General features: G+C 59.4%; 1 protein-coding gene across 1 annotated transcript; it reads left to right on the forward strand.

Annotated features, from left to right (window-relative positions):
* The first annotated feature begins 8,765 nt into the window (after window positions 1–8,765).
* On the forward strand, window positions 8,766–100,949 carry LOC102527299 (small ribosomal subunit protein uS3m). Its single transcript, XM_072955536.1, has 5 exons — window positions 8,766–8,802; window positions 9,666–9,726; window positions 10,135–10,342; window positions 98,849–98,960; window positions 100,515–100,949. The coding sequence occupies exons 1-5, from the start codon at window positions 8,766–8,768 to the stop codon at window positions 100,796–100,798; spliced, it is 702 nt and encodes a 233-aa protein (XP_072811637.1). The 3' UTR covers window positions 100,799–100,949.
* Window positions 100,950–136,886: the final 35,937 nt, after the last annotated feature.

Here is a 136,886-nt window from a genome sequence, read left to right on the forward strand (position 1 = left end):
ACCTTAGAAACTGGAAAAGAAAAGAGGTTGGAAAGCTGATGGTGCCTTTGACCCTGGGGAGCCATTAGGCCCCGAGCATATGCGCTCCTGTGGGCCTTCATCAGAGGGCGTGGCTTTCTAGCTCTGTCACTGCAGTTTCTTCCCAGGGGCCGGGTTGTTGACACTTTTGTAATAGACTGAGTGGTGTTTGTTCTGGCTTCTGTCCTTCCGGAAATGAGCGCAGACCTGCGCAGCGCCCCGTTCAGTGTGACACCCTCCTGTGCCAGTGTCGGGGGTCCCGCTGTGCCCATTCACGGGGGAAAGAACTCTGTGCCAGGTGACCTTATTAAGAGACTGGCATCAGTAGCTTTCTGACCCTCTCCTGGAGCCAAAAGCTGGAAAACTTTAAGCAAGGCCACCGTGTGTTTCATAATTATTCTGGCCAATGAACAGCCCTCCTTGGGCTAGAAAGAAAGGAGTGGTCTTGTCTTAGAGAGAGAGGGTCGGGAAGGAAGCATTGTCTTTTGCAACTAGGGAAAAATAAGAGAGTTATTGAGTATTTTTCTCAAGTCCTTTGTATTTTGAGGCCCAGGAGTCTTGAAATGAGACCCAAGTCATGTTTTAAGAGTGTTTCCTGTTGCCACGAATGTGGCAGCCTCTGGGTGCCAATTTTCTGAAATCCATCGTTTCAAGCCTCCCGCTCTTGAAGAGTTTTAGATTTCTGGGCAACATGCAGTTTGAATGAGAAAGGAGCCTGTAGGGAGTCTGTTAGGGCTGGAAGCTCCACGGGAGGCCGGGGGCGCGAGGATGCGAGGTGGCAGTGATCAGCGAACCTGGTGGCACGGACACCACTCCGAAGTGGGGCAAACTGGCTCCCGGTGTGTGAGGAGGTCTCAGAGCTCTGGGCCCAGACCTGGGAGCATCGTGAGCCCTTGCTGTCCTTTGGTTTGTACACAGCTTGGGGGGGAGGTCGGTCAGTGACTCCAGAAGTCCATAGATTAGGCTGGTGGCCACTGGATATCTCACCATGGGGTGGCACGTCATTTTTTTAGAACCCATGTGTGTCCTCTCAATGAGGCCTACCAAGATCTTGCTCTGACCAAGCCCCTCCTTTTTCTGTGTCTATCACCTTCAAAACATGGAATATACTTTCCATAATCTAGTGGTCCATTGTGTTATCTGAAACCGTATCTGGCACAGAGCAGGGACTCAGTGCGTATTTGAGTGAATAAATAGATCAGGGGGTGATGACCATGGAGAACAGTCTGAATAGGTCTCTAGAAAGAGAGGGGAAGGCGATCCATTAGCCGTGGGCTCTGAAGGGGGCCACGTGTGCTTCAACTTGGAGCTGACTTTTATTTGAATATTTCTAGGGCTGGAAACTCACTGTCTCAAAACAAAGCATCAACTCTGCGGCCCATTTCCGCAGTTAAAGTTTTCTGTTCCGTTGAGCGGAAATGTCTGCGCCGTTGCGCCTGGCTCTAGCTCTGTTCCTTGGGCTTTTCCAGAGGAAGTGCCATCACGATGACGGCCCCTTGGTGTCTGAACACAGCTGTGCTTGTCCCCACTGTGTTCTCCTCCAGGCTCCATCTCCATCTGTCGTTTCTCACAAGATGTGGTTTCGAATTTGAAAACCGCCAAGCTGCATGGGCAGCGCTCAGGAAACCATCACTGTCTGAAAAAAGTGGTCCTAGAAAACGGCCCCTCAGAGTGGATCCACTTCAAAAGAGGGATCAAAATTTCATAGCTGATAGTGGGGGGAGAAAGCTTGATGGAGCGTTGTTTTCAGAAAGCAGAGCCCAGATGAGAAAGATGAATTAATTTGTTGTTTGTCTTATCATTTCTCATTTCTTTTCTTTTTTTCCTTTGAGAGGGAATGCAATTTGGTTTCTTCATTTTTCTTTTTTTTTTTTTTCAGTGGCAGTGCTGGGGATGGAACCCAGAACCTCATGCATGCTAAGCACGCTCTCTACCCCTGAGCTGCACCCTCCCCCAAAGATGAATGAATTTTATCCTAAGTACCCATTTTTAGAATTGAGTCAATGTGGGGGCGAGGAAGGGAGATTCACTTTTCTGCTAAAATCCTGTGATGTGTAACAGCACAGTCTTCACTTGACTTTGCAAGTTAAGGGCATGATCATAGTAAGGGTTTTATTTCTTTTTTTTTCCCCCAGAATTATTTAGTCTCTTAATCAAAGCCCACCTTACGTCCACCTCCAGCTTCTCTTGGTCTTTTTAATTCATATCACTTTTCCTTTGGGCATCTGTTGGGTTATTTCTTTTTAATAGGCTTTATTTTTTTAGAGGAGTTTCAGGTTCACAGCAGAATTGAGCAGACCACACAGAGTTCGCACAGAGCCCTCCCCACCCACACATATGTCCTCCCGACCCTCAACATCCCTCGTCAGTGTGGCATCTTTGATGCCATCGATGAACCAACATGGGCACATTATTATCAACCAAAGTCCACAGTTTACATGAGGGCTCGCTTTTGATGTTGTACATTCTGTGGGTTTTGCCAAAATGCATGATGACATGTGGCCACCACTATGGTGTCACACAGAATAAATTCATCGCCTTAAAATTCCCTTGTGCTCCATCTGTTCCTCCCTCCCTCCTTCTCCCCAAACCGCTGGAAACCATGATCTTTTTATTGTCTCTGTAGCTGTGCCTTTTCCAGAATGTCATTTGGTTGGAATCGTACGGTTTGTAGCATTTCCAGACTGGCTTCTTTCATTTACTAATGTAACTTTTAAGTTTCTTCTATGTCTTTCATGGCTTGGTAAGCCTTTTTTTTTAACTGCACATATATTTTTAAATTTTAATTTACATATATGTACTGTTTATTGTTTCTAAGAATGTTCAGAGCTTTAGCTTTTTGAACTTACATAGTTATCAAAGGAATGAAGCCACCTGTTGGCTTGTTACCAACAGGTACCTGCCACATCCGTTTGTCTGTTTCATAGACTTCATGAGCCACTGCGTCTTTGGGAGATCTGCATGGTCACGGTCATGGTCACTGTGTTGGACTGTCCTGGGATCCTGCCCTCTGAGGTTGACCCGGAGCAGCTCGTGCGACGTGGCGCTGTCTGAGAAGGGGTGACTTCGGTGCTGAGTGCATTTTGTCAGCCAGCGTGCCTCCCATCTCTTCCCCGCTGGGCCTTGTCTGAGCGGTAGACACACTCCACCCTGCAGGTGCCGTCTCTCTGGCACTGTCTCCGCCCCCATTTGGACCTTTTCATCCCGAAGAGAAGCCAAGAGTTGCACATTGAGTTTGCAGTTGCAGAGCTGTTTAGCATCATATTTAAAACCCAAACTGAGGACGATATCTTGATTCTAATTATATTTTACATTACTTTTCATCTCAAGTTCTTAAGCCTGTCAACATCTGTCTGAATACTATTTTTTTTAAAAATCCAGTATCCTTTATGGTTTTGCTACATCGAGGGTGAAGTATATGGCTAAGATTTTTGACACCGATATCCTTAATTTTTAAAAGTCAGAATTTAGCTGTAAATATTCACTGTTTTTAAGTGCTTGATCACTTGCTCTTGGTGAAGAAAGACCCAGCAAATGAGGGCCTGGAACTCTGGCAAAGTATCTAAATGTGGGTCTTCTTTGCACTCATGCTGCCGAGCAATCCAGAAGCCTTATGCGACACCGTTGTTTGGTGACCAGGAAACGGTGACCCTTCGCTACTTAAGGAGTCAGGTGGTGGATGAACACAGGGAGGCAGTGAGTATGAATATATACACTTTCAGGAAATGCAGCTGTGGACTTCAGAGCTTTTGACAAGGGCACAGAACTGAGGTAGTATCTTATAAATCAGGTTGGACGTTGATTGATGATTGATTTTGAACTTGAAGCACAGAAGACGCCTGCTGGTGGTGTTTTGTTTAGATGGTGTCAGTCCATCTGAGCCGCCGTAACAAACTTCAGAACACTGGGTGGTTTGCAAAGAGCAGAAGTTCTGGAGGCTGGGAAGACAGCAGCCTGGTCCAGTCCTGGTGAGGGACCTCTTCCTCGTTCATACCTGGTTCGTACCTGGCACCTCCTCACGTGGTGGGAGGGACACACAATCTCAGCGCGGTCTCTTTTATAAAAACATTAATCCCATCAACCCTTGTGATCTAATCACACCCCAAAGCCCCCCACCTCCTAAGTCACCACATCGGCGTTAGGATTTCAACGTGAATTTTGAGAGGGGGGGACATGAACATTCAGGCCAGAGCAGGTGGCGCCATAGCCCCGTGTTGTGGGACCTCGGCGCTTTGTGGATCGGCTGGGAGCCTTTGTAGTAAACTCAGGCTGTCCTTGGCTTAGCTGAGCCCCTTGTAGGAAGAGAAGGCCCTCGTTGTTGAGGGAAGTGGTGGGAAGGGCCACCGGTTGGAGTTTAGCTCCGCACAGGTTGCGCCAACAGATTGCGAACACGGTCAGCTGTTTGTGAGCAAGGTTTTTCGCCCGGGTTTCCTGCCAGAAATGGAGGCTGCACATCTGCAGAGAGGGAGGGCCCCAAATACCTTTTTGTTTAAAAATGATGCTTTTTGGGCCTTTTTAGGGTATATGTGACTAGGCTCGGTCATTAGCGGCCGAAACAAAGGAAGATTGCGATTACTGTCCCCTTTGGCTCGTAATTTTTGCCCTGGGTAAGGTCATCAAAGGGTCCCAGCGGGCATTCTCTCCCCGCGTCTATGCTTTTTTGGGTGGTGGGCTGGAAGGCAGCAGCCACGCAGGTCACATCTTGACTTTTTAACCAAGTGACAATGAGTGACACCCTTGTAGCTCATCTCAGTCTCGTGGCGTTCGGTGATTTGTGACCAGTGTTGTCCCAAGAATCAAACCAACCATGGCTTCGCGGAGGGTGGGGACACATCGCAGACTCTTATGGGGGGTGGGGAGTGTGTTTGTGAAGTGTAGTTGTGGTACCTCGTTTCCTCAGTCAGATGGAAAAGAAGCAGGGCTGGCAGGGTGTGGCGTGTATGAGGCAGGTCCCCCAGCCTCAGGGCACCCCTGTCTTTGATGAAGCCTCTAGAACCTCATTCTGCTGTCTGCTGACCTCAAGATACAGTCCAAGGAGTTCAGCCTTACGCTCTCTTTTCAGGAACCCTGGCTTCTTTTTTCTGTTTGTTTTTTTTTTTCAATTTATTTCATGTCGCTTTCCTCCTGACCACTTTTCTCTAGCTCAGAGATTGTCAAAAATTGGGTTTGTATGCTCTCTGGAGGCATTTTCAAAACCCGTATACCCCTTCGCACATTTTATGGAATCCTTTGCATTACAGATTTTAAATGATCGATAAATTTATTCCAGTGAAATCAATGGGTATTAATCGCTCCGGTATTCTGAAAACTACTTGAAATTAAACTAGAACATCATTCTTTTAATGCATCCAATGGAATCAAAATACCAGCTGCAATTTGATACTGATTCTTGTGGATGGAGAGCGTCGCCTGCCGTATCAGTAGACAAAGGATGCTGCGGCCGGCAAGCCATCAGCCACTGCAGCTGCCATGACTGGGCACCCTGAGGGGATTCAGGATGCAGAAAAACAGCATACTGGCCTTAGTAGCTAAGGTGCACGTCAAAGAAATGATTTCAGAGTCCACACTATTGCATCTTCCCATGGAGAGAAAAGTGCAAGATGTCTGGTTTTCTTTAATTAACAGCAATGTTTTGATGTTCAGACTACCTGGTCTTTGTTGCAGAAACTCCGATATATCCCTTACCTCTTTGGAGCAGTCCCTCCAAGCTATCTGAGAGGCTGTCTCCAGGGCTGAAGTCCTCAGTATGTCCGCCAAATAAAACATAATTCTCAAAAAAAAATTAAAAATTAAAGGAAAAAAGAAATATGAGACCAAACCAAAAATAGAAGGGGAAAAACCCCATAATTCTCAACTTTCAGGTTGTGCATTTTTCTTCAGTTAACATTATCATTCCTTTAAAAATAGACAAACAAGCTCATCTCTAACAGTTGGAAAATTTATGTCATCTCCTTTTCTCTGACCTTCTGCTTCCATTCTTTTTACCCTGCAGAACTTTAATGAAACCCATGCTTAAGTCTGTTTTTTTTAATATCTATCTTTTTTTGTAACAGAAATACATATCTTGAGTTAATTTTAAAAGCATTTCCTCAGATAAGCCATTCAAAGATTAGAAATTGGAACCTGATTATAACTCAATAAAAAAAATTGACTAATGGATTTATCATTACACATTTGACTGAAACAATAACTACATTCCAAGCTGAATAGTCTTCAACAGACAAGTTTACTGGAAGCGAATTTCTGGGTAAGCTGGGTGAGGATTTCTTTTTTCCAATTAGATCATGTATCACTGGTAGAAATGGAAGAAGTTTTGTACTGAACTTCTTTTGACTCATGTGCCCAAACCTCATAGTCAGCTGTGATCAGGTCATTTTTTCACTTTAGCTGGAAGCAAAGAGTTTAAGAGCAGCGGTCAAGTGTGTCCTGACGGAGACCACCTCCTTGACAGACCCTCATTGAGCTTCTTCTGAGGGTCTCTTGACCAGGCCCCTGAGTTGCCCTTCTGGGTCGGTCTGCACAGAGCCAAGTTCAGCAAGAATCTTGCCGAGTAGCCCCCTACCCTTGGTATCCAACTGCTTTGACCTGCCTTCAGCAAGAATTCTGTTCAGTCAGTTTCGCAAAAATGTCCCCGCCCTCAGTGCGTCCTCCCAGTGATTTTTCCACTCCCTGACCCCGTCGCTCTGCTCCGTGGCTGTAAACCCCCGTTTGTCCCCGTTGGGTTTGGAGCTGAGCTCTGTCACCCTCTCTGCAAGTGCAGAGCCGTGAGCGAACCCTTTCCTACCGTCTCAGCAAGCAGCAGAGTCAGTCCCCGCGGTCAGGGTTGGTATCTGATGCCCGGGACAGTTTGCAGTTCGAGGACAGCGCATCCCAGTAAGAGCAGGAGTCGGGGGGGAGGTGTGCCTTGCTTTGTAAAGAGGAGAAGGGTGACCGGGAAAGGGGGACCACCTTGGTCACTTGACCAGCATCTTCACCAGAACCTGAGTTCCCTGGCAGGTCAGTTTTAGGAAAAGAGGGCCTATGGGAGTTACGGTCTAGAAATCGGGTTTTTAACAGCACGAAGGAGTGTCCGTTAGTTAAGTCTCTGATCCTCCGAGGACCTCCCTGCCCGTCTGATCCTGGGGAGCTTTGAGCCATTACCTGCGCCTTGGGCTGCAGCGCAGAGCGACGGCGTGTGTCCCCGGGTGTCGGCCCCAGGCAGCTCTGCTTTCTGAGAGGCGCTTCTGATGAGATGGTGAGATGGGAGCCTTCGGTCCTTCCAGCCAGGGTCCCTGAAGGCACCACACTTCCTCTGCGCGTTTCCCCTTCCCCCTGACTTTGGCATTTCAGCTCCCACTGTGGTTAAAGACCCTCAGATGATGTCTGGGAAGACAGTGCTGATGGTCCCCGCAGGTAAGAGTAGCAGGACCTGGCCAGTCTCCTCCCAGAAGCTCCTAGCTCAGGGGTCTTCCTCGCCTGCCTGTTAGGTCTTCTCGAGCAGAGACGGGGGGAGAGCAGAGCTTGGATATAGAGGTTAGCGCCAGGAAAGAGAGTGGGGGTCTGAGGAGGCAGATGAGCTGGAGGGAAGTTGCACGTATATTTGAGGTTTAGTGGAAAGAGGTTGAGGCAACACTGGTGGGATGTCCTGAACTTTTTGTTAACCATGAAGATGAGTGAGAAGGGTCTTACTTCAAGTAGTGGGGAAGGTCCAAGAGAGCAGCTGGGGGACCGGTCCCCAGGGAGCTGCATCCTAGCATCTCAGAGCATCCATGGTGGAGGTGAAGGTGAGCCTTTCTTTTTCTTTTTCTTTTTTTTTTTAATTGAGTTATAGTCAGTTTACAACGTTCTGTCCATTTGTGGTGCACAACACAATGCTTCAGTCATACGGGAACATACATATATTCATTTTCATATTCTTTTTTTACCGTGAGCTACTACAAGATATTGAATATATTTCCCTGTGCTCTACAGTATAATCTTGTTTATCTGTTTTATATTTACTAGTCAGTATCTGCAAATCTCAAGCTCCCAGTTTATACCTTCTCACCCCGCCCCCCCACCGGCAACCGCAAGTCTGTATTCTATGTCTGTGAGTCCGTTTCTGTTTTATATATAAGTTCATGTGTCTTTTTTTTTAAGAGTCCACATATGAGTCATCTCATATAGTATTTTTTGTTCTGTTTCTGGCTTACTTCACTTAGAATGACAGTCTCCAGGGCCATTCATGTTGCTGCAAATGGCATTAGTTTATCCTTTTTCATGGCTGAGTAGTATTCCGTTGTATAAATATACCACAGCTTCTTTATCCAGTCATCTGTCGATGGACATTTAGGCTGTTTCCATGTCTTGGCTGTTGTAAATAATGCTGCTGTGAACATTGGGGTGCAGGTGTCTTTTAGAATTAGAGTTCCTTCTGGATATAAGCCCAGGAGTGGGATTCCTGGGTCATACAGTAAGTCTATTCCTAGTCTTTTGAGGAATCTGCACCCTGTTTTCCACACTGGCTGCCCCGGGGTTGAGCGTTTCTGATAGTCCTGTGGATACAGCCGGGAGTCCTTGGCTTGCCCCCCAGTGGCATGGGGACAGATGAATGGGAAGGTGGCACCAGAGCTGGGTTTAGTGCTGTGGGCCTGGCGGCGTGCCTGGAGTAGGAGTTCTAAGGGGTTAGTGTTCAGGTGGCTGACAACTACCTGAGGGTCACTGAGGGTCATTGCTGGAGTATGTGAGGCTAGAAGGGGGTTGATGGCTTGGGAAATGAGGACTGCATGATGGCAAAGAAAAAAGTGGAGGTCCCTTGGGAGCCAGGTGAGTCTGTGTGGCAGATCCACCAGACGGGAGCCTTCGGGAGAGGGTGAGGGTGGAGATGCTGTGCTGTGAGCTCTGTGTTAGTTTCCCATGGCTGCCGTGACAAATTACCGTACACCGATGGCCTGAAACAACGCAGGTTTTTGTCTTACAGTTCTGCAGGTCAGAAGTCTTACAAGAGTCTTGCTAAAACCAGGGTGTCAGCAGGGCTGCACGGCTGCACTCTTTCTAGTGGAGAATCTGTTTCCTCATCTTTCAAAGCTTCTAGAGACTTGTCCCCAGTCCTTGGCTGGTGCCCCCTTCTTCCATCTTCAAAGCCGGCAGCGTGGTGTCTTCCAGTCTCCCTCACCCTTGTGCCTCCTTCTGTCAAGTACAACGGTTGTCGGGGTGACACTGGGCCCACCTGTATTAGCTGGGGCATCTTCCCAGCTCAGGATCCTTGGCTGATCCCACCTGCAAAGCCCTTCTGCCGGGGAAGCTTCCGAGGGTGGACCGGGGACATCTCTGAGGGGCAGAAGAGAATTCTGCTCACCACAGGGTTGAAAAAAAAATTATTTCTTAAAATATGTACTGCACCTGAGCCACTGTTAGTAGCATATTTCTGCAGTTCATTGGCAAATAATGAGGCAGCTCTTTGGTCACTGACCTGAGCAGTTCAAAGCCTCATTGAGGATTTGCTGAGTTAAGTTTCGGTCTGTCTCGTGCTCTGGGTTCTTGGCGGCAGTCACGTCAGTGGAAGGTGAGGGTTTCCTTCTAACTTTTCTAAGTTCCTTCAGTATTGTGGACAAGGAAGAGGTTTCTGGCACGACGGAGCTGGCTCCGGGTTATTTGGTGCCATTGGTGTTTCGACCACTTCCTCGCAGGCAAGGAGCTACTGTTTGAGCTCATGACCCCCGGGCTTCGGTCAGCTGAGCCGGGCGTGAGGTGTGGTCCCCGGGACAGCTGGCCAGGGGCTGTTCCTGGAGGCTTCCTCCTGGATGAAGAACCGCCTTGACTGTCCACCTTACACCTAATGTCCTCCTGACCTAAGGTGTCTGTGTACTTGGAGCACAAACATCAGTAATGCAGTTAAGCCTTCGGAAGGAAACCTGAAGTACTAGAAGGCTTTCCAGTGAAGCTACTCCTCGCTGACCTTGAACCCCGACCTCCCCTTGGCGTTCTCTTGTTTTTCAGCAAGTCCACATTATTGCGGAAAAGGTCTCAGGGCACTAACATGGCTCGCTCTTTGACACCCAGCGCCATCAGTGATGCGGGGTCTGGTGGCAGCCCTTGAGCATCCCATGTTTCAGGCCGCAGTCTGAAGTCCTTACCCCGTGGGGTCTGTGTCCACAGGGAGGCTGGGGGGAGCGCGCGGGGGGATAGGTGGGTGAGCGTGGGCGGTGGGGGTGGCACAGCCCACGGCGCGGTCTCGCTGCCCGTGTCCCAGGCTCTGATCGTGGCTCTTGGGAGCCCGAGCACAGATGGCTGGAGTTGGCGTCACAGCATCCAGGGGGGCAGGGTCCACCCGCTGTTGAACCCAGTGTCGATCTTCCGTGCGATTGTGAGCATGTACACAAGTCAGTGGGTGTGAAACATTCACGTCATTTGTGTGAGTGTACGTTTTTTTTTTGTTTGTTTTGTTTTTTTTAACATTTTTTATTGATTTATAATCATTTTACAGTGTTGTGTCAAATTCCAGTCTTCAGCACAATGTTTCAGTCATTCATGGACATATACACTCATTGTCACATTTTTTTCTCTGTGATTTATCATATCATTTTGTGTATATTTCCCTGTGCTATACAGTGTAATCCTGTTTATCTATTCCACAATTTTGAAATCCCAGTCTATCCCTTCCCACCCTCTACCCCCCTGGTAACCACAAGTCTGTATTCTCTGTCCATGAGTCTATTTCTGTCCTGTATTTGTGCTTTGTTTTTGTTTGTTTGTTTTTGTTTTTTAGATTCCACATATGAGCGATCTCATATGGTATTTTTCTTTTACTTTTTGGCTTACTTCACTTAGAATGATGTTCTCCAGGAGCATCCATGTTGCTGCAAATGGCATTATGTTGTCGGTTTTTATGGCTGAGTAGTATTCCATTGTATAAATACACCACATCTTCTTTATCCAGTCACCTGTTGATGGACATTTAGGTTGTTTCCATGTTTTGGCTATTGTAAATAGTGCTGCTATGAACATTGGAGTGCAGGTGTCATCCTGAAGTAGATTTCCTTCTGGGTACAAGCCCAGGAGTGGGATTCCTGGGTCATACGGTAAGTCTATTCCTAGTCTTTTGAGGAATCTCCATACTGTTTTCCATAGTGGCTGCTGTGTGAGTTTACATTTATTTCTCGTGTGTTAGACTGTGTTACCGGTTGGGTTACCAGGAGGAAACCCATTCAACTGATGTAAACTTTGAGGACGTGTATTCCTTCCTCTGGTAAGAAGTCCCGCGTGGTTGGGGCCCCCTCAGGGTCAGTTCACGCGGCGGCTCTGTGCTGTCCTCGGGGCCTTTCTGCTTTGTCATTCGGCCGCGACTTGGGGCTGCTTCTGTCCTTGTGGTCGCGTCGTGGGTGGGGGTAGTTGGTTCTGTGCGAGATGCAGATAAGCCAGCTTCCCACGCGTCTGTTAAGACATCGATGTGTTTGTTCTGTTCCGGCCGAGCGGTGCTGCTTGGCTCCCCCAGCCCCAGGTTTCACCGGTGAGAAACACATTTTGGACGAGGATGGTGTTAGATGGGTCCTTAGGGATCAGCATTGTGGAATCAAAAATCAGCCCAGTGATTCAGGTGTAAACACACACAGAGACCTTCTTGCTGAGATGTGGGGTTTTGTAACTGTTTTTTTTGAAACATCTTACACTGGAGTATTTTTCAGACTCTCCAACATTCTTTACTTTTTCTGACTTAAAAGATGATGGGGGTGATGCGGTAGCTGGCACTTCCTGCGTGTTTATTCTGTGCCAAACACTATCCAAATAAAAAAATTTGGGTCTTTCGAATTTTCTTTTCTTTTTTCCGAGTTTACTGAGATCTAGTGGACAAGTTAAAATTTTACGTACATTTAAGGTGTATAATGTGATGGTCTGATATATATGTACATTGTGAAGTGATTGACACAGCCAAGCTAATTAACATCCCCGCATACAGTTACCTTTTGTACGTGTGTACTGAGAACAAGTGTCTTGGCAAATTAATGGTTTTATTAATTGCAGTCACCATGCTGTGCTTTAGATCTCCAGAACTTACTCCTCCTACATAACTGAACTCTTTTTTTTTTACCATTTTTTATTGATTTATATAACTGAACTCTTGCACCCTTTAACCAACACCTCCCCATTTCCCCATCCACTCAGCTCTTTGGCAGACATCATTCTACCCTCTTTACGAGTTTGACTTTTTTAGATTCCATGTATACGTAAGATTGTGTAGTTTTTGTCTTTGTGAATCTGCCCTATTTCATTGAACGTAATGTCCTCCAGGGTCATCTGTGTTGTCCAGTGGCAGAATATGCTTTTTTATGGCTGAGTAATATTCCACTATAAATATAATATTATATATTTTAAATAAATATATTTATGTTTATATATAAATAATGACTTGTATTTAAACACATGTTTATTTATGTAACTTTTATTTAAATAAGTAAATATAGTGTGTGTGTATATATATATATATGTATATACATCACATTTTCTTTTTTTTTATAATTTTTTTTTTGCGTTGGGGGGAGGTAATTAGGTTTATTTATTTATTTTCAGAGGAGGTACCGGGGATTGAACCCAGGACCTCACGCCTGCTAGGCAGGTGCTCTCCCACTTGAGCTGTACCCGCCCCCACTACATCACGTTTTCTTTATCCATTCATCCACTGACAGACACTTACATTGTTTTGTGATCTTAGCTATTATGGAAAATGCTACAGTGAACATGAGGCTTCAGATATCTCTTCAAGATAGTGATTTTATTTCCTCTGGATTTGTACCCCGAAATGGGACCGTTGGACCTTGTGTTTGCTCTGTTCTTCATTTGTTGAGGAATCTCCACACTGTTTTCCATAGCGGCTGCACCAATTTACATTTCCCACTGATGGTTCCCTTTGCTCCACGTCCTTGCCGACCCTTGTTCTCTTGTGTTTCTGGTGATGCCCATTCTGACAGGTATGAGGTGATAACCTCATCGTGGTTTCAATTTACATTTCCCTGATAATTCGTGATGCTGGGTACCTTTCCCTGTGCCTGTTGGCCATTGTATGCCTTCTTCGGGAAAATGTGTATTCAGGTACTTTGCCAAATTTTTATTGTTGTTTTTGTTGTTGAATGGTTTAAGTTCCTTGTCTATTTTACATGTGAACCCCTTGCCAGATGTACGGTTTACAAATATGTCCTACCACTTTGTAGGCTGCCTTTTCCCCTTGTTGACTGTTCCCTTTGCTGTGCAGACGTCATTTAGTTAGATGTGGTCACACCTGTTAATTTGTGCTTTTGTTGCCTGTGTGTTTGGTGTCATATTAAAAAAATAATAATATGGGTAAGACCTATGTTAAGGAGCTTTCCCCCTATGTTTTCTTTGGGAGTTTTATAGTTTTAGCTCTTAAAATTTAAGGCTTTAAACTTGGAATGCTTTGATCTGTTTGGAATTTTTTTTGTGAACTAACACGTGATCTATGTTGCAGGATGTTCTGTATGCACTTGAGAAGTATGTATGTTCTTCTACTGTTGGTGGAAAGTTCTGGATATGTCCTTTAGGTCCATTTGCTGTGCAGTGTACTTTGGCTGCTTCCTTCCTGACATTCTCCCTGGGTGATTGATCCATTTGAAAGTGGGATCTTGAACTCTCCTAGTATTACTGTACTGCTGTCTATAATTCCTTTCAGACCTGTCAATATTTACTTTATATATTTAGATACTTTGATGTTGGGTGAATATTTATAACTGTCATAGCTTCCTGTTGAATTGACCTTTTATCATTATATAATGACCTTTTTGGTCTCTTTTGACAGTTTTGACTTAAGGTCAATTTTGTCTGATATAAGAACAATGGAGCCTTGAACATTTTGGTGGATAGGGTGCCAACTGCCCACGCAGTTAAAAATCCACATGTAACTTTACAGTGAGCTCTCTGTATTCGCGATTCCACATCCATGAATTCAGCCGTGGCTCATGTAGTCCTTATTTAGTATGTATGTATTGAAAACAATACCAGTTAAAAAAAAGGGAGAAAGAAAAAAGAAAAAGACAAATGAACATAAATACAAAACTGAAACAGACTCATAGACATAGAACACCAACTTGTGGTTGCCAGGGGGGAAGGGGTGGGAAGGGACAGACTGGGAGTTCAAAATTTGTAGATACTGACAGGCATATGCAGAATAGATGAACAAGATTATCCTGTAGAGCACAGGGAAATATATACAAGATCTTGTGTTAGCTCACAGCAAAAAAGAATGTGACAATGAATATATGTATGTTCACGTATAACTGAAAACTTGTGCTCTACACTGGGATTTGACACAACATTGTAAACTGACTAGAACTCAATAAAAAAAATTTTTCAAAAAGAAAGAAATGAAAGCAACACCAGTGTAGTATGTAAGTGGACTCGTGAAGTTCAAGCCTGTGTTGTTAAGCTTATAGACACCACATTCTCTTTTGGTTGCTGTTTGCATGGAATATCTTTTTCCATCTCTTTGAGCCTCTGTGTGCTTTTGAAGCTCGAGTCTCTCATGTGCAGCATACAGCTGGATCTTCTTTTTCCATTCATTCAGCCACTCTTTTTTTTTGATTGAAGAATTTAATCTAAATTTAAATTATTAATTATTAACAGGTAAGAACTTGCTCTTGCAATTTTGTTTATTATTTTCTGACTTTTTTTTTTTATAGTTTCTTTGCTCCTTTCCTGCCTGCTTGCTTTCTTGCTTTGGGATTCGATCATTTTTTGCAGTATTTCCTTTGAGTCAGTTCTCTTAAGCTTTCGTTCCTATGCTGTAGGCCTTAGCTTGGTGATTACCATGAGGTTTATATAAAACAGCTTACAGTTCTAACAGTCTAATTTAAGCCAGTCGCTTACCGTCAGCCGCACACAAGAAGTCCCCACAGCACATTGTATGCTATGGATGTCAAACTTCTTTTTGTATTTGTCTGTCCACTAACAAATCATCGCGGCCATAGCTGTTTGTAATATTTTGTGTCTAACTCGCATACTCGAGTTGAAAGTAATTTTCCCATCAGCCCTGCTGTATTAGAGTATTTTGAATTTGATTATGTGTCTACTGGTGAGTTTGATGCTTCCATCATGTCTTCGTGTTCCTCAATCAATAGCCTCCTTTCATTTCAACTGGAAGAATTCCCTTTCGCATGTCTCGGAAGACAGGTCTAGTGGTGATGAGTCAGTCCCTCAGGTTTTGTTTATCTGAGAAAGTCTTTATCTCGTCATCATTTCGGCAAGAGCAGCTTTGCTGCGTGTAGAATTCTTCATTGGTCATCTTTTTCTCTCATCACTTTGAATATATCTTTGAATTATCCCAGTATCTCCTGGCTTGTAAGTTTTATACACTCATAGAAATCCACTTACAGCCTTATAGGGGTTCCTCTAACTATAAATCTTTTTTCTCTCGCTGCTTTTAAAACTTCCGCCTTGCATTTGACTGTGGATAATTTAATTAACGAACTCCCTGCCCTTTTCTCTCTTCCCTCCTTCTCAGAGTCCCGTGGTACATCTTTTGGTTTGCTTGATGGTGTCTCATACGTCCCATAGGCTTTTTTTCACTCTTCCTCATTTTTGCCTTTTCACTCTCCCTGGATAATTTCAGATGACCCGTCTTTGAGTTCATAGATTCTTCCTTCTGCTTGATCGCAGAGCGTTGAATGAATCTACTGGATTTTTCATTTTGTTCATTGTGTTCCTCAGCTCCAGCGTTTCTGTTTGCATCTTGTGTGTGTGTGTGTGTGTGTGTGTGATTTCTTTTGGTTGGAATTCTCATCTCATTCACGTAGCATTATCCTGATTTTGTTGGATTACGTGTCTGTGTTCTCTTGCAGTTTGCAGAGCTCCCTTAAGACAATTATTTTGAGTTCGTCGTAGGGCGGAGTCATTGATTTCCAGTTCTTTGTGGTTGGTTTCTGTGGTGGCTCATGGTTGCCTGACTCATTGTGGTCCACGAAGCCTGGCATTGCTGTCTGTGCATTTGAAGGGGCAAACCCCTCCTCCTGTCTTAACAGGCTGATTTTAGGGGGAACCAAGACTGGTGGCGTTGCCTTTGCACCTGAATTTGAGCGGGCTGGAGCCTGGTCACACGGCTGCTGTCAGATCTACAGTTGTGTCCACCGTGGGCAGGCCCATTACTGTCTGTCCCCTGGGTGACGGGGCTGCCTCCAAGCCTGTGGTTGGGCAGGGCTGCAGCCTGGTCACAGTGCCACTTCAGGGTCTGTGTTGGAGGTCCCGTTACCAGGGACGTGGGCACGTGGGGCCCCCCTGGCCCCTTGGCAGCTTGGCTCTGTGCAGGACCATGGCCAGGCTGGGCCAGAGCCAAGTCCACGGGGGACAGAGCTGCGTTGGGCCTGTAGCCAGGGCTGCCGTCAGCCAGCCTGCCTTCTCCAGGTCTTGATCTCGGGCTTCACTAGGGTTTTGCAGCTTCCTGCCTGAATCGAAAAGCTCCCACGAAGATACTGTTGCCTGTGGATGGATGCCAGTTTGTTCTTGGGGTGGGGGGCATGAGCTGGGGACCTCTTACTCTACATCACGCGGATATCCTGCCAAACACTGCTTTAGACACGTGGCGTTTCATCTCTAGCGCCCTTCTCTGAGCGTAGTGCTGTGTTGTGTCCATTTTGCAGATGAACCAACTGAGGCACAGGAGATGGAGAAGCTTGCCCCAGACTTTCCAGCTAGAGTCAGGATGCTAACCTCATCAGACTGATTTCAGAGTCTGTGTCCTTAAATACTGTGGTCCCCCTGCCCCAAATGTATATATTTATATAATAATAATAATAATATTTTCTTCTCTGGGGGTCTTGCCTGGCCTGGCCTGGAAGGAGGTCCTGCTGGATGGTTCACATTTAGGGCTTTCTGGTTCTTAAGAGTCTGAGAAACTCAGCCGTGTTACCCTAAGTGGTGCGACTTTATTGTAAATAGGATGTGGAAATGAGGAAGATGGGGAGTCCGGCTCATGGAATCCAGAAACGGATAAACCAGCTTAAGTTCAGGAAGGCAGCTCAGGAACTAGTGTGCCCCACTGGGTTGTCTCTGTGGCCTCTGTGTCACATCTTCTGCGGGGCAGCCCTGCCAGCGCCCCCCTCCCCCAGACCCCCACGTCACCAGCTCGGCTGCGCAGGTGGCAGGCAAGGCGGTGGCCTTCTGCCTCGTAACTGTGAGCGCATGGTGCCTGCACAGGCGGGGTGGGAGGCCCTGGGCAGACGTCCCCACTGGGCCATCGCCAAGCACGAGCTATTAGGAGAATCTGTTGGCAAACATCTTATAATACGTGTAAAAGAAAACAAGTGGGTGTTGGTTCGTAGACAGTTTGGCCTTATTTGTTAATTTATATTTGTGGACTCTGTTTTACTTGCACTCACTGAAGGAATTCTAGTGCAAGCCGTCTTTAAATCAGTAGGATTATAGTCCTTGAAAGGCCTCTCTAAGTAGAAATTATGTGAGTGAAATTTGGTCTCTTTTTAAAATTCATCATAAAGCATCATGCTCGCAGCCAAAGGCATACAGCTCCTGTGAAAGAAACTGGCCGCCGCTGTGCTTAATAAGGGGGCCTGGGGCCGGGGAGTAGGAGGGGAGCCCGGGGCTAAAGAGCTTTTGACAGGGGGACACTTAGGGACAAGGCCACCCAGGACAACGCGCCAAACCACAATGTGCTGCGTGCCTTACCTGTGTCCCCACGGTAACCCTGTCACACGGTCACTCCGCTGCGGCTGAGAAGTTAGGTGATTTGTTACAGGTCACACGTGCAGTAAAAGGAGATGGGGGTTTTCTGTTTAGTTTTGACATGTGCGGAAACTGAGGCACTGAAGCTTGAAGACTGTTGCAAGTCGGCATCCGTGAAGCCCCGTTATGCTTCGTGGGCTGGTGTCTGATGGGGGAGGGGGAGGGAGCAGCCGTGTGCCTGGTGGGGTGTGTGCCGACACGGGTCCCCGCCTTCCGTTCTGGCCCATGGTTTGCCGCTTTCTTTCAACTACTTCTCTGAAGTCTGCAGGCAGGCTGATAATTGAAAAAAAAATTTTTTTAAAGACCTTTAAAAAGTGTATTTCTCCAATAGCCAAGATTTGGAAGCAACCTAAGTGTCCATCAACAGAGGACTGGATAAAGAAGCTGTGGTGTATTTATACAATGGAATATTATTCAGCCATAAAAAAGAATACAATCACAACATTTGCAGCAACATGGATGGACCTGGAGAATGTCACTCTAAGTGAAGTAAGCCAGAAAGAGAAAGAAAAATACCATATGAGATCACGTATATATGGAATCTAAAGAAAGAAAAAAAGAAGACACTAAGGAACTCATCTACGAAACAGAAACAGACTTGCAGACATAGTAAACAATCTTATGGTTACCCCAGGGGAAAAGGGGGTGGGAAGGGATAAATTGGGAGTTCAAGATTTGCAAATATTAACTGTTATACATAAAAATAGGTAAACAACAAGTTTCTTCAGCACGGGAAACTATATTCAATATCTTGTAACCTTTAGCGAAAAAGAATATAAAAACAAATATACGTATGTATGTGTATGACTGAAACGTGAAAGTTGACACATTGTAACTGACTATACTTCAGCTTAAAATACATGTATATATATTTCTCTGTGAAACTTGTTCCCGATGGGTTTGTCTTTGGCTTCCAAGCATGTTTTACTGTAGTGGTTTAGCGTGGAAACAGCACGTGTTGGTGAAGGTGACATCGCCTGCTCCTTCCCGCCTGCTCCTTCCCTTCCCGGCGCACGGCAGAGTTTCCCGGCCCCGTGGTTCTTCCTCCTGCGCCCCCTTCCCGCACCTCTCACGTGCACCTTGGCTGCTGACGTCCTCCAGGCTTGGTTGAGGACCTCTTCCTCTTCTGATTCTCTGAACGATCCTGAAGGATCTCAGCCTCCTCTAAATCTTCCATCACGGTACTTATGCTGTCTCCCAAATCTATGCTTCTAGCCTGAGTTCCCTGCTGAGTGCCGGCCCCTGGGGATCCAGTGATGTAATAGGAATCTCTCAGGTCCTGTATCCGAAAGAGAGCCCATCCGTGGATTTTTATCTCAGTCGGCGGGCCCTGCCACGCACCCGGCACGCTGCCCCGGAGACCTGGACCATTCCAGCCCCACCCTCCGTGCGGTCTCTGCCGTCCCCAGTCCTGCGACTCGCCCTCCTCCCAGGTCCCAGAACTCACCTCTCTCAGGCCTCCATCTGGCTTGCCTGCCACAGTCCAGGCCCTTCTCCCTGTGGAGGACCCTCCTCCTTCTGCCTGTATGATCGTTTGAAACCCTAATCCAGCCTGTCACTTCCTTACTGGCAATCCACAAGTGGCCCTGAGATTCCGCCCCACCTTAGCTTAGTTGATGGCTCCCGTTGGCACCTGTCCATTCCTTAGGGAGTGCGTGGTGGTGTGGCCGTGCTGCCCCTTGGCTGTCTGGCTCCACGCCCTTGCCCGAACCAGCTGCTCTGTCCAGGAGTGAGGGAGCAGACATCACACATTTTTAAGTGTGTTTTATCGTAGGAGAATTAACTGATCATTGTACAAGTTTCAGAGCCTGTCTCGTCAGCAGTAAGCAGGTGAGGAAGGGAGGGCCTGTGAGTGGCAAGTTCTCTCTGCCTCTCCTCTTTGTCGGGGATCACAGCCCCAGATAAGCTTTCACAATTTGGAAATCACAAAGGGTGGGAGGGAAAGAGATCCAAGATTGCAAATTTGGAACAGGGTACATTGCTAAGCTGCAACCAGGACGTGCAGTCTTTCTCAGTGGCACCCACTGATTTGTGCAGTGCGCCACCCGTGAGACTGAACAGGGCAGACCTGGGAGCCGTCCTGTTGTGAGGACGGAAATGATGGCTGACTGTGATGCCACAGGAGGAGAGTGAGTGAACGTGTGTGTGCACGCGTACATGTGTATACGGGGTGTGTGTTGAGGATGGAGGAGAGGGAACACAGTGGAATCAAAAGTAGGGGGGCCTTCTTACATGGTGATGCGTGACAAGTAGGCATGGTGTGTGGGGGGTGGGGCTGGGGTTGAAGACACGGAATGGGGGCACCCGGCAGGCTTGAGGGCCATATTTACTTCTGACCCCCAGTTTGTCTTATTGGTTTGGTAAAGGAAATATTTAAAGAAAAACCAAAATATTTTGGCCTAGGTTTATAATCAAAATTTTATTCGTCTTGCAGCAAATGAATTGGCACATGCAGCCAAACCTAGTAACTTTGTCTCAGGGTCTGTGTTGTAGGTAAACAGCCCATTTCCCCAGGCTCATCTTTCCCTCCCTTTGAAAGCGGGCCTCTTAACAAAGATTGTTCACTGATGCGGATTCCATCAGCCTGCCCTGACTCCTCGTCATACGCGGTGCAGGAGGAGAAATAACAGGATAACTTGGGAATCTGAGATTTGCAGATACTAACTACTACATATAAAATAGATCAACAAGTTTCTACTGTACAGCACGGGGAACTATATTCAATGAAAAAAGTATGAAAAGAATTATATGTATGTTCATGTATGACTGAAGCCCTGTGCTGTGCACCAGAAATTGACACAGCATTGTAAACTGACTGTACTTCAGTAAAAAAATAAAGTATGTGTTTTACACACACACACACACACACACAGAATATAGCCCCGTTAAATTCTGTGAGGGGGTGGAACTAAGTAGGGGCATTAAAAACTTCCCCCCCAAAAAAAGTAAAATGAAAAAGAAACTTTCCCCCAAACCTCTCCTTTTTGCAAAAAAAAAATTCTTTTTAACATTTTTATTATTGAGTTATAGTTATTTTTCAATGTTGTGTCAAATTCCAGTGTAGAGCACAATTTTTCAGTCATACATGAACATGCATATATTCATTGTCACATTTTTTCTCTGTGAGCTACCACAAGATCTTGTATATATTTTCCTGTGCTATGCAGTATAATCTTGTTTATCTAGTCTACATTTTGAAATCCCAGTCTGTCCCTTCCCACCCCTGACCCCCATGGCAACCACAAGTTTGTCTTCTATGTCTATGAGTCTGTTTCTGTCCTATATTTATTTTTTGGGGTTTTTTTTTTAGATTCCACGTATGAGCGACCGCATATGGTATTTTTCTTTCTCTTTCTGGCTGACTTCACTTAGAAGACATTCACCAGGGACATCTGTGTTGCTGCAAATGGCGTTATGTTGTCATTTTTAGTGGCTGAGTAGTATTCCATTGTATAAATATACTGCATCTTCTTTATCCAGTCATCTGTGGATGGACATTTAGGCTGTCTCCATGTCTTGGCTGTTGTAAATAGGGCTGCTATGAACATTGGGGTTCAGGTGTCATCCTGAAGTAGGGTTCCTTCTAGATATATGCCCAGGAGTCGGATTCCTGGGTCATATGGTAAGTCTATTCCTAGTCAAAAAAAAAAAATTCTTGAATCCAAAATTTAAAAATAGCCGACACAATAGATGAATTATGGTTCCTTTCTAGCAATGCTTCCTGGCAGTGTTAACATGCACTGGCAAGGAGGTTATGAGATGTAATTAACTCCTGGGCCTACACAGTCACTCCCTGAATGTTTCCAAGCTTAATACATTTTAGAAAGAGTGACAGTTGTAATTATGTTGTCAAGCATTTGTCGTTTTCTGCTGTAGCAACACCGCTGAAACCCAGACAGAGAGCTCCACCCGGACTTTGAAGGGTGCAAGGCATGGGTGTTGGTTGCACGTCTTTCCCAAAGTGTGTAAATGTTTATCAGCAGTGTGTAGACAGCCCCGCGTAGACTTTTTCCTTTGGGTTCAAGGGTCCAGTCTGGGCGATCCTGTGTCTTGTCCCCCCAGTGTACTGTCACCTTTCTGACTTCAGCACAGGTGGCTCTTGGAGAGGTCCCCTGCTCCCCCGGCCGCCTTGTCACTTTCTTCCATGAGTGAGTTCCCCGTCAGCGACCTGGGAGATCAGACTCCTGCCTTAGGAGCGAGGTCGGGCTGCACGACCTGAGGTCTAACCCCCAGTTTTTGGAGGTGACGTAAATGGGGTAGGAAAAAGGGCAGCTTTGGAGCCAGGCAGACCTGAGTTTTAAGCCGGTTCCAGCCTTTCATTTTGGGGGTCATGTCACTTAGCTTTCCTGGACTTTATTTGTGACACCAGGGTCCCCAACCTGGCTCCCAGCGCTGGGCCTCCACCTCTCCATCCTTTGTTACCTGTTTAATGGGGAGGGTACAGCTCAGTGACAGAGTGCATGCATGAGGTCCTGGGTTCAATCCCCAGTACTGCTGTTAAAAATAAATAAATATACCTCATTTTTTTAGAAAGCAAACACCCACTTTTGCCTTGTCTTCCTGCTTCAGCTTCCAGTCCCCCCCAGCCCCAATTCGGTGCGTTTCTGTTTGCCCCCCTGCTGTACCAGAGAGGGAACTTGCCCCCTCCCCACTCAGGGTTGCTCGTAGGAAGAAGGAAAAAGATGTACCTTCTGTGATTTTCTGCACTTAGACTTCTCCTTGGATGGGAAGATTGACCTTTGAGATACGCTTCCGGAAGTTCTCAGAATCCGATTTGGCACTGAGCGCGCTGTGTGCTGTTTCAGCCCAGGAGGAAATCTGTGGGGAATTTGCCGACCAAGCAGGAATGTTCTGTGTTTTCACGGAAGAACCCAACCCCATTGCTTCTGCTGGGGCTGCTGCCTCCTCTGGGAACGCCCTCTCTCCCTGGCTTTCTGTTCTCATTTCAAACACGGCCCCCTCCAGGAAGCCTGCCCTGATCTCTCAAGCCAAAAGGAATCTCCGACTTCCAAACTTCATAGTTAAACCATTGCGATATTTATTACGAAAATAAAACGAATGCATTCTAATCATGGAGTAATTTTAAAGCAGAGAAATATGCAGAGGAACAAAACCATGCCCCTCCTAATTCACCAAGACAGGAGCCATTAACCTCGAATGACGTCTCCTTGCAGCTTTTGTTTTCTGCATTATTCATACAGTGGTCACAGCATGCGTAAATTTTCGCATTCTTCTGTCATGAGCACTTGCATTCCATTAAAAATGAGCCCATAAACATGGCAGTGGCTCTGTAATATTTCGAGGTGGTTTTTGATGGAGTGAGTCATCCATTCTCCAGATGCTGGACATTCAGCTTGTTCCCCATTTTCCTAGGTTTTAAGGATCCTAAGATCAGCCTCTTTGTGCATTTGGGATTTTTATTTTATTGCATTTTACTTGTTTTGGATTTTTTTTAAGGTAGATTTCTAAAAATGGAATAACCAGACAGACCAGAGCTGATTGACGGATTTAAGGGCATCTGCTATGTCTTACCAGCTTGACTTTCAGAAAGTTAATTTTTTTTTAAATCAAGTTTATTCTCCCTCCGGCGGCATGTATGATTTCTGGGTCAAACGCTATGTTTGCTCATTTGGACAGAAGTAAGTTTTCCCCCCGTTACGAGACACAGAGGTTTAAAACACCAGCGCGTGCGTGCGGACACTGCAGGTGTCTTTCAGAGGTGGGCTGACCGTCCGCCCTGCGCCCAGGCTCTCGTGGCAGGTAGACTGGCCTGTTGGCTGATGTTGTTACCCCTTTGGTTCTGATGGCCGTGTTATGCAAGGTGAGGAATCTGGATTCCGCCTGGAGTCCTTGGACCAATGCTGTGCCCTCTCCCCAGCACGGGTGTTGTCTGGCGGCCCCCCTCGTTGTGCCCGACTGTTCTGGCCCCGGACCCCCGGCACCTGGGCTCCGGGGGGCACCCTGGGGAGCGGCCCGGTCTTGATGTGGGCGACCCAGGGGCTGCTCTCCTGGACAAGGCTCTCAGTCCCTGCAGTCACCCTGGTGGGAGTGGGTGGAAATGAGCCTTTCCTGATTTGGGAGTCCCATTTTTTTTCTTTAGAAAGGATGAGAGTGCAGGCTTTTAAATACACAGATTTTTTTTATATATATATATATATAAAGTGGATTTATTTTAGAATATTTCCACGCTCTCTTGTCTGGGAAGAGGGCAAAGTATTCTCCGTAGAGTTGGGTGTCTGTTCAGAATGTAGTTTTGGGGGCAAGGAAGTACCTCCTTTTGTTCGGTGCTCAGGGTAAGTGTCCAGTGCTCGGAGTGTCAGCCAGGGTAGCCCTGCCCCTCCGGGTCACCCTGGGGAAGGCGGTGGAGATGGGCAGGCTGTTTCCAAGGGTGGGAAAGAGGGGGAGAGCTCTGAGAACCCAGAGCCTGGTTCGGCCCCAGTTGCAAAAATGGTACCTGAGGGTCCCTTCCTTCCTCAGCCTTTGTCCAGACAAGTCACAGACTTGGGTCTTTGGGCCGAAACCGAGCCATGAGCCGCGTGCATCCATCACCAAGTCTCCTGTCCCACGGGGTGTGCATGTCTGACCTGGGGTCACTTGTCCTAAGGGTTGGGCGAATGGTGAAGGGCCCGGGGCCCTCCTGCCCCGTGACTGTCTATCTGAGTGGGCCTTTGCTCTAAGAGCCGGAGTGTGTTCAGTGCTTGGTAATGGTTTGTGATGAACTCGTCCTGGGTCCCTCATGAAACCTTTAGGTAATCTGGGGTCCATTTGGAGCACCAGGTCCCCAGCTGCCTGGACTGTCCATTATCCGCTAGCAAACCTCTCAGAATTGTGTTCTCTTTGCTAGGCCGGACCCCCACGTGATCCTCGTCCAGTGCCTACGCCCCCCAACTTCCCTGTCTCCAGGTGGCCGGTCCCCCCCGGGTCCTATGTCTCCAGGTGGCCGGCCCCCCTGGGCCCTGCATCTCCAGGTGGCTGCCCTCCTGGGCCCTGCGTCTCCAGGTGGCTGGTCCCCCCAGGCCCTGTGTCTCCAGGTGCCCCTCCCCCGGCCCTGCGTCTCCAGGTGGCTGGTCCCCCCCGTGTCCTATGTCTCCAGGTGGCTGGTCCCCCCCCAGGCCCTGTGTCTCCAGGTGGCTGGTCCCCCCCGGGTCTTATGTCTTCAGGTGGCTGGTCCCCCCCAGGCCCTGTGTCTCTAGGTGGCTGGTCCCCCCCGGGTCCTATGTCTCCAGGTGGCTGGTCCCCCCCCAGGCCCTGTGTCTCCAGGTGGCTGGTCCCCCCCGGGTCCTATGTCTCCAGGTGGCTGGTCCCCCCCCAGGCCCTGTGTCTCCAGGTGGCTGGTCCCCCCCGGGCCCTGCGTCTCCAGGTCACCAGCCCCCACTGTGGTTGCGCTAGGCTGGTCGTAGACGTGAATGGTGACGAAATAAGATCTCCTGCTCCCCCCTTAGGAGTGTGGATTTTGCTGGTCATTGGGAGATGCTGGTTTTTCATTATCCTGAAGTGCCTGTTGCAGGTCCCATGATATTTGCCTCATGTCTCATGGACCCCCAGCTTTGTCGCATCCTGAGTGATGGGAAAGAAGTGGTGTGACCTTGCCTCATCGTGTGAAGGGCGTGTTGGGACCGGGGTGGGAGGGACAGGGTAGGTACCACTCGTGGTCTAGGCGATCGTGGACAGGCCTTTGGGCTCTTCAGAAAAGTTGGAAATCTAGGTTTCTCTGGAGAGTTTCCTTATCTTAACAGTGCTGTGGGCCAAGCAGAATAAACATGTCCACTGGTGGCCTTTGAAGCTGACCCTTCTCAAGTCACCTGCCAGCAAGGGTTGAGTGATTGCTACACATAGGTCTGTGTGTTCAGAGGCGTCTGTCAAAGGTGTTTTCTTGCTTTTATTTATTTACTTTTTTTCGAGTTTACATGATTCTGTAACTCCCAAGGAGCCGGCTATCATGTACAGAGACTTCAGTTTAAATTATTGACCCCTATACTTACATGTTGAAGAGCAGGACTTCACTGTAAAATTAGCCAAAATGTCCTGCCACCGTCTTCCAAGTGGCAGCACAGAAAGAGCGTCCGAGGGCACCTGGCTGCCCCTCCTCCTCTTCCCGCCTCGTGGGGGTGGGGGTGTCCTGCTGGGGGGGTTCTGTCTGAAAAACCTGGAGTCTTTTTTGACTTTCTCCCCAGCCCCAGAGTTGGGACAGGGTGTGACCTGGGTGTCATGATACCCGACCCACCACTGCTGCCTGGAGCTGTCCGGGGGCTGCTCAGATCCAGGGCGGAGGGGTGACGAATGGCCTCAGCTCCTGCCACGCTGGGCTCCCGGCGCACAGCGTGGGCCGGGAGGGCTGACTGTCCCCTCTCTTCTGGGCTCCGGGGCTGCTGGCTCAGTCATGTGCAGACCGAGGCTTCCCCTCACCCTCCAGGTGCAGGCTGTGGGCCTCACAGCCAGGCTCTGAGGGGCATGCACACCGGGGCCACCGTCCACACCCCGCACCCCCGCCTCTGCTCAGGGTGTTTCACCGCCGGGAGCCTTCATTCAGGTGTTACTCTTGTTCCTTTGTTTTGGACTGCGAGATCCTGGCTTCGGGCGTGGTTTGGGCCAGCGGTCGCGGGGGCATGGCCTGGGGAGCGGATTGGGTCAGTGGTCGCGGGGGCCTGGTTTGGGCCAGTGGTCGCGGGGGCCTGGTCTGGGGAGCGGTTTGGGCCAGCGGTCGCGGGGGCCTAGCATGGGGCGCGGTTTGGGCCAGTGGTCGAGGGGGGCCTGGCCTGGAGCGCCGTTTGGGTCAGTGACTACGGGATCCTGGATTTGGGCGCGGTTTGGCCAGTGGTCGCCGGGGCCTGGCCTGGGGTGCGGTTTGGGCTAGTGGTCGCGGAGGCCTGGTTTGTGGAGCGGTTTGGGTCAGTGGTCACGGGGGCCTGGTCTGGGGAGTGGTTTGGGCCAGTGGTCGCGGTGGCCTGGTTTGGGGAGCGGATTGGGCCAGTGGTCGCGGGGGCCTGGTTTGGGGAGCGGATTGGGCCAGTGGTCGCGGGGGCCTGGCCTGGGGAGCGGTTTGGGCCAGTGGTCGCGGGGGCCTGGCCTGGGGCGCCGTTTGGGTCAGTGGCTGCGGGATCCTGCCATGGGGCGCGGTTTGGGCCAGTGGTCGTGGGGGTCTGGCCTGGGGCGCGGTTTGGGACAGTGGTCGCGGGGGCCTGGCCTGGGGAGCGGTTTGGGCCAGTGGTCCCGGGGGCCTGGTCTGGGGAGCGGTTTGGGCCAGTGGTTGCGGGGGCCTGGTTTGGGGAGCGGTTTGGGCCAGTGGTCGCGGTGGCCAGGCCTGGAGCGCGATTTGGGCCAGTGGTCGCAGGGGCCTATCCTGGGGACCGTTTTGAGTCAGTGGTCGCGGGGGCCTGGTCTGGGGAGCGGTTTGGGCCAGTGGTCGCGGGGGCCGAGCCTGGGACGCGGTTTGGGTCAGAGGTCGTGGGAGCCAGGTCTGGGGAGCGGTTTGGGCCAGTGATCGCGGGGGCCAGGTCTGGGGAGCGGTTTGGGCCAGTGGTCGCGGGGGCCTGGTCTGGGGCGCGTTTTGGGCCAGTGGTCGCTGGGGCCTGGCCTGGGGTGCGGTTTGGACCAGTGGTCTCGGGGGTCTGGCCTGGGGCACGATTTGGGCCAGTGGTCACGGGGGCCTGTCCTGGGGAGCGGTTAGGACAAGTGGTCGCGGGGGCCTGGCCTGGGGCGCTGTTTGGGCCAGTGGTCGCGGGGGCCTGGCCTGGAGCGCACTTTGGGCCAGTGGTCACAGGGGCCTTGTTTGTGGAGCGGTTTGGGCCATTGGTCGCGGGGCTGGCCTGGGGAGCGGTTTGGGCCATTGGTTGCGGGGGCCTGGTTTGGGCCAGTGGTCACGGGGGCCTATCTTTGGGCGCCGTTTGGGTCAGTGACTACGGGATCCTGGCTTCGGGCGTGGTTTGGGCCAGTGGTAGCGGGGGCCTGGCCTGGGGAGCGGTTTGGGCCAGTGGTCGCGGGGGCCTGGCCTGGGAAGCGGTTTGGGCCAGTGGTCGCGGGGGCCTGGCCTGGGGCGCGGTTGGGCCTGTGGTCGCGGGGGCCTGTACTGGGGCGCAGTTTGGGTCAGTGACTACGGGATAATGGCTTCGGGCGCGGTTTGGGCCAGTGGTCGCGTGGGCCTGGCCTGGGGAGCGGTTTGGGTCAGTGGTCGTGTGGCCTAGTCTGGGGAGGGGTTTGTGCCAGTGGTCGCGGTGGCCTGGTCTGGGGAGGGGTTTGGGCCAGTGGTCACGGGGGCCTGGTTTGGAACAGTGGTCACAGGGGCCTGGTCTGTGGAGCGGATTGGGCCAGTGGTCGCGGGGGCCTGGCCTGGGAAGCAGTTTGGGCCAGTGGTCACGGGGGCCTGGCCTGGGGAGCGGTTTGGGCCCGTGGTCCCGGGGGCCTGGTCTGGGGAGCGGTTTGAGCCAGTGGTCGCGGTGGCCTGGTCTGGGGAGCGGTTTTGGCCAGTGGTCGCGGTGGCCTGTCCTGGGGCGCGGTTTGGGCCAGTGGTCGCGGGGGCCTGGCCTGGGGAGCGGTTTGGGCCAGTGGTCGCGGGGGCCTCGCCTGGGGAGCGGTTTGGGCCAGTGGTCGCGGTGGCCTGGCCTGGACCGTGATTTGGGCCAGTGGTCGCGGGGGCCTGGTCTGGGGAGCGGTTTGGGCCAGTGGTCGTGGGGGCCAGGTCTAAGTAGCGGTTCGGGCCAGTGGTCGCGGTGGCCTGGCCTGGACCGCGATTTGGGCCAGTGTTCGTGGGGGCCTGGCCTGGGGCGCGGTTTGGGCTAGTGGTCGCAGGGGCCTTGTTTGTGGAGCGGTTTGGGCCAGTGGTCGAGGGGGCCTGGCCTGGGGAGCGGTTTGGGCCAGTGGGCGTGGGGGCCTGGTCTTGGGAGCGGTTTGGGCCAGTGGTCGCGGGGGCCATGCCTGGGGACCGGTTTGGGCCAGTGGTCACAGGGGCCTGGCCTGGGGCGCCGTTTGGGCCAGTGGTCACGGGGGCCTGGCCTGGGGCGCCGTTTGGGTCCGTGGCTACGGGATCCTGGCTTCGGGCGCGGTTTGGGCCAGTGATCGTGGGGGCCTGGTTTGGGCCAGGGGTCACAGGGACCTGGTGTGGGGAGCGGTTTGGGCCAGTGGTCGTGTGGGCCTGGTTTGGGCTAGTGGTCGCATTGGCCTGGTCTGGGGAGCGGTTTGGGCCAGTGGTCGCGGGGGCCTGGTTTGGGCCAGTGGTCACGTGGGCCTGGTCTGGGGAGCAGTTTGGGCTAGTGGTCGAAGGGGCCGGGTTTTTGGAGCGGTTTGGGCCAGTGGTCGCAGGGGCCTGTCCTGGGGCGCGGTTTGGGCCAGGGATCGCGGGGGCCTGGCCTGGGGTGCGGTTTGGGCCAGTGGTCGCGGGGGCCTGGCCTGGGGAGCGGTTTGGGCCAGTGGTCGCGGTGGCCTGGCCTGGGGAGCTTTTTGGGCCAGTGGTCGCGGGGGACTGGTCTGGGGAGCGGTTTCGGCCAGTGGTCGCAGGGGCCTGGCCTGGGGCGCGGTTTGGGCCAGTGGTCCCGGGGGCCTGGCCTGGGGAGCGGTTTTGGCCAGTGGTCGCGGTGGCCTGGTCTGGGGAGCGGTTTGGGCCAGTGGTCGCGGGGGCCTGGTCTGGGGAGCGGTTTCGGCTAGTGGTCGCAGGGGCCTGGCCTGGGGCACGGTTTGGGCCAGTGGTCACGGGGGACTGGTATGGGGAGCGGTTTGGACCAGTGGTCGCCGGGGCCTGGTCTGGGGAGCGGTGGGCCAGTGGTCGTTGGGGCCTGGTTTGGGCCAGTGGTCACAGGGACCTGGTCTGGGAAGCAGTTTGGGCTTGGTCGCAGGGGCCCGGTTTGTGGAGTGGTTTGTGCCAGTGGTCGCGGGGGCATGGCCTGGGGAGCGGTTTGGGCCTATGGTCGCGGGGAACTGGCCTGGGGCATGGTTTGGGCCAGTGGTCATGGGGGCCTGGCCTGTGGCCCCGTTTCGGTCTGTGGCTACGAGATCCTGGCTTCGTGCGCGGTTTGGGCCAGTGGTCGCAGGGACCTGGTTTGGGCCAGTGGTCACGGGGGCCAGGTCTGGGGAGCGATCTGGGCTTGTGGTCGCGGGGGCTTGGTGTGGGGGGAAAGGTTTGGGCCAGTGGTCGCGGGGGCTTGGTCTGCGGAGCGGTTTGGGCCAGTGGTCGCGGGGGCCTGGTCTGGGGAGCGGTTTGGGCCAGTGGTCGCGGGGGCCTGGTTTGGGCCAGTGGTCGCGGGGGCCTGGTCAGGGGAGCGGTTTTGGTCAGTGTTCGCGGGGGCCTGGTCTGGGGTGCGGTTTGGGCCAGTGGTTGCGTGGGCCTGGTCTGGGGATCTGTTTGGGCCAGTGGTCGCGGGGGCCTGGTTTGGGCTAGTGGTCACGGGGGCCTGGCCTTGGGAGCGGTTTGGGTCACTGGTCGTGGGGCCTAGTCTGGGGAGCGGTTTGGGCCAGTGGTCGCGGGGGCCTGGTCTGGGGAGCGGTTTGGGCCAGTGGTCGCGGGGGCCTGGTTTGGGCCAGTGGTCGCGGGGGCCTGGTCAGGGGAGCGGTTTTGGTCAGTGTTCGCGGGGGCCTGGTCTGGGGTGCGGTTTGGGCCAGTGGTTGCGTGGGCCTGGTCTGGGGATCTGTTTGGGCCAGTGGTCGCGGGGGCCTGGTTTGGGCTAGTGGTCACGGGGGCCTGGTCTGCGGAGCGGTTTGGGTCCGTGGCTACGGGATCCTGGCTTCGGGCGCAGTTTGGGCCAGTGGTCGCGGGGGCCTGGCCTGGGGCCCCGTTTGGGTCAGTGGCTGCGGGATCCTGGATTAGGGCGCATTTTGGGCCAGTGGTTGCGGGGGCCTAGCCTGGGTCGCGGTTTGGGCCAGTGGTCTCGCGGGCCTGGCCTTGGGAGCGGTTTGGGCCAGTGGTCCCGGGGGCCTGGTCTGGGGAGCGGTTTGGGCCAGTGGTCGCGGGGGCCTGGCCGGGGGCTCGGTTTGGGCCAGTGGTCGCGGGGGCCTGGCCTGGGGCGCGGTTTGGGACAGTGGTCGCGGGGGCCTGTACTGGGGCGTCGTTTGGGTCAGTGACTACGGGATCCTGGCTTCGGGCGCGGTTTGGGCCAGTGGTCGCGGGGGCCTGGCCTGGGGAGCGGTTTGGGTCAGTGGTCGCATGCCCTAGTCTGGGGAGGATTTTGTGCCAGTGATCGCGGTGGCCTGGTCTGGGGAGCGGTTTGGGCCAGTGGTCACGGGGGCCTGGTTTGGGCCAGTGGTCACGGGGGCCTCGTCTGGGGAGCGGTTTGGGCCAGTGGTCGCGTGGGCCTGGCCTGGGAAGCGGTTTGGGCCAGTGGTCGCGGGGGCCTGCCCTGGGGAGCGGTTTGGGCCATTGGTCCCGGGAGCCTGGTCTGGGGAGCGGTTTGAGCCAGTGGTCGCGGGGGCCTGGTCTGGGGAGCGGTTTGGGCCAGTGTTCGCGGTGGCCTGTCCTGGGGCACGGTTTGGGCCAGTGGTCGCGGGGGCCTGGCCTGGGGAGCGGTTTGGGCCAGTGGTCGCAGGGCCCTCGCCTGGGGAGCGGTTTGGGCCAGTGGTCGCGTGGGCATGGTCTGGGGAGCGATTTGGGTCCGTAGTCGCTGGGGCCTGGTCTGGGAAGCGATTTGGGCCGGTGGTCGCGGGGGCCTGGTATGGGTAGCGGTTTGGGCCAGTGGTCGTGGGGGCCTGGTCTGGGTAGCGGTTTGGGCCATTGGTCGCGGTGGCTTGGTTTGGTGCGCGGTTTGGGCCAGTAGTCCCTGGGGACTGGCCTTGGGCGCGGTTTGGGCCAGTGGTCGCGGGGGCCTGGCCTGGGGCGCCGTTTTGGTCAGTGGCTCCGGGATCCTGGCTTCGGGAGCGGTTTGGGCCTGTGGTCGTGGGGGCCTGGCCTGGGGCGCGGTCTGGGCCAGTGGTCGCGGGGGCCATGCCTGGGGATCTGTTTGGGCCAGTGGTCGCGGGGGCCTGGTTTGGGCTAGTGGTCACGGGGGCCTGGTCTGGGGAGCGGATTGGGTCCGTGGCTACGGGATCCTGGCTTCGGGCGCGGTTTGGGCCAGTGGTCGCGGGGGCCTGGCCTGGGGCCCCGTTTGGGTCAGTGGCTGCGGGATCCTGGATTAGGGCGCATTTTGGGCCAGTGGTTGCGGGGGCCTAGCCTGGGTCGCGGTTTGGGCCAGTGGTCTCGCGGGCCTGGCCTTGGGAGCGGTTTGGGCCAGTGGTCCCGGGGGCCTGGTCTGGGGAGCGGTTTGGGCCAGTGGTCGCGGGGGCCTGGCCGGGGGCTCGGTTTGGGCCAGTGGTCGCGGGGGCCTGGCCTGGGGCGCGGTTTGGGACAGTGGTCGCGTGGGCCTGTACTGGGGCGTCGTTTGGGTCAGTGACTACGGGATCCTGGCTTCGGGCGCGGTTTGGGCCAGTGGTCGCGGGGGCCTGGCCTGGGGAGCGGTTTGGGTCAGTGGTCGCATGCCCTAGTCTGGGGAGGGTTTTGTGCCAGTGGTCGCGGTGGCCTGGTCTGGGGAGCGGTTTGGGCCAGTGGTCACGGGGGCCTGGTTTGGGCCAGTGGTCACGGGGGCCTGGTCTGGGGAGCGGTTTGGGCCAGTGGTCGCGTGGGCCTGGCCTGGGAAGCGGTTTGTGCCAGTGGTCGCGGGGGCCTGCCCTGGGGAGCGGTTTGGGCCAGTGGTCCCGGGAGCCTGGTCTGGGGAGCGGTTTGAGCCAGTGGTCGCGGGGGCCTGGTCTGGGGAGCGGTTTGGGCCAGTGTTCGCGGTGGCCTGTCCTGGGGCACGGTTTGGGCCAGTGGTCGCGGGGGCCTGGCCTGGGGAGCGGTTTGGGCCAGTGGTCGCGGGGCCCTCGCCTGGGGAGCGGTTTGGGCCAGTGGTCGCGTGGGCATGGTCTGGGGAGCGATTTGGGTCCGTAGTCGCTGGGGCCTGGTCTGGGAAGCGATTTGGGCCGGTGGTCGCGGGGGCCTGGTATGGGTAGCGGTTTGGGCCAGTGGTCGTGGGGGCCTGGTCTGGGTAGCGGTTTGGGCCATTGGTCGCGGTGGCTTGGTTTGGTGCGCGGTTTGGGCCAGTGGTTCCCGGGGACTGGCCTTGGGCGCGGTTTGGGCCAGTGGTCGCGGGGGCCTGGCCTGGGGCGCCGTTTTGGTCAGTGGCTCCGGGATCCTGGCTTCGGGAGCGGTTTGGGCCTGTGGTCGTGGGGGCCTGGCCTGGGGAGCGGTCTGGGCCAGTGGTCGCGGGGGCCTGGCCTGGGGCGCGGTTTGGACCAGTGGTCACAGGGGCCTGGCCTCGGGAGCGGTTTGGGTCACTGGTCGCGGGGGCCTGGTCTGGGGAGCGGTTTGGGTCAGTGGTCGCGGGGTCCTGGTCTGTGGAGCGGTTTGGGCCAGTGGTTGTGGGGGCCTGGCCTGGGGAGCGGTGTGGGCCAGTGGTCGCGGGGGCCTGGTCTGGGTAGCGGTTTGGGCCAGTGGTCGCGGTGGCCTGGTCTGGGGAGCGGTTTGGGCCATTGGTTTGGGGGCCTGGTTTGGGCCAGTGGTCGCGGGGGCCTGTCCTGGGGAGCGGTTTGGGCAGTGGTCGCGGGGGCCTGGCCTGGGGCGCAGTTTTGGTCAGTGGCTCCGGGATCCTGGCTTCGGGCGCGGTTTGGGCCAGTGGTCACGGGGGCCTGGCCTGGGGCGCGGTTTGGGCCAGTGGTCACAGGGGCCTGGCCTCGGGAGCGGTTTGGGTCACTGGTCGCGGGGTCCTGGTCTGGGGAGCGGTTTCTGTCAGTGGTCGCGGGGGCCTGGTGTGGGAAGCGGTTTGGGCCAGTGGTAGCGGGGGCCTAGCATGGGGCACGGTTTGGGCCAGTGGTCGCGGGGGCCTGGTCTGGGGAGTGGTTTGGGCCAGTGGTCGCGGGGGCCTGGTTTGGGCCAGTGGTCACGGGGGCCTATCTTTGGGCGCCGTTTGGGTCAGTGACTACGGGATCCTGGCTTCGGGCGTGGTTTGGGCCAGTGGTAGCGGGGGCCTGGCCTGGGGAGCGGTTTGGGCCAGTGGTCGCGGGGGCCTGGCCTGGGAAGCGGTTTGAGCCAGTGGTCGCGGGGGCCTGGCCTGGGGCGCGGTTGGGCCTGTGGTCGCGGGGGCCTGTTCTGGGGCGCAGTTTGGGTCAGTGACTACGGGATAATGGCTTCGGGCGCGGTTTGGGCCAGTGGTCGCGTGGGCCTGGCCTGGGGAGCGGTTTGGGTCAGTGGTCGTGTGGCCTAGTCTGGGGAGGGGTTTGTGCCAGTGGTCGCGGTGGCCTGGTCTGGGGAGGGGTTTGGGCCAGTGGTCACGGGGGCCTGGTTTGGAACAGTGGTCACGGGGGCCTGGTTTGGAACAGTGGTCACAGGGGCCTGGTCTGTGGAGCAGATTGGGCCAGTGGTCGCGGGGGCCTGGCCTGGGAAGCGGTTTGGGCCAGTGGTCATGGGGGCCTGGCCTGGGGAGCGGTTTGGGCCCGTGGTCCCGGGGGCCTGGTCTGGGGAGCGGTTTGAGCCAGTGGTCGCGGTGGCCTGGTCTGGAGAGCGGTTTTGGCCAGTGGTCGCGGTGGCCTGTCCTGGGGCGCGGTTTGGGCCAGTGGTCGCGGGGGCCTGGCCTGGGGAGCGGTTTGGGCCAGTGGTCGCGGGGGCCTCGCCTGGGGAGCGGTTTGGGCCAGTGGTCGCGGTGGCCTGGCCTGGACCGTGATTTGGGCCAGTGGTCGCGGGGGCCTGGTCTGGGGAGCGGTTTGGGCCAGTGGTCGTGGGGGCCAGGTCTAAGTAGCGGTTCGGGCCAGTGGTCGCGGTGGCCTGGCCTGGACCGCGATTTGGGCCAGTGTTCGTGGGGGCCTGGCCTGGGGCGCGGTTTGGGCTAGTGGTCGCAGGGGCCTTGTTTGTGGAGCGGTTTGGGCCAGTGGTCGAGGGGGCTGGCCTGGGGAGCGGTTTGGGCCAGTGGGCGTGGGGGCCTGGTCTTGGGAGCGGTTTGGGCCAGTGGTCGCGGGGGCCATGCCTGGGGACCGGTTTGGGCCAGTGGTCACAGGGGCCTGGCCTGGGGCGCCGTTTGGGCCAGTGGTCACGGGGGCCTGGCCTGGGGCGCCGTTTGGGTCCGTGGCTACGGGATCCTGGCTTCGGGCGCGGTTTGGGCCAGTGATCGTGGGGGCCTGGTTTGGGCCAGGGGTCACAGGGACCTGGTGTGGGGAGCGGTTTGGGCCAGTGGTCGTGTGGGCCTGGTTTGGGCTAGTGGTCGCATTGGCCTGGTCTGGGGAGCGGTTTGGGCCAGTGGTCGCGGGGGCCTGGTTTGGGCCAGTGGTCACGTGGGCCTGGTCTGGGGAGCAGTTTGGGCTAGTGGTCGAAGGGGCCGGGTTTTTGGAGCGGTTTGGGCCAGTGGTCGCAGGGGCCTGTCCTGGGGCGCGGTTTGGGCCAGGGATCGAGGGGGCCTGGCCTGGGGTGCGGTTTGGGCCAGTGGTCGCGGGGGCCTGGCCTGGGGAGCGGTTTGGGCCAGTGGTCGCGGTGGCCTGGCCTGGGGAGCTTTTTGGGCCAGTGGTCGCGGGGGACTGGTCTGGGGAGCGGTTTCGGCCAGTGGTCGCAGGGGCCTGGCCTGGGGCGCGGTTTGGGCCAGTGGTCCCGGGGGCCTGGCCTGGGGAGCGGTTTTGGCCAGTGGTCGCGGTGGCCTGGTCTGGGGAGCGGTTTGGGCCAGTGGTCGCGGGGGCCTGGTCTGGGGAGCGGTTTCGGCTAGTGGTCGCAGGGGCCTGGCCTGGGGCACGGTTTGGGCCAGTGGTCACGGGGGACTGGTATGGGGAGCGGTTTGGACCAGTGGTCGCCGGGGCCTGGTCTGGGGAGCGGTGGGCCAGTGGTCGTTGGGGCCTGGTTTGGGCCAGTGGTCACAGGGACCTGGTCTGGGAAGCAGTTTGGGCTTGGTCGCAGGGGCCCGGTTTGTGGAGTGGTTTGTGCCAGTGGTCGCGGGGGCATGGCCTGGGGAGCGGTTTGGGCCTATGGTCGCGGGGAACTGGCCTGGGGCATGGTTTGGGCCAGTGGTCATGGGGGCCTGGCCTGTGGCCCCGTTTCGGTCTGTGGCTACGAGATCCTGGCTTCGTGCGCGGTTTGGGCCAGTGGTCGCAGGGACCTGGTTTGGGCCAGTGGTCACGGGGGCCTGGTCTGGGGAGCGATCTGGGCTTGTGGTCGCGGGGGCTTGGTGTGGGGGGAAAGGTTTGGGCCAGTGGTCGCGGGGGCTTGGTCTGCGGAGCGGTTTGGGCCAGTGGTCGCGGGGGCCTGGTCTGGGGAGCGGTTTGGGCCAGTGGTCGCGGGGGCCTGGTTTGGGCCAGTGGTCGCGGGGGCCTGGTCAGGGGAGCGGTTTTGGTCAGTGTTCGCGGGGGCCTGGTCTGGGGTGCGGTTTGGGCCAGTGGTTGCGTGGGCCTGGTCTGGGGATCTGTTTGGGCCAGTGGTCGCGGGGGCCTGGTTTGGGCTAGTGGTCACGGGGGCCTGGTCTGGGGAGCGGTTTGGGTCCGTGGCTACGGGATCCTGGCTTCGGGCGCGGTTTGGGCCAGTGGTCGCGGGGGCCTGGCCTGGGGCCCCGTTTGGGTCAGTGGCTGCGGGATCCTGGATTAGGGCGCATTTTGGGCCAGTGGTTGCGGGGGCCTAGCCTGGGTCGCGGTTTGGGCCAGTGGTCTCGCGGGCCTGGCCTTGGGAGCGGTTTGGGCCAGTGGTCCCGGGGGCCTGGTCTGGGGAGCGGTTTGGGCCAGTGGTCGCGGGGGCCTGGCCGGGGGCTCGGTTTGGGCCAGTGGTCGCGGGGGTCTGGCCTGGGGCGCGGTTTGGGACAATGGTCGCGGGGGCCTGTACTGGGGCGTCGTTTGGGTCAGTGACTACGGGATCCTGGCTTCGGGCGCGGTTTGGGCCAGTGGTCGCGGGGGCCTGGCCTGGGGAGCGGTTTGGGTCAGTGGTCGCATGCCCTAGTCTGGGGAGGGTTTTGTGCCAGTGATCGCGGTGGCCTGGTCTGGGGAGCGGTTTGGGCCAGTGGTCACGGGGGCCTGGTTTGGGCCAGTGGTCACGGGGGCCTGGTCTGGGGAGCGGTTTGGGCCAGTGGTCGCGTGGGCCTGGCCTGGGAAGCGGTTTGGGCCAGTGGTCGCGGGGGCCTGCCCTGGGGAGCGGTTTGGGCCAGTGGTCCCGGGAGCCTGGTCTGGGGAGCGGTTTGAGCCAGTGGTCGCGGGGGCCTGGTCTGGGGAGCGGTTTGGGCCAGTGTTCGCGGTGGCCTGTCCTGGGGCACGGTTTGGGCCAGTGGTCGCGGGGGCCTGGCCTGGGGAGCGGTTTGGGCCAGTGGTCGCGGGGCCCTCGCCTGGGGAGCGGTTTGGGCCAGTGGTCGCGTGGGCATGGTCTGGGGAGCGATTTGGGTCCGTAGTCGCTGGGGCCTGGTCTGGGAAGCGATTTGGGCCGGTGGTCGCGGGGGCCTGGTATGGGTAGCGGTTTGGGCCAGTGGTCGTGGGGGCCTGGTCTGGGTAGCGGTTTGGGCCATTGGTCGCGGTGGCTTGGTTTGGTGCGCGGTTTGGGCCAGTGGTCCCTGGGGACTGGCCTTGGGCGCGGTTTGGGCCAGTGGTCGCGGGGGCCTGGCCTGGGGCGCCGTTTTGGTCAGTGGCTCCGGGATCCTGGCTTCGGGAGCGGTTTGGGCCTGTGGTCGTGGGGGCCTGGCCTGGGGAGCGGTCTGGGCCAGTGGTCGCGGGGGCCTGGCCTGGGGCGCGGTTTGGACCAGTGGTCACAGGGGCCTGGCCTCGGGAGCGGTTTGGGTCACTGGTCGCGGGGGCCTGGTCTGGGGAGCGGTTTGGGTCAGTGGTCGCGGGGTCCTGGTCTGTGGAGCGGTTTGGGCCAGTGGTTGTGGGGGCCTGGATTGGGGAGCGGTTTGGGCCAGTGGTCGCGGGGGCCTGGTCTGGGTAGCGGTTTGGGCAAGTGGTCGCGGTGGCCTGGTCTGGGGAGCGGTTTGGGCCATTGGTTTGGGGGCCTGGTTTGGGCCAGTGGTCGCGGGGGCCTGTCCTGGGGAGCGGTTTGGGCAGTGGTCGCGGGGGCCTGGCCTGGGGCGCAGTTTTGGTCATTGGCTCCAGGATCCTGGCTTCGGGCGCGGTTTGGGCCAGTGGTCACGGGGGCCTGGCCTGGGGCGCGGTTTGGGCCAGTGGTCACAGGGGCCTGGCCTCGGGAGCGGTTCGGGTCACTGGTCGCGGGGTCCTGGTCTGGGGAGCGGTTTCTGTCAGTGGTCGCGGGGGCCTGGTGTGGGAAGCGGTTTGGGCCAGTGGTAGCGGGGGCCTAGCATGGGGCACGGTTTGGGCCAGTGGTCGCGGGGGCCTGGTCTGGGGAGTGGTTTGGGCCAGTGGTCGCGGGGGCCTGGTTTGGGCCAGTGGTCACGGGGGCCTATCTTTGGGCGCCGTTTGGGTCAGTGACTACGGGATCCTGGCTTCGGGCGTGGTTTGGGCCAGTGGTAGCGGGGGCCTGGCCTGGGGAGCGGTTTGGGCCAGTGGTCGCGGGGGCCTGGCCTGGGAAGCGGTTTGGGCCAGTGGTCGCGGGGGCCTGGCCTGGGGCGCGGTTGGGCCTGTGGTCGCGGGGGCCTGTACTGGGGCGCAGTTTGGGTCAGTGACTACGGGATAATGGCTTCGGGCGCGGTTTGGGCCAGTGGTCGCGTGGGCCTGGCCTGGGGAGCGGTTTGGGTCAGTGGTCGTGTGGCCTAGTCTGGGGAGGGGTTTGTGCCAGTGGTCGCGGTGGCCTGGTCTGGGGAGGGGTTTGGGCCAGTGGTCACGGGGGCCTGGTTTGGAACAGTGGTCACAGGGGCCTGGTTTGTGGAGCGGATTGGGCCAGTGGTCGCGGGGGCCTGGCCTGGGTAGCGGTTTGGGCCAGTGGTCACGGGGGCCTGGCCTGGGGAGCGGTTTGGGCCCGTGGTCCCGGGGGCCTGGTCTGGGGAGCGGTTTGAGCCAGTGGTCGCGGTGGCCTGGTCTGGGGAGCGGTTTTGGCCAGTGGTCGCGGTGGCCTGTCCTGGGGCGCGGTTTGGGCCAGTGGTCGCGGGGGCCTGGCCTGGGGAGCGGTTTGGGCCAGTGGTCGCGGGGGCCTCGCCTGGGGAGCGGTTTGGGCCAGTGGTCGCGGTGGCCTGGCCTGGACCGTGATTTGGGCCAGTGGTCGCGGGGGCCTGGTCTGGGGAGCGGTTTGGGCCAGTGGTCGTGGGGGCCAGGTCTAAGTAGCGGTTCGGGCCAGTGGTCGCGGTGGCCTGGCCTGGACCGCGATTTGGGCCAGTGTTCGTGGGGGCCTGGCCTGGGGCGCGGTTTGGGCTAGTGGTCGCAGGGGCCTTGTTTGTGGAGCGGTTTGGGCCAGTGGTCGAGGGGGCCTGGCCTGGGGAGCGGTTTGGGCCAGTGGGCGTGGGGGCCTGGTCTTGGGAGCGGTTTGGGCCAGTGGTCGCGGGGGCCTGGCCTGGGGAGCGGTTTGGGCCAGTGGTCGCGGGGCCCTCGCCTGGGGAGCGGTTTGGGCCAGTGGTCGCGTGGGCATGGTCTGGGGAGCGATTTGGGTCCGTAGTCGCTGGGGCCTGGTCTGGGAAGCGATTTGGGCCGGTGGTCGCGGGGGCCTGGTATGGGTAGCGGTTTGGGCCAGTGGTCGTGGGGGCCTGATCTGGGTAGCGGTTTGGGCCATTGGTCGCGGTGGCTTGGTTTGGTGCGCGGTTTGGGCCAGTGGTCCCTGGGGACTGGCCTTGGGCGCGGTTTGGGCCAGTGGTCGCGGGGGCCTGGCCTGGGGCGCCGTTTTGGTCAGTGGCTCCGGGATCCTGGCTTCGGGAGCGGTTTGGGCCTGTGGTCGTGGGGGCCTGGCCTGGGGAGCGGTCTGGGCCAGTGGTCGCGGGGGCCTGGCCTGGGGCGCGGTTTGGACCAGTGGTCACAGGGGCCTGGCCTCGGGAGCGGTTTGGGTCACTGGTCGCGGGGGCCTGGTCTGGGGAGCGGTTTGGGTCAGTGGTCGCGGGGTCCTGGTCTGTGGAGCGGTTTGGGCCAGTGGTTGTGGGGGCCTGGCCTGGGGAGCGGTTTGGGCCAGTGGTCGCGGGGGCCTGGTCTGGGTAGCGGTTTGGGCCAGTGGTCGCGGTGGCCTGGTCTGGGGAGCGGTTTGGGCCATTGGTTTGGGGGCCTGGTTTGGGTCAGTGGTCGCGGGGGCCTGTCCTGGGGAGCGGTTTGGGCAGTGGTCGCGGGGGCCTGGCCTGGGGCGCAGTTTTGGTCAGTGGCTCCGGGATCCTGGCTTCGGGCGCGGTTTGGGCCAGTGGTCACGGGGGCCTGGCCTGGGGCGCGGTTTGGGCCAGTGGTCACAGGGGCCTGGCCTCGGGAGCGGTTTGGGTCACTGGTCGCGGGGTCCTGGTCTGGGGAGCGGTTTCTGTCAGTGGTCGCGGGGGCCTGGTGTGGGAAGCGGTTTGGGCCAGTGGTAGCGGGGGCCTAGCATGGGGCACGGTTTGGGCCAGTGGTCGCGGGGGCCTGGTCTGGGGAGTGGTTTGGGCCAGTGGTCGCGGGGGCCTGGTTTGGGCCAGTGGTCACGGGGGCCTATCTTTGGGCGCCGTTTGGGTCAGTGACTACGGGATCCTGGCTTCGGGCGTGGTTTGGGCCAGTGGTAGCGGGGGCCTGGCCTGGGGAGCGGTTTGGGCCAGTGGTCGCGGGGGCCTGGCCTGGGAAGCGGTTTGAGCCAGTGGTCGCGGGGGCCTGGCCTGGGGCGCGGTTGGGCCTGTGGTCGCGGGGGCCTGTTCTGGGGCGCAGTTTGGGTCAGTGACTACGGGATAATGGCTTCGGGCGCGGTTTGGGCCAGTGGTCGCGTGGGCCTGGCCTGGGGAGCGGTTTGGGTCAGTGGTCGTGTGGCCTAGTCTGGGGAGGGGTTTGTGCCAGTGGTCGCGGTGGCCTGGTCTGGGGAGGGGTTTGGGCCAGTGGTCACGGGGGCCTGGTTTGGAACAGTGGTCACAGGGGCCTGGTCTGTGGAGCAGATTGGGCCAGTGGTCGCGGGGGCCTGGCCTGGGAAGCGGTTTGGGCCAGTGGTCATGGGGGCCTGGCCTGGGGAGCGGTTTGGGCCCGTGGTCCCGGGGGCCTGGTCTGGGGAGCGGTTTGAGCCAGTGGTCGCGGTGGCCTGGTCTGGAGAGCGGTTTTGGCCAGTGGTCGCGGTGGCCTGTCCTGGGGCGCGGTTTGGGCCAGTGGTCGCGGGGGCCTGGCCTGGGGAGCGGTTTGGGCCAGTGGTCGCGGGGGCCTCGCCTGGGGAGCGGTTTGGGCCAGTGGTCGCGGTGGCCTGGCCTGGACCGTGATTTGGGCCAGTGGTCGCGGGGGCCTGGTCTGGGGAGCGGTTTGGGCCAGTGGTCGTGGGGGCCAGGTCTAAGTAGCGGTTCGGGCCAGTGGTCGCGGTGGCCTGGCCTGGACCGCGATTTGGGCCAGTGTTCGTGGGGGCCTGGCCTGGGGCGCGGTTTGGGCTAGTGGTCGCAGGGGCCTTGTTTGTGGAGCGGTTTGGGCCAGTGGTCGAGGGGGCCTGGCCTGGGGAGCGGTTTGGGCCAGTGGGCGTGGGGGCCTGGTCTTGGGAGCGGTTTGGGCCAGTGGTCGCGGGGGCCATGCCTGGGGACCGGTTTGGGCCAGTGGTCACAGGGGCCTGGCCTGGGGCGCCGTTTGGGCCAGTGGTCACGGGGGCCTGGCCTGGGGCGCCGTTTGGGTCCGTGGCTACGGGATCCTGGCTTCGGGCGCGGTTTGGGCCAGTGATCGTGGGGGCCTGGTTTGGGCCAGGGGTCACAGGGACCTGGTGTGGGGAGCGGTTTGGGCCAGTGGTCGTGTGGGCCTGGTTTGGGCTAGTGGTCGCATTGGCCTGGTCTGGGGAGCGGTTTGGGCCAGTGGTCGCGGGGGCCTGGTTTGGGCCAGTGGTCACGTGGGCCTGGTCTGGGGAGCAGTTTGGGCTAGTGGTCGAAGGGGCCGGGTTTTTGGAGCGGTTTGGGCCAGTGGTCGCAGGGGCCTGTCCTGGGGCGCGGTTTGGGCCAGGGATCGAGGGGGCCTGGCCTGGGGTGCGGTTTGGGCCAGTGGTCGCGGGGGCCTGGCCTGGGGAGCGGTTTGGGCCAGTGGTCGCGGTGGCCTGGCCTGGGGAGCTTTTTGGGCCAGTGGTCGCGGGGGACTGGTCTGGGGAGCGGTTTCGGCCAGTGGTCGCAGGGGCCTGGCCTGGGGCGCGGTTTGGGCCAGTGGTCCCGGGGGCCTGGCCTGGGGAGCGGTTTTGGCCAGTGGTCGCGGTGGCCTGGTCTGGGGAGCGGTTTGGGCCAGTGGTCGCGGGGGCCTGGTCTGGGGAGCGGTTTCGGCTAGTGGTCGCAGGGGCCTGGCCTGGGGCACGGTTTGGGCCAGTGGTCACGGGGGACTGGTATGGGGAGCGGTTTGGACCAGTGGTCGCCGGGGCCTGGTCTGGGGAGCGGTGGGCCAGTGGTCGTTGGGGCCTGGTTTGGGCCAGTGGTCACAGGGACCTGGTCTGGGAAGCAGTTTGGGCTTGGTCGCAGGGGCCCGGTTTGTGGAGTGGTTTGTGCCAGTGGTCGCGGGGGCATGGCCTGGGGAGCGGTTTGGGCCTATGGTCGCGGGGAACTGGCCTGGGGCATGGTTTGGGCCAGTGGTCATGGGGGCCTGGCCTGTGGCCCCGTTTCGGTCTGTGGCTACGAGATCCTGGCTTCGTGCGCGGTTTGGGCCAGTGGTCGCAGGGACCTGGTTTGGGCCAGTGGTCACGGGGGCCTGGTCTGGGGAGCGATCTGGGCTTGTGGTCGCGGGGGCTTGGTGTGGGGGGAAAGGTTTGGGCCAGTGGTCGCGGGGGCTTGGTCTGCGGAGCGGTTTGGGCCAGTGGTCGCGGGGGCCTGGTCTGGGGAGCGGTTTGGGCCAGTGGTCGCGGGGGCCTGGTTTGGGCCAGTGGTCGCGGGGGCCTGGTCAGGGGAGCGGTTTTGGTCAGTGTTCGCGGGGGCCTGGTCTGGGGTGCGGTTTGGGCCAGTGGTTGCGTGGGCCTGGTCTGGGGATCTGTTTGGGCCAGTGGTCGCGGGGGCCTGGTTTGGGCTAGTGGTCACGGGGGCCTGGTCTGGGGAGCGGTTTGGGTCCGTGGCTACGGGATCCTGGCTTCGGGCGCGGTTTGGGCCAGTGGTCGCGGGGGCCTGGCCTGGGGCCCCGTTTGGGTCAGTGGCTGCGGGATCCTGGATTAGGGCGCATTTTGGGCCAGTGGTTGCGGGGGCCTAGCCTGGGTCGCGGTTTGGGCCAGTGGTCTCGCGGGCCTGGCCTTGGGAGCGGTTTGGGCCAGTGGTCCCGGGGGCCTGGTCTGGGGAGCGGTTTGGGCCAGTGGTCGCGGGGGCCTGGCCGGGGGCTCGGTTTGGGCCAGTGGTCGCGGGGGTCTGGCCTGGGGCGCGGTTTGGGACAATGGTCGCGGGGGCCTGTACTGGGGCGTCGTTTGGGTCAGTGACTACGGGATCCTGGCTTCGGGCGCGGTTTGGGCCAGTGGTCGCGGGGGCCTGGCCTGGGGAGCGGTTTGGGTCAGTGGTCGCATGCCCTAGTCTGGGGAGGGTTTTGTGCCAGTGATCGCGGTGGCCTGGTCTGGGGAGCGGTTTGGGCCAGTGGTCACGGGGGCCTGGTTTGGGCCAGTGGTCACGGGGGCCTGGTCTGGGGAGCGGTTTGGGCCAGTGGTCGCGTGGGCCTGGCCTGGGAAGCGGTTTGGGCCAGTGGTCGCGGGGGCCTGCCCTGGGGAGCGGTTTGGGCCAGTGGTCCCGGGAGCCTGGTCTGGGGAGCGGTTTGAGCCAGTGGTCGCGGGGGCCTGGTCTGGGGAGCGGTTTGGGCCAGTGTTCGCGGTGGCCTGTCCTGGGGCACGGTTTGGGCCAGTGGTCGCGGGGGCCTGGCCTGGGGAGCGGTTTGGGCCAGTGGTCGCAGGGCCCTCGCCTGGGGAGCGGTTTGGGCCAGTGGTCGCGTGGGCATGGTCTGGGGAGCGATTTGGGTCCGTAGTCGCTGGGGCCTGGTCTGGGAAGCGATTTGGGCCGGTGGTCGCGGGGGCCTGGTATGGGTAGCGGTTTGGGCCAGTGGTCGTGGGGGCCTGGTCTGGGTAGCGGTTTGGGCCATTGGTCGCGGTGGCTTGGTTTGGTGCGCGGTTTGGGCCAGTGGTCCCTGGGGACTGGCCTTGGGCGCGGTTTGGGCCAGTGGTCGCGGGGGCCTGGCCTGGGGCGCCGTTTTGGTCAGTGGCTCCGGGATCCTGGCTTCGGGAGCGGTTTGGGCCTGTGGTCGTGGGGGCCTGGCCTGGGGAGTGGTCTGGGCCAGTGGTCGCGGGGGCCTGGCCTGGGGCGCGGTTTGGACCAGTGGTCACAGGGGCCTGGCCTCGGGAGCGGTTTGGGTCACTGGTCGCGGGGGCCTGGTCTGGGGAGCGGTTTGGGTCAGTGGTCGCGGGGTCCTGGTCTGTGGAGCGGTTTGGGCCAGTGGTTGTGGGGGCCTGGATTGGGGAGCGGTTTGGGCCAGTGGTCGCGGGGGCCTGGTCTGGGTAGCGGTTTGGGCAAGTGGTCGCGGTGGCCTGGTCTGGGGAGCGGTTTGGGCCATTGGTTTGGGGGCCTGGTTTGGGCCAGTGGTCGCGGGGGCCTGTCCTGGGGAGCGGTTTGGGCAGTGGTCGCGGGGGCCTGGCCTGGGGCGCAGTTTTGGTCATTGGCTCCAGGATCCTGGCTTCGGGCGCGGTTTGGGCCAGTGGTCACGGGGGCCTGGCCTGGGGCGCGGTTTGGGCCAGTGGTCACAGGGGCCTGGCCTCGGGAGCGGTTCGGGTCACTGGTCGCGGGGTCCTGGTCTGGGGAGCGGTTTCTGTCAGTGGTCGCGGGGGCCTGGTGTGGGAAGCGGTTTGGGCCAGTGGTAGCGGGGGCCTAGCATGGGGCACGGTTTGGGCCAGTGGTCGCGGGGGCCTGGTCTGGGGAGTGGTTTGGGCCAGTGGTCGCGGGGGCCTGGTTTGGGCCAGTGGTCACGGGGGCCTATCTTTGGGCGCCGTTTGGGTCAGTGACTACGGGATCCTGGCTTCGGGCGTGGTTTGGGCCAGTGGTAGCGGGGGCCTGGCCTGGGGAGCGGTTTGGGCCAGTGGTCGCGGGGGCCTGGCCTGGGAAGCGGTTTGGGCCAGTGGTCGCGGGGGCCTGGCCTGGGGCGCGGTTGGGCCTGTGGTCGCGGGGGCCTGTACTGGGGCGCAGTTTGGGTCAGTGACTACGGGATAATGGCTTCGGGCGCGGTTTGGGCCAGTGGTCGCGTGGGCCTGGCCTGGGGAGCGGTTTGGGTCAGTGGTCGTGTGGCCTAGTCTGGGGAGGGGTTTGTGCCAGTGGTCGCGGTGGCCTGGTCTGGGGAGGGGTTTGGGCCAGTGGTCACGGGGGCCTGGTTTGGAACAGTGGTCACAGGGGCCTGGTTTGTGGAGCGGATTGGGCCAGTGGTCGCGGGGGCCTGGCCTGGGTAGCGGTTTGGGCCAGTGGTCACGGGGGCCTGGCCTGGGGAGCGGTTTGGGCCCGTGGTCCCGGGGGCCTGGTCTGGGGAGCGGTTTGAGCCAGTGGTCGCGGTGGCCTGGTCTGGGGAGCGGTTTTGGCCAGTGGTCGCGGTGGCCTGTCCTGGGGCGCGGTTTGGGCCAGTGGTCGCGGGGGCCTGGCCTGGGGAGCGGTTTGGGCCAGTGGTCGCGGGGGCCTCGCCTGGGGAGCGGTTTGGGCCAGTGGTCGCGGTGGCCTGGCCTGGACCGTGATTTGGGCCAGTGGTCGCGGGGGCCTGGTCTGGGGAGCGGTTTGGGCCAGTGGTCGTGGGGGCCAGGTCTAAGTAGCGGTTCGGGCCAGTGGTCGCGGTGGCCTGGCCTGGACCGCGATTTGGGCCAGTGTTCGTGGGGGCCTGGCCTGGGGCGCGGTTTGGGCTAGTGGTCGCAGGGGCCTTGTTTGTGGAGCGGTTTGGGCCAGTGGTCGAGGGGGCCTGGCCTGGGGAGCGGTTTGGGCCAGTGGGCGTGGGGGCCTGGTCTTGGGAGCGGTTTGGGCCAGTGGTCGCGGGGGCCTGGCCTGGGGAGCGGTTTGGGCCAGTGGTCGCGGGGCCCTCGCCTGGGGAGCGGTTTGGGCCAGTGGTCGCGTGGGCATGGTCTGGGGAGCGATTTGGGTCCGTAGTCGCTGGGGCCTGGTCTGGGAAGCGATTTGGGCCGGTGGTCGCGGAGGCCTGGTATGGGTAGCGGTTTGGGCCAGTGGTCGTGGGGGCCTGATCTGGGTAGCGGTTTGGGCCATTGGTCGCGGTGGCTTGGTTTGGTGCGCGGTTTGGGCCAGTGGTCCCTGGGGACTGGCCTTGGGCGCGGTTTGGGCCAGTGGTCGCGGGGGCCTGGCCTGGGGCGCCGTTTTGGTCAGTGGCTCCGGGATCCTGGCTTCGGGAGCGGTTTGGGCCTGTGGTCGTGGGGGCCTGGCCTGGGGAGCGGTCTGGGCCAGTGGTCGCGGGGGCCTGGCCTGGGGCGCGGTTTGGACCAGTGGTCACAGGGGCCTGGCCTCGGGAGCGGTTTGGGTCACTGGTCGCGGGGGCCTGGTCTGGGGAGCGGTTTGGGTCAGTGGTCGCGGGGTCCTGGTCTGTGGAGCGGTTTGGGCCAGTGGTTGTGGGGGCCTGGCCTGGGGAGCGGTTTGGGCCAGTGGTCGCGGGGGCCTGGTCTGGGTAGCGGTTTGGGCCAGTGGTCGCGGTGGCCTGGTCTGGGGAGCGGTTTGGGCCATTGGTTTGGGGGCCTGGTTTGGGCCAGTGGTCGCGGGGGCCTGTCCTGGGGAGCGGTTTGGGCAGTGGTCGCGGGGGCCTGGCCTGGGGCGCAGTTTTGGTCAGTGGCTCCGGGATCCTGGCTTCGGGCGCGGTTTGGGCCAGTGGTCACGGGGGCCTGGCCTGGGGCGCGGTTTGGGCCAGTGGTCACAGGGGCCTGGCCTCGGGAGCGGTTTGGGTCACTGGTCGCGGGGTCCTGGTCTGGGGAGCGGTTTCTGTCAGTGGTCGCGGGGGCCTGGTGTGGGAAGCGGTTTGGGCCAGTGGTAGCGGGGGCCTAGCATGGGGCACGGTTTGGGCCAGTGGTCGCGGGGGCCTGGTCTGGGGAGTGGTTTGGGCCAGTGGTCGCGGGGGCCTGGTTTGGGCCAGTGGTCACGGGGGCCTATCTTTGGGCGCCGTTTGGGTCAGTGACTACGGGATCCTGGCTTCGGGCGTGGTTTGGGCCAGTGGTAGCGGGGGCCTGGCCTGGGGAGCGGTTTGGGCCAGTGGTCGCGGGGGCCTGGCCTGGGAAGCGGTTTGAGCCAGTGGTCGCGGGGGCCTGGCCTGGGGCGCGGTTGGGCCTGTGGTCGCGGGGGCCTGTTCTGGGGCGCAGTTTGGGTCAGTGACTACGGGATAATGGCTTCGGGCGCGGTTTGGGCCAGTGGTCGCGTGGGCCTGGCCTGGGGAGCGGTTTGGGTCAGTGGTCGTGTGGCCTAGTCTGGGGAGGGGTTTGTGCCAGTGGTCGCGGTGGCCTGGTCTGGGGAGGGGTTTGGGCCAGTGGTCACGGGGGCCTGGTTTGGAACAGTGGTCACAGGGGCCTGGTCTGTGGAGCAGATTGGGCCAGTGGTCGCGGGGGCCTGGCCTGGGAAGCGGTTTGGGCCAGTGGTCACGGGGGCCTGGCCTGGGGAGCGGTTTGGGCCCGTGGTCCCGGGGGCCTGGTCTGGGGAGCGGTTTGAGCCAGTGGTCGCGGTGGCCTGGTCTGGGGAGCGGTTTTGGCCAGTGGTCGCGGTGGCCTGTCCTGGGGCGCGGTTTGGGCCAGTGGTCGCGGGGGCCTGGCCTGGGGAGCGGTTTGGGCCAGTGGTCGCGGGGGCCTCGCCTGGGGAGCGGTTTGGGCCAGTGGTCGCGGTGGCCTGGCCTGGACCGTGATTTGGGCCAGTGGTCGCGGGGGCCTGGTCTGGGGAGCGGTTTGGGCCAGTGGTCGTGGGGGCCAGGTCTAAGTAGCGGTTCGGGCCAGTGGTCGCGGTGGCCTGGCCTGGACCGCGATTTGGGCCAGTGTTCGTGGGGGCCTGGCCTGGGGCGCGGTTTGGGCTAGTGGTCGCAGGGGCCTTGTTTGTGGAGCGGTTTGGGCCAGTGGTCGAGGGGGCCTGGCCTGGGGAGCGGTTTGGGCCAGTGGGCGTGGGGGCCTGGTCTTGGGAGCGGTTTGGGCCAGTGGTCGCGGGGGCCATGCCTGGGGACCGGTTTGGGCCAGTGGTCACAGGGGCCTGGCCTGGGGCGCCGTTTGGGCCAGTGGTCACGGGGGCCTGGCCTGGGGCGCCGTTTGGGTCCGTGGCTACGGGATCCTGGCTTCGGGCGCGGTTTGGGCCAGTGATCGTGGGGGCCTGGTTTGGGCCAGGGGTCACAGGGACCTGGTGTGGGGAGCGGTTTGGGCCAGTGGTCGTGTGGGCCTGGTTTGGGCTAGTGGTCGCATTGGCCTGGTCTGGGGAGCGGTTTGGGCCAGTGGTCGCGGGGGCCTGGTTTGGGCCAGTGGTCACGTGGGCCTGGTCTGGGGAGCAGTTTGGGCTAGTGGTCGAAGGGGCCGGGTTTTTGGAGCGGTTTGGGCCAGTGGTCGCAGGGGCCTGTCCTGGGGCGCGGTTTGGGCCAGGGATCGCGGGGGCCTGGCCTGGGGTGCGGTTTGGGCCAGTGGTCGCGGGGGCCTGGCCTGGGGAGCGGTTTGGGCCAGTGGTCGCGGTGGCCTGGCCTGGGGAGCTTTTTGGGCCAGTGGTCGCGGGGGCCTGGCCTGGGGCGCGGTTTGGGCCAGTGGTCCCGGGGGCCTGGCCTGGGGAGCGGTTTTGGCCAGTGGTCGCGGTGGCCTGGTCTGGGGAGCGGTTTGGGCCAGTGGTCGCGGGGGCCTGGTCTGGGGAGCGGTTTCGGCTAGTGGTCGCAGGGGCCTGGCCTGGGGCACGGTTTGGGCCAGTGGTCACGGGGGACTGGTATGGGGAGCGGTTTGGACCAGTGGTCGCCGGGGCCTGGTCTGGGGAGCGGTGGGCCAGTGGTCGTTGGGGCCTGGTTTGGGCCAGTGGTCACAGGGACCTGGTCTGGGAAGCAGTTTGGGCTTGGTCGCAGGGGCCCGGTTTGTGGAGTGGTTTGTGCCAGTGGTCGCGGGGGCATGGCCTGGGGAGCGGTTTGGGCCTATGGTCGCGGGGAACTGGCCTGGGGCATGGTTTGGGCCAGTGGTCATGGGGGCCTGGCCTGTGGCCCCGTTTCGGTCTGTGGCTACGAGATCCTGGCTTCGTGCGCGGTTTGGGCCAGTGGTCGCAGGGACCTGGTTTGGGCCAGTGGTCACGGGGGCCTGGTCTGGGGAGCGATCTGGGCTTGTGGTCGCGGGGGCTTGGTGTGGGGGGAAAGGTTTGGGCCAGTGGTCGCGGGGGCTTGGTCTGCGGAGCGGTTTGGGCCAGTGGTCGCGGGGGCCTGGTCTGGGGAGCGGTTTGGGCCAGTGGTCGCGGGGGCCTGGTTTGGGCCAGTGGTCGCGGGGGCCTGGTCAGGGGAGCGGTTTTGGTCAGTGTTCGCGGGGGCCTGGTCTGGGCCAGTGGTTGCGTGGGCCTGGTCTGGGGATCTGTTTGGGCCAGTGGTCGCGGGGGCCTGGTTTGGGCTAGTGGTCACGGGGGCCTGGTCTGGGGAGCGGTTTGGGTCCGTGGCTACGGGATCCTGGCTTCGGGCGCGGTTTGGGCCAGTGGTCGCGGGGGCCTGGCCTGGGGCCCCGTTTGGGTCAGTGGCTGCGGGATCCTGGATTAGGGCGCATTTTGGGCCAGTGGTTGCGGGGGCCTAGCCTGGGTCGCGGTTTGGGCCAGTGGTCTCGCGGGCCTGGCCTTGGGAGCGGTTTGGGCCAGTGGTCCCGGGGGCCTGGTCTGGGGAGCGGTTTGGGCCAGTGGTCGCGGGGGCCTGGCCGGGGGCTCGGTTTGGGCCAGTGGTCGCGGGGGCCTGGCCTGGGGCGCGGTTTGGGACAGTGGTCGCGGGGGCCTGTACTGGGGCGTCGTTTGGGTCAGTGACTACGGGATCCTGGCTTCGGGCGCGGTTTGGGCCAGTGGTCGCGGGGGCCTGGCCTGGGGAGCGGTTTGGGTCAGTGGTCGCATGCCCTAGTCTGGGGAGGGTTTTGTGCCAGTGATCGCGGTGGCCTGGTCTGGGGAGCGGTTTGGGCCAGTGGTCACGGGGGCCTGGTTTGGGCCAGTGGTCACGGGGGCCTGGTCTGGGGAGCGGTTTGGGCCAGTGGTCGCGTGGGCCTGGCCTGGGAAGCGGTTTGGGCCAGTGGTCGCGGGGTCCTGCCCTGGGGAGCGGTTTGGGCCAGTGGTCCCGGGAGCCTGGTCTGGGGAGCGGTTTGAGCCAGTGGTCGCGGGGGCCTGGTCTGGGGAGCGGTTTGGGCCAGTGTTCGCGGTGGCATGTCCTGGGGCACGGTTTGGGCCAGTGGTCACGGGGGCCTGGCCTGGGGAGCGGTTTGGGCCAGTGGTCGCGGGGCCCTCGCCTGGGGAGCGGTTTGGGCCAGTGGTCGCGTGGGCATGGTCTGGGGAGCGATTTGGGTCCGTAGTCGCTGGGGCCTGGTCTGGGAAGCGATTTGGGCCGGTGGTCGCGGGGGCCTGGTATGGGTAGCGGTTTGGGCCAGTGGTCGTGGGGGCCTGGTCTGGGTAGCGGTTTGGGCCATTGGTCGCGGTGGCTTGGTTTGGTGCGCGGTTTGGGCCAGTGGTCCCTGGGGACTGGCCTTGGGCGCGGTTTGGGCCAGTGGTCGCGGGGGCCTGGCCTGGGGCGCCGTTTTGGTCAGTGGCTCCGGGATCCTGGCTTCGGGAGCGGTTTTGGCCTGTGGTCGTGGGGGCCTGGCCTGGGGAGCGGTCTGGGCCAGTGGTCGCGGGGGCCTGGCCTGGGGCGCGGTTTGGACCAGTGGTCACAGGGGCCTGGCCTCGGGAGCGGTTTGGGTCACTGGTCGCGGGGGCCTGGTCTGGGGAGCGGTTTGGGTCAGTGGTCGCGGGGTCCTGGTCTGTGGAGCGGTTTGGGCCAGTGGTTGTGGGGGCCTGGATTGGGGAGCGGTTTGGGCCAGTGGTCGCGGGGGCCTGGTCTGGGTAGCGGTTTGGGCCAGTGGTCGCGGTGGCCTGGTCTGGGGAGCGGTTTGGGCCATTGGTTTGGGGGCCTGGTTTGGGCCAGTGGTCGCGGGGGCCTGTCCTGGGGAGCGGTTTGGGCAGTGGTCGCGGGGGCCTGGCCTGGGGCGCAGTTTTGGTCAGTGGCTCCGGGATCCTGGCTTCGGGCGCGGTTTGGGCCAGTGGTCACGGGGGCCTGGCCTGGGGCGCGGTTTGGGCCAGTGGTCACAGGGGCCTGGCCTCGGGAGCGGTTTGGGTCACTGGTCGCGGGGTCCTGGTCTGGGGAGCGGTTTCTGTCAGTGGTCGCGGGGGCCTGGTGTGGGAAGCGGTTTGGGCCAGTGGTAGCGGGGGCCTAGCATGGGGCACGGTTTGGGCCAGTGGTCGCGGGGGCCTGGTCTGGGGAGTGGTTTGGGCCAGTGGTCGCGGGGGCCTGGTTTGGGCCAGTGGTCACGGGGGCCTATCTTTGGGCGCCGTTTGGGTCAGTGACTACGGGATCCTGGCTTCGGGCGTGGTTTGGGCCAGTGGTAGCGGGGGCCTGGCCTGGGGAGCGGTTTGGGCCAGTGGTCGCGGGGGCCTGGCCTGGGAAGCGGTTTGGGCCAGTGGTCGCGGGGGCCTGGCCTGGGGCGCGGTTGGGCCTGTGGTCGCGGGGGCCTGTACTGGGGCGCAGTTTGGGTCAGTGACTACGGGATAATGGCTTCGGGCGCGGTTTGGGCCAGTGGTCGCGTGGGCCTGGCCTGGGGAGCGGTTTGGGTCAGTGGTCGTGTGGCCTAGTCTGGGGAGGGGTTTGTGCCAGTGGTCGCGGTGGCCTGGTCTGGGGAGGGGTTTGGGCCAGTGGTCACGGGGGCCTGGTTTGGAACAGTGGTCACAGGGGCCTGGTCTGTGGAGCGGATTGGGCCAGTGGTCGCGGGGGCCTGGCCTGGGAAGCGGTTTGGGCCAGTGGTCACGGGGGCCTGGCCTGGGGAGCGGTTTGGGCCCGTGGTCCCGGGGGCCTGGTCTGGGGAGCGGTTTGAGCCAGTGGTCGCGGTGGCCTGGTCTGGGGAGCGGTTTTGGCCAGTGGTCGCGGTGGCCTGTCCTGGGGCGCGGTTTGGGCCAGTGGTCGCGGGGGCCTGGCCTGGGGAGCGGTTTGGGCCAGTGGTCGCGGGGGCCTCGCCTGGGGAGCGGTTTGGGCCAGTGGTCGCGGTGGCCTGGCCTGGACAGTGATTTGGGCCAGTGGTCGCGGGGGCCTGGTCTGGGGAGCGGTTTGGGTCAGTGGTCTTGGGGGCCAGGTCTAAGTAGCGGTTCGGGCCAGTCTTCGCGGTGGCCTGGCCTGGACCGCGATTTGGGCCAGTGTTCGTGGGGGCCTGGCCTGGGGCGCGGTTTGGGCTAGTGGTCGCAGGGGCCTTGTTTGTGGAGCGGTTTGGGCCAGTGGTCGAGGGGGCCTGGCCTGGGGAGCGGTTTGGGCCAGTGGGCGTGGGGGCCTGGTCTTGGGAGCGGTTTGGGCCAGTGGTCGCGGGGGCCATGCCTGGGGACCGGTTTGGGCCAGTGGTCACAGGGGCCTGGCCTGGGGCGCCGTTTGGGCCAGTGGTCACGGGGGCCTGGCCTGGGGCGCCGTTTGGGTCCGTGGCTACGGGATCCTGGCTTCGGGCGCGGTTTGGGCCAGTGATCGTGGGGGCCTGGTTTGGGCCAGGGGTCACAGGGACCTGGTGTGGGGAGCGGTTTGGGCCAGTGGTCGTGTGGGCCTGGTTTGGGCTAGTGGTCGCATTGGCCTGGTCTGGGGAGCGGTTTGGGCCAGTGGTCGCGGGGGCCTGGTTTGGGCCAGTGGTCACGTGGGCCTGGTCTGGGGAGCAGTTTGGGCTAGTGGTCGAAGGGGCCGGGTTTTTGGAGCGGTTTGGGCCAGTGGTCGCAGGGGCCTGTCCTGGGGCGCGGTTTGGGCCAGGGATCGCGGGGGCCTGGCCTGGGGTGCGGTTTGGGCCAGTGGTCGCGGGGGCCTGGCCTGGGGAGCGGTTTGGGCCAGTGGTCGCGGTGGCCTGGCCTGGGGAGCTTTTTGGGCCAGTGGTCGCGGGGGCCTGGCCTGGGGAGCGGTTTGGGCCTATGGTCGCGGGGAACTGGCCTGGGGCATGGTTTGGGCCAGTGGTCATGGGGGCCTGGCCTGTGGCCCCGTTTCGGTCTGTGGCTACGAGATCCTGGCTTCGTGCGCGGTTTGGGCCAGTGGTCGCAGGGACCTGGTTTGGGCCAGTGGTCACGGGGGCCTGGTCTGGGGAGCGATCTGGGCTTGTGGTCGCGGGGGCTTGGTGTGGGGGGAAAGGTTTGGGCCAGTGGTCGCGGGGGCTTGGTCTGCGGAGCGGTTTGGGCCAGTGGTCGCGTGGGCCTGGCCTGGGAAGCGGTTTGGGCCAGTGGTCGCGGGGGCCTGCCCTGGGGAGCGGTTTGGGCCAGTGGTCCCGGGAGCCTGGTCTGGGGAGCGGTTTGAGCCAGTGGTCGCGGGGGCCTGGTCTGGGGAGCGGTTTGGGCCAGTGTTCGCGTTGGCCTGTCCTGGGGCACGGTTTGGGCCAGTGGTCGCGGGGGCCTGGCCTGGGGAGCGGTTTGGGCCAGTGGTCGCGGGGCCCTCGCCTGGGGAGCGGTTTGGGCCAGTGGTCGCGTGGGCATGGTCTGGGGAGCGATTTGGGTCCGTAGTCGCTGGGGCCTGGTCTGGGAAGCGATTTGGGCCGGTGGTCGCGGGGGCCTGGTATGGGTAGCGGTTTGGGCCAGTGGTCGTGGGGGCCTGGTCTGGGTAGCGGTTTGGGCCATTGGTCGCGGTGGCTTGGTTTGGTGCGCGGTTTGGGCCAGTGGTCCCTGGGGACTGGCCTTGGGCGCGGTTTGGGCCAGTGGTCGCGGGGGCCTGGCCTGGGGCGCCGTTTTGGTCAGTGGCTCCGGGATCCTGGCTTCGGGAGCGGTTTGGGCCTGTGGTCGTGGGGGCCTGGCCTGGGGAGCGGTCTGGGCCAGTGGTCGCGGGGGCCATGCCTGGGGATCTGTTTGGGCCAGTGGTCGCGGGGGCCTGGTTTGGGCTAGTGGTCACGGGGGCCTGGTCTGGGGAGCGGTTTGGGTCCGTGGCTACGGGATCCTGGCTTCGGGCGCGGTTTGGGCCAGTGGTCGCGGGGGCCTGGCCTGGGGCCCCGTTTGGGTCAGTGGCTGCGGGATCCTGGATTAGGGCGCATTTTGGGCCAGTGGTTGCGGGGGCCTAGCCTGGGTCGCGGTTTGGGCCAGTGGTCTCGCGGGCCTGGCCTTGGGAGCGGTTTGGGCCAGTGGTCCCGGGGGCCTGGTCTGGGGAGCGGTTTGGGCCAGTGGTCGCGGGGGCCTGGCCGGGGGCTAGGTTTGGGCCAGTGGTCGCGGGGGCCTGGCCTGGGGCGCGGTTTGGGACAGTGGTCGCGGGGGCCTGTACTGGGGCGTCGTTTGGGTCAGTGACTACGGGATCCTGGCTTCGTGCGCGGTTTGGGCCAGTGGTCGCGGGGGCCTGGCCTGGGGAGCGGTTTGGGTCAGTGGTCGCATGCCCTAGTCTGGGGAGGGTTTTGTGCCAGTGATCGCGGTGGCCTGGTCTGGGGAGCGGTTTGGGCCAGTGGTCACGGGGGCCTGGTTTGGGCCAGTGGTCACGGGGGCCTGGTCTGGGGAGCGGTTTGGGCCAGTGGTCGCGTGGGCCTGGCCTGGGAAGCGGTTTGTGCCAGTGGTCGCGGGGGCCTGCCCTGGGGAGCGGTTTGGGCCAGTGGTCCCCGGAGCCTGGTCTGGGGAGCGGTTTGAGCCAGTGGTCGCGGGGGCCTGGTCTGGGGAGCGGTTTGGGCCGGTGTTCGCAGTGGCCTGTCCTGGGGCACGGTTTGGGCCAGTGGTCGCGGGGGCCTGGCCTGGGGAGCGGTTTGGGCCAGTGGTTGCGGGGCCCTCACCTGGGGAGCGGTTTGGGCCAGTGGTCGCGTGGGCATGGTCTGGGGAGCGATTTGGGTCCGTAGTCGCTGGGGCCTGGTCTGGGAAGCGATTTGGGCCGGTGGTCGCGGGGGCCTGGTATGGGTAGCGGTTTGGGCCAGTGGTCGCGGTGGCCTGGTCTGGGGAGCGGTTTGGGCCATTGGTTTGGGGGCCTGGTTTGGGCCAGTGGTCGCGGGGGCCTGTCCTGGGGAGCGGTTTGGGCAGTGGTCGCGGGGGCCTGGCCTGGGGCGCAGTTTTGGTCAGTGGCTCCGGGATCCTGGCTTCGGGCGCGGTTTGGGCCAGTGGTCACGGGGGCCTGGCCTGGGGCGCGGTTTGGGCCAGTGGTCACAGGGGCCTGGCCTCGGGAGCGGTTTGGGTCACTGGTCGCGGGGTCCTGGTCTGGGGAGCGGTTTCTGTCAGTGGTCGCGGGGGCCTGGTGTGGGAAGCGGTTTGGGCCAGTGGTAGCGGGGGCCTAGCATGGGGCACGGTTTGGGCCAGTGGTCGCGGGGGCCTGGTCTGGGGAGTGGTTTGGGCCAGTGGTCGCGGGGGCCTGGTTTGGGCCAGTGGTCACGGGGGCCTATCTTTGGGCGCCGTTTGGGTCAGTGACTACGGGATCCTGGCTTCGGGCGTGGTTTGGGCCAGTGGTAGCGGGGGCCTGGCCTGGGGAGCGGTTTGGGCCAGTGGTCGCGGGGGCCTGGCCTGGGAAGCGGTTTGGGCCAGTGGTCGCGGGGGCCTGGCCTGGGGCGCGGTTGGGCCTGTGGTCGCGGGGGCCTGTACTGGGGCGCAGTTTGGGTCAGTGACTACGGGATAATGGCTTCGGGCGCGGTTTGGGCCAGTGGTCGCGTGGGCCTGGCCTGGGGAGCGGTTTGGGTCAGTGGTCGTGTGGCCTAGTCTGGGGAGGGGTTTGTGCCAGTGGTCGCGGTGGCCTGGTCTGGGGAGGGGTTTGGGCCAGTGGTCACGGGGGCCTGGTTTGGAACAGTGGTCACAGGGGCCTGGTCTGTGGAGCGGATTGGGCCAGTGGTCGCGGGGGCCTGGCCTGGGAAGCGGTTTGGGCCAGTGGTCACGGGGGCCTGGCCTGGGGAGCGGTTTGGGCCCGTGGTCCCGGGGGCCTGGTCTGGGGAGCGGTTTGAGCCAGTGGTCGCGGTGGCCTGGTCTGGGGAGCGGTTTTGGCCAGTGGTCGCGGTGGCCTGTCCTGGGGCGCGGTTTGGGCCAGTGGTCGCGGGGGCCTGGCCTGGGGAGCGGTTTGGGCCAGTGGTCGCGGGGGCCTCGCCTGGGGAGCGGTTTGGGCCAGTGGTCGCGGTGGCCTGGCCTGGACAGTGATTTGGGCCAGTGGTCGCGGGGGCCTGGTCTGGGGAGCGGTTTGGGCCAGTGGTCGTGGGGGCCAGGTCTAAGTAGCGGTTCGGGCCAGTCTTCGCGGTGGCCTGGCCTGGACCGCGATTTGGGCCAGTGTTCGTGGGGGCCTGGCCTGGGGCGCGGTTTGGGCTAGTGGTCGCAGGGGCCTTGTTTGTGGAGCGGTTTGGGCCAGTGGTCGAGGGGGCCTGGCCTGGGGAGCGGTTTGGGCCAGTGGGCGTGGGGGCCTGGTCTTGGGAGCGGTTTGGGCCAGTGGTCGCGGGGGCCATGCCTGGGGACCGGTTTGGGCCAGTGGTCACAGGGGCCTGGCCTGGGGCGCCGTTTGGGCCAGTGGTCACGGGGGCCTGGCCTGGGGCGCCGTTTGGGTCCGTGGCTACGGGATCCTGGCTTCGGGCGCGGTTTGGGCCAGTGATCGTGGGGGCCTGGTTTGGGCCAGGGGTCACAGGGACCTGGTGTGGGGAGCGGTTTGGGCCAGTGGTCGTGTGGGCCTGGTTTGGGCTAGTGGTCGCATTGGCCTGGTCTGGGGAGCGGTTTGGGCCAGTGGTCGCGGGGGCCTGGTTTGGGCCAGTGGTCACGTGGGCCTGGTCTGGGGAGCAGTTTGGGCTAGTGGTCGAAGGGGCCGGGTTTTTGGAGCGGTTTGGGCCAGTGGTCGCAGGGGCCTGTCCTGGGGCGCGGTTTGGGCCAGGGATCGCGGGGGCCTGGCCTGGGGTGCGGTTTGGGCCAGTGGTCGCGGGGGCCTGGCCTGGGGAGCGGTTTGGGCCAGTGGTCGCGGTGGCCTGGCCTGGGGAGCTTTTTGGGCCAGTGGTCGCGGGGGCCTGGCCTGGGGAGCGGTTTGGGCCTATGGTCGCGGGGAACTGGCCTGGGGCATGGTTTGGGCCAGTGGTCATGGGGGCCTGGCCTGTGGCCCCGTTTCGGTCTGTGGCTACGAGATCCTGGCTTCGTGCGCGGTTTGGGCCAGTGGTCGCAGGGACCTGGTTTGGGCCAGTGGTCACGGGGGCCTGGTCTGGGGAGCGATCTGGGCTTGTGGTCGCGGGGGCTTGGTGTGGGGGGAAAGGTTTGGGCCAGTGGTCGCGGGGGCTTGGTCTGCGGAGCGGTTTGGGCCAGTGGTCGCGTGGGCCTGGCCTGGGAAGCGGTTTGGGCCAGTGGTCGCGGGGGCCTGCCCTGGGGAGCGGTTTGGGCCAGTGGTCCCGGGAGCCTGGTCTGGGGAGCGGTTTGAGCCAGTGGTCGCGGGGGCCTGGTCTGGGGAGCGGTTTGGGCCAGTGTTCGCGTTGGCCTGTCCTGGGGCACGGTTTGGGCCAGTGGTCGCGGGGGCCTGGCCTGGGGAGCGGTTTGGGCCAGTGGTCGCGGGGCCCTCGCCTGGGGAGCGGTTTGGGCCAGTGGTCGCGTGGGCATGGTCTGGGGAGCGATTTGGGTCCGTAGTCGCTGGGGCCTGGTCTGGGAAGCGATTTGGGCCGGTGGTCGCGGGGGCCTGGTATGGGTAGCGGTTTGGGCCAGTGGTCGTGGGGGCCTGGTCTGGGTAGCGGTTTGGGCCATTGGTCGCGGTGGCTTGGTTTGGTGCGCGGTTTGGGCCAGTGGTCCCTGGGGACTGGCCTTGGGCGCGGTTTGGGCCAGTGGTCGCGGGGGCCTGGCCTGGGGCGCCGTTTTGGTCAGTGGCTCCGGGATCCTGGCTTCGGGAGCGGTTTGGGCCTGTGGTCGTGGGGGCCTGGCCTGGGGAGCGGTCTGGGCCAGTGGTCGCGGGGGCCATGCCTGGGGATCTGTTTGGGCCAGTGGTCGCGGGGGCCTGGTTTGGGCTAGTGGTCACGGGGGCCTGGTCTGGGGAGCGGTTTGGGTCCGTGGCTACGGGATCCTGGCTTCGGGCGCGGTTTGGGCCAGTGGTCGCGGGGGCCTGGCCTGGGGCCCCGTTTGGGTCAGTGGCTGCGGGATCCTGGATTAGGGCGCATTTTGGGCCAGTGGTTGCGGGGGCCTAGCCTGGGTCGCGGTTTGGGCCAGTGGTCTCGCGGGCCTGGCCTTGGGAGCGGTTTGGGCCAGTGGTCCCGGGGGCCTGGTCTGGGGAGCGGTTTGGGCCAGTGGTCGCGGGGGCCTGGCCGGGGGCTAGGTTTGGGCCAGTGGTCGCGGGGGCCTGGCCTGGGGCGCGGTTTGGGACAGTGGTCGCGGGGGCCTGTACTGGGGCGTCGTTTGGGTCAGTGACTACGGGATCCTGGCTTCGTGCGCGGTTTGGGCCAGTGGTCGCGGGGGCCTGGCCTGGGGAGCGGTTTGGGTCAGTGGTCGCATGCCCTAGTCTGGGGAGGGTTTTGTGCCAGTGATCGCGGTGGCCTGGTCTGGGGAGCGGTTTGGGCCAGTGGTCACGGGGGCCTGGTTTGGGCCAGTGGTCACGGGGGCCTGGTCTGGGGAGCGGTTTGGGCCAGTGGTCGCGTGGGCCTGGCCTGGGAAGCGGTTTGTGCCAGTGGTCGCGGGGGCCTGCCCTGGGGAGCGGTTTGGGCCAGTGGTCCCCGGAGCCTGGTCTGGGGAGCGGTTTGAGCCAGTGGTCGCGGGGGCCTGGTCTGGGGAGCGGTTTGGGCCGGTGTTCGCGGTGGCCTGTCCTGGGGCACGGTTTGGGCCAGTGGTCGCGGGGGCCTGGCCTGGGGAGCGGTTTGGGCCAGTGGTTGCGGGGCCCTCACCTGGGGAGCGGTTTGGGCCAGTGGTCGCGTGGGCATGGTCTGGGGAGCGATTTGGGTCCGTAGTCGCTGGGGCCTGGTCTGGGAAGCGATTTGGGCCGGTGGTCGCGGGGGCCTGGTATGGGTAGCGGTTTGGGCCAGTGGTCGTGGGGGCCTGGTCTGGGTAGCGGTTTGGGCCATTGGTCGCGGTGGCTTGGTTTGGTGCGCGGTTTGGGCCAGTGGTCCCTGGGGACTGGCCTTGGGCGCGGTTTGGGCCAGTGGTCGCGGGGGCCTGGCCTGGGGAGCGGTCTGGGCCAGTGGTCGCGGGGGCCTGGCCTGGGGCGCGGTTTGGACCAGTGGTCACAGGGGCCTGGCCTCGGGAGCGGTTTGGGTCACTGGTCGCGGGGGCCTGGTCTGGGGAGCGGTTTGGGTCAGTGGTCGCGGGGTCCTGGTCTGTGGAGCGGTTTGGGCCAGTGGTTGTGGGGGCCGGGCCTGGGGAGCGGTGTGGGCCAGTGGTCGCGGGGGCCTGGTCTGGGTAGCGGTTTGGGCCAGTGGTCGCGGTGGCCTGGTCTGGGGAGCGGTTTGGGCCATTGGTTTGGGGGCCTGGTTTGGGCCAGTGGTCGCGGGGGCCTGTCCTGGGGAGCGGTTTGGGCAGTGGTCGCGGGGGCCTGGCCTGGGGCGCAGTTTTGGTCAGTGGCTCCGGGATCCTGGCTTCGGGCGCGGTTTGGGCCAGTGGTCACGGGGGCCTGGCCTGGGGCGCGGTTTGGGCCAGTGGTCACAGGGGCCTGGCCTCGGGAGCGGTTTGGGTCACTGGTCGCGGGGTCCTGGTCTGGGGAGCGGTTTCTGTCAGTGGTCGCGGGGGCCTGGTGTGGGAAGCGGTTTGGGCCAGTGGTAGCGGGGGCCTAGCATGGGGCACGGTTTGGGCCAGTGGTTGCGGGGGCCTGGTCTGGGGAGTGGTTTGGGCCAGTGGTCGCGGGGGCCTGGTCTGGGGAGTGGTTTGGGCCAGTGGTCGCGGGGGCCTGGTTTGGGCCAGTGGTCACGGGGGCCTATCTTTGGGCGCCGTTTGGGTCAGTGACTACGGGATCCTGGCTTCGGGCGTGGTTTGGGCCAGTGGTAGCGGGGGCCTGGCCTGGGGAGCGGTTTGGGCCAGTGGTCGCGGGGGCCTGGCCTGGGAAGCGGTTTGAGCCAGTGGTCGCGGGGGCCTGGCCTGGGGCGCGGTTGGGCCTGTGGTCGCGGGGGCCTGTTCTGGGGCGCAGTTTGGGTCAGTGACTACGGGATAATGGCTTCGGGCGCGGTTTGGGCCAGTGGTCGCGTGGGCCTGGCCTGGGGAGCGGTTTGGGTCAGTGGTCGTGTGGCCTAGTCTGGGGAGGGGTTTGTGCCAGTGGTCGCGGTGGCCTGGTCTGGGGAGGGGTTTGGGCCAGTGGTCACGGGGGCCTGGTTTGGAACAGTGGTCACAGGGGCCTGGTCTGTGGAGCAGATTGGGCCAGTGGTCGCGGGGGCCTGGCCTGGGAAGCGGTTTGGGCCAGTGGTCACGGGGGCCTGTCCTGGGGCGCGGTTTGGGCCAGTGGTCGCGGGGGCCTGGCCTGGGGAGCGGTTTGGGCCAGTGGTCGCGGGGGCCTCGCCTGGGGAGCGGTTTGGGCCAGTGGTCGCGGTGGCCTGGCCTGGACCGTGATTTGGGCCAGTGGTCGCGGGGGCCTGGTCTGGGGAGCGGTTTGGGCCAGTGGTCGTGGGGGCCAGGTCTAAGTAGCGGTTCGGGCCAGTGGTCGCGGTGGCCTGGCCTGGACCGCGATTTAGGCCAGTGTTCGTGGGGGCCTGGCCTGGGGCGCGGTTTGGGCTAGTGGTCGCAGGGGCCTTGTTTGTGGAGCGGTTTGGGCCAGTGGTCGAGGGGGCCTGGCCTGGGGAGCGGTTTGGGCCAGTGGGCGTGGGGGCCTGGTCTTGGGAGCGGTTTGGGCCAGTGGTCGCGGGGGCCATGCCTGGGGACCGGTTTGGGCCAGTGGTCACAGGGGCCTGGCCTGGGGCGCCGTTTGGGCCAGTGGTCACGGGGGCCTGGCCTGGGGCGCCGTTTGGGTCCGTGGCTACGGGATCCTGGCTTCGGGCGCGGTTTGGGCCAGTGATCGTGGGGGCCTGGTTTGGGCCAGGGGTCACAGGGACCTGGTGTGGGGAGCGGTTTGGGCCAGTGGTCGTGTGGGCCTGGTTTGGGCTAGTGGTCGCATTGGCCTGGTCTGGGGAGCGGTTTGGGCCAGTGGTCGCGGGGGCCTGGTTTGGGCCAGTGGTCACGTGGGCCTGGTCTGGGGAGCAGTTTGGGCTAGTGGTCGAAGGGGCCGGGTTTTTGGAGCGGTTTGGGCCAGTGGTCGCAGGGGCCTGTCCTGGGGCGTGGTTTGGGCCAGGGATCGAGGGGGCCTGGCCTGGGGTGCGGTTTGGGCCAGTGGTCGCGGGGGCCTGGCCTGGGGAGCGGTTTGGGCCAGTGGTCGCGGTGGCCTGGCCTGGGGAGCTTTTTGGGCCAGTGGTCGCGGGGGACTGGTCTGGGGAGCGGTTTCGGCCAGTGGTCGCAGGGGCCTGGCCTGGGGCGCGGTTTGGGCCAGTGGTCCCGGGGGCCTGGCCTGGGGAGCGGTTTTGGCCAGTGGTCGCGGTGGCCTGGTCTGGGGAGCGGTTTAGGCCAGTGGTCGCGGGGGCCTGGTCTGGGGAGCGGTTTCGGCTAGTGGTCGCAGGGGCCTGGCCTGGGGCACGGTTTGGGCCAGTGGTCACGGGGGACTGGTATGGGGAGCGGTTTGGACCAGTGGTCGCCGGGGCCTGGTCTGGGGAGCGGTGGGCCAGTGGTCGTTGGGGCCTGGTTTGGGCCAGTGGTCACAGGGACCTGGTCTGGGAAGCAGTTTGGGCTTGGTCGCAGGGGCCCGGTTTGTGGAGTGGTTTGTGCCAGTGGTCGCGGGGGCATGGCCTGGGGAGCGGTTTGGGCCTATGGTCGCGGGGAACTGGCCTGGGGCATGGTTTGGGCCAGTGGTCATGGGGGCCTGGCCTGTGGCCCCGTTTCGGTCTGTGGCTACGAGATCCTGGCTTCGTGCGCGGTTTGGGCCAGTGGTCGCAGGGACCTGGTTTGGGCCAGTGGTCACGGGGGCCTGGTCTGGGGAGCGATCTGGGCTTGTGGTCGCGGGGGCTTGGTGTGGGGGGAAAGGTTTGGGCCAGTGGTCGCGGGGGCTTGGTCTGTGGAGCGGTTTGGGCCAGTGGTCGCGGGGGCCTGGTCTGGGGAGCGGTTTGGGCCACTGGTCGCGGGGGCCTGGTTTGGGCCAGTGGTCGCGGGGGCCTGGTCAGGGGAGCGGTTTTGGTCAGTGTTCGCGGGGGCCTGGTCTGGGGTGCGGTTTGGGCCAGTGGTTGCGTGGGCCTGGTCTGGGGATCTGTTTGGGCCAGTGGTCGCGGGGGCCTGGTTTGGGCTAGTGGTCACGGGGGCCTGGTCTGGGGAGCGGTTTGGGTCCGTGGCTACGGGATCCTGGCTTCGGGCGCGGTTTGGGCCAGTGGTCGCGGGGGCCTGGCCTGGGGCCCCGTTTGGGTCAGTGGCTGCGGGATCCTGGATTAGGGCGCATTTTGGGCCAGTGGTTGCGGGGGCCTAGCCTGGGTCGCGGTTTGGGCCAGTGGTCTCGCGGGCCTGGCCTTGGGAGCGGTTTGGGCCAGTGGTCCCGGGGGCCTGGTCTGGGGAGCGGTTTGGGCCAGTGGTCGCGGGGGCCTGGCCGGGGGCGTCGTTTGGGTCAGTGACTACGGGATCCTGGCTTCGGGCGCGGTTTGGGCCAGTGGTCGCGGGGGCCTGGCCTGGGGAGCGGTTTGGGTCAGTGGTCGCATGCCCTAGTCTGGGGAGGGTTTTGTGCCAGTGATCGCGGTGGCCTGGTCTGGGGAGCGGTTTGGGCCAGTGGTCGCGGTGGCCTGGTCTGGGGAGCGGTTTGGGCCATTGGTTTGGGGGCCTGGTTTGGGCCAGTGGTCGCGGGGGCCTGTCCTGGGGAGCGGTTTGGGCAGTGGTCGCGGGGGCCTGGCCTGGGGCGCAGTTTTGGTCAGTGGCTCCGGGATCCTGGCTTCGGGCGCGGTTTGGGCCAGTGGTCACGGGGGCCTGGCCTGGGGCGCAGTTTGGGCCAGTGGTCACAGGGGCCTGGCCTCGGGAGCGGTTTGGGTCACTGGTCGCGGGGTCCTGGTCTGGGGAGCGGTTTCTGTCAGTGGTCGCGGGGGCCTGGTGTGGGAAGCGGTTTGGGCCAGTGGTAGCGGGGGCCTAGCATGGGGCACGGTTTGGGCCAGTGGTCGCGGGGGCCTGGTCTGGGGAGTGGTTTGGGCCAGTGGTCGCGGGGGCCTGGTTTGGGCCAGTGGTCACGGGGGCCTATCTTTGGGCGCCGTTTGGGTCAGTGACTACGGGATCCTGGCTTCGGGCGTGGTTTGGGCCAGTGGTAGCGGGGGCCTGGCCTGGGGAGCGGTTTGGGCCAGTGGTCGCGGGGGCCTGGCCTGGGAAGCGGTTTGAGCCAGTGGTCGCGGGGGCCTGGCCTGGGGCGCGGTTGGGCCTGTGGTCGCGGGGGCCTGTTCTGGGGCGCAGTTTGGGTCAGTGACTACGGGATAATGGCTTCGGGCGCGGTTTGGGCCAGTGGTCGCGGGGGCCTGGCCTGGGAAGCGGTTTGGGCCAGTGGTCACGGGGGCCTGGCCTGGGGAGCGGTTTGGGCCCGTGGTCCCGGGGGCCTGGTCTGGGGAGCGGTTTGAGCCAGTGGTCGCGGTGGCCTGGTCTGGGGAGCGGTTTTGGCCAGTGGTCGCGGTGGCCTGTCCTGGGGCGCGGTTTGGACCAGTGGTCACGGGGGCCTGGCCTGGGGAGCGGTCTGGGCCAGTGGTCGCGGGGGCCTGGCCTGGGGCGCGGTTTGGACCAGTGGTCACAGGGGCCTGGCCTCGGGAGCGGTTTGGGTCACTGGTCGCGGGGGCCTGGTCTGGGGAGCGGTTTGGGTCAGTGGTCGCGGGGTCCTGGTCTGTGGAGCGGTTTGGGCCAGTGGTTGTGGGGGCCTGGATTGGGGAGCGGTTTGGGCCAGTGGTCGCGGGGGCCTGGTCTGGGTAGCGGTTTGGGCCAGTGGTCGCGGTGGCCTGGTCTGGGGAGCGGTTTGGGCCATTGGTTTGGGGGCCTGGTTTGGGCCAGTGGTCGCGGGGGCCTGTCCTGGGGAGCGGTTTGGGCAGTGGTCGCGGGGGCCTGGCCTGGGGCGCAGTTTTGGTCAGTGGCTCCGGGATCCTGGCTTCGGGCGCGGTTTGGGCCAGTGGTCACGGGGGCCTGGCCTGGGGCGCAGTTTGGGCCAGTGGTCACAGGGGCCTGGCCTCGGGAGCGGTTTGGGTCACTGGTCGCGGGGTCCTGGTCTGGGGAGCGGTTTCTGTCAGTGGTCGCGGGGGCCTGGTGTGGGAAGCGGTTTGGGCCAGTGGTAGCGGGGGCCTAGCATGGGGCACGGTTTGGGCCAGTGGTCGCGGGGGCCTGGTCTGGGGAGTGGTTTGGGCCAGTGGTCGCGGGGGCCTGGTTTGGGCCAGTGGTCACGGGGGCCTATCTTTGGGCGCCGTTTGGGTCAGTGACTACGGGATCCTGGCTTCGGGCGTGGTTTGGGCCAGTGGTAGCGGGGGCCTGGCCTGGGGAGCGGTTTGGGCCAGTGGTCGCGGGGGCCTGGCCTGGGAAGCGGTTTGAGCCAGTGGTCGCGGGGGCCTGGCCTGGGGCGCGGTTGGGCCTGTGGTCGCGGGGGCCTGTTCTGGGGCGCAGTTTGGGTCAGTGACTACGGGATAATGGCTTCGGGCGCGGTTTGGGCCAGTGGTCGCGGGGGCCTGGCCTGGGAAGCGGTTTGGGCCAGTGGTCACGGGGGCCTGGCCTGGGGAGCGGTTTGGGCCCGTGGTCCCGGGGGCCTGGTCTGGGGAGCGGTTTGAGCCAGTGGTCGCGGTGGCCTGGTCTGGGGAGCGGTTTTGGCCAGTGGTCGCGGTGGCCTGTCCTGGGGCGCGGTTTGGGCCAGTGGTCGCGGGGGCCTGGCCTGGGGAGCGGTTTGGGCCAGTGGTCGCGGGGGCCTCGCCTGGGGAGCGGTTTGGGCCAGTGGTCGCGGTGGCCTGGCCTGGACCGTGATTTGGGCCAGTGGTCGCGGGGGCCTGGTCTGGGGAGCGGTTTGGGCCAGTGGTCGTGGGGGCCTGGTCTAAGTAGCGGTTCGGGCCAGTGGTGGCGGTGGCCTGGCCTGGACCGCGATTTGGGCCAGTGTTCGTGGGGGCCTGGCCTGGGGCGCGGTTTGGGCTAGTGGTCGCAGGGGCCTTGTTTGTGGAGCGGTTTGGGCCAGTGGTCGAGGGGGCCTGGCCTGGGGAGCGGTTTGGGCCAGTGGGCGTGGGGGCCTGGTCTTGGGAGCGGTTTGGGCCAGTGGTCGCGGGGGCCATGCCTGGGGACCGGTTTGGGTCCGTGGCTACGGGATCCTGGCTTCGGGCGCGGTTTGGGCCAGTGATCGTGGGGGCCTGGTTTGGGCCAGGGGTCACAGGGACCTGGTGTGGGGAGCGGTTTGGGCCAGTGGTCGTGTGGGCCTGGTTTGGGCTAGTGGTCGCATTGGCCTGGTCTGGGGAGCGGTTTGGGCCAGTGGTCGCGGGGGCCTGGTTTGGGCCAGTGGTCACGTGGGCCTGGTCTGGGGAGCAGTTTGGGCTAGTGGTCGAAGGGGCCGGGTTTTTGGAGCGGTTTGGGCCAGTGGTCGCAGGGGCCTGTCCTGGGGCGCGGTTTGGGCCAGGGATCGCGGGGGCCTGGCCTGGGGTGCGGTTTGGGTCAGTGGTCGCGGGGGCCTGGCCTGGGGCGCGGTTTGGGCCAGTGGTCCCGGGGGCCTGGCCTGGGGAGCGGTTTTGGCCAGTGGTCGCGGTGGCCTGGTCTGGGGAGCGGTTTGGGCCAGTGGTCGCGGGGGCCTGGTCTGGGGAGCGGTTTCGGCTAGTGGTCGCAGGGGCCTGGCCTGGGGCACGGTTTGGGCCAGTGGTCACGGGGGACTGGTATGGGGAGCGGTTTGGACCAGTGGTCGCCGGGGCCTGGTCTGGGGTGCGGTGGGCCAGTGGTCGTTTAGGCCTGGTTTGGGCCAGTGGTCACAGGACCTGGTCTGGGAAGCAGTTTGGGCTTGGTCGCAGGGGCCCGGTTTGTGGAGTGGTTTGTGCCAGTGGTCGCGGGGGCATGGCCTGGGGAGCGGTTTGGGCCTATGGTCGCGGGGAACTGGCCTGGGGCATGGTTTGGGCCAGTGGTCATGGGGGCCTGGCCTGTGGCCCCGTTTCGGTCTGTGGCTACGAGATCCTGGCTTCGTGTGCGGTTTGGGCCAGTGGTCGCAGGGACCTGGTTTGGGCCAGTGGTCACGGGGGCCTGGTCTGGGGAGCGATCTGGGCTTGTGGTCGCGGGGGCTTGGTGTGGGGGGAAAGGTTTGGGCCAGTGGTCGCGGGGGCTTGGTATGCGGAGCGGTTTGGGCCAGTGGTCGTGGGGGCCTGGCCTTGGGAGCGGTTTGGGTCACTGGTCGTGGGGCCTAGTCTGGGGAGCGGTTTGGGCCAGTGGTCGCGGGGGCCTGGTCTGGGGAGCGGTTTGGGCCAGTGGTCGCGGGGGCCTGGTTTGGGCCAGTGGTCGCGGGGGCCTGGTCAGGGGAGCGGTTTTGGTCAGTGTTCGCGGGGGCCTGGTCTGGGGTGCGGTTTGGGCCAGTGGTTGCGTGGGCCTGGTCTGGGGATCTGTTTGGGCCAGTGGTCGCGGGGGCCTGGTTTGGGCTAGTGGTCACGGGGGCCTGGTCTGGGGAGCGGTTTGGGTCCTTGGCTACGGGAACCTGGCTTCGGGCGCGGTTTGGGCCAGTGGTCGCGGGGGCCTGGCCTGGGGCCCCGTTTGGGTCAGTGGCTGCGGGATCCTGGATTAGGGCGCATTTTGGGCCAGTGGTTGCGGGGGCCTAGCCTGGGTCGCGGTTTGGGCTAGTAGTCTCGGGGGCCTGGCCTTGGGAGCGGTTTGGGCCAGTGGTCCCGGGGGCCTGGTCTGGGGAGCGGTTTGGGCCAGTGGTCGCGTGGGCATGGTCTGGGGAGCGATTTGGGTCCGTAGTCGCTGGGGCCTGGTCTGGGAAGCAATTTGGGCCGGTGGTCGCGGGGGCCTGGTATGGGTAGCGGTTTGGGCCAGTGGTCGTGGGGGCCTGGTCTGGGTAGCGGTTTGGGCCATTGATCGCGGTGGCTTGGTTTGGTGCGCGGTTTGGGCCAGTGGTCCCTGGGGACTGGCCTTGGGCGCGGTTTGGGCCAGTGGTCGCGGGGGCCTGGCCTGGGGCGCCGTTTTGGTCAGTGGCTCCGGGATCCTGGCTTCGGGAGCGGTTTGGGCCTGTGGTCGTGGGGGCCTGGCCTGGGGAGCGGTCTGGGCCAGTGGTCGCGGGGGCCTGGCCTGGGGCGCGGTTTGGACCAGTGGTCACAGGGGCCTGGCCTCGGGAGCGGTTTGGGTCACTGGTCGCGGGGGCCTGGTCTGGGGAGCGGTTTGGGTCAGTGGTCGCGGGGTCCTGGTCTGTGGAGCGGTTTGGGCCAGTGGTTGTGGGGGCCTGGCCTGGGGAGCGGTTTGGGCCAGTGGTCGCGGGGGCCTGGTCTGGGTAGCGGTTTGGGCCAGTGGTCGCGGTGGCCTGGTCTGGGGAGCGGTTTGGGCCATTGGTTTGGGGGCCTGGTTTGGGCCAGTGGTCGCGGGGGCCTGTCCTGGGGAGCGGTTTGGGCAGTGGTCGCGGGGGCCTGGCCTGGGGCGCAGTTTTGGTCAGTGGCTCCGGGATCCTGGCTTCGGGCGCGGTTTGGGCCAGTGGTCACGGGGGCCTGGCCTGGGGCGCGGTTTGGGCCAGTGGTCACAGGGGCCTGGCCTCGGGAGCGGTTTGGGTCACTGGTCGCGGGGTCCTGGTCTGGGGAGCGGTTTCTGTCAGTGGTCGCGGGGGCCTGGTGTGGGAAGCGGTTTGGGCCAGTGGTAGCGGGGGCCTAGCATGGGGCACGGTTTGGGCCAGTGGTCGCGGGGGCCTGGTCTGGGGAGTGGTTTGGGCCAGTGGTCGCGGGGGCCTGGTTTGGGCCAGTGGTCACGGGGGCCTATCTTTGGGCGCCGTTTGGGTCAGTGACTACGGGATCCTGGCTTCGGGCGTGGTTTGGGCCAGTGGTAGCGGGGGCCTGGCCTGGGGAGAGGTTTGGGCCAGTGGTCGCGGGGGCCTGGCCTGGGAAGCGGTTTGAGCCAGTGGTCGCGGGGGCCTGGCCTGGGGCGCGGTTGGGCCTGTGGTCGCGGGGGCCTGTTCTGGGGCGCAGTTTGGGTCAGTGACTACGGGATAATGGCTTCGGGCGCGGTTTGGGCCAGTGGTCGCGGGGGCCTGGCCTGGGAAGCGGTTTGGGCCAGTGGTCACGGGGGCCTGGCCTGGGGAGCGGTTTGGGCCCGTGGTCCCGGGGGCCTGGTCTGGGGAGCGGTTTGAGCCAGTGGTCGCGGTGGCCTGGTCTGGGGAGCGGTTTTGGCCAGTGGTCGCGGTGGCCTGTCCTGGGGCGCGGTTTGGGCCAGTGGTCGCGGGGGCCTGGCCTGGGGAGCGGTTTGGGCCAGTGGTCGCGGGGGCCTCGCCTGGGGAGCGGTTTGGGCCAGTGGTCGCGGTGGCCTGGCCTGGACCGTGATTTGGGCCAGTGGTCGCGGGGGCCTGGTCTGGGGAGCGGTTTGGGCCAGTGGTCGTGGGGGCCTGGTCTAAGTAGCGGTTCGGGCCAGTGGTGGCGGTGGCCTGGCCTGGACCGCGATTTGGGCCAGTGTTCGTGGGGGCCTGGCCTGGGGCGCGGTTTGGGCTAGTGGTCGCAGGGGCCTTGTTTGTGGAGCGGTTTGGGCCAGTGGTCGAGGGGGCCTGGCCTGGGGAGCGGTTTGGGCCAGTGGGCGTGGGGGCCTGGTCTTGGGAGCGGTTTGGGCCAGTGGTCGCGGGGGCCATGCCTGGGGACCGGTTTGGGCCAGTGGTAACAGGGGCCTGGCCTGGGGCGCCGTTTGGGCCAGTGGTCACGGGGGCCTGGCCTGGGGCGCCGTTTGGGTCCGTGGCTACGGGATCCTGGCTTCGGGCGCGGTTTGGGCCAGTGATCGTGGGGGCCTGGTTTGGGCCAGGGGTCACAGGGACCTGGTGTGGGGAGCGGTTTGGGCCAGTGGTCGTGTGGGCCTGGTTTGGGCTAGTGGTCGCATTGGCCTGGTCTGGGGAGCGGTTTGGGCCAGTGGTCGCGGGGGCCTGGTTTGGGCCAGTGGTCACGTGGGCCTGGTCTGGGGAGCAGTTTGGGCTAGTGGTCGAAGGGGCCGGGTTTTTGGAGCGGTTTGGGCCAGTGGTCGCAGGGGCCTGTCCTGGGGCGCGGTTTGGGCCAGGGATCGCGGGGGCCTGGCCTGGGGTGCGGTTTGGGTCAGTGGTCGCGGGGGCCTGGCCTGGGGCGCGGTTTGGGCCAGTGGTCCCGGGGGCCTGGCCTGGGGAGCGGTTTTGGCCAGTGGTCGCGGTGGCCTGGTCTGGGGAGCGGTTTGGGCCAGTGGTCGCGGGGGCCTGGTCTGGGGAGCGGTTTCGGCTAGTGGTCTCAGGGGCCTGGCCTGGGGCACGGTTTGGGCCAGTGGTCACGGGGGACTGGTATGGGGAGCGGTTTGGACCAGTGGTCGCCGGGGCCTGGTCTGGGGTGCGGTGGGCCAGTGGTCGTTTAGGCCTGGTTTGGGCCAGTGGTCACAGGACCTGGTCTGGGAAGCAGTTTGGGCTTGGTCGCAGGGGCCCGGTTTGTGGAGTGGTTTGTGCCAGTGGTCGCGGGGGCATGGCCTGGGGAGCGGTTTGGGCCTATGGTCGCGGGGAACTGGCCTGGGGCATGGTTTGGGCCAGTGGTCATGGGGGCCTGGCCTGTGGCCCCGTTTCGGTCTGTGGCTACGAGATCCTGGCTTCGTGTGCGGTTTGGGCCAGTGGTCGCAGGGACCTGGTTTGGGCCAGTGGTCACGGGGGCCTGGTCTGGGGAGCGATCTGGGCTTGTGGTCGCGGGGGCTTGGTGTGGGGGGAAAGGTTTGGGCCAGTGGTCGCGGGGGCTTGGTCTGCGGAGCGGTTTGGGCCAGTGGTCGTGGGGGCCTGGCCTTGGGAGCGGTTTGGGTCACTGGTCGTGGGGCCTAGTCTGGGGAGCGGTTTGGGCCAGTGGGCGCGGGGGCCTGGTCTGGGGAGCGGTTTGGGCCAGTGGTCGCGGGGGCCTGGTTTGGGCCAGTGGTCGCGGGGGCCTGGTCAGGGGAGCGGTTTTGGTCAGTGTTCGCGGGGGCCTGGTCTGGGGTGCGGTTTGGGCCAGTGGTTGCGTGGGCCTGGTCTGGGGATCTGTTTGGGCCAGTGGTCGCGGGGGCCTGGTTTGGGCTAGTGGTCACGGGGGCCTGGTCTGGGGAGCGGTTTGGGTCCTTGGCTACGGGAACCTGGCTTCGGGCGCGGTTTGGGCCAGTGGTCGCGGGGGCCTGGCCTGGGGCCCCGTTTGGGTCAGTGGCTGCGGGATCCTGGATTAGGGCGCATTTTGGGCCAGTGGTTGCGGGGGCCTAGCCTGGGTCGCGGTTTGGGCTAGTAGTCTCGGGGGCCTGGCCTTGGGAGCGGTTTGGGCCAGTGGTCCCGGGGGCCTGGTCTGGGGAGCGGTTTGGGCCAGTGGTCGCGTGGGCATGGTCTGGGGAGCGATTTGGGTCCGTAGTCGCTGGGGCCTGGTCTGGGAAGCGATTTGGGCCGGTGGTCGCGGGGGCCTGGTATGGGTAGCGGTTTGGGCCAGTGGTCGTGGGGGCCTGGTCTGGGTAGCGGTTTGGGCCATTGGTCGCGGTGGCTTGGTTTGGTGCGCGGTTTGGGCCAGTGGTCCCTGGGGACTGGCCTTGGGCGCGGTTTGGGCCAGTGGTCGCGGGGGCCTGGCCTGGGGCGCCGTTTTGGTCAGTGGCTCCGGGATCCTGGCTTCGGGAGCGGTTTGGGCCTGTGGTCGTGGGGGCCTGGCCTGGGGAGCGGTCTGGGCCAGTGGTCGCGGGGGCCTGGCCTGGGGCGCGGTTTGGACCAGTGGTCACAGGGGCCTGGCCTCGGGAGCGGTTTGGGTCACTGGTCGCGGGGGCCTGGTCTGGGGAGCGGTTTGGGTCAGTGGTCGCGGGGTCCTGGTCTGTGGAGCGGTTTGGGCCAGTGGTTGTGGGGGCCTGGCCTGGGGAGCGGTTTGGGCCAGTGGTCGCGGGGGCCTGGTCTGGGTAGCGGTTTGGGCCAGTGGTCGCGGTGGCCTGGTCTGGGGAGCGGTTTGGGCCATTGGTTTTGGGGCCTGGTTTGGGCCAGTGGTCGCGGGGGCCTGTCCTGGGGAGCGGTTTGGGCAGTGGTTGCGGGGGCCTGGCCTGGGGCGCAGTTTTGGTCAGTGGCTCCGGGATCCTGGCTTCGGGCGCGGTTTGGGCCTGAGGTCGCGGGGGCCTGGCCTGGGGCGCGGTTTGGGCCAGTGGTCACAGGGGCCTGGCCTCGGGAGCGGTTTGGGTCACTGGTCGCGGGGTCCTGGTCTGGGGAGCGGTTTCTGTCAGTGGTCGCGGTGGCCTGGTTTGGGGAGCGGATTGGGCCAGTGGTTGCGGGGGCCTGGTTTGTGGAGCGGTTTGGGCCAGTGGTAGCGGGGGCCTGGCCTGGGGCGCGGTTTGGGCCAGTGGTTGCGGGGGCATGTCCTGGGGAGCGGTTCGGGCCAGTGGTCGCTGGGGCCTGGCCTGGGGCCCCGTTTGGGTCAGTGACTGCGGGATCCTGGATTGGGGCGCATTTTGGGCCAGTGGTCGCGTGGGCGTGGTCTGGGGAGCTATTTGGATCCGTGGTCGCTGGGGCCTGCTCTGGGAAGCGATTTGGGCCAGTGGTCGCGGGGGCCTGGTATGAGGAGCGGTTTGGGCCAGTGGTCGTGGGGGCCTGGTGTGGGTAGCGGTTTGGGCCAGTGGTCGCGGTGGCTTGGTGTGGTGCGCGGTTTGGGCCAGTGGTCACGGGGGACTGGCCTTGGGTGCGGTTTGGGCCAGTGGTCGCGGGGACCTGGCGTGGGGCGCCGTTTTGGTCAGTGGCTCCGGGATCCTGGCTTCGGGAGCGGTTTGGGCCTGTGGTCGTGGGGGCCTGGCGTGGGGAGCGGTTTGGGCCAGTGGTCGCGGGGGCCTGGCCTTGGGAGCTGTTTGGACCAGTGGTCACGGGGGCCTGGCCTCGGGAGCGGTTTGGGCCAGTGGTCGCGGGGACCTGGTCTGGGTTGCGGTTTGGGTCAGTGGTCGCGGGGGCCTGGCCTGGGGAGCCGTTTGGGTCAGTGACTACGGGATCCTGGCTCGGACGCGGTTTGGGTCAGTGGTCGCGGGGGTCTTGCCTGGGTCGCGCTTTGGGCCAGTGGTCACAGGGGCCTTGTTTGTGGAACGGTTTGGGCCAGTGGTCGTGGGGGCCTGGGTGGGGAGCGGTTTGGGCCAGTGGTTGCGGGGACCTGGTCTGGGGAGCGGTTTGGGCCAGTGGTCGTGGGGTCCTAGTCTGGGGAGCGGATTGGGCCAGTGGTCGCGGGGGCTTGGCCTGGGGCGCGGTTTGGGCGAGTGGTCACGGGGGCCTGGCCTGGGGAGCCGTTTGGGCCATTGGTTGCGGGGGCCTGGTTTGGGACAGTGGTCGCGGGGGCCTGTCCTGGGGAGCGGTTTGGGGCAGTGGTCGCGGGGGTTTGGCCTGGGGCGCGTTTTGGGCCAGTGGTCGCTGGGGCCTGGCCTGGGGAGCGGTTTGGACCAGTGGTCTCGGGGGTCTGGCCTGGGGCACGATTTGGGCGAGTGGTCACGGGGGCCTGTCCTGGGGAGCGGTTTGGACCAGTGGTCGCGGGGGCCTGGCCTGGGGCACTGTTTGGGCCAGTGGTCGCGGGGGCCTGTCCTGGAGCGCGCTTTGGGCCAGTGGTCACAGGGGCCTTGTTTGTGGAGCGGTTTGGGCCATTGGTCGCGGGGGCTGGCCTGGGGAGCGGTTTGGGCCAGTGGTCACGGGGTCCTAGTTTGGGCCAGTGGACACGGGGGCCTGGTCTGCGGAGAGGTTTGGGCCAGTAGTCGCGATGGCCTGGCCTGGGGAGCGGTTTGGACCAGTGGTTGCGGCGACCTGGCCTGGGGCGCGGTTTGGGCCAGTGGTCGCGTGGGCCTGGCCTGGGCGCCGTTTGGGTCAGTGACTACGGGATCCTGGCTCGGGCGCGGTTTGGGCCAGTGGTCGCGGGGGCGTGTTCTGGGGAGCGGTTTGGGTCATTGTTCGCGGGGGCCTGGTCTGTGGAGCGGTTTGGGCCAGTGGTCACGGGGGCTTGGTTTGGGACAGTGGTCACGGGGGCCTGGTCTGGGGAGAGATTTGGGCCAGTGGTCGCGGGGGCCTGGCCTGGGGAGCGGTTTGGACCAGTGGTTGCGGCGACCTGGCCAGGGGCGCGGTTAGGGCCAGTGGTCGCGGGGGCCTGGCCTGGGGCGCCGTTTGGTTCAGTGACTACGGGATCCTGGCTCGGGCGCGGTTTGGGCCAGTGGTCGCGGGGGTCTGGCCTGGGTTGCGCTTTGGGCCAGTGGTCACAGGGGCCTTGTTTGTGGAACGGTTTGGGCCAGAGGTCGTGGGGGCCTGGTTTGGGGAGCGGTTTGGGCCAGTGGTCGCGGTGGCCTGGCCTGGAGCGCGATTTGGGCCAGTGGTCGCGGGGGCATGTCCTGGGGATCGTTTTGAGTCAGTGTTCGCGGGGGCCTGGTCTGCGGAGCGGTTTGGGCCAGTGGTCGTGGGGTCCTGGTCTGGGGAGCGGTTTGGGCCAGTGGTCATGGTGGCCTGGTTTGGGTCAGTGGTCACGGGGGCCTGGTCTGGGGAGCAGTTTGGGCCAGTGGTCGCGCGGGCCTGGCCTGGGAAGCGGTTTGGGCCAGTGGATGCGGGGGCCTGGCCTGGGGCGCGGTTTGGGCCAGTGGTCGCGGGGGCTATACTGGGGCGCCGTTTGGGTCAGTGACTACGGGATTCTGGCTTCGGGCACGGTTTGGGCCAGTGGTCACAGGGGTCTTGTTTGTGGAGCGGTTTGGGCCAGTTGTCGTGGGGGCCTGGTTTGGGGAGCGGTTTGGGCCAGTGGTCGCGGTGGCCTGGTCTGTGGAGCGGTTTGGGCCAGTGGTTGCGGGGGCCTGGTCTGGGGAGCGGTTTGGGTCATTGGTCGCGGTGGCCTGGTCTGTGGAGCGATTTTGGCCAGTGGTCGTGGGGGCCTAGTCTGGGGAGCGGATTGGGCCAGTGGTCGCGGGGGCTTGGCCTGGGGCGCGGTTTGGGCGAGTGGTCACGGGGGCCTGGCCTGGGGAGCCGTTTGGGCCATTGGTTTGGGGGCCTGGTTTGGGCCAGTGGTCGCGGGGGCCTGTCCTGGGGAGCGGTTTGGGTCACTGGTCGCGGGGTCCTGGTCTGGGGTGCGGTTTCTGTCAGTGGTCGCGGGGGCCTGGTCTGGGAAGCGGTTTGGGCCAGTGGTAGCGGGGGCCTAGCATGGGGCGCGGGTTGGGCCAGTGGTCGCGGGGGCCTGGTCTGGGGAGTGGTTTGGGCCAGTGGTCGCGGTGGACTGGTTTGGGAAGCGGATTGGGCCAGTGGTTGCGGGGGCCTGGTTTGTGGAGCGGTTTGGGCCAGTGGTAGCGGGGTCTGGCCTGGGGCGCGGTTTGGGCCAGTGGTTGCGGGGGCATGTCCTGGGGAGCGGTTCGGGCCAGTGGTCGCGGCGGCCTGGCCTCGGGGCCCGTTTGGGTCAGTGACTGCGGGATCCTGGATTGGGGCGCATTTTGGGCCAGTGGTCCCGGGGGCCTGGTCTGGAGAGCGGTTTGGGCCAGTGGTCGCGGGGGCGTGGCCTGGGGCGCGGTTTGGGCCAGTGGTCACGGGGGCCTGGCCTGGGGCGCGGTTTGGGACAGTGGTCGCGGGGGCCTGTACTGGGGCGTCGTTTGGGTCAGTGACTACGGGATCCTGGCTTCGGGCGCGGTTTGGGCCAGTGGTTGCAGGGGCCTGGCCTGGGAAGCGGTTTGGGTCAGTGGTCGCGTGGCCTAGTCTGGGGAGGGTTTTTTGCCAGTGGTCGCGGTGGCCTTGTCTTGGGAGCGGTTTGGGCCAGTGGTCACGGGGGCCTGGTTTGGGCCAGTGGTCGCGGGGGCCTGGCCTGGGGCGCCGTTTTGGTCAGTGGCTCCGGGATCCTGGCTTCGGGAGCGGTTTGGGCCTGTGGTCGTGGGGGCCTGGCCTGGGGACCGGTTTGGGCCAGTGGTCGCGGGGGCCTGGCCTCGGGATCGGTTTGGGCCAGTGGTCGCGGGGACCTGGTCTGGGTTGCGGTTTGGGTCAGTGGTCGCGGGGGCCTGGCCTGGGGAGCCGTTTGGGTCAGTGGCTACGGGATCCTGGCTCGGGCGTGGTTTGGGCCAGTGGTCGTGGGGGTCTTGCCTGGGTCGCACATCGGGCCAGTGGTTACAGGGGCCTTGTTTGTGGAACGGTTTGGGCCAGTGGTCGTGGGGGCCTGGTTTGGGGAGCGGTTTGGGCCAGTGGTTGCGGGGACCTGGTCTGGGGAGCGGTTTGGGCCAGTGGTCGTGGGGGCCTAGTCTGGGGAGCGGATTGGGCCAGTGGTCGCGGGGGCTTGGCCTGGGGCGCAGTTTGGGCGAGTGGTCACGGGGGCCTGTCCGGGGGAGCCGTTTGGGCCATTGGTTGCGGGGGCCTGGTTTGGGACAGTGGTCGCGGGGGCCTGTCCTGGGGAGCGGTTTGGGCCAGTGGTCGCGGGGGTTTGGCCTGGGGCGCGGTTTGGGCCAGTGGTCGCAGGGGCCTGGCCTGGGGCGCGGTTTGGGCCAGTGATCGCGGGGGTCTGGCCTGGGGCGCGTTTTGGGCCAGTGGTCGCTGGGGCCTGGCCTGGGGAGCGGTTTGGACCAGTGGTCTCGGGGGTCTAGCCTGGGGCACGATTTGGGCCAGTGGTCACAGGGGCCTTGTTTGTGGAGCGGTTTGGACCAGTGGTCGCGGGGGCCTGGTCTGGGGAGCGGTTTGGGTCAGTGGTCGCGGGGGCCTGGTCTGGGAAGCGGTTTGGGCCAGTGGTAGCGGGGGCCTAGCATGGGGCGCAGTTTGGGCCAGTGGTCGCGGGGGCCTGGTGTGGGGAATGGTTTGGGCCAGTGGTCGCGGTGGCCTGGTTTGGGGAGCGGATTGGGCCAGTGGTTGCGGGGGCCTGGTTTGTCTAGCGGTTTGGGCCAGTGGTAGCGGGGGCCTGGCCTGGGACGCGCTTTGGGCCAGTGGTTGCGGGGGCATGTCCTGGGAAGCGGTTCGGGCCAGTGGTCGCGGGGGCCTGGCCTGGGGCCCCGTTTGAGTCAATGGCTGCGGGATCCTGGATTGGGGCGCATTTTGGGCCAGTGTTTGGGGGTGGCCTAGCCTGGGTCGCGGATTGGGCCAGTGGTCGCGGGGGCCTGGCCTTGGGAGCGGTTTGATCCAGTGGTCCCGGGGGCCTGGTCTGGGGAGCGGTTTGGGCCAGTGGTCGCGGGGGCCTGGCCTGGGGCGCGGTTTGGGCCAGTGGTCGCGGGGGCCTGGCCTGGGGCGCGGTTTGGGACAGTGGTCGCGGTGGCCTGTACTGTGGCGTCGTTTGTGTCAGTGACTACGGGATCCTGGCTTCGGGCGCGGTTTGGGCCAGTGGTCGCGGGGGACTGGCCTGGGAGCCGTTTGGGTCAGTGACTACGGGATCCTGGCTCGGGCGCGGTTTGCGCCAGTGGTCCCGGGGGCCTGGTCTGGGGAGCGGTTTGGGTCATTGTTCGCGGGGGCCTGGTCTGTGGAGCGGTTTGGTCCAGTGGTCTCCGGGCCTGGTCTGGGGGGCGGTTTGGGCCAATGTCATGGTGGCCTGGTTTGGGCCAGTGGTCGTGGGGGCCTGGTCTGGGTAGCGGTTTGGGCCAGTGGTCGCGGGGGCTTGGATTGGTGCGCGGTTTGGGCCAGTGGTCAAGGGGGCCTGGCCTGGGGCGTGGTTTGTGCTAGTGGTCGCAGGGGCCTTGTTTGTGGAGCGGTTTGGGCCAGTGGCCGCGGGGGCCTGGCCTGGGGAGCGGTTTGGGCCAGTGGTCTTGGGGTCCTGGTCTTGGGAGAGGTTTGGGCCAGTTGTCGCGGGTGCCTGGCCTTGGGAGCGGTTTGGGCCAGTGGTCAAGGGGTCCTGGCCTGGGGCGTGTTCGGGCAAGTGGTCACGGAAGCCTGGCCAGGGGCGCCGTTTGGGTCCGTGGCTACGGGATCCTGGCTTCGGGTGTGGTTTGGGCCAGTGATCGTGGGGGCCTGGTTTGGGCCAGTGGTCACGGGGGCCTGGTGTGGGGAGTGGTTTGGGCCAGGGGTCGTGGGGGCCTGGTCTGGGCTAGTGGTCGCGGGGGCCTGGTCTGGGGAGCGGTTTGGAGCAGTGGTTGCGGCGGCCTGGTCTGGGGCGCGGTTTGGGCCAGTGGTCGCGGGGGCCTGGCCTGGGCGCCGTTTGGGTCAGTGACTACGGGATCATGGCTCGGGCGCGGTTTGGGCCAGTGGTCGCGGGGGCCTGGTCTGGGGAGCGGTTTGGGTCATTGCTCGCGGGGGCCTGGTCTGTGGAGCGGTTTGGTCCAGTGGTCGCGGCTGCCTGGCCTTGGGAGCGGTTTGGGCCAGTGGTCAAGGGGGCCTGGCCTGGGGCGCGTTCGGGCAAGTGGTCACGGAAGCCTGGCCTGGGGCGCCGTTTGGGTCCGTGGCTACGGGATCCTGGCTTCGGGTGTGGTTTGGGCCAGTGATCGTGGGGGCCTGGTTTGGGCCAGTGGTCACGGGGGCCTCGTGTGGAGAGCGGTTTGGGCCAGTGGTCGTGGGGGCCTGGTCTGGGCTAGTGGTCGCGGGGGTCTGGTCTGGGGAGCGGTTTGGGCCAGTGTTCGCGGGTGCCTGCTTTGGGCCAGTGGTCACGGGGGCCTGGCCTGGGGAGTAGTTTGGGCTAGTGGTCGAAGGGGCCGGGTTTGTGGAGCGGTTTGGGCCAGTGGTCGCGGGGGCCTGGCCTGGGGAGCGGTTTGGGCCAGTGGTCGCGGGGGCCTGGCCTGGGGAGCGGTTTGGTCCAGTGGTCATGGGGGCTTGGCCTGGGGCGCGGTTTGGGCCAGTGGTCGCGGCGGCCTGGCCTGGGGCGCGGTTTGGGCTAGTGGTCGCATGGGCCTTGTTTGTGGAGCTGTTTGGGCCAGTGGTCGCGGGGGCCTGGTCTGGGTAACAGTGTGGGCCAGTATTGGCGGTGAGCTGGTTTGGAGAGCGGTTTGGGCCATTGTTTTCGGGGACCTGGTCTGGGGAGCGGTTTGGGCCAGTGGTCGCGGGGGCATGGTCTGGGGCACGGTTTGGGCCAGTGGTCGCGGGGGCCTGGCCTGGGGAGCGGTTTGGGCCAGTGGTCCCGGGGGCCTGGTCTGGGGAGCGGTTTGGGCCAGTGGTCGCGGGTGCCTGGTTTGGGCCAGTGTTCACGGGGGCCTGGCCTGGGGAGCGGTTTGGGCCAGTGGTCCCGGGGGCCTGGTCTGGGGAGCGGTTTGGGCCAGTGGTCGCGGGTGCCTGGTTTGGGCCAGTGGTCGCGGGGGCCTGGCCTGGGGAGCGGTTTGGGTCAGTGGTCGCGGGGGCCTGGTCTGGGTAGCGGTTTGGACAATTGTTCGCGGTGGCCTGTTCTGGGGAGCGGTTTGGGCCAGTGGTCACGGGGTCCTGGTTTGGGCCAGTGGTCATGGGGGCCTAGTCTGGGGAGAGGTTTGGGCCAGTGGTCGCGGGGGCTTGGCCTGGGGAGCGGTTTGGAGCAGTGGTTGCGGCGGCCTGGCCAGGGGCGCGGTTTGGGCCAGTGGTCGCGGGGGCCTGGCCTGGGCGCCGTTTGGGTCAGTGACTACGGGATCCTGGCTTGGGCGCGGTTTGGGCCAGTGGTCGCGGGGGCCTGGTCTGGGGAGCGGTTTGGGTCATTGGTCGCGGGGACCTGGTCTGTGGAGCGGTTTGGTCCAGTGGTCATTGGGGCCTGGTCTGGGGGGCGGTTTGGGTCAGGGTCATGGTGGCCTGGTTTGGGCCAGTGGTCACGGGTACCTGGTCTGGGGAGAGGTTTGGGCCAGTGGTCGCAGGGGCCTTGTTTGTGGAGCGGTTTGGGCCAGTGGCCGCGGGGGCCTGGCCTGGGGAGCGGTTTGGGCCAATGGTCGCGGTGAGCTGGTTTGGAGAGCGGTTTGGGCCAGTGGTCGCGGGGGCCTGGTCTTGGGAGCGGTTTGGGCCAGTGGTCGCAGGGGCCTTGTTTGTGGAGCGGTTTGGGCCAGTGGCCGCGGGGGCCTGGCCTGGGGAGCGGTTTGGGCCAGTGGTCGTGGGGGCCTGGTCTTGGGAGCGGTTTGGGCCAGTGGTCGCAGGGGCCTTGTTTGTGGAGCGGTTTGGGCCAGTGGCCGCGGGGGCCTGGCCTGGGGAGCGGTTTGGGCCAATGGTCGCGGTGAGCTGGTTTGGAGAGCGGTTTGGGCCAGTGGTCGCGGGGGCCTGTACTGGGGCGCCGTTTGGGTCAGTGACTACAGGATCCTGGCTTCGGGCGGGGTTTGGGCCAGTGGTCGTGTGGCCTAGTCTGGGGAGCGATTTGGGTCAGTGGTCGCTGGGGCCTGGTCTGGGGAGCGATTTGGGCCAGTGGTCGCGGGGGCCAGTTCTGGGGAGCGGTTTGTGCCAGTGGTCGTGGGGACCTGGTCTGGGTAGCGGTTTGGGCCAGTGGTCGCAGGGGCTTGGTCTGGTGCACGGTTTGGGCCAGTGGTCAAGGCGGCCTGGCCTGGGTTGCGGTTTGGGCTAGTGGTCCCGGGGGCCTGGTCTGGGGAGCGGTTTGGGTCATTGTTCGCGGGGGCCTGGTCTGTGGAGCGGTTTGGTCCAGTGGTCTCAGGGCCTGGTCTGGGGGGCGGTTTGGGCCAATGTCATGGTGGCCTGGTTTGGGCCAGTGGTCGTGGGGGCCTGGTCTGGGTAGCGGTTTGGGCCAGTGGTCGCGGGGGCTTGGATTGGTGCGCGGTTTGGGCCAGTGGTCAAGGGGGCCTGGCCTGGGGCGTGGTTTGGGCTAGTGGTCGCAGGGGCCTTGTTTGTGGAGCGGTTTGGGCCAGTGGCCGCGGGGGCCTGGCCTGGGGAGCGGTTTGGGCCAGTGGTCTTGGGGTCCTGGTCTTGGGAGAGGTTTGGGCCAGTTGTCGCGGGTGCCTGGCCTTGGGAGCGGTTTGGGCCAGTGGTCAAGGGGGCCTGGCCTGGGGCGCGTTCGGGCAAGTGGTCACGGAAGCCTGGCCAGGGGCGCCGTTTGGGTCCGTGGCTACGGGATCCTGGCTTTGGGTGTGGTTTGGGCCAGTGATCGTGGGGGCCTGGTTTGGGCCAGTGGTCACGGGGGCCTGGTGTGGGGAGCGGTTTGGGCCAGGGGTCGTGGGGGCCTGGTCTGGGCTAGTGGTCGCGGGGGCCTGGTCTGGGGAGCGGTTTGGAGCAGTGGTTGCGGCGGCCTGGTCTGGGGCGCGGTTTGGGCCAGTGGTCGCGGGGGCCTGGCCTGGGCGCCGTTTGGGTCAGTGACTACGGGATCATGGCTCGGGCGCGGTTTGGGCCAGTGGTCGCGGGGGCCTGGTCTGGGGAGCGGTTTGGGTCATTGCTCGCGGGGGCCTGGTCTGTGGAGCGGTTTGGTCCAGTGGTCGCGGCTGCCTGGCCTTGGGAGCGGTTTGGGCCAGTGGTCAAGGGGGACTGGCCTGGGGCGCGTTCGGGCAAGTGGTCACGGAAGCCTGGCCTGGGGCGCCGTTTGGGTCCGTGGCTACGGGATCCTGGCTTCGGGTGTGGTTTGGGCCAGTGATCGTGGGGGCCTGGTTTGGGCCAGTGGTCACGGGGGCCTCGTGTGGAGAGCGGTTTGGGCCAGTGGTCGTGGGGGACTGGTCTGGGCTAGAGGTCGCGGGGGTCTGGTCTGGGGAGCGGTTTGGGCCATTGTTCGCGGGTGCCTGCTTTGGGCCAGTGGTCACGGGGGCCTGGCCTGGGGAGCAGTTTGGGCTAGTGGTCGAAGGGGCCGGGTTTGTGGAGCGGTTTGGGCCAGTGGTCGCGGGGGCCTGGCCTGGGGAGCGGTTTGGGCCAGTGGTCGCGGGGGCCTGGCCTGGGGAGCGGTTTGGTCCAGTGGTCATGGGGGCTTGGCCTGGGGCGCGGTTTGGGCCAGTGGTCGCGGCGGCCTGGCCTGGGGCGCGGTTTGGGCTAGTGGTCGCATGGGCCTTGTTTGTGGAGCTGTTTGGGCCAGTGGTCGCGGGGGCCTGGTCTGGGTAACAGTGTGGGCCAGTATTGGCGGTGAGCTGGTTTGGAGAGCGGTTTGGGCCAGTGTTTTCGGGGACCTGGTCTGGGGAGCGGTTTGGGCCAGTGGTCGCGGGGGCATGGTCTGGGGCACGGTTTGGGCCAGTGGTCGCGGGGGCCTGGCCTGGGGAGCGGTTTGGGCCAGTGGTCCCGGGGGCCTGGTCTGGGGAGCGGTTTGGGCCAGTGGTCGCGGGTGCCTGGTTTGGGCCAGTGTTCACGGGGGCCTGGCCTGGGGAGCGGTTTGGGCCAGTGGTCCCGGGGGCCTGGTCTGGGGAGCGGTTTGGGCCAGTGGTCGTGGGTGCCTGGTTTGGGCCAGTGGTCGCGGGGGCCTGGCCTGGGGAGCGGTTTGGGTCAGTGGTCGCGGGGGCCTGGTCTGGGTAGCGGTTTGGACAATTGTTCGCGGTGGCCTGTTCTGGGGAGCGGTTTGGGCCAGTGGTCACGGGGTCCTGGTTTGGGCCAGTGGTCATGGGGGCCTAGTCTGGGGAGAGGTTTGGGCCAGTGGTCGCGGGGGCTTGGCCTGGCGCCGTTTGGATCAGTGACTACGGGATCCTGGCTCGGGCGCGGTTTGGGCCAGTGGTCGCGGGGGCCTGGTCTGGGAAGCAGTTTGGGCTAGTGGTCGTGGGGGCCTGGTCTGGGGAGCGGTTCGGGCCAGTGGTCGCGGAGGCCTGGCCTGGGGCGCGGTTTGGGGCAGTGGTCGCGAGGGCCTGGACTGGGGAGCGGTTTGGAGCAGTGGTTGCTGCGGCCTGGCCTGGGGCGCGGTTTGGGCCAGTGGTCACGGGGGCCTGGCCTGGCGCCGTTTGGATCAGTGACTACGGGATCCTGGCTCGGGCGCGGTTTGGGCCAGTGGTCGCGGGGGCCTGGTCTGGGGAGCAGTTTGGGTCATTGGTCGCGGGGGCCTGGTCTGTGGAGCGGTTTGGTCCAGTGGTCATTGGGGCCTGGTCTGGGGGGCGGTTTGGGCCAGGGTCATGGTGGCCTGGTTTGGGCCAGTGGTCACGGGGACCTGGTCTGGGGAGCGGTTTGGGCCAGTGGTCGCGGGGGCCTGGCCTGGGGCGCCGTTTGGGTCAGTGACTACAGGATCATGGCTTCGGGCGGGGTTTGGGCCAGTGGTCGTGTGGCCTAGTCTGGGGAGGGGTTTGGGCCAGTGGTTGCGGCGGCCTGGCCTGGGGCGCGGTTTGGGCCAGTGGTCGCGGGGGCCTGGCCTGGGCGCCGTTTGGGTCAGTGACTACGGGATCCTTGCTCGGACGCGGTTTGGGCCAGTGGTCACGGGGGCCTGGTCTGGGGAGCGGTTTGGGTCATTGGTTGCGGGGGCGTGGTCTGTGGAACGGTTTGGTCCAGTGGTCTTGGGGGCCTGGTCTGGGGAGCGGTTTGGGCCAGTGGTCGCGGGGGCCTGGTGTGGGGAGCGGTTTGGGCCAGTGGACACGGGGTCCTGGTTTGGGTCAGTGGTCACGGGGGCCTGGCCTCGGGAGCGGTTTAGACCAGTTGTCGCGGGGGCCTGGCCTGCGGCGCGGTTTGGGCCAGTGGTCGCGGGGGCCTGGCCTGGGGAGCGGTTTGGGCCAGTGGTCACCGGGTCCTGGTTTGGGCCAATGGTCACGAGGGCCTGGTCTGGGGAGAGGTTTGGTCCAGTGGTCTCGGGGGCCTGGCCTGGGGAGCGATTTGGACCAGTGGTTGCGGCGGCCTGGCCTGGGGCGCGGTTTGGGCCAGTGGTCGCGGGGGCCTGGTCTGGGGAGCGGTTTGGGTCATTGTTCGCGGGGGCCTGGTCTGTGGAGCGGTTTGGTCCAGTGGTCTTGGGGGCCTGGTCTGGGGAGCGGTTTGGTCCAGTGGTCGTGGGTGCCTGGTTTGGGCCAGTGGTCGCGGGGGCCTGGCCTGGGGAGCGGTTTGGGTCAGTGGTCGCGGGGGCCTGGTCTGGGTAGCGGTTTGGACAATTGTTCGCGGTGGCCTGTTCTGGGGAGCGGTTTGGGCCAGTGGTCACGGGGTCCTGGTTTGGGCCAGTGGTCATGGGGGCCTAGTCTGGGGAGAGGTTTGGGCCAGTGGTCGCGGGGGCTTGGCCTGGCGCCGTTTGGATCAGTGACTACGGGATCCTGGCTCGGGCGCGGTTTGGGCCAGTGGTCGCGGGGGCCTGGTCTGGGAAGCAGTTTGGGCTAGTGGTCGTGGGGGCCTGGTCTGGGGAGCGGTTCGGGCCAGTGGTCGCGGAGGCCTGGCCTGGGGCGCGGTTTGGGGCAGTGGTCGCGAGGGCCTGGACTGGGGAGCGGTTTGGAGCAGTGGTTGCTGCGGCCTGGCCTGGGGCGCGGTTTGGGCCAGTGGTCACGGGGGCCTGGCCTGGCGCCGTTTGGATCAGTGACTACGGGATCCTGGCTCGGGCGCGGTTTGGGCCAGTGGTCGCGGGGGCCTGGTCTGGGGAGCAGTTTGGGTCATTGGTCGCGGGGGCCTGGTCTGTGGAGCGGTTTGGTCCAGTGGTCATTGGGGCCTGGTCTGGGGGGCGGTTTGGGCCAGGGTCATGGTGGCCTGGTTTGGGCCAGTGGTCACGGGGACCTGGTCTGGGGAGCGGTTTGGGCCAGTGGTCGCGGGGGCCTGGCCTGGGGCGCCGTTTGGGTCAGTGACTACAGGATCATGGCTTCGGGCGGGGTTTGGGCCAGTGGTCGTGTGGCCTAGTCTGGGGAGGGGTTTGGGCCAGTGGTTGCGGCGGCCTGGCCTGGGGCGCGGTTTGGGCCAGTGGTCGCGGGGGCCTGGCCTGGGCGCCGTTTGGGTCAGTGACTACGGGATCCTTGCTCGGACGCGGTTTGGGCCAGTGGTCACGGGGGCCTGGTCTGGGGAGCGGTTTGGGTCATTGGTTGCGGGGGCGTGGTCTGTGGAACGGTTTGGTCCAGTGGTCTTGGGGGCCTGGTCTGGGGAGCGGTTTGGGCCAGTGGTCGCGGGGGCCTGGTGTGGGGAGCGGTTTGGGCCAGTGGACACGGGGTCCTGGTTTGGGTCAGTGGTCACGGGGGCCTGGCCTCGGGAGCGGTTTAGACCAGTTGTCGCGGGGGCCTGGCCTGCGGCGCGGTTTGGGCCAGTGGTCGCGGGGGCCTGGCCTGGGGAGCGGTTTGGGCCAGTGGTCACCGGGTCCTGGTTTGGGCCAATGGTCACGAGGGCCTGGTCTGGGGAGAGGTTTGGTCCAGTGGTCTCGGGGGCCTGGCCTGGGGAGCGATTTGGACCAGTGGTTGCGGCGGCCTGGCCTGGGGCGCGGTTTGGGCCAGTGGTCGCGGGGGCCTGGTCTGGGGAGCGGTTTGGGTCATTGTTCGCGGGGGCCTGGTCTGTGGAGCGGTTTGGTCCAGTGGTCTTGGGGGCCTGGTCTGGGGGGCGGTTTGGGCCAGGGTCATGGTGGCCTGGTTTGGGCCAGTGGTCGCGGGGGCCAGGTCTGGGGAGAGGTTTGGGCCAGTGGTCGCGGTGGCCTGGTCTGGGGAGCGGTTTGGGCCAGTGGTCGCGGGGGCCAGGTCTGGGGAGCGGTTTGGACCAGTGGTCGCGGGGGCTTGGCCTGGGGCGCGGTTTGGGCCAGTGGTCCCGGGGGCCTGGCCTGGAGCGCTCTTTGGGCCAGTGGTCACAGGGGCCTTGTTTGTGGAGCGGTTTGGGCCATTGGTCGCGGGGGCCTGGCCTGGGGAGCGGTTTGGGCCAGTGGTCACGGGGTCCTGGTTTGGGCCAGTGGTCACGAGGGCCTGGTCTGGGGAGAGTTTTGGGCCAGTGGTCGCGGGGGCCTGGCCTGGGCGCAGTTTGGGTCAGTGACTACGGGATCCTGGCTCGGGCACGGTTTGGGCCAGTGGTCGCGGGGGCCTGGTCTGTGGAGCGGTTTGGTCCAGTGGTCATTGGGGCCTGGTCTGGGGGGCGGTTTGGGCCAGGGTCATGGTGGCCTGGTTTGGGCCAGTGGTCACGGGGACCTGGTCTGGGGAGCGGTTTGGGCCAGTGGTCGCGGGGGCCTGGCCTGGGAAGCGGTTTGGGCCAGTGGTTGCGGGGGCCTGGCCTGGGGCGCGGTTTGGGCCAGTGGTCGCGGGGGCCTGTACTGGGGCGCCGTTTGGGTCAGTGACTACAGGATCATGGCTTCGGGCGGGGTTTGGGCCAGTGGTCGTGTGGCCTAGTCTGGGGAGGGGTTTGGGCCAGTGGTTGCGGCGGCCTGGCCTGGGGCGCGGTTTGGGCCAGTGGTCGCGGGGGCCTGGCCTGGGCGCCGTTTGGGTTAGTGTCTACGGGATCCTTGCTCGGACGCGGTTTGGGCCAGTGGTCACGGGGGCCTGGTCTGGGGAGCGGTTTGGGTCATTGGTTGCGGGGGCGTGGTCTGTGGAACGGTTTGGTCCAGTGGTCTTGGGGGCCTGGTCTGGGGAGCGGTTTGGGCCAGTGGTCGCGGGGGCCTGGTGTGGGGAGCGGTTTGGGCCAGTGGACACGGGGTCCTGGTTTGGGCCAGTGGTCACGGGGGCCTGGCCTGGGGAGCGGTTTGGGCCAGTGGTCACGGGGTCCTGGTTTGGGCCAGTGGTCACGGGGGCCTGGTCTGAGGAGAGATTTGGGCCAGTGGTCACGGGGGCCTGGCCTGGGGAGCGGTTTGGACCAGTGGTTGCGGCGGCCTGGCCTGGGGCGCGGTTTGGGCCAGTGGTCGCGGGGGCCTGGCCTTGGCGCCGTTTGGGTCAGTGACTACGGGATCCTGGCTCGGACTCGGTTTAGGCCAGTGGTCGCGGGGGCCTGATCTGGGGAGCGGTTTGGGTCATTGGTTGCGGGGGCGTGGTCTGTGGAGCTGTTTGGTTCAGTGGTCTTGGGGGCCTGGTCTGGGGAGCGGTTTGGGACAGTGGTCGCGGGGGCCTGGTCTGGGGAGCGGTTTGGGCCAGTGGTCGCGGGGGCCTGGTCTGGGGAGCAGTTTGGGCCAGGGGTCGTGGGGGCCTGGTCTGGGGAGCAGTTCGGGCTAGTGGTCGCGGGGGCCTGGTCTGGGGAGTGGTTTGGACCAGTGGTCTCGGGGGTCTGGACTGGGGCGCGGTTTGGGTCAGTGGTCACGGGGGCCTGGCCTCGGGAGCGGTTTAGACCAGTTGTCGCGGGGGCCTGGCCTGCGGCGCGGTTTGGGCCAGTGGTCGCGGGGGCCTGGCCTGGGGAGCGGTTTGGGCCAGTGGTCACCGGGTCCTGGTTTGGGCCAATGGTCACGAGGGCCTGGTCTGGGGAGAGGTTTGGGCCAGTGGTCTCGGGGGCCTGGCCTGGGGAGCGATTTGGACCAGTGGTTGCGGCGGCCTGGCCTGGGGCGCGGTTTGGGACAGTGGTCGCGGGGGCCTGGCCTGGGTGCCCTTTGGGTCAGTGACTACGGGATCCTGGCTCGGGCGTGGTTTGGGCCAGTGGTCGCGGGGGCCTGGTCTGGGGAGCGGTTTGGGTCATTGTTCGCGGGGGCCTGGTCTGTGGAGCGGTTTGGTCCAGTGGTCTTGGGGGCCTGGTCTGGGGGGCGGTTTGGGCCAGGGTCATGGTGGCCTGGTTTGGGCCAGTGGTCGCGGGGGCCAGGTCTGGGGAGAGGTTTGGGCCAGTGGTCGCGGTGGCCTGGTCTGGGGCGCGGTTTGGGCCAGTGGTCGCGGGGGCCAGGTCTGGGGAGCGGTTTGGACCAGTGGTCGCGGGGGCTTGGCCTGGGGCGCGGTTTGGGCCAGTGGTCCCGGGGGCCTGGCCTGGAGCGCTCTTTGGGCCAGTGGTCACAGGGGCCTTGTTTGTGGAGCGGTTTGGGCCATTGGTCGCGGGGGCCTGGCCTGGGGAGCGGTTTGGGCCAGTGGTCACGGGGTCCTGGTTTGGGCCAGTGGTCACGAGGGCCTGGTCTGGGGAGAGTTTTGGGCCAGTGGTCGCGGGGGCCTGGCCTGGGCGCAGTTTGGGTCAGTGACTACGGGATCCTGGCTCGGGCATGGTTTGGGCCAGTGGTCACGGGGGCCTGGTCTGTGGAGCGGTTTGGTCCAGTGGTCTTGGGGACCTGGTCTGGGGGGCGGTTTGGGCCAATGTCATGGTGGCCTAGTTTGGGTCAGTGGTCACGGGGTCCTGGTTTGGGGAGCAGTTTGGGCCAGTGGACGCGGGGGCCTGGCCTAGGAAGCGGTTTGCGCCAGTGGATGCGGGGGCCTGGCCTGGGGCGCGGTTTGGGCCAGTGGTCGCGGGGGCCTATACTGGGGCACCGTTTGGGTCAGTGACTACGGGATTCTGGCTTCGGGCGCGGTTTTTGCCAGTGGTCACAGGGGCCTTGTTTGTGGAGCGGTTTGGGCCAGTGGTCGCGGGGGCCTCGTCTGGGGAGCGGTTTGGGCCAGTGGTCGTGGTGACCTGGTCTGTGGATTGGTTTGGGCCAGTGGTTGCGGGGGCCTGGTCTGGGGAGTGGTTTGGGTCATTGGTCGCGGTGGCCTGGTCTGTGGAGGGGTTTTGGCCAGTGGTTGCGGGGACCTGGTCTGGGGAGCGGTTTGGGCCAGTGTTCGTGGGGGCCTAGTCTGGGGAGCGGATTGGGCCAGTGGTTGCGGGGGCCTGGCCTGGAGCGCGCTTTGGGCCATTGGTTACAGGGGCCTTGTTTGTGGAGCGGTTTGGGCCATTGGTCGCGGGGGCCTGGCCTGGGGAGCGGTTTGGGCCAGTGGTCACGAGGGCCTGGCCTGGGCGCCGTTTGGGTCAGTGACTACGGGATCCTGGCTCGGGCGCGGTTTGGGCTAGTGGTCGCGGGGGCCTGGTCTGGGGAGCGGTTTGTGTCAGTGGTTGCGGGGGCCTGGTCTGTGGAGCGGTTTGGTCCAGTGGTCTTGTGGGCCTGGTCTGGGGAGCGGTTTGGGCCAGTGGTCGCGGGGGCCTGGTCTGGGGCGCGGTTTGGGCTAGTGGTCGCATGGGCCTTGTTTGTGGAGCTGTTTGGGCCAGTGGTCGCGGGGGCCTAGTCAGGGGAGCAGTTTGGGCCAGTGGCCACGGGTGCCTGGTGTGGGGATTGGTTTGGGCCAGTGGTCGTGGGGGCCTTGTCTGGGGAGCGGTTTTGGCCAGTGGTCACGGGGGCCTGGCCTGGGGTGCGGTTTGGGCTAGTGGTCGCATGGGCCTTGTTTGTGGAGCTGTTTGGGCCAGTGGTCGCGGGGGCCTGGTCTGGGGAGCAGTTTGGGCCAGTATTCGCTGTGAGCAGGTTTGGAGAGCGGTTTGGGCCAGTGGTTGCGGGGATCTGGTCTGGGGAGCAGTTTCGGCCAGTGGTCGCAGGGGCCAGGCCTGGGACGCGGTTTGGGCCAGTGAACGCGGGGGCCTGTCCTGGGGAGCGGTTTTGGCCAGTGGTCGCGGTGGCCTGGTCTGGGGAGCGGTTTGGGCCAGTGGTCGCGGGGGCCAGGTCTGGGGAGCGGTTTCGGCCAGTGGTCGCAGTGGCCTGGCCTGGGGCGCGGTTTGGGCCAGTGGTCGCGGGGGCCTGGCCTGGGGAGCGGTTTGGGCCAGTAGTCGCGGGGGCATGGTCTGTGGCGTAGTTTGGGCCAGTGTTCGCGGGGGCCTGGCCTGGGGAGCGGTTTGGGCCAGTGGTCGCAGGGTCCTGTCTTGGAGACCGTTTTGAGTCAGTGGTCGCGGGGGCCTGTCTGGGGAGCGGTTTGGGCCAGTGGTCACGGGGGCCTGGTTTGGGCCAGAGGTCACGGGGGCCTGGTCTGGGGAGAGGTTTGGGCCAGTGGTCGCGGGGGCCTGGCATGGAGCGCCGTTTGGGTCAGTGACTACGGGATCCTGGCTAGGGCACGGTTTGGGCCAGTGGTCACAGGGGCCTTGTTTGTGGAGCAGTTTAGGCCAGTGGTCGTGGGGGCCTGGTTTGGGGAACGGTTTGGGTCAGTGGTCGCGGTGGCCTGGCCTGGGGACCGTTTTGAGTTAGTGGTAGCGGGGGCCTGGTCTGGGGAGCAGTTTGGGCCAGTGGTCGTGGGGGCCTGGTCTGGGGAGCGGTTTGGGCCAGAGGTCATGGTGGCCTGGTTTGGGTCAGTGGTCACGGGGGCCTGGTTTGGGATGCGATTTGTGCCAGTGTTCACGGGGGCCAGGTCTGGGGAGCGGTTTGGGCTAGTGGTCGCTGGGGCCTTGTTGGTGGAGCGGTTTGGGCCAGTGGCCGCGGGGGCCTGGCCTGGGGAGCGGTTTGGGCCAGTGGTCGTGGGGGCCTGGTCTTGAGAGCGGTTTGGGCCAGTGGTCGCGGGGGCCTGGCCTGGGGAGCGGTTTGGGCTAGTGGTCGCTGGGGCCTTGTTGGTGGAGCGGTTTGGGCCAGTGGCCGCGGGGGCCTGGCCTGGGGAGCGGTTTGGGCCAGTGGTCGTGGGGGCCTGGTCTTGAGAGCGGTTTTGGCCAGTTGTCGCGGGGGCCTGGCCTGGGGAGCGGGTTGGGCTAGTGGTCGCTGGTGCCTTGTTGGTGGAGCGGTTTGGGCCAGTGGCCGCGGGGGCCTGGCCTGGGGAGCGGTTTGGGCCAGTGGTCGTGGGGGCCTGGTCTTGAGAGCGGTTTGGGCCAGTTGTCGCAGGGGCCTGGCCTGGGGAGCGGTTTGGGCTAGTGGTCACGGGGGCCTGGCATGGGGCGCCGTTCGGGCAAGTGGTCACGGAGGCCTGGCCTGGGGCGCCGTTTGGGTCCGTGGCTACGGGATCCTGGCTTCGGGTGCGGATTGGGCCAGTGATCGTGGGGGCCTATTTTGGGCCAGTGGTCACGGGGGCCTGGTGTGGTGAGCGGTTTGAGCCAGTGGTCGTGGGGGCCTGGTCTGGGCTAGTGGTCGCAGGGGCCTGGTCTGGGGAGCGGTTTGGGCCAGTGGTCGCGGGTGCCTGGTTTAGGCCAGTGGTCACGGGGGCCTGGCCTGGGGAGCAGTTTGGGCTAGTGGTCGCAGGGGCCTGGTCTGGGGAGCGGTTTGGGCCAGTGGTCGCGGGTGCCTGGTCTGGGCCAGTGGTCGCGGGGGCCTGGCCTGGGGCGTGGTTTGGGCCAGTGGTCGCGGGGGCCTGGCCTGGGGAGCGGTTTGGGCCAGTGGTCACGGTGGCCTGGTCTGGGGAGCGGATTGGGCTAGTGGTCGCGGGGGCCAGGTCTGGGGAGCGGTTTCGGCCAGTGGTCGCAGGGGCCTGGCCTGGGGCACGGTTTGGGCCAGTCGTCGCGGGGGACTGGCCTGGGTAGCGGTTTGGGCCAGTGTTCGCGGGGGCCTGGTCTGGGGAGCGGTTTGGGCAAGTGGTCGCGGGGGCAAGGTCTGGGGCGCGGTTTGGGCAAGTGGTCGCGCTGGCATGGCCTGGAGCGCGATTTGGGCCAGTGGTCGCAGGGGCCTGTCCTGGGGACCGTTTTGAGTCAGTGGTCGCGGGGGCCTGGTCTGGGGAGAAGTTTGGGCCAGTGGTCGTGGGGTCCTGGCCTGGGGAGCGGTTTGGGCCAGTGGTCGCGGGGGTCTGGCCTGGGGCGCGGTTTGGGCCAGTGGTCGCAGGGGCCTGGCCTGGGGAGAGGTTTGGGCCAAGGGTCGCGGGGGTCTGGCCTGGGGCGCGGTTTGGGCCAGTGGTCGCAGCGGCCTGGCCTGGGGAGCGGTTTGGACCAGTGGTCGCGGGGGTCTGGCCTGGGGTGCGGTTTGGGCCAGTGGTTGCAGGGGCCTGGCCTGGGGAGCGGTTTGGACCAGTGGTCGCGGGGACCTGGCCTGGGGCGCGGTTTGGGCCAGTGGTCGTGGGGGCCTGGACTGGGGCGCGGTGTGGGCCAGTGGACACAGGGGCCTTGTTTGTCGAGTTGTTTGAGCCAGTGGTCGCGGGGGCCTGGCCTGGGAAGCGGTTTGGGCCAGGGGTCGCGGGGGCCTGGCCTGGGTAGCGGATTGGGCCAATGGTCCCGGGGGCCTGGTCTGGGGAGCGGTTTGAGCCAGTGGTCACGGGGGCCTGGTATGGGGAGCGGTTTGGGCCAGTGGTCGCGGTGGCCTGTCCTGGGGCACGGTTTAGGCCAGTGTTCGCGGGGGCCTGGCCTGGGGAGCGGTTTGGGCCAGTGGTCTGGGGAGCGATTTTGGTCAGTGGTCGCTGGGGCCTGGTCTGGGGAGCGATTTGGGACAGTGTTCGCGGGGGCCAGGTCTGGGGAGCGGTTTGGGCCAGTGGTCAAGGGGGCCTGGCCTGGGGCGCTGTTTGGGCTAGTGGTCGCTGGGGCCTTGTTGGTGGAGCGGTTTGGGCCAGTGGCCGCGGGGGCCTGGCCTGGGGAGCGGTTTGGGCCAGTGGTCGTGGGGGCCTGGTCTTGAGAGCGGTTTGGGCCAGTTGTCGCGGGGGCCTGGCCTGGGGAGCGGTTTGGGCTAGTGGTCACGGGGGCCTGACCTGGGGCGCCGTTCGGGCAAGTGGTCACGGAGGCCTGGCCTGGGGCGCCGTTTGGGTCCGTGGCTACGGGATCCTGGCTTCGGGTGCGGTTTGGGCCAGTGATCGTGGGGGCCTGTTTTGGGCCAGTGGTCACGGGGGCCTGGTGTGAGGAGCGGTTTGAGCCAGTGGTCGTGGGGGCCTGGTCTGGGCTAGTGGTCGCAGGGGCCTGGTCTGGGGAGCGGTTTGGGCCAGTGGTCGCGGGTGCCTGGTTTGGGCCAGTGGTCACGGGGGCCTGGCCTGGGGAGCAGTTTGGGCTAGTGTTCGAAGGGGCCAGGTTTGTGGAGCGGTTTAGGCCAGTGGTCGCAGGGGCCTGGCCTGGGGCGCGGTTTAGGCCAGTGGTCACGGGGGCCTGGCCTGGGGAGCGGTTTGGGCCAATGGTCACGGGGGCCTGGCCTGAGGCGCCGTTCGGGCAAGTGGTCACGGAGGCCTGGTCTGGGGCGCCGTTTGGGTCCGTGGCTACGGGATCCTGGCTTCGGGTGCGGTTTGGGCCAGTGATCGTGGGGACCTGGTTTGGGTCAGTGGTCACGGGGGCCTGGTGTGGGGAGCGGTTTGGGCCAGTGGTCGTGGGGGCCTGGTCTGGGGTGCGGTTTGTGCTAGTGGTCGCATGGGCCTTGTTTGTGGAGCTTTTTGGGCCAGTGGTCGCGGGGGCCTGGTCTGGGGAGCAGTTTGGGCCAGTATTCTCGGTGAGCTGGTTTGGAGAGCGGTTTGGGTCAGTGGTTGCGGGGATCTGGTCTGGGGAGCAGTTTCGGCCAGTGGTCGCAGGGGCCAGGCCTGGGACGCGGTTTGGGCCAGTGGTCGCGGGGGCCTGGCCTGGGGAGCGATTTTGGCAAGTGGTCGCGGGGGCCTGGCCTGGGGAGCGGTTTGAGCCAGTGGTCACGGTGGCCTGGTCTGGGTAGCGGTTTGAGCCAGTGGTCGCGGGGGCCAGGTCTGGGGAGCGGTTTCGACCAGTGGTCGCAGGGGCCTGGCCTGGGGCGCGGTTTGGGCCAGTGGTCGCGGGGGCATGGTCTGTGGCGCGGTTTGGGCCAGTGGTTGCGGGGGCCTGGCCTGGGGAGCGGTTTGGGCTAGTGGTCCCGGGGGCCTGGTCTGGGGAGCGGTTTGGGCCAGTGGTCGCAGGGGCCTGGTTTGGGGAGCGGTTTGGGCAAGTGGTCACGCTGGCCTGGCCTGGAGCGCGATTTGGGCCAGTGGTCGCAGGGGCCTGTCTTGGAGACCGTTTTGAGTCAGTGGTCGCGGGGGCTTGTCTGGGGAGCGGTTTGGGCCAGTGGTCATGGTGGCCTGGTTTGGGTCAGTGGTCACGGGGGCCTGGTGTGGGGAGCGGTTTGGGCCAGTGTTCGCGGGGGCCAGGTCTGGGGAGCGGTTTGGGCCAGTGGTCGTGGGGTCCTGGTCTGGGTAGCGGTTTGGGCCAGTGGTCTTGGGGGCTTGGTCTGGTGCGCGGTTTGGTTCAGTGGTCACGGGGGCCTGGCCTGGGGCGCCGTTCGGGCAAGTGGTCACGGAGGCCTGGCCTGGGGCGCCGTTTAGGTCCGTGGCTACGGGATCCTGGCTTCGGGTGCGGTTTGGGCCAGTGATCGTGGGGGCCTATTTTGGGCCAGTGGTCACGGGGGCCTGGTGTGGTGAGCGGTTTGAGCCAGTGGTCGTGGGGGCCTGGTCTGGGCTAGTGGTCGCAGGGGCCTGGTCTGGGGAGCGGTTTGGGCCAGTGGTCGCGGGTGCCTGATTTGGGCCAGTGGTCACGGGGGCCTGGCCTGGGGAGCAGTTTGGGCTAGTGGTCGCAGGGGCCTGGTCTGGGGAGCGGTTTGGGCCAGTGGTCGCGGGTGACTGGTCTGGGCCAGTGGTCGCGGGGGCCTGGCCTGGGGCACGGTTTGGGCCAGTGGTCGCGGGGGCCTGGCCTGGGGAGCGGTTTGGGCCAGTGGTCACGGTGGCCTGGTCTGGGGAGCGGTTTGGGCTAGTGGTCACGGGGGCCAGGTCTGGGGAGAGGTTTCGGCCAGTGGTCGCAGGGGCCTGGCCTGGGGCACGGTTTGGGCCAGTCGTCGCGGGGGACTGGCCTGGGGAGCGGTTTGGGCCAGTGTTCGCGGGGGCCTGGTCTGGGGAGCGGTTTGGGCAAGTGGTCGCGGGGGCAAGGTCTGGGGCGCGGTTTGGGCAAGTGGTCGCGCTGGCATGGCCTGGAGCGCGATTTGGGCCAGTGGTCGCAGGGGCCTGTCCTGGGGACCGTTTTGAGTCATTGGTCGCGGGGGCCTGGTCTGGGGAGAAGTTTGGGCCAGTGGTCGTGGGGGCCTGGTCTGGGGAGCGGTTTGGGCCAGAGGTCATGGTGGCCTGGTTTGGGCCAGTGGTCACGGGGTCCTGGCCTGGGGAGCGATTTGTGCCAGTGTTCGCGGGGGCCAGGTCTGGGGAGCGGTTTGGGCTAGTGGTCGCTGGGGCCTTTTTGGTGGAGCGGTTTGGGCCAGTGGCCGCTGGGGCCTGGCCTGGGGAGCGGTTTGGGCTAGTGGTCGCGGGGGCCTGGTCTGGGGAACGGTTTGGGCCAGTGGTCGCGGGTGCCTGGTTTGGGCCAGTGGTCACGGGGGCCTGTCCTGGGGAGCATTTTGGGCTAGTGGTCGAAGGGGCCGGGTTTGTGGAGCGGTTTGGGCCAGTGGTTGCGGGGGCCAGGTCTGGGGAGCGGTTTGGGCCAGTGGTCGCCGGGGCCTGGCCTGGGTAGCGGTTTGGGCCAGTGGTCGCGGGGGCTTGGCCTGGGGCGTGGTTTGGGCCAGTGGTCGCGAGGTCCTGGCCTGGGGCGCGGTTTGGGCTAGTGGTCGCATGGGCCTTGTTTGTTGAGCTGTTTGGGCCTGTGGTCGTGGGGGCCTGGTCTGGGGAGCAGTTTGGACCAGTATTCGCGGTGAGCTGGTTTGGAGAGCGGTTTGGGCCAGTGGTCCCGGGGGCCTGGTTTGGGGAGCGGTTTGGGCCAGTGGTCGCGGGGGCCTGGTTTGCGGAGCGGTTTGGGCAAGTGGTCGCGCTGGCCTGGCCTGGAGCGCGATTTGGGCCAGTAGTCGCAGGGGCCTGTCCTGGGGACCGTTTTGAGTCAGTGGTCGCGGGGGCCTGTACTGGGGCGCGGTTTGGGCCAGTGGTTGCGGGGGCCTGGCCTGGGGCGCGGTTTGGGCCAGTGGTCGCGGGGGCCTTTACTGGGGTGCCATTTGGGTCAGTGACTACAAGATCCTGGCTTCGGGCGCGGTTTGGGCCAGTGGTCGTGTGGCCTAGTCTGGGGAGGGGTTTGGGCAAGTGGTCGCGCTGGCCTGGCCTGGAGCGCGATTTGGGCCAGTGGTCGCAGGGGCCTGTCCTGGGGACCGTTTTGAGTCAGTGGTCGCGGGGGCCTGGTCTGGGGAGCGGTTTGGGCTAGTGGTCGCGGGGGCCTGTCTGGGGAGTGGTTTGGGCCAGTGGTCACGGGGGCCTGGTTTGGGCCAGTGGTCACGGGGGCCTGACCTGGGGAGCAGTTTGGAACAGTGGTTGCGGCGGCCTGGCCTGGGGCGCGGTTTGGGCCAGTGGTCGCGGGGGCTTGGCATGGAGCGCCGTTTGGGTCAGTGACTACGGGATCCTGGCTAGGGCGCGGTTTGGGCCAGTGGTCGCGGGGCCCTGGCCTGGGTCTCGCATTGGGCCAGTGGTCAAAGGGGCCTTGTTTGTGGAGCGGTTTGGGCCAGTGGTCGTGGGGGCCTGGTTTGGGGAGCGGTTTGGGCCAGTGTTCACGGTGGCTTGGCCTGGAGCGCGATTTGGGCCAGTGGTCGCGGGGGCCTGTCCTGGGGAACGTTTTGAGTCAGTGGTAGTGGGGGCCTTGTCTGGGGAGCGGTTTGGGCCAGTGGTCGTGGGGGCCTTGTCTGGGGAGCGGTTTGGTCCAGTGGACGTTGGGGCCTGGTCTGGGGGGCGGTTTGGGCCAATGTCATGGTGGCCTGGTTTGGGCCAGTGGTCACGGGGATCTGGTCTGGGGAGCGGTTTGGGCCAGTGGTCGCGGGGGCCTGGCCTGGGAAGCGGTTTGGGCCAGTGGTCGCGGGGGCCTGTACTGGGGCACCGTTTGGGTCAGTGACTACAAGATCCTGGTTCAGGCGCGGTTTGGGCCAGTGGTCGCAGGAGCCTTGTTGGTGGAGCGGTTTGGGCCAGTGGCCGCGGGGGCCTGGCTTGGGGAGCGGTTTGTGCCAGTGGTCGTGGGGGCTGGTCTTGGGAGCGGTTTGGGCCAGTTGTCGCGGGGGCCTGGCCTGGGGAGCGGTTTGGGCCAGTGGTCACGGGGGCCTGGCCTGGGGCGCCGTTCGGGCAAGTGGTCACGGAGGCCTGGCCTGGGGTGCCGTTTGGGTCCTTGGCTACGGGATCCTGGTTTCGGGTGCGGTTTGGGCCAGTGATCGTGGGGGCCTGGTTTGGGCCAGTGGTCACGGGGGCCTGGTGTGGGGAGCTGTTTGGGCCAGTGGTCGCGGGGGCCTGGGCTGGGGAGCAGTTTGGGCCAGTATTCTCGGTGAGCTGGTTTGGAGAGCGGTTTGGGCCAGTGGTTGTGGGGATCTGGTCTGGGGAGCAGTTTCGGCCAGTGGTCGCAGGGGCCAGGCCTGGGACGCGGTTTGGGCCAGTGGTCGCGGGGGCCTGGCCTGGGGAGCGATTTGTGCCAGTGGTCGCGGGGGCCAGGCCTGGGACGCGGTTTGGGCCAGTGGTCGCGGGGGCCTGGCCTGGGGAGCGATTTGTGCCAGTGTTCGCGGGGGCCAGGTCTGGGGAGCGGTTTGGGCTAGTGGTCGTGGGGGCCTGGTCTGGGTAGCGGTTTGGGCCAGTGGTCGCGGGGGCTTGGTCTGGTGCGCGGTTTGGGCCAGTGGTCAAGGGGGCCTGGCCTGGGGCGCGGTTTGGGCTAGTGGTCGCCGGGGCCTTGTTGGTGGAGCGGTTTGGGCCAGTGCCGCTGGGGCCTGGCCTGGGGAGCGGTTTGGGCTAGTGGTCGCGGGGGCCTGGTCTGGGGAGCGGTTTGGGCCAGTGGTCGCGGGTGCCTGGTTTGGGCCAGTGGTCACGGGGGGCCTGGCCTGGGGAGCAGTTTGGGCTAGTGGTCGAAGGGGCCGGGTTTGTGGAGCGGTTTGGGCCAGTGGTCGCGGGGGCCTGGCCTGGGGCGCGGTTTGGGCCAGTGGTCGCGGGGGCCTGGCCTGGGGAGCAGTTTGGGCCAGTGGTCGCGGGGGCTTGGCCTGGGGCGCGGTTTGGTCCAGTGGTCGCGGGGGCTTGGTCTGGTGCGCGGTTTGGGCCAGTGGTCAAGGGGGCCTGGCCTGGGGCGCGGTTTGGGCTAGTGGTCGCAGGAGCCTTGTTGGTGGAGCAGTTTGGGCCAGTGGCCGCGGGGGCCTGGCTTGGGGAGCGGTTTGGGCCAGTGGTCGTGGGGGCTGGTCTTGGGAGCGGTTTGGGCCAGTTGTCGCGGGGGCCTGGCCTGGGGAGCGGTTTGGGCCAGTGGTCACGGGGGCCTGGCCTGGGGCGCCGTTCGGGCAAGTGGTCACGGAGGCCTGGCCTGGGGTGCCGTTTGGGTCCTTGGCTACGGGATCCTGGTTTCGGGTGCGGTTTGGGCCAGTGATCGTGGGGGCCTGGTTTGGGCCAGTGGTCACGGGGGCCTGGTGTGGGGAGCTGTTTGGGCCAGTGGTCGCGGGGGCCTGGGCTGGGGAGCAGTTTGGGCCAGTATTCTCGGTGAGCTGGTTTGGAGAGCGGTTTGGGCCAGTGGTTGTGGGGATCTGGTCTGGGGAGCAGTTTCGGCCAGTGGTCGCAGGGGCCAGGCCTGGGACGCGGTTTGGGCCAGTGGTCGCGGGGGCCTGGCCTGGGGAGCGATTTGTGCCAGTGGTCGCGGGGGCCAGGCCTGGGACGCGGTTTGGGCCAGTGGTCGCGGGGGCCTGGCCTGGGGAACGATTTGTGCCAGTGTTCGCGGGGGCCAGGTCTGGGGAGCGGTTTGGGCTAGTGGTCGTGGGGGCCTGGTCTGGGTAGCGGTTTGGGCCAGTGGTCGCGGGGGCTTGGTCTGGTGCGCGGTTTGGGCCAGTGGTCAAGGGGGCCTGGCCTGGGGCGCGGTTTGGGCTAGTGGTCGCTGGGGCCTTGTTGGTGGAGCGGTTTGGGCCAGTGCCGCTGGGGCCTGGCCTGGGGAGCGGTTTGGGCTAGTGGTCGCGGGGGCCTGGTCTGGGGAGCGGTTTGGGCCAGTGGTCGCGGGTGCCTGGTTTGGGCCAGTGGTCACGGGGGGCCTGGCCTGGGGAGCAGTTTGGGCTAGTGGTCGAAGGGGCCGGGTTTGTGGAGCGGTTTGGGCCAGTGGTCGCGGGGGCCTGGCCTGGGGCGCGGTTTGGGCCAGTGGTCGCGGGGGCCTGGCCTGGGGAGCAGTTTGGGCCAGTGGTCGCGGGGGCTTGGCCTGGGGCGCGGTTTGGGCCAGTGGTCGCGGGGTCCTGGCCTGGGGCGCGGTTTGTGCTAGTGGTCGCATGGGCCTTGTTTGTGGAGCTGTTTGGGCCAGTGGTCGCGGGGGCCTGGTCTGGGGAGCATTTTGGGCCAGTATTCGCGGTGAGCTGGTTTGGAGAGCGGTTTGGGCCAGTGGTTGCGGGGACCTGGTCTGGGGAGCAGTTTCGGCCAGTGGTCGCAGGGCCCAGGCCTGGGGTGCGGTTTGGGCCAGTGGTCGCGGGGGCCTAGCCTGGGACGCGGTTTGGGCCAGTGGTCGCGGGGGCGTGGCCTGGGGAGCGGTTTGGGCCAGTGGTCGCGGGGGCGTGGCCTGGGGAGCGGTTTGGGCCAGTGGTCGCGGGGGCCTGGCCTGGGGCGCGGTTTGGGCCAGTGGTCACGGGGGCCTGGTTTGGGCCAGTGGTCGCGGAGGCCTGGTCTGGGGAGAGGTTTGGGCTAGTGGTCGCGGGGGGCTGGCCTGGGTCGCGCATTGGGCCAGTGGTCACAGGGGCCTTGTTTGTGGAGCGGTTTGGGCCAGTGGTCGTGGGGGCCTGGTTTCGGGAGCGGTTTGGGCCAGTGGTCGCGGTGGCCTGGCCTGGAGCGCTATTTGGGCCAGTGGTCGCGGGGGCCTGTCCTGGAGACCGTTTTGAGTCAGTGGTCGCGGGGGCCTGGTCTGGGGAGCGGTTTGGGTCATTGGTCGCGGGGGCCTGGTCTGGGGAGCGGTTTGGGCCAGTGGTCGTGGGGGCCTGGTCTGGGGAGCGGTTTGAGCCAGTGGTCATGGTGGCCTGGTTTGGGCCAGTGGTCACGGGGGCCTGGTCTGGGGAGCGGTTTGGGCCAGTGATCGCGGGGACCTGGCCTGGGAAGCGGTTTGGGCCATTGGTCGCGTGGGCTTGGCCTGGGGCGCGTTTTGGGCCATGGTCGCGGGGGCCTGGCCTGGGGCGCGGTTTGGGCTAGTGGTCGCATGGGCCTTGTTTGTGGAGCTGTTTGGGCCAGTGGTCGCGGGGGCCTGGCCTGGGGAGCGGTTTGGGGAATTTTCCCGGGGGCCTGGTCTGGAGAGCGGTTTGGGCCAGTGGTCCCGGGGGCCTGGTCTGGGGAGCGGTTTCGGCTAGTGGTCGCGGGGGCCTGGTCTGGGGAGCGGTTTGGGCCAGTGATCGTGGTGAACTGGTTTGGGGAGCGGTTTGGGCCAGTGGTCGCGCGGACCTGGTCTGGGGAGCAGTTTCGGCCAGTGGTCGCAGGGGCCTGGCCTGGGGCGCCGTTTGGGTCAGTGGCTGCGGGATCCTGGCTTGGGGCGCGGTTTGGGCCAGTGGTCGCGGGGGCCTGGCCTGGGGTGCAGTTTGGGCCAGTGGTCGCGGGGGCTGGTCTGGGGAGCAGTTTGGGTCAGTGGTCGCGGGGGCCTGGTTTGGGTAGCGGTTTGGGCTAGTGGTCGCTGGGGCCTTGCCTGGGGCGCCGTTTGGGTCAGTGGCTATGGGATCCTGGCTTCAGGCGCGGTTTGGGCCAGTGGTCGCTGTTTGGGTTAGTGGTCGCGTGAAGTCATGACTCTTCTTTTCTTCTAGAATCGCGCGGCCGGAGTCCGAGTGGGCAAGGGGGACAAGCCAGTGACCTACGAGGAGGCACACGCACCTCACTACATCGCGCACCGCAAAGGCTGGCTGTCGCTGCACACAAGTGAGGGGGCGATGCCTGTCTCGGTTGTAGAGGTTGACGAGGCCTTCAGGGGGTCGGTGATGCGACCCCAGGCCCCACCGCAGGAGTTCTTAATCGTGATTATCGCAAAAACAGGAAATGAACACGTGTCAGAAGTTTTATTTGACTCACTAATCAGTGGCAGAGACAGAAATCAGTTAGCGCCTTCAAAGGAGAAGTAAAAAGGGAGAGACGTGATACGGCTGGCAATATTTTTCATTCACGGTGCCTGAAGGCAATTATTTTGTATTGCTATTGGGTGTCTGTAATTTAAGGAGATGTAGACTAGCTCAGAGGCAGTGGAAAGAGTTATAACCCAGTAGAAATCGATGACCCGGAAAACTGAATATTGCAGTTTCCCCCCGAAGCACACGTTTCACTACAAGTTGCCCTCCATTATTCACAGATTCCATGTTTGTGAATTTGCACACTCTTGGTCTTTCACGTTCATTCTGAGACATGGGCGGAGCAGAACCCCTCATGCATCTTGCCATGCAAGCAAGGCTCTGCCTTTTAGCTTCAGCTTTCATGCTGTAAACAGATATCCATTTTGAAATGTATTAGTGCTGTGTTTTCAAGTTTTGTGCTTTTTTGTTTTTTGGTGATTCCACTGCCTCAAAGTAGCATATAATACTGAAGTTCTGTCTAGTGTTCCTAAGCACGAGAAGGCTTCAATTTTCCTTACAGGGAAAACATGATAAAAAAGCTTTCTTCAGGCATGAGTTAACAAAGGTGTTGGGAAAGAGTTCAGTGTTAACCAGCCACACGTAGATATCTTTAAACAGAAAAACAAAATAAAACCTTACATATTGATCTGTTGACAAAAATATTGTAACCAAAGGCTTGAGAAACCTAACCATGTATTTCCATCAGGAACAGTGATTCATTATTTGCTAATTCATTATTCACGGTGATTTTATGGAACATAACTAGTGAGTTTATAGAATATAACTACTATGGATTAATGAGAATCAATAGTATTTTGTTTCCTATGAGAGTCTCAACTTGAATGTTTGAGATACATGTATCTAGAGAACGTACTTAAAATACGGATTTCTTTTCCCCACCCATTTCAAGTTCTGGGTCTAAAGTCTGGGGGTGGGTGTAGAGACCCTTAACAGCTAAGGGTCCAGAACGAGAATCCAGTGGTTGAGGTCACGGCGCTGGCCAGTGAGAGAACTCACATCCTTAAACTCAGAAGTAGCTGGTGGCCTCATCTCTGGCCCGTGGGCTGGCGAGGGCTTCTATACGGTGGTGAAGAAGGAGCGGGAAGGGGGCTGGCAGAGGAATCACCTGAGTCTTGTGCCCTGGCGAATTTTTTTTTGTAAAACAAGGGTACGGATCATATGTACTTCACAGGATTTGTTTGGGGGTTATTGGCATAATGTACTTTGCGTTTAAAGTGTATTTCTTTTTATTCCCTTTATAGGACAAAAGAGAAGAGGCTGGGGTCGGGTGTGGAATCAAGTGCCCAGGGCCCTTGGATGTTACCGCTAGAGTTTTGACCAACGTGCCGTGGTGCCCTTCTCTTTTCAGGTAACCTGGATGGGGAGGAGCATGCCGCAGAGCGGACAGTGGAAGATGTCTTCCTCCGCAAATTTATGCTGGGCACCTTCCCAGGCTGCCTGGCTGACCAGCTTGTCCTCAAGCGCCGGGCTAACCAGCTGGAGATCTGTGCCCTGGTCCTGAGACAGCTGCCAGCACACAAGTTCTACTTCCTCGTGGGCTACAGCGAGACCCTGCTGTCCCACTTCTACAAGTGTCCTGTGCATCTGCACCTGCAAACTGTGCCCTCCAAGGTTGTGTATAAGTACATCTAGGCCATCTGCCCCTTCTGCATCAAGCTCTAGCCTGCGAAGGACAGAAACCTGTGGGAAAGGGCTGAAGTAGAAATGGGGGAAGTAGGTCCCATCGGACTACTGAGGCTTTGTTTTCAAAGTTGCCCTCGAATAAATAGACTTTTTCCATGTTGTCCTGCCTTTCAGTCCATCTAGGGAACTAAAACAGGGCTTCCTTGAGGATGCTGTAGGCTTCCCAGGAAGGCGGCTAGTTACGTAAGGTTTAGGTAATATTTAACAGTTCATTGAGTATTTTGTGCCAATTGTGTCAGGAACTTTACCTGAAGTTCTTCATTGCCTCTTAAAAATGGAAAGATTCAAGCAGTGTTAATTTTCTAAAAATCAAAACAATACCGACATGGTGGGGAAGGTTATAGCTCAGCGGTGAGAGTACATGCTTAGCATGCACGAGGTCCTGAGTTCAGTCCCCAGTACCTCCATTGAAATAACTAAATAAATAAACCGAGTTACCTCCCCCTCAAAAAACAAGTAAAAACAATATGGACATGTATGACGTTAACCATGAAGCTTACTTGTAATGCTTCCCCAGGAAGGACTACTGTAAACTGTTGTAGTTTATTTCCAGGTGTACTTTTCCCCCCAGAAATCCTGTACTGCATGCTCATTATTTATTAAGCTTTTAACTGCCCCTACACTGTGCCAGACACTCAGCTGGGAGCCCATCAAGGAACAGAACCTTCCATTCCAGGATCCTGGCCTTCACAGCACTTGTATCCCAGTGGAAGGGGGCAGACGGATGGGCAGCATCGAAGACTCCAGGCAGGTGAGGGAGGTAGGTAGGCCTGTAAACGAGGGAAGAACGTTTCAGGGACGTGCTATCTGCGGGAGCTGCACGTGGTACTGGGAAATGGGGCGGGGTTTGCTGACCTTCGACTCCACCCAGAAGCCGATGACCCTCCCCTTGACCACGACCCTGATACCCTTAACTTGGTCCTGGACGCTAATGCCCACTCTGATCCTAACCCTTGATTCTCCCTGATTCTACCCACAACTTGACCTTTACCCTCAACCTCACTTACCTGAGGGTGTCCACCAGGGCCTTAGACTGATGGACTCACCCTGGCCCTGACCATGACCCTGTGCCCTTGACATGCAGAAAACCTCGCTTTGAAAACTTCATGCTAACACTGTCCCGACCCTTCCTGTGACCCCAACTCAACTCATCCTAACTGGTAACACTGATGCTTCCTTTGACCGTGATCCTCACCCAAACGTTCATCATAACCTTTTCCACGAACCAGTAAATCATTTAAATATGACCCTAACTCTGGCTCTCGCTCATCACTAAACCAGACTCTGAGGCTGACCTTGACCTTGAAACACAGCCCTCACCCAGACACTCCTTCACATAGATCCATCCTTGCTCTTGACCCTGCTCTAAGACTCAACAATCGCAAAGTTGTCGTTCAGGCCCTGAGACTCACACTGGTACCCTTGTGACAAAATTCAAGCTGACTGGACTTTGACCCTCACCCTGACCCTCTCTGACCTTCACTCTGACAAACCCTCACCCTCAATCTGATCCTGAACCTGCCTTTTCATCTGAACTTGACCCTCTGTTCCACGTTTTCATCCTAATACTGGCTAACCAGAAGTTCTGACCCTCACCATTACGCTGACTGTGACCTTGACAAACTCAGCTGGACTTGATTATGTCCCTGACCCTCAGAACCCAGATCCACCCACATACTGATCATGAAACTGACCTTGGCTCTGAACTTCATATAAATCCTCAACCTGACCCTGGCCCTTATCCTGTATCTGACTGTGACCCTCCTGCTCACCCTTGCCTTGATACTGAACATGACAGCCTCACCCAGACCTTCCTTGACCCTGATCCTCTCTTTTCTTTTTTAATTAAAATGTGTTGGACAAATAAAGGTATGTAAATATATGGTGTAAGGTATGTTAATGCATGAATGTATTGTAATATGATTGCCATTAGAGTGATAATTAGCACCTCTGTCTCATTAGAAAATTATCCTTTCTTTTTAGTAGTTGGAAGAATTATTATAGTGTCTTGGTTTTTGATCATTGCAATATAATATAGTCTCTGTTCACTGTAGTGTGCATCATATCTCTAGGATTTACATACTGCTTGTTGTAAGTTTGTATCCTAAACATCTGTCGAGTCCTCCCCTCCCTGCATCCCCTGGTAGTCATCATTTTATTCTGTTTTTAAAAAGTTGGCTTTGTTAAATTCTACATGTAAGTGATGTCATGCAGTATTTGTCTTTCTACGTCTGGCTTAGCTCACTTAGCATAATATAGTCAAGGTCCATCCATGTTGTAAGTGTCAGGATGTCCTCCTTTCTCAAGGCTGAATAATAATTCCGTTTGTGTGTATGTGTATGTGTGTGCGCACACGCGCGTGTGTTCAACATTTTTATCCATTCATCATTTAGAAATTTAAAAAAATTATTATTTTCTTTTTTGTGAATTTAAAACATTTTTATTGAGTTATAGTCAGTTTACAATGTTTTGTCAATTTCTGGTGCACAACACAATTTTTCAGTCATACATGAATGTACATATATTCATTTTCATAATCTTTTTCACCATGAGCTACTATAAGATCTTGTATATATTTCTCTGTGCTGTACAGTATAAACTTGTTTATCTATTCTATATATACCTATCAGTATCTACAAATCTTAAGCTCCAATTCTGTCCCTTTGCACCCCCCCTCCCCCCTGGCAACCACAAGTTTGTATTCTATGTCTGTGAGTCTCTTTCTGTTTTATATATAATTTCATTTTTTTCTCCACCTTCTCCTTTTACATTCTTCAAATGAGTGATATCATATGGTATTCTTTCTTTCTCTTTCTGGCTTACTTCAGTTAGAATGACATTCTCCAGAACCATCCATGTTGCTGCAAATGGTGTTATGTTGTCATTTTTATGGCTGTATAGTATTTCATTGTATAAATATACCACTTCTTCTTTATCCAGTCATCTGTTGATGGACATTTAGGCTGTTTCCATGTCTTGACTATTGTAAATAGTGCTGCTATGAACATTGGGGTACAGATGTCTTTTTGAAGTAGGGTTCCTTCTGGATACATGCCCAGGAGTGGGATTCCTGGGTCATATGTTAAGTCTTTTCCTAGTCTTTCGAGGAATCTCTATACTGTTTTCCACAGTGGCTGCACCAAACTGCATTCCCACCAGCAGTGCAGGAGAGTTCCCCTTTCTCCACAGCCTCTCCAGCATTTGTCATTTGTGGATTTTTGAATGATGGCCATTCTGACTGGTGTGAGGTGATACCTCATTGTAGTTTTGATTTGCACTTCTCTGATAATTAGTGATATTGAGCTATTTTTCATGTGCCTATTGACTATTTGTATTTCTTCCTTGGAGAATTGCTTGTTTATGTCTTCTGCCCATTTTTGGATTGGATTGTTTTTTTTTTCTTATTAAGTCACATGAGCTGCTTATATGTTCTGGAGATCAAGCCTTTGTCAGTTTCATCTTTTGCAAAAATTTTCTCCCGTTCCGTAGGTTGTCATTTTGTTTTGTTTATGGTTTCCTTTGCTGTGCAGAAGCTTGTAAGTTTCCTTAGGTCTCATTTGTTTATTCTTGCTTTTATTTCTATTGTTTGGGTAGACTGCCCTAGGAAAGCATTTTTGAGATGTATGTGAGATAATGTTTTGCCTGTGTTATCTTCTAGGAGGTTTATTGTATCTTTTCTTGTGTTTAAGTCTTTGATCCATTTTGAGTTTATTTCTGTGGATGGTGTAAGGGAGTGTTCTAGCTTCATTGATTTATGTGCTGCTGTCCAGTTTTCCCAACACCATTTGCTGAAGAGACTGTCTATTCCATTGTATGTCCTTGCCTCCTTTGTCGAAGATGAGTTGACCAAAAGATTGTGGGTTCATTTCTGGGCTCTCTATTCTGTTCCATTGGTCTGTATGTCTGTTTTTGTACCAATACCATGCTGTCTTGATGACTGTAGCTCTATAGTAGTGTCTGAAGTCTGGGAGAGTTATTCCTCCAGCCTCTTTCTTTCTCTTCAGTAATGCTTTGGCAATTCTAGGTCTTTTATGGTTCCATATAAATTTTATATGATCTGTTCTAGTTCTGTGAAATATGTCCTGGGTGATTTGATAGAGATTGCACCAAATCTGTAGATTGCCTTGGGCAGTGTGACCATTTTAACACTGTTGATTCTTCCAATCAAGGAGCATGGGGGATCTTTCCATTTTTAAAGTCTTCTTTAATTTCCTTCATCAGTGGTTTATAGTTTTCTGTGTATAATTCTTTCACTTCCTTGGTTAGATTTATTCCTAGGTAGTTTATTACTTTGGGTGCTATTTTAAAGGAGATTGTTTCTTTACTTTCTTTTTCTGTTGATTCATCATTAATGTAAAGAAATGCAACGGATTCTTGTACATTAATTTTGTAGCCTACTGCCTTGATGAATTCTTTGATTAGTTCTAGTAGTTTTTGTGTGGATCTTTTAGGGTTTTCTATATATAGTATCATTTCATCTGTATATTGACAATTTTATCTCTTCTTTTCCATTTTGGATCCCTTTTATTTCTCTCTCTTGCCTGATTGCTGTGGCTAGGACTTTGAAGACTATGTTGAATAGCAGTGGTGACAGTGGGCATCCTTGTCTTGTCCCAGATTTTAGTGGAAAGCTTTTGAGTTTTTCACTGTTGAGTACTATGCTGGCTGTAGGTTTGTCATATATAGCTTTTATTATGTTGAGATATGTCCCCTCTATACCCACTTTGGTGAAAGTCTTTATCATTAAATGGGTGTTGAATTTTATCAAATGCTTTTTCTGCATCTTCTGAGATGATCATGTGGTTTTTATCCTTTCTCTTGTTGATGTGATGTATTACATTGATTGATTTGCATATGTTGAACCACTCCTGTGTCCCTGGGATGAACCCCACTTGATCATGATGTATAATCTTTTTTCATGTGTTGTTGGATTCTATTTGCTAATATTTTGTTGAGGATTTTGGCGTCTATGTTCATCAGTGATATTGGTCTGTAATTCTCTTTCTTGTTAGTGTCTTTGCCTGGTTTTGGTATCAGGGTGGTGGTGGCTTCATAGAATGAGTTTGGGAGTATTCCCTCCTTTTCAATCATCTGGAAGAGTTTGACAAGGACTGGTAAGAGTTCTTTGTATGTTAGATAGAATTGCCTGGTGAAGCTGTCCAGTCTTAGACTTTCATTTGTAGGGAAGTTTTTATTGCTAACTCAATTTCATTTCTAGTGATCAGTTTGTTCAAGTGGTCAGTTTCTTCTTGATTCAGTCTTGGTTGACTGTATATTTCCAGAAACTTGTCTGTCTCCTCTAGGTTATCCAGTTTGCTTCCATATAGTTTTTCATAATATTCTTGTATGATATTCTGTATTTCTATGTTATTTGTTGTAATTTCTCCATTTTCCTTTCTTATTTTGCTTGTTTGTGCTCTCCCTTTTTTTCTTCTTTGTGAGTTTGGCCAGAGGTTTGTCAATTTTATTTAATCTTTCAAAAACCAGCTTTGGGTTTGATTGATTTTTTCTGTCTTTTTTAAAACTCTATTTTACTTATTTCTTCCCTGATTTTTATTATTTCCTTCCTTCTGGTGACTTTGGCTTTTTTGCTCTTCTCCTTCTAATTATTTAAGCTGGTTGGTTGGATTGTTTATTTGAGATCCTTCTTTTTTGAGGAAGACCTGTATTGCTATAACCTTTCCTCTTAGCACTGCCTTTGCTGTATCCCATAAATTTTTTGTGCTTGTTTTTTCATTTTCATTTGTCTCAAGGTATTTTTTAATTTCAACTTTGATTTCCTCATTGACCCATTGGTTTTTTAGTAGCACATTGTTTAATCTCCATTCTGTCATTATTTTCTCCTTTATTTTTCTGTAGTTGATTTCTAGTTTTGTGGTATTGTTTGTGGTCAGTAAAGATGCTTGAGATAATTTCTGTCTTCTTAAAATTGTTGAGGCTTCTTTTGTGTCCAAGTACATCATCGATCCTGGAAAATGCTCCATGTGAACCTGAAAAGAATGTATATCCTATTTTTGGGAGGTGTAATGCTCTGAAAATATCCACCAAGTCTGATTTTTCTGTTGTATCATTTAATTTCTCTGTTACCTCATTTATTTTCTGTCTGGAAGATCTGTCTAGTGATGTTAATGCATTGGTAAATTCTCTGACAATTGTATTCCCATCAATTTCCCCCTTTATCTCTGTTAGTAATTGTTTTATGTATTTAGGTGCTTTTATATTGGGTGCATATATATTAACGAGTGTAATGTCCTCATCTTGTATTGCTCCTTTAATCATTATAAAGTGTCCTTCTTTATCTTTCTTTAAGGCCTTTGTTTCAAAGTCTATTTTGTCTGAAATCTGTATTGCTATACCTGCTTTCTTGGCTTTTCCATTTGCATGGAGTATCCTTTTCCATCCTTTCACTCAATCTGTATGTGTCCTCACTAAAGTGAGTCTCTTGTATGTAGCATATTGAGGGTTCTTTCTTTATTATCCAATCTGCCACTCTATGCCTTTTGATTGGAGCATTTAGTCCATTGACATACACAGTAATTAATGATAGATGAGTGTTTATTGCCATTTTGAACTTATTTTTTCAGTTGATTTGATATTTCCTCTTTGTTCCTTTCTTCTTTTGTGGTTTGATAATTTTCCTTTGCATTATGTTGGATTTTATTTAGTTTTTGTGACTCATTTGTAAGTTTTTGTCTTGCGGTTACCCGTTTTTTTAAGTCTATTAACCTACTACTGTAACAGTTTGTATTAAACAAGTAGTAATATTAGCTCAAGCCCATCCTACCGAGAACAGAAAATTTAAAAAAGAAAAAAAAGTTCTGTATTTTCCTGCTTCCCTCTCCCACTCTTAATGATTTAGATGTCTTCTTTTACAATTTCATGTTTATTCTATTTGTAACTTATGGTAGTTACCACCTTTTCAGTTATGATTTTCTCAGTTCTGTGACATCCTGCTTCTTTTTTATTTAGTGTAGACCTGTCAGTATTTCTTTTAGCATGGGTTTAGTGTTGCTAACTCTTCTAGTTTTTGCTCATCTGTGAAGTTCTTTTATCTCCTTCTCTTCTAAAGGGCAGACTTGCTGGATAAAGTATCCTAAGCTGCATCTTTTTTTTCATTCAGGACTTTGAATATATCTTGCCACTCCCTTCTGGCCTGTAGAGAAATCAGCTGAAAGCCTTCCCTTGTAACTCACTATTTGCTTTTCTCTTGCTGCTTTTAGGATCATTGTTTATCCTTGGCCCTGGCCATCTTGATTCTAATATGTCTATGTGTGGGTCTGTTTGGGTTCTTCCTGTTTGAGACCCTCTGAACTTCCTGTACTTGGATATCTGATCCTTCTTTAGGTTCGGGAAGTTTTCAGTCATGATTTCTTCCAATACCTTTTCAGTCCCCTTTGTTCTTTCTTCCCCTTCTCGGACCCCTATTATGCGTAGATTGCCTTGCTTTATATTACCCCATAGGTCCCTTATACTGTTATCATTGCTTTTTACTTATTTTTCTCTCAGCTGTTCTGATTGGGTGCTTTCTGTTGTCCTGTCTTCTAGGTCATTTATTCATTCCTCTGCATTATCTAGCCTGCTTTGTACAGCCTTTAGGTCAGCTCTCATCTCAGCAAATGAGTTTTGCAACTTTACTTGGCTCTTCTTTATAGCTTCAATTTCATTTTTGACATATTTATATCTCTTAACACTCTCTTTTAGTTTCTTTAGTACTTGATCACTCCTTTTTGGACATCTTGATCTAGTAGGCCATCAATGTCCAGTTCATTGATCATGGTTTCAGGGAAGTTCTCTTGTTTTAATTGGGAGTGGTTCCTCCGCTTGTTCATCTTGCTCATATCTCTGGCACTGTGGCCTATGGAGTATCAGATATCTATTGTGGTCCTTAAGGAGTTTATTTATCTATCTAAAGCTTATGCAGGAATAAAGGTTAAAAAAGTGAGAGAAAATTGTAAAAGAAGGGAGGATAAAAGGTTTGAAAACTCATATAATCAATAACAGAAGAACAAATTGAAGCAAAATAACAATTGAGTTGAGAAGTCTTTTAAAAACCTTAAAAAAGGAGAAAAAGATATTTGAAACCTGAGTGTAATCAATAACAGGAGATCAAAACCAAGAGAAATAAAAATGAAATTGAGGTTAATTAAAAAAATAATTAAAAATATTTGAAAAGAAAAATTTTAAAGGGATTAAAACTGGAGACATACACAATTGTTTAAAAAGTAAAAATTTAAGAAGTAATAGAAAATAGAACAAAGAAAAAAGGATAAAAGAAAAAAAGTGGATGTGTTTTTATAGAGACTGTGCACTCTTAATTATTTTATTGAGAAGTCTTTCTGTTCTCTCCCTGATGCGTGGACATAGCCCGCTGCTTCCTGAGGCCCTCAGTTCATTCCCCTGGTTTGTGGTGCTCCCAGTGCCGGTCAGCAAGCAAATCATGTCCCCTCCCAACACTGCAGTCAGGAGGTGAGCTCCTGTATGGTAGGCGATGGATCACTCCCCTTCCCAGTGCTGTGGTCTTTGCTGCACTTGAGCAAGTTAGGTGGGCAGGTCGTGCCCCCCCCAACAGTACGGTCAGGTGCTGTACTCTTACAAGGTAGGCGGGCAGGTCTTCCCCCTCCCAGCACTGCGATCACGTGCTGTGCTCCTGCTGGAAAGAGGTGACCACTCACCCTCTCCTGGTGCCGGTCGCTTCCTGCTCTGTGCAGCTGCCCACTCCACCTCAGGTCCACGCTTCATAGGTGGGCTCGGGGAAGACCACAGAACAGCCCTGCCCCATTCCATGCCAAAACTCAGCTCCTTGTTTGTTTGTGTGGAGGCACAAGTTCTCAGAGGTACCAGGGCAGAACGATCCTATCTGTCTCGGCCTGTAAACAAGTCTCCATCTCGCCTTTGCGGCTCCTAAGCCCTTAGGTACACCTAAGGTCAATTCAGGATTTGACCCCACCCATATCTGAGTGCTAGGCACTGTAGGATATGGCAGCTGTGGCTGAGCTGCGCCTCTCTTCTGAAAACCAGTTTGGTGGGTATTTGGAGATGGGGGTATGGCACCCTTCTCCCCAGGGCACATGAGCAATGTTGCTTTTTTCCATATTTTGTGGAGGGCCCAGGTTGTTCTGCCCTGTGTACCCACACATCCATGGCACGCAGCACCCTGCAGTCCCCCGGGGTTGTCTCAGGGCAGCCTGCCCCAGTCCTCTGCCCTACTCGGGCAGCTTGTCCCATTCCCCACCTGCCAATTTGCCTCTGTGTCTGGGGGTTGTGCAGACCCTCTGTGCCCAATTAACTTATTTCTGTGAGTCAAGGTCTGTTCCATAAAGATCTGAGACTCAGAGGCTCCCCCTCCGTCCCTCTGACTTCTACATTGGAGGGGGCAGACCCAGCAAACAAGCGCTATTCCTTCTTTGCTGCTCCCTCCCTGTGGGACTGGTCCCGCACTGTTTTGCTTTTTCTTCTTTTTTTCCCCTTTCTCCTACCAGATTAATAGTGTCTTTGTCTTTTGAAGAGGGTGATGTTCTGTCGGAGTTCAGCAGATGCTCTGGTTGGCTAGGTGGGTCTGTGGATGTGAGCTTGTGGTGTATCTGTGGGAGAGGGTGAGCTAAAAGCGTCCTTCTACTCTGCCATCTTGGCCCATCTCCGCAAACACTTAACACTTATTATGTGCCACATCCTCTTCTAAGTTCATTATGTATTTTCCTCAGTTTTATTCTCCCAACTTCCCAGTGAGATAGATGCTCTGATCATCTCCACTTGATGGATGGAGAAGTACAGACACAGAAAATGTAAGTAGTTTGCTCAAGGACACACAGCTTAACTGGTGGAGATTTAGACTCAGACCCATGCTTTCTGCCTCCTGCATAGATACAGCCTCTCTAACTAGTACATGAAACTTCTGGTTGTCACCCAAAGCAGTGTTAACTTTTATTTTCACTGAAATAGCCCTGATCATTCACATATGTAAATATTTTAAGTTATAGCTGATGTGGAGCTTGGAGTCCAAAAATAAAAATATTTACCATAAGGTAAATGTCTTTTCCCATTTGGCCAATTTATAAAATTCTGTATTTACTTGATAAAATATATTTTCAAGCACAAATAATGTTGCATTTTAGTACTAGAGGAGAGACCGGTAACTTTTAAAGGGCCAGATAGTAAATATTTTAGGCTTTGCCAGCCATGAGGTCTCTGTTGTAACTCAGCTCTGCTGTGATGGCCCCAAAGTAGCCATAAACACTGTGCAGATGAAAAACACAAAATAGACAATGGCAGATACGTACTAGGCTATCCGTCATTAAAAACATTTTTTCCCTTTGTTTTGGTTCCGAGAAGAACAGGATTGATATACAGAGACCGTGAGATGTGCTGGGAAGATGCAGGGTCACATACAAAAGTAGAATTTGAAGCAGCAAGAAACTAATGAGTATAAGAAGAAAGCAATAATTAACCTGAGAATTAAGTCAGTAATGATAGTAAATACATCTTTGTGAAGCTGGGTAAAATTTTCAGTTTTGAGCTGTTTTGAAATATGTAATTTTTCCCTGTTATTTGTAAATTTTGCACATTCTCCACAAAACCCAACTAAAAAAAGGCCACAATTACCAAATCATCTACTCTTCAAACTTTTAAGAACTTACGTTCTTGAACACGGAGTTGTTTGTTCAGAAACTGTGTAGTATTTTAAAAATCAGAATAATTATTTTAAAATAGACATTTAGGCTTGAAATTGAAGATTCCAAGTTAAAAGTTATAATCAAAAAGCAAGGGGGTAAAATTGAACAGCTTACGAAGAACCTGTTAAGTACAAATTTGGTTGAGTCAATCTCTTAATTTGTGTCATAGAGAAGAAGAATTCTAATTTCTTTCCTAGTAGTATATAAGAATATTTGAGATAATATGAACTGTCTCATTGATAAAAGTATTTTTTGCATTTATACTGATATTACTTGGTACTAGTAATATAATTCCCTTTATAGAGGAAGCTGACTAAATTCACAAATAATTTTCATAGTAAGATTTTAGTTGAAAAGTTTGTGACAGTCCAAAAGCAATATATACCCCATTTTGTTCATTGAAATGTCAGTGAACATCTGTGTTTGTCTACATTTTGGCTATTGTTTGTAATGCTGCTATAAACATGGATCTACAGATATTTCCTGAAGTCCAGAAATCTGAGTAATGATTTGATCTGGAATTCTGAATTTCTCTTGCGATCTAAATGCTTCAGTGGGGTTTTGAGACTGAATTACCCTTAATGTATTCTGTTCTCTTCATCAAGAATGATTACTGGGTCACTATACAAGCATTTTACTAAAAGGAATATATTTTTCCTTTGTTGGATTAAAATTAAAAAGGAAAGAGATAGCAGAGCAAAAGTGGAAATGGCTGCTCAGTCAGGGCCTTACACAGGAACAGGTGCTCCCAGTATTGCAAGTTCAGAAGTAATTTATTTTTCCCATTAGCTTGAGTTAATCAGCATTTCAAAGATTTAACAGCAAGCCTCAGAAAAGATTGACGTGTAATTCAGAATTGCAATTTGTCGATGGAGAATGAAAACTATTTATCAGTTTAGCAAGCAGAGCAGGATTCTCCTTCCATTTATAGTCTCCTTTGTAGAAGTTACCCACGATATAAAAATCAGAAGATTGCATTGTGAACCCTGAGATGGAGCAGTGAGGTGTCCAACTCATTTCTTTTAGTCACAGTAGCTAGATTCATGCAGGGTCACTTTGCAGATATGCACCTATCAGGGGAACTTGAACATTCAGTTGACTAATCCTTCCTGTGTTTGAAGAAAGAATGAAAATTAGTTATTTAGACTTGACATGAAGTAGTCACATTGTATTAAAGTACTTTTCATACAAGTGACAACACAATTTGTTGATAAAAAGACTTTTCTTTGAATGTGCCAGAAGTCCCCTTACATTGTGAAATGGAAATCTATTAAGGTATCAGAAATGGAAAAGAAATTGTAGGAATACCGAACACTGATTAAGCATGTTATTTTTAATACTGAGGGATTTTCTGTAAATTCCTATAGAAATGAGTTAGGGTTGTGACATAGAATTATTAGCTACTTTAAGGTCGACCTGAATGAAAAATTTAATGAGTCAGGTTTTAACAAACTCAGTCAATAGCGCTAGCTTCTCTGCAGGGTTTTCAAATCATGAATCCCCTGGCGAGAGATTAACCTGGGTTAAGATATCTGAACAACACAGTTTTGAGGGGAGGAATCTGGATTGGGAAGAAGAGATAACTCTTGCTGACTCAAAGCTCCAAACAGTTGGGTTGAGTCATTCATCTGAAAGGAGCATCAGAAAAAGGCTTCCATAAGATCAGGTCTCTATATGCGACTGGAAATTATTCAAGAGAAAAGAAAGGTGAAAACCTGACCTTTGTGGAAAACTTTTGCATTTTTTTATAACAGAAAACCGACACAATATGCTTATCAACAAGACTGGAAAATAACACTCTAATCAAAATAACACCAATGAGAATAAACCTCAAGTGTCTTAAGATGAGCGCGCTATAGAGGCAACCCACAGCAAGTGATGGTTCATGAGTGTGGCTGAAGATACTGTGTAGGAGGACCTAGAAGGGAGAGGAAAAATACAGATGACCTCAGTGAAGGGCTCAAGTCAGAAATGTAGGTTCAGGAATCTGAATTGAAGCCTTGGAACTTAAGGAACTCAGAGAATTCTAGAAGAGGATCAGGAAGGGTCAAGGACCGAACTTCAGACATGAGGTCGGCTTAGAGGAGCAAAGGGAGGGTGTGGCCATGTTATCAGCTGCTGCTGAGAAAAAAGCAGGAAAAAGACTAAAGAAAAAGGTTCCTGGTAACCCTCAATTTTTTTTAGGGGAATTATAAAGTTGAAATTCAGATTGTAGTGTCAAAGAAGAACGAGATTTTAATATAAAAGAAAGGTGAATCTGTGGATGAGACCATGCATTAAAGAATGTTAAGAGTCCAATAGAAGGGGAATAAAAAGGATGATAGAAAAAGCTACAAGGGTCAAGAAAAAGTTACATATTTATATAGTATAGAGAAGACTTACACTTAATTTAAAGAGAAAAATGGTTGATAGAAAAGGAGAAATTGAATCCTGTGGAAGGATACTTACAGAGAATGAGAGGCTTTATCAAAAGCTGTAGTCACCTGATCATAAAACATGTAATGCAGATTGCATGAGAATTTTTCAAAGAGTGTTTTAGTAAGTTGTGATTTAATAAAAACTGCAGTTATCTTGGAACTATTGATGAAAATGTTTCTAGGGCATCTTTAGAAGCTAAAATGTAAATGTAGCCACTCAAAGAATTTCATTAGCACTTCACATTTTATGTGTAAAAACCTCTGCTTGTAACAGATACATTTTGGCAATTTAAGTTTCAGAAGATGGATGATGATAATGAAAAATCAATTAAAGCTGTTTTAAGGAAAGTCATTTTTTTTGGAAATCTGTCGCCATTGGCATTAGGTTTATAAACTATGTTTCAGTATTAACACACATGACTCAAACTCATGAAAAATAATATTTTTAAGAAAGAAGTCTCTAGGTTTTTAAAAATAATTTTCTTTAATTTTTTTTTCAAAGTCTGAGGATGAAAAGGAACAATGAAAAAATTAACAGAGTTAAAGCGATCTCTGGAATATAGTTTGGGTCAAGAAATGAAGAAAAATAGTGAATTAGAAAGAAAGAGATTACTGGATAAGATTTTAATATTTCAGATCATTTCAATTATTAATTCATTGATTTAACTATGATTATATTTTATTAAAACCTAGATGCAAATTCATTTTATTTATGTATTTTCATAAGTAAACAAACTATCATATTTAAATATTTACTTTGGACACTCACAGCACATTCTGAAACTTTTTTGAATGCGACAATATTACACTTGCTTTATAAAGATCTAAAACAATAAGAATCATGCCGCTTGCATATAATAATATTACTCTGCTCTTCATTGTCTTCCTTGAATTTTCATCTCTGTAAGATATCTTCGCTCTCTTTGGTAATTTTTCCTTCTTTAAGTAGTGTTGTTCAAAACTCAAGTACTTTAGTATCTAAAAACCTACCTGTGTCAGTGTTTAATATCAAAACTTATCTTAATTGGGCTTATAATTTCTTCTCATTTTAGTCATAAAATGTACATACAAAAATATATGTATGACTTAATAATAAAATTAGTGATCATGTTTCAACCACTCAGATTTTTTAAAGTGCGTCCCAAAGTCTGTGAAGTGCCCACCTGGCTTCCTTTCCATTTATTTGCTGAGCACAGTTAGCTCTAGCATCCACAGATTCAACCAACTTCAGATGGAAAGAATGCAGAAAAAAAGTTCCAGAAAGTTCCAGAAAGCAAAACTTAAATTGGCCTCAGGCTGGCAAATATTCACATGGCATTTACATTGAATTTACAACTATTTACATAGTGCTTACATTATTTTAGTTATAAGTGATCTAGAGATGGTTTAAAATATGTGGGAGGATGTTGTGCAGGTTACATGCAAATACTATGCCATTTTATGTAGGAGATCGAGCGTTTGTGGATTTTGGAATCCATGGGGTGTGAAGGGGTATTGCAACCTCTGTGCACACTGAGAGATGGTTATACTTACGGTGTTTCCTGATGCATATCAACATTGTTCTCTCATTAAATTTTCTCTACATTGTTTTATATTTTGTCAGCATTGTGCTCGCCAAGATTTCTAGATCCCTTAAAACATTCTTGAGGAGACTTACACATTCCCTCTCCATTGATTCCCCTTCTTTCAAGCTCTGGATCCCCCCCGCCAACAACTCAGACGCCAAAGGTTTATCTTCCTTGTTTCTTTTTCTGTTTTGAGTGAGTACCTTGATTTTTTTTGTGTGTACTTTCTTTTCTTTTTGTAGGCTGTGGTCCAGTATGTACCAAAATGTATTTTTGTGTCTTTTCAAAACATTCATTTTATAAATATGGTCTTCTTCACTTTGGATACTTTGACCTTTGGTTTACTGTTAATATTTAATAAGTGAATGTTTCATATTAATATACTAAAAATGGATATTAATTATAACTTATGTTTAAAAGTGTTTATGTAATACATATATTATGTTAAATTTTACCTGCCATATACTTCATAAGGTTTTTCTTCATATTATTTACCTAAAATTATAATATATTTATTATGATTTCAAACAATATTAGATTAGAACAAATGAGAAAAGATCATAGTTTATTGGTTTATTTTATATGCTAGAACATATATATCTGTTTAAATAATAATTCAATATTTACTTTTAAAGAACTTGACTTACTCATTGAGCACATTTCTACAGATTTAAGAAACTTTAAAATGACAAGAAGGAAGTTGTATGAATATGAAAATGGAGAGATTAGTTTCCATGGAGATTTGAAAAATAATCAAATTGAATTGGATATTCAGATTAATATGCTAAAGCATAAGGCAATTTTTAATCAATTTTGGGACATCAAAATTACTTAATTTGGGGAAATATAAGTCACTCAGTGCTTTGACCACTGAAACATAGATTTTTTTAATATTAATTTTCCAGATTTCATACCAGTAAAAAAGACAGTATTTGTCCTATATCATTTTCTATAAAAAGGGCTTAATATTAACTCCCTTATGTCATGAACCCCGACTAGTGATCTGAACCTGAGCAGTGCACCATCCCAGACCCCCAGGCATCCATTGTATTTTGGTGACAGTTTTATTGAAATATAATGAACATACCATGCAGTTTGCTCATTTAAAGTGTTTGATTCAGTACTTTTAGTTATTCAAAGTGTTATGCAGTTATCCATTTTAGAACATTGTCATCACCCTAAAAGGAAAGCCTGTATCTTTTAGCTATCACTCTGTGCCAATTTCCCCTTCCCCACTCTTCCCAGCCCTAGGGAACCACTACTCTACTCCCTGTCTCTGGACATTTCATATCAATGAAATCACATAATATGGGGTCCTTTGCGACTGTCTTCTTTCATTTAGCATAATGTTTTCAAGGTCCATCTATTTTGTAGCATGTATCAGCATTTCATTTTTTCTTGCCGAATAATATTCCATTGTTTGGACATACCATATTTTACTTACCCATTCATCAGTTGACTGACCTTTGGTTTGTCTCCACTTTTTGACTACTGTTAATAATGCTGCTGTGAACATTTATGCCCAAGTTTGAGTGTGAACATGTTTTCATTTTGGGGGGATTATACTTATGAATGCAATCACCATATCACACGGTAATTCTGTTTAACCTTTTGAAGAACTTCCATTCTGGATTCCAGAGTGGCTGCACCATTTTATCCAAAGTGTACAAGTGTTCCAATTTCTGTACATTCCTGTCAACAATTTTCAGTAGCTGTAGTTTTTTTTTAACACAGCCATCCAGGTAGGTGTGAAGTGGTATCTCATTGTGGTCTTGATTTGCATTTTTCTGATGACTAATAATGTTGGGGGTTTTTTCATGTGCTTATACATTTGTGTATCTTCTTTGAAGAACTGTCTATTCAAGTTTTTGCCCATTTTTAAATAGGGTTGTCTTTTATTATTGAATTGTATGAATTCTTTTAGTATCCTGGATTTAAACATTTTATCAAATATAGGTCTTTCAAATGTTTTCTCCTGTTCAGGAGCTTGACTTTTCACCTTCTTGATGATGTTCTTTGAACCATAGAAATTTTTAATGTTGACGAAGTTCAGTTAATCTGTTTTTATCTTTTAGTGTCCTATCTAAGAAATAAGTGTCAAATCCAGTCATGAAAATACATACTTATGTTTTCTTTTAATAATTTTGTAGTATTAGCTCTTTTATTGTGCATTGATTTTTTTTTGCATTGATTTTTATATATGGTGTGAGGTAGAGGTTGAAATTTGTTCTTTTGCATGTGGATATCCAATTATGCCAGTATCATTTCTTAAAAAGACTATTATTTTCTCATTCAATTATTTGGAAAATCAGTTGACCATAAATGTGAGTTTTTGTTTTTGTTTTTGTTTTTTAAGATTCTCAGTGGTAACGCATTGATCTTGATGTCTGTCCTATGCCAGTACCTAGTCAGATTTTATGAGAACTTTTTCCCAGTCCTCTTTCATATTACCAGTCATTTTACAAAATAAAAAGTCAGTGTAGTGTAATGTTTTCAACTCTATTTTGGTGGACATTTTCTGCTTCTTGAAGGAGCCTGTGACCAGCTTATGCCTTGCTGACTCCATGACATGATGGGAAGTAGGCTTACAAAGATAAATTCCATTCCTTCCCCCCCCCTCCATTCAAACCTTTAGTTTCTCACCCATTGCCTCCCACTTCACTCCAATTTCCATCAAATCATGGTCTCAGGATCTGCTGAATCAGTCTGCAATATACTTCATTATGTTGAACTCATTATAATTCATAGACTCATCCATAGATTTCACTCTCCAGAAGCAAAAGATTAAATCTAGGCTGTCAAATTTCCATTTTGGAAGTCTCCCTAATCCATCATCTTGCAGTTCACAATCAAATTCTTTTTTGACTTGGTTCTTGTGCGTAACACTGGTGCTGAACTTGTTCTTAGCATAGATCCTGCATTCTCAGAAACCACTGCCCCCTGTGTCTCCCTCCTTTTGCTTATAAAAGAGAGATGCCCAGCTGTATTCTATAGCTTAATACATGATTAGTGAAACAAATATTTCATCCCATCCAAGGAAAGTTTTTCAAGAGTACAGCTGTTAAAATCAGATAATAATCAATCAATTCATCAGGAACAGATAATATATTAGGCACTTTAATTTCTAAGTTTCAAAGTCAATCTTTATGATATCAAGAAGCACTGTGGTACAACATAAAGGTTAGATAGTCTTACCTTCCCATGCAAACAAGTTTAAGTTAAGTAAAGGAAAATTTGTATTTAATTTAAATGCTGCCCAAGGACACTACATTTGTTTTATGACTGAGAAGATTAAAAATGATTTCATAATATTTTATTTTCTCTCTGATGAAAGGAAAATAAAAATTGAGTGCTAGAGTAATAAATCTCAAAGTTGCCTATCTCTTTTAGAATTTCAGTTCAATAAATGAGGTAAAAAGTCTGATTTTGGTAACTAAACTGACTGTTTCCAGTTGTTTTTCAACCATTAGGCTTCAGACCATATGTCTCCCTGCTTACTTGTCTTCCTTATCCTCAAACTTGAGGGGAAATTCTAAAGAGGCGTACATGCCTATGTGTAAGAAATTGTAACTGAAGGAAACTGAAAAAACTTTCTTCTCAATCGTTCTTAGCACTCACTTCTCATTATCTGCTGCTTCTCATCAGCATTGTTTGGCATTAGTAAGTTAATCTCAATTTTCACTAGATTCCCATTTATAGGAGCCAATGTCTACTGTATTTAAATTACATTTCTTATTAGCTTTTTAAATCCACTATTCTATGTATCTATTTTCCCTTAACAAACTCCCCCAAAGCACAGCGGCTTAAATAAACATTTATTTTGTTCACAACCTACACTTAGGAAAAGTGTGGCCAAGACAGCTGGCCTGTATTCCTCTCAGCTTCAGGTGGGGCAGCACGAAGGCTGGGAGCTGGAATCACTTGAAGATTTGTCCACTCATGTTTGAAGTTGGTTGTTGGCTGCAAACTTAGCTGGGGTACGCAGGTGGAGCACCTCCCCTGGAACACCTACGCCCTCTCTGTGGCCTGAGTTTCCTCCACACACGAGGCTGGCTTCCAGGGTTTAGAGCCAGGAAGATGCTGTGTTGCCTTTTCTAACCTGGCCTTGCAATTCCCCCAGGGCCACCCTCACCACATTCTGCTCATTAGGAGCAAGTGATTTAAGGTTGGCCCAATGTCTACCTTTTTATGGAATTAATTTAAAAAAAACGTATGCATACGTTGAAAAACCAGCATAATCTAATCACTTGCCATGCTGCTTTATATTGCTTCCACATGAAAAATACACTTCTCGGTAGTGACACACATCTCCATTGCTGTGGTGTTAGGGTCGGGCTCCATCCCAAGATCTTACCATCTTCATCATATAAAGATGGGGCTGAAGGTGTGATTTCTAGAGTTTAGCCTCTTGAGCACGCTCCTTTCAATGCTGAGACTTGATGATGAAAGGGACAGGTTATTTACCGCCACACACCCAACCTTCTGCTAAACTTCTAAAGACCCTCCCATTCACAAATGGAAAATGGAGGCACACTGGTCCATAGCATTTCCGAAATACAGCCTGATGCTTGGTTAGGACTTAGTCCTAACCATGGTTAGGACTTAGTCTTAACCCTAACCAAGGGTTCTCCTTTGCTGTCCTCTCTGAACTCTTTGTTCTGTCCCTTTCATAACAAATGACCTGTGTTTGCAGCTGACTAAAATTTTCCCCAAGCCCGCTTCCTCTTTATAGAACTTCTAAGAAAAAAACCCGAGGTCTCTTCGCATTTTGTACAGTCTTTGTCTCTTTCAGTCCAAGCTAGCAAAAAGTGTTTCTGCTACCCCAGTTCTCTTTAAAACTTTGAGTTTCCTGTGAATTTTTATTGGGGTTCATGCTATTGGAAAAGCTACCCTCACAAGTCTTTTTGAGATAAGCTCTTCACTTGGGGCTTCCTGCGAAGCTGTAGTGGGACAAAACCTTTAAAATTCTTAAGCTTTTAAGACCCTTAAAGGAATCTGAGGCAGCATCTTGAATCTTTCCAAGATCTTAACAAAGTCTCGGCTTCATCTTTATACCATGTTTTCCTGGCTGCATCCTAGACTTGATCTTAGCCCAGAAGCCGTTTCTCTGTTTTACCATTATTTGACAGTTGGACACGTGGAGAGGCTGTAAATGAGATACAGATATTAGAAACCAGTATGTCCTGATTCCTTTATATTTAATACTCTTTTTTTTTAATTATCTCCCTCATCAATTTTACTTTTAACTGTTTGGTAGCAAGAGTCCCATTTCCTCCAGTTTCAGTGTCATTTTCTTCCCTGGCCTAGAGGCCTTCACTCTCAGCCCTTCAAGGGCCCTGAGGCTTCCACTAACAGCCTTGTGGAGCCCTTTGTGTTTCTATACTTACTCTTCTGTATATCCGTTCAGAATGCAACTACCTCTAGGTCCAAAGGCATCCCCATATGTTTTCATTCTTTTTCATGGCTGCACCCCACTTTTAACATCAATATGTGTGCCAGTTATTTATTGCTAGTAAATCGTATACTAAACCACGTAAAACATGGTGGCTTAAAAGAGCATTTGCTCATTTCACAAATCTGCATTTCAGCAAGGTTCAGTGGAGCCAGCTCATTTCTTCTCCATTTGGCATCAACCAGGATGACTTGAAGGTGAGGACTGGAATCATCTAAAACTTGTTCATGTACATGCTTGGTAGTTACATTTGGCATTGGTTGGGACGCCTGCATGTACAAAGGCTCACTATGTGGCCTGGAATTCTTCACAACATGGTAGCAGGATTCTAAGGGTGAACATCCCCATGGAGTGAAAGCTAGAATATATTTAGCCTTAGAAATCACACAGCAGTTCCCCCATATTCTGTCCCCAGGAAACCAGTTACTGAGGCCTGCATATATTTAAGGGGAGGAAAGTCCATGAGAGAAGCCTCAAAGAATCTGTAGACATGTTTTAAAACCACCACATCCACTCACCTTGTCTTACTAAATAAATCCTTATATCTGAAGGAAAGTATTTCTTCGCAAGTCAATGTCACTGAGATTCCAGCAGGTTGGTTGGTTCGTTTCTTTTTGTTGAGCACGTCCCCTTATTTTGTGGAGAGTCACAAAGGATTATAAGAATCAAGGCTTTATGTTTTGTTTTGTTTTGTTTTGTTATGTTTAGAAAAATGTGTGGATCATCTTACTAAACTACGAGGTATGATTTCTCCTTAACCCTGCAAGTCACTGCTGCTTAGAATGCAACTCAAATTAGCATCAAATACTTGTAGTTCAGAGAAAGGCTTAGGGCATTAGAATCCATCTTTATAAGCTGTATTAATTACAGTCTTATTTTCAAAGACTTATTTTAGGAAGCATTTATTAACTCAGCCATAAGTAACTCAAAATGATATCCCTGAAACTTCTTCAAAACATCATGTACACCAGAAATTAATACAACATTTTGAATCAACTGTGCTTCAATTACAAAGCAAACAACCCATTTAAAATATGAGCAGAAGAACTGAACAGACATTTTTTCCAAAAGAGGAAATGCAGATGGCCAAGAGGAACACGAAAAGTTGATCAACATCACTCACGTCGGGGAAATTTAAATCTAAATCACAATGAGATATCATCCAACACTTGTAAGAATGAGCGTTCTCCAACGGAACACAAAAACGAATGTTGGCAAGGATGTGGAGGAAAGGGAACCCTTGTACAGTGTTGGTAGGAAAGCAAATTGGTGCAGCCACAATGGAAACCAATTTGGAGGGTTCTCAGAAGCCTAAACATTGAACCACCATACGGCCCAGGAATTCCACTCTTGACGTATATGCCCCCCAAATAAAAACATTAATTCAAAAATAGACATAGAACCCACTAATAACAGCAACATTATTTATCATTCAGTTAAATCTAAGATTTAAAAGTTCAGTATTTGTTAAAGATTAGGTGTGTTCATTTATTTCCGTTTGGAGGAGGTACTGGGGGTTGAATCTGGGACCTCGTGTGTATTTAGCACGTACTCTGTCACTTGAGCTACATCCTCTCCCCAGTGACGTGTCTTGCTTTTCGAGTATCTGAACCAGCCCTCTTCAGCGCTAGTCCTGAAAAAGTAAATCTCGTTTATCCATGTAACACTAGGCGGCGCTAGTCAGCAGCTGCGAGGATGACAGGTGCCCCCGGGCCTTCCACCAGGACCGGCATTTCCTGCTCATCCTGAGAGCCAGGCGTCCGGGTGTCCTCACCCAGCGCGCCTGCCGCAGGGTCAGGTCCGGACTGGGGGCCCTGCCCTCCGGGAACCACCAGCTGGGCCAGCCCCGCTGCCACCATCGTCCTCGTCCCAAGAGCGGGGGTCCGTGGCTGGCCGGTCTGGGTTTCAAACCCCAGCTCAGTTTCTCATGGTCCAGGCCTGGACACTGTCTCAGGCTTCCTCCTCCGAGTGGAGGGAGGGACCCAGAACCCAGCTTTCCTGCTGGCCGAAGGCTGCTGGGAGGGTCAGGAGGGGAGAGCACCCTGAGGCCTGGGGTGACAGGAGTCAGGCTGGCTGGGGACAGCAGCCTGGCAGGTTCCCAGGCAGCGCTGGTGGCCCTGCAGGGCACCAGGGTGACAGCTGCCGGCCCCCTCTGACTCCCCTCACAGGATTCCTGCTACGGACACTAATAAGCTTGTCAGCCTCCCAGCAGAGGGGAGGGCAGTGGGCACGGCCCACTTCGCTGAGGGGCTCGGCCTGGGCCTATGCCTGCAGCCTCCCTCACAGAGGGCGCCAGGAGGCCTCTGCCCCTGGTCCAGACAACCAGCTGCTTCGGCTGGCAGCCTAGGAGGTGGGTAGCTGGGGGAGCAGGACTGTGCTGCAGGCTCCTGGGCCTCAAGGTGTCCCCCATCCAGTGTCCCCTGGCTCCAGCAGGCCCTGGCAGCCGGGATCAGGGGAGTACGTGCAGGCTCCTGGCCTCCAGCACCTGCACAGGCCGCTTCTCCTTGTCCCTTCCCACCTTTTCAATGTTAACAGCTTCCTGTGCATTTTATCATTTAATCTCAGAAGTCATCCTCAGCTCAGCTGTGTAGATATAGAAACTCAGGCTCAGAGAGGTGGTGGGATTGCCAGACGCCACACAGCAAGACAGCAGGAAGGCGAGGGTTCCAGCAGATTGTATCTGTCTGACCGCCTCGCACTGCCCCTCCCCACGGCCTGCAACATCTGAGCCACGGGACTCTGAAACACAGACTTGACAGTGACCTTCAAGGATGTCCTAACACCCAGACCAGGCGGAGAGGGGACTTGCCTAAGGCTCATCCCACTCCAGGGCAGAGCCCTTCAAAGGAGGTTTACAAAATTGTTTGCACATCCTTCTGGGCTGTGCTGGGCATCGGCCAAGGACTGGCCCCAGGCAGGACAGGTGCGTGATGGTCTCTGGCTAGAGGACCCTCACTTGCATCTTAGGCACACCCTGGCCTGGCAAAGGTCAGGGGCCCCTTGGCCCTCCTTTCAGTGAGACCTCTAGGACACATCATCTTGTACCCACAACATCTGGAAGTTCTTCCCCACGTCTGACTGCAATCCTTCCTGCTGCAGGGGACACCTGTTATCATCGCTGCAACACAAGCTGGTCACTGCTTCCTCGGGCACACAGCGACCGCTCCCACGCATGGGAGACCACTTGCTACCTCTCGTCTGAGCTTCAGAAACTTGGAACTTTGGGGGTCACAGAGCCAGGTCCCCACTCCTGGGCTCAGATCGGAGGAATGTAGGTCAGTGACACCTGTTGCTCCCCACCCTGCCGGTCCAGGGTGACAGAAGGAGCTGGAGCAGTGGTCCCTCCCAGCACTGGGCGAGGGGAAGCCCTTTTCTGCCTGAGTTGAGGACAGGATGCATGTGGCCCTGGGCCCCTCAAATCAGAGCTCCCAGAGAAGAGGCTGTTCCTCCCCCATCAGATCAGGGTCTCCAGGACAGAGCCATGCCTTCCCCTTCAGACTAGGATCCCCCAGAGCAGGGCTATGCCTCTCCCATTGACCAGGGTCCCCAAGAAGGTCCAGCCACTGCCCACACCTCTGCAGGCCACCAGTTCCTCACCACGTGCTCCTCCCACCCTGCTCTGGCCAAAGTCCCCCTGTCATCAAACCCCAGGGACAGCTGCCTGTCCCTTTTGCTCCACTTCTGGGCTCTTCTGCTGCCCTGAGCCAGCAGCCCCTACATACTGGCTCCCAGGGACTGACCCTGAGCAGAGACCTGAGTTTCCTCTGCTGCTTCCCACCCCTCGGACCCCCTGGCCAGTCCTGAATACATGCAGCGTCCTCCCTTCACCCCACACCAGCCCATCCACCCACCTCATTCCCTGGACAGCCGGCCTTCTGATCCTGTGTACCCCCACCCCAAGTTGTCCTCTGGTGGCTGTCCCTGGCCTGCACGCCCACTGGCTGCATACCACCTGTGGGTTCTCCCAACTCTGCCGGGTTCTCGCACCACATGATGGCTTTATGTTCCTGCTGGCATCCTCCTCTGGGAGGGCGGGCCCGGGGCCTGGCTGGCTCACCCCACTGCCTGCACCCCAGTAGGGGCAGAGAGCCCAGCCAAGACTTGCTATGGGTGTATAAGCGAGGTCCCGATGCTGGGCAGTATGGCCCGCCTCTGCCTGTCCCCAGAACACTGCCATCATTTGCAATTTGCCAGGACACACGCTCTGCTCAAAACCTCCCCGCCACTCCCTCCTCACTCAGAACAAAGGCCATGCAGCCCTCAGGGACCCACAGCCCACAGGGGCTGGCCCATTATCCCTGACCCTCCCCACCTCCCCTCATGTGTATCCTCCGGCCACACTCAGGCGGGGAACCCTAGCTCGCGGCAATCTCCCCCTGGGAGATCCGCCTCGTTTTGACTCCAGCGCCTGTGTGGGGCCACAGCCTTATCTTGGTGTCCCAGGTGAGGTGGCTCAGAGAAGGCAGCCTGGCTCCCGCCACCAGCCACCAGAGGGGAGCAGCCTGGCCCCCACTCGGCTCAGAGCAGGACCCAGGGGACCTCCCCCAGGGCCCAGGCATGTTGGAGGCCCTGGGAGGAGGCTCAGCCTGGGGTCCCATGCCACCCTACTCCCTGCAGAGCCCAGATATTGCTGGCCCAGCCCATCCCCAGGAGGGGAAACTGGGCAGCAAAGACCGCCGCGGGCCACTCAGGTCTGAGCTGCCTCGTCTATCGGGGGCACAAACCCTCACCCCATGTGCTGTTCAGGGAGGCCGCAGGGACACAGGGCTCAGCACAGGGTCCAGCATGCTCATGGGACAGCAGGGGCCAGTAACACAGTGTGCATGGAGAGCACCCGTCTGCCCAGCCTCCCACTGGGCCTAGGCATTCTCGGCATTCAGGATGCCTCGTGCTGGCCCAGGAAGCAGGTGTTATTATAGGACTGTGTGCATCGGGGTCTCCTGGGGTGATGGGCTAATTCACACTGGAGTGGGAATGACTCTTAGCTGTCCTTCCACACAGAAAGAAGCCAGAGAGGGCACAGCTTGCCCCAGTGAGGGAACAGGGAGTGGGCAAGATGTTTCTGCAGGCAGGGGCGTCTAGGAGACCCTCAAAACTCCTCAGCTGTGCCTTGATGCTCCTGAAACCACCCATTCCATTTACAGGCCCTGGTGAATCAGGCTTCACACGTCCAGAGTGCCCACTTCCCACGTCTGCCTACTGAATTCCCACCCACAGACCACGGCTTGCGCTGGGTTGCCGCCTCCAGCGAGCCCACCTGGATAAGCTGTGAGTTCCTGCACACTGCACCTGGCTCCTCCTACAGGTCCTACCCGGCTGCTGGACTGGTGATCCCTTCCTGGGTCCTACCTCCCCCAGCATCTATAGCTCATCAGGACTCTTAAGCCCCCCTCAGGCCTGGCAGCCCTGCCTTCCTGTGCCAACCAGGATGGAACCACTGGTGACTCAGAGCACAGGCGCCCTTTCCTGCATCCAGGTCTTGATCTTGGCCATTCCCTCTGACCATATCCCCTCCTGTCCGCTGGCTGACTCAGCTTCATCCTTCAGAGCTCTCCTGAGGCTCTGCCATCTCCTGGCAGCCTCCTCAACCTCCCACTCCATCCCATCTCCCATCTGACCACTAGCCTGTTAGAACCAGCCCACCCCCGGGCAGGCCCACGTCTGCTTCCCCAGGTCAGTGCCATGCCTTCTCGGTTCAGGTCCTGGGGGCATTGCTTGTCACCAAGGGGACCTTAGGGGATGGAGATCTGCCTCATCTCAGTCTTGCTGAGCCATGTCCCCTCAGGCCTGTGTTCCTGCCTGTGGGCGGGTTCTCCAGGCACTGACAATGTCTAAGGCTCTGTCCCACCCACCCCCCAAACCAGTGCCTGCGCAGATTCTGGCTGGATGATGGCAGAGGCCAGGAGGCAGGGAGTAAGGGAGGCCTCGAAGCTCCCCTGCTGGTGCCACTCTCCCCGACCACTCAGCATTTGACTCCACCTGGCCCCACCCCGCAGCTGCCCTGCGCACCCCCATCCCATCCAACACATCCCGTGAGCTCAGGGCTGGCCATACCCACTACCTCCCCTGACTGTCAGTCCCAGCCCCTTACCTTCGAGTATCTGTGAGCATCACGTTCATTGCACTGCAGACCCCCACCACCGACACACGGGGACCCAGACACGGGGGCCCCACAGAGGTGGGGAAACACACGGATGAGATGCCGCGGGAGACTCCTGCGCCCTGACTCCACCTGGGAAAGCTCCCACACCCAGGTGCCCCCTGCCCCCACCACGCCAGTGTGCCCCGACCCTCAAGCGCATGTCTGTGATGGTCCCCCCCAGACACACCTCATCAGCATCACTGGCCTAGCAACAGCTGGCAGCCCGCTTCCCCCCAGAAAGAGGAGCGGTGGGGAGGAGGCGGCTCCAGGCCGGCACTGGCCGCCCATCCTCTGCGGGAGCCTGGGAGGCATCTGGCGGAGGCTGGGGCTGGGTGGGGCAGTTGGGCCTCTCCTCCTTAGTCCCATTGCACAGCTAAGGAAACTGAGGCTGGGGCTTGTGTGGCCGGTGCGGGCAGAGACAAGGATTCCTGGGATGGAAGGATTGATCATCCTGATCTGCCACTCAAGGACATGACAGACCCCAAATGCTCGGATGTACAGACCTAACCAGGCACTGCGGCGGGGGGGGCAACTAGGAGCCCAGCCCCTCCGGTCCCCAGCCTCCTGGGTGGGCCCCTCTCCCCATATCCAAGAGTGGGAGGGGGTGGGCTTACCGGGGCCAGGCACCGTGGTGGATGTCCTGCGGGGTGGGTGGTGTATGGGGGCACCTGGAGGCAGGACCCCGTCACCACGGTCAGACCACCCTGGGCAGACTGGATGCAGGAATGACGTGTTTGGGGGAATGAATGAGTGAGTTCATGAATGAACGAATGAATGAGTAAATCCCCGGTCCTTGGTGGATCATGGACCCTCTTCACATGCAGCCCATTCCAATTGCTTCTGTTTGCCTCCCGAGGGCTTGCTGCACAGGTGACAGGGGGATATGGGGCTCACGCTCTGCTGGGGGGGGCAAACTTGAGGATACACGGACTTCCTGCAAAATTGAGGTCCAAGCTGTGGAAGTCGACAGGGCCAAGGACGTCGGAAAATGGGCAGAAAGGCCTCCAAGAGCAGGTGGCTTTTGAGGCTGGAGGAGAAGAGGGCGGTGGGACCAGGGACAAAAGCACCAAGCATTCCAGCTGGTGCTGCGGAGGAGAGTGACAAGGGGGCCCACAGGGTGGAGGGCAGCAGCTCAGGGGGACAGGGCTGCATGCCTGGGCAGGGGAGATGCTCACTGCCCCAGGCTCAGAGCACAGCGGCAGTCCCTAAGCCACGCCCTCATTGTCCCCTTCAGCTCCCACGCCTGGCAGGGGACAGGCAGGTCCGGGCTCAGACACCCTTGAGGAGAGGGCAGGCCCACATTGGGCCTCTGCCAGCCCCGCTGCTCCCCAAGGACAAAGTGGTGTGAACTCAGAGAAGGGAGGGGCACTGGGGAAGGGGCGGGGGGCTGAATCCAGGGCCCTCTGAGAGCAGCCCATGGGTAGGTGACCTCCCCTCTGAGAGCAACAGAGCATCATCTCCCCAGCCCCAGCCCCCCACCCAGATGGGGGGGTACAGCACACCCCCCTCCCACGCTCACTGGCGGTGCGGACCCTGAGACCCTTCCCAGGCCACCAAAGAGGACGTCTGTGTCGATCCCGTCTCCCGTCCCATCCCCCTCATAATCCACCCACCCGGAGCCGCCTCCTCTGCCCCCATCGAGAACCAGCCAGCGTGGGAGACATCAGGCAGGGAACTGAGCCGCGGCTGACAGTGACCAAGGAACCCTGAGAAGTCTCCGTTTCGCTTGCCTCCCTGGGCCTGCCCCCTCACTGCCGTCTCCAAGGAAACCAGGGATGGGGTGGGGCAAGGCTCTTTCAGGGACCAACAAGCACTTGGGCTAGGAACACTGGGAAGGGGCTGAGCCTGGGTCCTGAGCGCCCCCTGGACGGCTGCACCCCACACAGTTATGGTCTGCCTGGGCAGGGAGATGGCACAGACTGTCATGACCCATGGGGCAACCCTGGGCATGTCAGTGCCACCCCGTGTCCCAGTCTCCTCAGCCAGGCTGGTCTAACATTGCCTAGAGCAGGGTCAGGCTTTGAGAAAAAAACCCCAACAGACTGTGCAGGAAGGTTACACCCTCCACCAGCCAGTCCCAGTGTCTGATCTGCCAGCTCAGCGAGGGTACCCAGTGCCCACTATTAAGGAAACCTGAACCCGACTGAACAGAAGCCTGCTGTAGGACTTCTCAGAGCCTTTACGTTTGCCAAGCACGAGGACCCAGGAGCAAAAGAGCTGGCAGGTATGGAAGTCTGCCCTTCCTGGAGCCCGCGTGGCATCGGCGTCAGGCAGAACATCTCCTAAAAGGCTGCTGTAGCAGCAGGAGCACCCTGGAGGGTGTCTGGCCCAGGCCTGGCCTGCACTGATGTCCCTAAGCTGGCCCTCACCTCCACCATTTTCAACTGAGAGCAGAACAGGTGATTCACAAGGGTCTTGCCTGCTCTGAATTTTTTGCTCCTTGTAACTCCGGGTTACGCGCAGCCTCCATGAGGGAAAGGAGCTGTCCCTTCAGAACCACAGGACTTAATTCCCACGATGTGCTCCTGGCCTTCCTTAACCCCCAGCACCAGTCCGTCCGTCCTGGGCGCATCCTCCACCCACCAACCTAAACATCTGGGAATTCTGCAAAGACCGCCCATTTCCCTCCCTAGTGGCCCTGCTCCCAAGGCCCTCAGTGCCACTGGCCAGGCTGGTGTAGGGGTGTGTGTGGGAGGTGGGGCCGTCGGCCCTGTTGGGAGCAGTCACCTCAAGTGTAGAAGTTGAGCCCATGTGTGCAAGTGTGTGTGTACAACTGGGGGCGAGGCAGGCAGAGGGTCTGCTCTGTTGGTGGAGCCTGTGGCTCAGACTTTCCAAGACAAGCATGTCACATGGCTGACAGCTGTGTGTGGCTGGAAAAGTGGGCAGCCCTTCAAGAACATGACACATGCATAACTATATGTGAACGTGCACAAGTGGCTCCTGATGAGACACAGGGTCAGGGCTCAACGTGTGACCAGGGTCAAGACTCAGCGTGTGACCAGTGACCAGGACCAGGGCTCAGTCTGAGTCTGGAATCTAGGCCCCATCAGTGACCAGGGACAGAGTCATGGATCACAGTCATGGATCAAAACATTGAACTCCTGCTCAGAGGTTGGTCATGTCACTGATGGTTCTCAGCCCTCAGTGGCACCCACCCCAACACACACAATTTTGCAGACGTGAGACATTTTCTCACCCAAACACACACAAACACAGACCCTTCCCTGTGGAAGGGTCAGCACAGACGCAATCTCTGGGCTCACTGGTGGAAGTAGACCTGGGCTCTGTCCTTGGTCGCCATTTCAGGAAATGCTTGGCTCCTCTGAGCCTGGCTATGTGAGGGGCGGTCCCATCTGAACAAGGAAGGAGGTTCTGTCCAGCACAGGGCAGAGCAAAATGGGGAAGGCTGGGGGAGGGGTGAGACAGCCCCCACCCTCACCTCCCCTTCCCCTCCCCAAGCCTTTGGCCCAAGCTTCCCAGTTCTGATCAGATACCACATTCTCCATCTTGAGCTGGACCGTGGTCCTTTCAGAGCCTCAGCTTCCCCAGAGGTAACAGGCACAGTTAACCGGGCTCCTAGGGCCGTGCCCGGGACTGAACAGGGAGCTTGCGGGCAAAGTGTGTTCTGGAGCACCTTCCTGCTGTCCTCAGAGCCCTGGGCCCAGGCATAGTGACCCTGTAAGTCTCATCCAGGGGTGGGCAGTGGGTGGGCCCTCTGCACCTGAGGTGGAGGCCACTGGTGAGCACTCCGTGGACCTGGCTGCAGCCCACTCCCCATCGCCCACTCTGCCCCCTCCCACAAGCAGGCAGACTTTGGTCCTGGGGATGGGAGGCTGAGGCACCTAGACCGTGGAATCTGCCCCAGGTCACGCAGCCCTGGGTACCACACTCACGGGACTGGCCAGACCGCTCACAGCCTGCTCGCCCAGAGTGAGGGGCCAAGGGGATGGGGCCAACTTTCTGGAAAGCAATTTGCCACCAAGATCTTTAAACTGTCCAGGGGGCTCAATGGCAAAGAAACAATTAGAAACGTGGGCAGAGCTGTCCAAGTGAGGGTACCGGGCCGCTGGGTGAACGGGCACCCCTAGGGCATTGCGGGCAGCCTTGGAACAGCCCCTGGGGAGGGTTTCTGGGCTGTGGGGGGGGCTTGTTCCAACATCAGCGGCCAGACAAAATGGATCTGCTGCCGCAGCGTAACCACCCACGATGGCCAGCATGGGTCCTGTGAGCACGTGGGCCCTATTTCTTGCTTTTTATTTTTTCATCATTTTTAAATACTCCAATTTGTACAAAGAGCATGTGTAACATGCAAAACCCAGAGAAAAGCAGTTGACAGCAACTAAAACCAGAGGGCCAGTTTCCTAAGGGTATGAGGTTCCCCCAGCTCTCCCCTCACCCAGGCCCCTGCCCCAGCCCCTGTTCTCACAACCCCAGACCTAGAGATGGAAAGGGCAGTGGAGTCTGCCATATGGCCCTGGACATTCCCACCACAGGGCCTTTGCACTGCCTGTTCCTTCTGCCAAAATGCTTGTTCCCAGACACCCACGTGCACAGTGCTGTGTCAGGCTTCTCACACACAATCCCAGAGAGGCTTCCGTCCACCTGCCCTGAAAGGCACCTCACCCCACCTGCCACTCGGTCCACTGGGTCCACTTCTTGGGCTGTGCCATGACCTGACGGTTTCACAGAGATCTGTATGTTCTTCTTTCCTGTCCCTCCTCGCTGGGGATTGGAGGAGTCTGAGGTCTTGAGTGATTACTGACCACGCACAAGGGAGTCGTCAAAGAGCAGTGCCTTGTCAGTGGCCAGAAATCACTGAAGACTGGATGGGTGGGTGGATGGGTGGATGGATGGATGGATGGATGGATGGGTGTGTGAATGGGTGGATGGGGGCTACATGGGTGAGTGGATGGGTAGATGAGTGGATGGGTGGATAATTAGGTTGGTGGATGGATGAGTGGATGGATGGATGGATGGATAAGGGCTGGATGGACAGATGAGCGAGTGGATGGGTGGACAGGGAGGTGGGTGTGTAGCCAAGTGGATGGATGGATAGAAGGTGGGTGGGTGGATGGCTGAGTGGGTGGATAGATGAATGGAAGATGGATATAAGTGGATGGAGGATGGATGGATGAATGGCAGTCACGTTCCTCCACAACAACTTCCAGACTTGCTGACACACAGCCCTACAAACTGACCCCACCCCCTTGCAGCCTACCCCCAGCACCCTGCACACATCCAGCCTCCCCTCTGGTGGCCCACTCGCCCTGGCCTCACATTCCTCCTGTACCCTCCAACTTCCACAACTGTGCACCGAGTGTCCTTCTGCCTAAGCCGCTTTTTCCTGTTCTGTCAGAAAAAGACACCTACCTCCAGGGGCAGCCACTGTGAGAGCCTCCCTGACCTCCCAGACTCACATCCATCGCTGCCCTGCCCCCGGCATGAGGGACTTGCCACATGTACCCTCAGGCCTGCAGCTGGCCTGGGGATGCCAGAGCCAGGGCTGAGGGGGGCGGGTGGTGACAGTGACATGCAGCTCTCACCACACCCACCTCAATGGACACCGAAACTCTGGGAAGGGAGGCCCCGCCCCAACAAGGCCCACCTGGCACTTTGGGATCCGGTCACTAAGTTCTTTCCCATTCTATCTCCCCAAATTCTGACCCCCTTCATCTGGTTGCCACCCCTACTTTGGGGCCTTTGCACAAACTCTTCCCTGTGACTCCAAATCGCAGCCCGGCCAGTCCAGCCCAGTGCCCTGCCCCCCTGGTTCCTGCTGCTGCTGCTCCGGACACAGGCTGTCGCTACTGCCTGACAAGGGACTGGGCCCGGGACCCCAGGTGCCACTGGGTCTGCTTCCCATCTGATCACTGGGGGGCGCATCCCACCACCCCAGTCCTTGATGGTGCTCCTGCAAGGCTAAACTACCTGCCTGTCACCTGGCCGGTGTGGGGGGCACCTCGACGCGCCTCTGGACCAGCAACCATGGCCTTCCCTGGGAGGGGTGGGAGGCCGGCTGGGCGGGCCCCCTGCTGCCTCAGAGCCTTACCTGGGTATGGAGAGACTGTGCAGGACAGACAGAGTGGGGGAGTAAGCAGACCCCAAACCTGAAGGCTGCACCCCTCCCCTGCATGATTGGCCGTCCCCCAAGCCCGAGGCCCCACGGTCACAAAGTGCAGACGAACTGACAGGTCAGTCCCATCGCACAGGACACAGAGCTGGTCGATGGGGCCTTGGGAGGGAGGGGGAGCCATCAGGCTGCCTGTCCGCCCCGTGAGCCCCACCCGCCCATCCCTGCGGGGCCCGGCCTGTGCTGGGCACACTGCCTAAGCTCTTCCCACAGAGGCAGAGTTTGAGGAGGAGACACTGAGGCCCAGAGAGAGGAAGGGCCTGGCTCGGGCCCCCCAGCCCCGCAGTGTGGCCTTGGGCAGCTCCTGTCCCCTCTCTGGGCTGGGCTGGGGGGCAGGCGCTGAAGCCCAGTTCTTGATGCCCAGGTGGCCAGTCCAGCTTAATGCACAGCGGGGCCACAGGGAGACCCTGGGGCAGGGGGCGCAGGTAGGGCCTCAGCAAATGCCCCTGTCCCGCAGGCTGTGGTGTGACACTAGCGGGGCTTCCCACTTGGTAAGGGAGGGAGCCAGGGCACAGGGACGGTGAGCAAGGCCCAAGGCCACACGGCGGCGGGAAAGGGCGGCCCGGCTCTCCTCGCAGCCCTGTCCTGGCCCTCAGCTGGCCCAAAGGGCATCAAGGTGCCCCCTGCCCCAAGGCACAGCGCACGGAGGGCCCGTGATGGGGGCAGACTCATTTCTTAGCAGAGGATGGTTCTGTCTTCCCCAAGGGAACGGCCAGGCCGAAGATGCCATGGGTGCAGTGGCATCAGACGTGCGTTGGGTGTTGGCCCCCACACGACCTTGCTGTGTGACCCCGGTATGTCCCCTGCCAGCCTCGGTGTGCCCCAACCATCACCTGGAGGTAAAGGCAGCTCCCTCTGAAGGCTGCCATGAGGCCAAGATGCGCAAGCACGCTCACCACACGTGGGGTCAGGTGTGACACGTGCTCTCAGACTTGCACATGGAGGGCACCCACATCGCACACATGGACAAACTTGATCTCCAATGGCAGCGAGGTATGGGCTTCATGGTCACGGAGATGACCTTGGAGTTCAGAACAGTTATGTTTCTGGGGGAGCCAGTGGGCCATGTTGGGGGCAAAAGCTGCAAATGGGCCCCCACTTTCCCCACCCTGGCCCCCCCCAGCCCACGTACCCACGGTGCCTCCCTCTGCAGGAGAGCGCCGCCAGTCACCCTCCTCCTGACCCACCCACAGGCCAGGGACCTGCTCAGCTGAGGGGAGCGTGTGCCCGAGCTTTGCCGTCACATCCACCCTCACCGCGGATGCAGTATGCAGTGGAGATGGGGTGGCTGCCATGGAGCCCTTGGTGACCCCACAGGGGACAGTTCTTCTTCCTAGGACCCAGAGTCACCTGCTGTGTGACTCTAGGTGAGGCCCTTGCCCTCCCTTCCAGGAGGCAGTCCACTGGTCCACTCAGCCAAGGTCGCTTGAGAGCCTCCCAACACAGGGAGGGCAGGGAGGGCTTCCTGGAGGAGGGGGCAACCGCAGAAACATGGAGAAGAAATGGATGCCACCCTCGCCCTTAAAACAGCAGACCACACTCCAGAAGGTAGATCACAGGTGGGTGGGCCTCAAATACTGCAGTGCTGCCTTCTACACTCTGAGGACCCTCACCTTCCCACCCCGTGGAGAAGATCATCTTGGACACAGTGACCCTGTCCTTCATGGCGAAGCTAATGTCCATGGCTCCTCTGGCTGGGAGCTCATGTATGGCGAGGACTGGAGAGGGTGGCAGTGGGTGAGAGACAACAGAGACAGAGAGAGGGAGGCAGAAACGGAGAGAGGATTCACGCTGAGGAGCCTGGGAGCGGGCCCAGGAGTCCAGCGTCATCACACGGGGTGCTCGTGGCTCAGCGTGGGTGCAGGACCCCCGGGGCCACCCAGTCATGTTGCTGCCTGATGCCAAACTCCCCATGAGGCCCAGGGCCTGGACAACTTCCTGGTCCCTTCCAAGCCCTCTGTTGACACCCCCGACCCCAGCAGGAGTCCCCTGGCCCCGGTGAGAACCCAGGCCTGCACACAGCCCTAGAGGGTGCCAGAAATGGGTTCCAACAGCAGGTCTGAGACCACAGGGAGTGGTGTCCCCTGGGCGTCCCTGCCTGGGATGCTGGAGCCCAAGCCATCTCCCCTGGCTCTGCTTTGTAAAAGGGGCAGCCCCTCACAGGGCTAGCGACTGTAATGGGACAATGGATGGAAGGAGGTGAGAGGGGGACCCGGGAAGGAAGATGCTGGGCATGGGGAAGGGGCTGATGGGGACACAGCACATTTGGGGAGAAGCCAGAGCAGAGACAGCTGGTGGCATCTGCAGTCCTTCCTCCTTCCTCCTGCTGCGGGGACCCAGCTGACCTCCTGAGAACTCTGTGCCCCGCTAGGCCCCCAGCAAGCTGCGCCTGAAAAACAGCCACAGTGGGCTCTGTCTGGCCCTGACAGAGACATCCCAGGCAAAGTGGCAGACTGGCCTGGGAGGACAGGATGAGGTGGAGGCCCCAGCGTCTCTGAGCCCCTTAATTCCAGGCCCACCCACTCCAGGCAGACTCTGCTCCCGTCACCCAGCACCCGTGGCCTGGGTCTGGGTGTGCACGGGGGGGTGCTTTCGGTGTGCGGTGAATGGGGAAGGCCGCAGGAAACAGCCTCACACGTCCAGCTGTCACCTGAACGTCCTCCATCGCCGGGGTCTTCCCCCAACAGCATCCCACCCCCCCCCGCTGATTCCCACTTCTGTGCCTTTGCTCACGCAGTGCCTGGCCCACGTGCACTTCTCCTCCAGGCCCAGCGTGCTGGTCACGCCCTCCCTCCCCGACAGACCACGCCCTCCCTCCATGACAGACCACGCCCTCCCTCCCCGACAGACCACGCCCTCCCTCCACGACAGACCACGCCCTCCCTGCTCCCTCGTGCACAGCTCTGGGGCCCAGGAAGTCTTCCCTGCAAGAGGCTGGGGACAGGGATGCGCCCCACCTCTGGATGCCTAGCCCCGCACGAGGCTGGCCCTCTGCTGCTGAGGACATCACTGATGACAGCACAGGGGAGCAAATGCATCACGCACACGTCTCTGAGCACCGACCATGTGTCCGGGATGGGTCTAACGCTGTGGATGCAGGAGACAGACCCTCTCCTGGTGTTGATGTGTAGCAGGGGAGACAGACTGCGGCCGGAGCAGAGGGGAAAACAGGTGGTCTGTGGTCTGTGGGGCAGTGATGACCCCGGGGCGGTGTCCTTCCAAACAGGTGGTCAGGAAGTCCTCCTTGAGGAGGTGGCCTCTGGATGAAGGCCTGGAGGGGGGCAGGCTGCTTGGGTTCCTGGGGTGAGTGCTGCAGGGGCAGGATGGAGGGAACCTGTGGGTGGGCCGGGTGTACAGGGAATGCGGGGTGTACGGTGTGGATGGGGTGTGTGGGGTGCACGGGGTGGGTGGGGTGCATACAGGTGCATAGAGGGTATGGGGTCTATGGGGTCTATGGGGATGTTGGCTGTATGGCATGTGTGGGGTCTATGGGGGTGTGGGGGATGTACAAGGTGGGACTGGTCATGAGTGGAGGTGGGGAGGTGCTCAGGGCTTCCTTTGGTGACAAGAGCTGGCACTGGATGTCCATCAGTTATGGACTAGCTTCCTGGAGCCAGGAGGTTGCAGGACCCAACCCCTGCGAGCAGACCTCCACAGTGAG

This window comes from Vicugna pacos, chromosome 36, assembly GCF_048564905.1.
Source record: "Vicugna pacos chromosome 36, VicPac4, whole genome shotgun sequence".
Classification (NCBI taxonomy): Eukaryota; Metazoa; Chordata; class Mammalia; order Artiodactyla; family Camelidae; genus Vicugna; species Vicugna pacos.

Excerpts from the sequence above, each read along its gene's own strand:
- LOC102527299 (XM_072955536.1), top strand. The coding sequence starts at position 8,766 with ATGGCAAAGAAAAAAGTGGAGGTCCCTTGGGAGCCAG. Across the intron at positions 10,343-98,848 it reads TGTCGATCTTCCGTGCGATT|AATCGCGCGGCCGGAGTCCG; the intron begins GTGAGCATGTAC and ends CTTTTCTTCTAG. Across the intron at positions 98,961-100,514 it reads CTGGCTGTCGCTGCACACAA|GTAACCTGGATGGGGAGGAG; the intron begins GTGAGGGGGCGA and ends TTCTCTTTTCAG.